A 144,179-nucleotide genomic window follows, 5' to 3' on the forward strand; every position below is an offset into this window, starting at 1 on the left:
CCTGATGATGTTGCCCAGTGGTTTCATATATTTATTTTTATTTTATTGTTAAATTTATATACCACCTTTCATTAAAACAATGCCAAGGTGGTTAATATAGATGCTAAAATAACATTGCAGACAATATGGAGGCCTGAGGGATACCATACCAAACTTAAGATTTTGAAGAGCGACATTCCGCGAGGGGCACCATCTGGAACCTGCCCGAGAAGTAGGAACGGAACCACCAAAAAGCAGTGCCTCTCACCCCCAACCCCCTCATATGCTCTAGAAAGATACTATGGTTGATAGTATCAAAAGCTGCCGAGATCCCAAAGGACCAAGAGAGTCACACTTCATATTCTCACGGTCATACCAAATCGGGCTAGGGAGCCTAGCCCGATTTGGTATGCCTGCCTGTGAGAACCACCGGGCTTACAGCTGAGCCCAGTTGTTCTCAAGTGGGTCACCCGCTTGAATACCCCTCCCCTCAGCCGAGGTTAGTGAAGCGAGCGCTCTGCTAACCTGGCTTTTTTTATCATGAGTTGCCATGGCGTGGCTCCATGCTGCAGCAACTCACAAGGAGACCCCTGGCAGGGAGGCTAAATGTTGCCTCCCGGCTCGGGGGGTCTCTCCAGCTTGGGGGTTGCACTCATGCAGGGCATGCTGGAGCTTCCGGGGGCTGTGCGGCCCCCGAATTCCCCAGCTGCTGCTGGCTCCGTAATGGTGCTGGCAGTTGTGTGGGCGGCCAGTTCAGCCACCTGTAGCTGACTGACAGGTTGTCTGCGAGGAGAGCGGGCTAAGCCCGCTCTCCTCACAAACCCCATCTTGGCAGTTCCCACTGATCGTGGGAACCGTTTCTTCATCTGTCAATTCCCAACTGGAGATCATCCATCAGGCTGACCAAGGCAGTCTCCACCCCATAATCTACCCAATAGCCAGCCTGAAATGGGTCTAGATAATCAGTTTCATCCAAGACTGCCTAGAGTTGGGAGGCCACCACCCTCTCAATTACCTTGCCCAGCCACGGAAGGTTGGAGACAGGCCTGTCATTGCTTAACTCTGAGGGATCCAACACAGGCTTCTTCAAAAGAGGCCTAATAATAGCCTCCTTAAGGCAAAGAGGCATCCTGCCCTCCCTCAGAGAAACATTTATAATACTAGGCCTTCTACAACAATCTCCCTGCCAGATAGTATAAGCCATTTCAGGCAAGGGTTAAGAGAACAGGTGGTAGGCCGCACCACTCCAAGCAGCTTGTCCACATCCTCAGGAGACACAAATTGGAACTGATCCAGCCTGACCACATAAGGGGAGTCTCTCAACACCTCCGACTTAGACACTGCAGTAATTGTGGGGTCTAAATCCAAGTCGGCCCAAATATGAGAGATTTTATCCACAAAAAACTCATTAAACACATCACAGCGGTTAATAGATGGTTCCAAGTTCTGATTCAAGGGAGGACAGGCACTTACTAGCCCTCTCAAAACCCTGAATAACTCCATTGGATGTGAACTTGCAGACACAATATGGGCTGAAAAGAATTTGCTTTGCCAGAGCATAGATCTTCAAATGTGCTCTATGTTGTAATCTGTCAGATTCGAGTGAAGTCATCTTCCACTTGCACTCCAGTAGTCTACCTTGCCGCTTCAGTCCCTGTAGTTCTTCGATATACCAAGGGGCCAAGTTTGAAGGGGGTTGGAGAGGATGCTTGGGGTGATCATGTCTACATATCAGCTGTTAGTGAAACCACACCTGCATATTTCTCCCTGACAGGATCTATGAATGGTTTGAGACCACTATCTGAGAAAAGTGGTTGAGGACCCTGACTGACCGACCAACTTGACCTTATTTTACAGCTCACCAACCTGTCTGCCTGCCTCTTAGCCCTGCCATAGGTTCACTGCTATCTCTGCTTAGATGTATCACACACTGAACAAAGTTCTAGGTATATGAATTTCTAGCTGTCCTAGTTTTCCCCTCCCCACCACCTTGTGGAAATGACCTTTGCCACCCATTTTTCATCTTCAGAGGAGGGACCTGGCCCTGCTCCTAAGAAGGAAAGAGAGTGATTCCCCCCCCCCTTTGGCCACTGATCTTATTATAATGAGTTGAGAAAATAAGAATGTTAGTGATGTAATCGCCCCTGCTGCTCCTGGATCAAGTCTGAGGTCCTGGCACATGGATACACAGACTGCCTCCAAACCTCTGAGGAACAGTTGAATTAGTTTCTCAAGGACAAGGCATTTCAGGAGCTTTCAGCTGTTGCTTCTGGGGAGCCTGGAGCCCCTCTACCCAAGTGCCAAGAGATTTTTACAGTGTGCCTCTATGAGGCGGAAGGCTTACCAGGACATAATAGAAGCGATAATGGAAGCTTATGCAATGGAATTATCCTTGTAAGCAGGGATCATATGGAACCAGGGGACTTCTTACCGTTCTGTCAGAAAACTGTACAATGAAGCATTCACCCTAAAAAGGAGTCCAGCTTCACTTTCCTGAGAAGGAAGAAACAAAGAGCACTAGTACCACTCCCTGGAGCAGCATTTTAAGGTGAGGCATTTGGTGGAGTTCTTATTAACTCTAAGAATGAAGGGTGAGGGGTCCTGATCTGCTTATCACTTGACCCTGAGTCTCTAATCTTTAAGACACTGGACTCCAAGAAGTCGCTCTTTATCAGCCTAGGAATATATGACTTTTTGGGAAAAGGTGCCCTTCCTTTTTCATCTGTAATAACCATTTTTTACTTATCTGTCCCCCAATACTGCACTGAAGTCCTTCAGTTCAAGAGAGAGATGCAAAAGTGTGGATTTTCTTCTGCCTTTCTTCTCTCTCTTTCTCTTTCCCTCTGTCTATCCTTTCTTTTCTCACTTCCCTTCAACTAGCATTTGCGGGAAGGAAGAGAGAAGGCAGGCTTGGGGTGGGAAGGAAGGGTATGGGAAAGGGAGGGATGCAGGGGTAATATTTGTAAATTATATAATGCATTTCAATAAAAATTTGTTATTAACAAAAAATAAACCAATTTAGAAAAGAAAGAAAGATTCAGGTAGACAGGAGCCCTACAGTGAAGTCTCCCCCCCCCCGCTCTCTCTTGCATGCGCACACACTTTCCCTGGCTTCTGTGGTTTGGTCCTTCTAATCCTCAAGAGCAGTAGCTGACATTCTGCAAAGTGTTAGAATTGCGTAACAGGAGCTGTGTGTGGCAACAGGAGGACTCTGTTGCCAAGCAGGGAAATGGAGGGGGTGGCAGGTAGGGATGTGCACGAGCCAGTTTGGCACCTCCTTTGGGAAGCACTGAACCACCTCGGGCGGCCTCAGCTAAACCAGTTTGGCAGGGCGAGGAGCGGTTCCCAGTAAGCAGGTCCTTACCTGTTCCCTGCCACCCCGCTGCTTTTCCGGGCGTGGTGCTCTTCCTAGCAATGGCCATGCAGGGCTGCGGCACTGCGCTTGTGCGCAGGCTGCAGGGAACAGTACGCAGCCCAGCGCGGCTATTGCTAGGAAGAGTACCACACCCGGAAAGGCAGCGGGGCGGCAGGGAACAGGTAAAGACCTGCTTACTGGCTCCTTAAGGGAACCATTCCCTGCCCCACCAGCCTGTGCACAATCTGTTTGTGCACATCCCTAGAGGGAGGAGCAATTTTTGCTGCTCTTTCCTCCAAAAGGAAACGCCAAAAAGACTTTCTGACTTCAGGAATATGTCCTTGGCTGTACACTACTACAACTCTTCCCTTGCAGTATACAGAGGCAAAAGAGTGTCATTGTATTCATGTTAGACCTAAATCAGACATGGCAGGGCCATCATTAGTCATCTGTATTCCCTACTCCTATATAAAACTGGGTGGTGGTATTACTTCATGAGTCCTCCTCCTCTTCTGCTACTATTAATATTCATATATTTCTTATCAGCAGAAGTTCTCAAAACAATTTACATAGAAAAATAAAGTAAATACATAAGATGGTTCCCTGTCCCTAAAGGGCTCACAATCTAAAAGGAAACATAAGCGAGAGCCACTGGAGGGATTCTGTGCTCTGGTTAGATGCCAGTTGCTTTCCCCTACTGAATATAAGAGAATCACTACCTGTGTCTTACATCCTCACTGTTTGCTGGCTGCTGAAGGCCTTTTTTCACCATCCCTACTCTGGGACTAAAAAGGATCCAGGAACAGAGGAAAGGGACTGGAGCAATGTACTGTGAGCACCTAAAATGTGGGGTGGTGAGAACAGCCTTATCTCTAAAGATGTGCAGAACTATTTGAGTTTGAATTGATTCGAGTTTGAAACAGGCTGTTTCAAGTGTTTTGGACTTGAAACAAAATGCCCTTAAAATAAATGGTGTGTTTCAAGCTTGAATCAAAACAACTCTGTTTTGAGCTCGAATCATTTTGAGTGCCATTTTGGAGGGCTGTTTTTCCCTTGCTGGTTGGTTTTCTGGCACTGGCTTCTTAGTTGACTTGTCATCATTCAAATTAAGTCTTATCATGGGCAACTGTGCTCCTAGTAGCTGGGGGGAGGCAGGAGGGAGGGGGAAACCCCAAAGGAGGAAGTTTCAAATGTATTGTGTGGGAGGCAGAGAGCTCTTTATTTTATTTATTTATTTTATTTTATTGTGAAATTTCTATAACACTTTTAATTAAAACAATCTCAAGGCAGATCACACAAAAGTTTAACAAGACTATAAAAATTACACAAAATATTACACTAGAATATAAAAATACATATCTGATTAAAAGATTGAAAACAAGCACAATATAACCATTAAAAAAATACAAAGCATATAGTGTGCTTCTCTTGAAGAGGAAGGATACATCAGGACAGGAAGAGCAGAGACTGCAGCACAGCAGCAGAGGAAAGCAGAATGGTGCTGTGGCTTGAGGCCTGCCTGCCCCAGTGGAGAGAGACAGAGCGTGCTTGTGGCTTATCTCTCTCTCTCTCCCCCCACCTCCTTTTAATTTGCAGTGCCAACAATTGCTTTTCTTTTCTTTTCCAAATTTTACCAGCAGCCCCAGTAGCTTTAACTGGGTGCTGCTTTCAATTTTTCTTCTTCTTCTTGTTTGTAGCCATGGAGCCCCCAGTGGCTTTAATAACTGGGTGCTGTGCTGACTGGTTTTTTCTTTTGCTGCCACAAGCTGCACCTCTCTGCTGCTGCTGTGCACCACTGTGTCTAGATTGGACAAATTTTTCATTTTTATTTTGCTGGCTGGTGTGCTGTAGGGATGTGCAAACTGGCTCAAAATTGAGGTGGTTTTTTGCACTCGAACCAGCTCCTGTTTGAAGGCTTGACCTCGGAGTCTTCAGGTCAAGTTTGGTCCGAAGTTGAGCCAAACCTCTCTGGACATTTTGGGCCATTTGATTGCATAGTCACATAACTGGCATGTGTGCATGCACAGAAGCAAAGAAAATGGATGTTGTGCATGCAAACAGACTGGAACGGGCCCAAAACAGTCCTGGGAGACTTGGTGGGGGGAGGGTGGCCGGGGGAGGAGGAACTACCACAGCTCCTCTGTGGCAGCAACCCCCACCGCAGCCACCAGCAAGCGCTTCATTTTTAAAAATGATTCTAATGCTAAGGGAAGCCCCTGCTCCCGTCGAACCAGGCCTGAACCAGCTCGAATTTGAGCTGACCCGGGCCCCCCATTTGAGGAGGCAAAACCAAACAAGCCCAGTTTGAATCTGGTTCACTGAATGGCACAGATATGTGAAAAAGAGCATGTGTTTGCCACTGTCAAGTGGAGTTTGGCCCACTGTTCCTGCATGTCATCTGTGAAACACAGTAGGCCTGGGCCTGTGCTCCATGTGACCTGGCCATGTGCACCCCTAGGCATTCCCTAGGACCTTCTGCAATGCCCAGGAATTCCTCTGCAGACAAGTCAATGTGGGTAGTATTATTTGAAGGTTGCAAGTCTGAACTCCACTGTTCTAGAGGGCAAATATAGACTTCCTTCTACAGAATGTTTTGCCATTCACATTTTAGGAGACTGTAAAATACAGGCCAAACCCCCATCCCACTTTCCCCCAACACTTGACACTTAGGACTTCAATGTTGGATTGAGGAGCACGTTTTGACCCCACATCAACTGTGGTCTCCATTGCAGTCCATTTACTTCTCTAGTACTAGACAATGGACTAGAATAGGTCCATTGCCCAACAGGTAACCAAAATATGCCCAGCAGGAAACCTGGATGAGGAGACAGGTTTTGCTCCACTACATTATCCCCGTGGACAGTTTCCTTCTCCCATGGAAATCGGGTTATTTTTGACGGCAGCGACAAGCTACCCATGGTAACTGCTGGCTATCTGAATGTTGCTTGTATGCATTCCGGAGTGTCAGGTGGTAGAAACTATATTTTTGAAGTTTTTTAGTGAGCAAAAACATTCATTGGAGGCAAAAGTGAGTTTCATCACTGAGGTTTCCTTTCAGGATGATCGTGTGTCTTAAGTTTTAATCCATAAGAATCAGAAAAGGCAGAAGTCCGATGCAACGTCCTGTCCAATCAGGCATGTATGGCTAATGGAGCAGGAGAGGAACAAATGGCTCTGAGCTGCAGGGGGCCACCCCCTCTGCCCACTGCCTCCAAGCACTGTGCCTGTTTCCTTCCATCACCATGTGTGTGGCCTGGCCAGCCAGAGAGTGCTTTCTGCACCAGCCCAGCTGGGTGCTTCTTTCCTCTCCCTTGCTCTAGTTATAATTTCTCAACGGAGGATTTTGTTGGGCCTTATTAAAATATTTGCTATTCACAGTGTGAAAGTGATCTTGTTTGTGCCCTACATTCTGCTTTATACCATGAAAACACGATGACCTGAGATTTACTGTGCCAAACAGCAGTTTTATTGGCCTTTGATTACACTTGGTACACAAGTTCCATATAAGTACTGCCTGGAAGGCCTGAGAGTGCCACACTGATGTGGGTTTTCTTTCTGCTTTGTTCTGTCTAGGTCCTCCCGGTTTCTTCAAGCTTGCAAAATACAATTCATCCATGTCTCCTCCAGTTAACACAGACTTGGTGGGCTATATCCCTCCTGATGGAGGATGGGGATGGGCAGTAGTCTTTGGAGCATCGATATCCGTTGGATTTGCTTATGCCTTCCCTAAAGCTTTCACAATCTACTACAAAGAACTCCAGGCTGTTTATAACATCTCCTATAGCCAAATGGCATGGGTCTCTTCTATTATGTGTGCCACAACATATGGAGGAGGTGAGTGAGGTGAAACTCTATTGCTTTTTTAAAAGGAAGGTTCTGTATCTTAAAACTGGGGGGTTGGGGGAGACCCTAAACTGCTTCTGGAGGATCAAGCAATCCCTTCCCCAACCCCCAGTGACTCCACATACAATTCTGATAAATAGAACACTTTGGAAACTTAAAAAACAACAATGTGTTCTAACAGAATTTTGAATGGAAATGATTTCATCAAGGTTTCAGTTGTTCATGACAATGTATAACATGGCACTGCCACCCTTACCTTTTGAGGATTGACTACATGGTAACATGCAATCAAAAACTATTTTAAAAAATTAACTGTATACAATGTTTAAAAAATCAATTTTTGATAGGCAACATTATGTTTGACTAAACCTGGTCAAAACTGTTTTTGGTGGGCTACTGTGTGAAACAGGATACTGGACTAGATGGGCCTTGGGCCTGATCGAGCAGGGATGTTCTTATGTTCTTATATTTATGATCCGCCTAGAGCCATCTGGGTGAGGTTGTATTAAAAAAAAATCTAATAAATAAAAAAATAAATAAAATCATTTTTGTTTTATTTTAATCAATATGAGCATGTCTTTGCCTTGATAAATGTTTATGCAAGTAGAATAATAAGAAATGCTTATCGTTATGGTGTACAGGAAACTGCTGGTCTGAAGCTGGTCTTCCCAGCTTTAGTATTATCTCTACACCAACTACAGAAGCTCCCCAGAGTTTCAGACAGGGGTCTTTTCCAGTCCTGCCTGGATTGAACCTGGGACTTTCTGCTGTAGCATTGAGCTACCTTTCTCCTTGTAATTTTACCATGTGTCTTTTGATAAATAGTACTATTCTTATCTTTACTAGTCCTTTCATGCCATTTTAATATACTTTATTAAAGGAGTAGGGGAAGTATTTGGTGTTTCAGCTACACTGAACCTTGCACTTTCAACAACATTGAAGTTTATATGTTCAGACTTGTTGAGTTTGTTACAAGTTGTGGTTTTAGTGGGCCATGTCTTTGTGCACCCATTCCCCATTTGGATCTGGCCCTATATGCACATAACGGTGCTGTGGCGGCAGTGAAATCCTTCTTCAGGTGTGTGTGTGTGTGTGTGTGTGTGTGTGTGTGTGTGTGTGTGTGTGTGTGATGCTCCAGCACCCTGCATGACTCACTGGGGAAAGGACTGATTGCCTGGGTTGATGATGGGGGAGACTCAGCCCAGACACTGCTTTCTCTCCTGAAGTGGTCAGTGCTTACAGAACTAAAGGAACAGGAGTGTAGAATCTTGTATACAGGTAAAGGTCTGGATATACTAATTACTGTTCTAATATTAATTTCACATTGCAGCTTTCTCAGATTTTCTTTCCTGCTTTCGTGGTTGATTTACGTGATCATAATTTTTTTAAAAATCTATCATTCATACCATGTTTCTAAAATTCTCTAAAAGCTAGAAAACCTAGGTGGACTGGAGTCCTCCACAGAAACCCTATGGGTGACAATACAAGGCCTGAAAGGGAACGTGTTACTGGGGACCTGCTATCGCCCTCCGGATCAAAACGCTGACAGTGACAGGGAGTTGCAGCAGGAAATCAGGGAGACATCAAGGAAAGGCAGGGCTGTAATAATGGGTGACTTCAATTACCCACACATAGACTGGGTAAATTCACAGTCAAGTAATGACAGAAAGGTCAAATTTCTAGATATGCTGAATGACTGTGCCCTAGAACAGTTGGTCTTGGAACCAACCAGAGAGACGGTGACCTTGGACTTAATTCTGAGTGACACCCAGGACCTGGTGAGTGATGTCAGTGTCATCAACCCTTTAGGGAACAGTGACCATAGTGCCATCAAATTCAGCATACATACGGGGAGAGAATCACCAAGGAAGTCTATCACAGACATTTTGCATTTCAGAAGAAGAAACTTCTCCAAACTGAGGAGTATGGTAAAAAGAAAGCTGAAAGGGAAAATCAGGAGAGTCACTTTGCTCCAGAGTGATGGAGTTTATTCAAAACCACAATACGAGAAGCCCAGTTAGATTGTATACCCAAAAGAAGGAAAGGTACCACTAAGTCCAGGAGGATGCCTGCATGTCTAACAGGTACCATCAAGGAAGCCATAAAAGAGAAGAAGACTTCCTTCTGAAATTGGAAGGCCTGTCCAAATGAAGAGAACAGAAAGGAACACAAACTCTGGCAAAAGAAATGCAAGGTGACAATAAGGGAGGCAAAAAGAGAGTCTGAGGAACATTTAGTTAAAAGTCTCAAGGGGAATAACAGAAACTTCTTTAAATACATCAGAAGCAGGAAACCTGCCAGGGAGATGGTTGGACCATTAGACAATGAGGGAGTGAAAGAGATTATTAAGGAAGTTATGGAGGTTACAGAGAAGCTAAATGAGTTCTTTGCGTCCGTCTTCACGGCAGAGAATACTGAGCATATACCTGTTCCTGAACCAGGCTTTTTGGGGATGGAGGCTAAAGAAGTGACAAGAGATGATGCTCTAAACTGTCTGGAAAAACTGAAAACTAACAAATCACCAGGGCCGTATGGCATCCATCCAAGAGTCCTCAAATAACTCAAATGTGAAATTGTCAACCCCCTTGCTAAATATATAACTTATCCCTGCAATCGGGCTCTGTACTGGAGGACTGGAAAGTAGCCAATGTAACACCAATTTTCAAAAAGAGATCCAGAGGCGATCCGGGAAATTACAGGCCGGTTAGCTTATGTCCATTCCAGGCAAATTGATGGAAAGCATCCTCAAGGATAAAATAGTAAAGCACATAGAAGAACAGGCCCTGCTGAGAGTGAACCAGCATGGCTTCGGCAAAGATAAATCTTGCCTCACCAACCTTTTGGAGTTCTTTGAGAGTGTCAACAAGTGAGGTGTTTGAGAGTGTTTAAGAGTGTCAATCAAGGTGATCCAGTTGACATATTATACCTACACTTCCAAAAAGCTTTTGACAAAGTTCCTCATCAAAGACTCCTGAGGAAACTTAGGAGTCATGGGATAAGGGGACAACAAGTACATGTGTTGACTGCTAACTGGTTGAAAGACAGGAAACAGAGGGTAGGTATAAATGCAGAGTTTTCACAATGGAGGGAAGTAAGAAGTGGGGTCCCCCAGGGATCTGTACTGGGACTGGTGCTTTTTAATGTATTCATAAATGATCAAGAAGTAGGGGTAAGCAGCGAGGTGGCCAAATTTGAAGATGATACAAAATTCTTTTGGGTAGTGAAATCCAAAACGGATTGTGAGGAGCTCCAAAAGGATCTCTCCAACCTCGGTGAGTGGGCGACAAAGTGGCAAATGCGGTTCAGTATTGGCAGGTGTAAAGTGATGCGCATTGGGACGAAAAACCCCAACTTCATGTATATGCTGATGGGATCTGAGCTGTTGGTGACTGACCAGGAGAGAGATCTGGGGGTTGTGGTGGACAGCTTGTTGAAAGTGTCGACTCAATGTGTGGCAGCTGTGAAAAAGGCCAATTCCATGCTAGGTATCCTTAGGAAGGGGATTGAAAATAAAACAGCTAATATTATAATGCCCTTATACAAATCTATGGTGCGGCCACACCTGGAGTACTGCATACAATTCTGGTCACCACATCTAAAAAAGGATGAGAGAAATTCTTCTCACTCTCATAACACTAGAACTAGGGGTCATCCCATGATATTGATTGCCAGGAAATCTAGGTCCAACAAAAGGAAGTACTTTTTCACACAACGCATAATCAACTTGTGGAATTCTCTGCCACAATATGTGGCAACAGCCAATAACCTAGATGGCTTTAAGAGGGGTTTGGATAACTTCATGGAGGAGAGGTCTATCAACTGCTACTAGTCAGAGGGTTATAGGCCACCTTCAGCCTCAAAGGCAGGATGCCTCTGAGTACCAGTTGCAGGGGAGTAACAGCAGCATAGGGTGAAGGCCCTCAACTCCTGCCTGTGGCTTCCAGTGGCATCTGGTGGGCCACTGCGTGGAACAGGATGCTGGACTAGATGGGCCTTGTTCCTGACCCAGCAGGGCTGTTCTTATGTTCTTATGTGATTTGCAGCTCAGTACTATCCATATCTTCTTCAACACAACTCTCTCTCTCTGAATTTAGGGGACATATTCCCTAGTAAGTGGTTTTAGGACTGCAGTTTTAGAGTATCTGTTCTCCAGAGACATATTATTGTTTTTATGAGGCACCGACTGCAGTTCAAAATGAAGTTTGAGCACACTTGGGGAAATTTGACTCAGAATTTGAAGGAAAAAAAAGAACAGGAGCTTTCCCACAAAGAGCTTCCAGCTCTCAGGATAAATGTTGAGCAAAGCCACTTGGAATTACATTTGCGGCATGAGGGAAGCAGCCCCTGACCTCTGCTCTCGGGTTTTCTTTTGGTGCAGGTTCACATTGCATGCCTCCATGTTTTCCTTCTAGCCAATGGGGCGGGGGGGGGAGAGCTCCTTGGGTAGGAACACAGTGTTGCCTTCAAAACCTCATGTCCTAGACTAGGAGGATTTATATACACTAACAGATTTCTTCCCTTTCCCTCCAACACGTGTGGCATTCTAACCAGTGAAAACCTTAAGCAAGCAGACTAATATTTTTTTAAAAAGTCAACTTGAGTAACCACAGAGGTTTTATTTTTGTAACTAGAACTTACAGTTTGCTTCCTAAATAATGGATTTTCCATTCTTTGCAGCTAGGCAAGCCAGCTCGATTTGCATTTCTAAAGAGCTATATCTGCATTCCTAAAGAGTGTTTCCCTCTTATCATGATAATGGTTCTATGTGCCTCTCCCTATTTGCTCTGGCGTTTTTTCAGAAAAACTCGCTTAAAACCAGCATTTTAAAAACCTGGAAATACCTTGGGACAAGCTAGAAAATGGAAGCGAAAGCACAATTTGTGTGTGGGGTGCTTCCAAAGATCTCAAATGGACTTTGGGGTAAGTCTGGCTGTGTGTGAACGCACACACTCTCTTCCAGAGGAGATTCGGGTAACAGTCCTGTCTGTAAAGGCTCCTGGTTGCCATTTGAATGTCATCACTTTAAGAAAAAGGATGACAAGTCACGGGCACAATTTGGGTGTTCAGCAATGCCATACTGAACATGCAAATGGTGTGCACACATGTGTGGAGGCCATGTACATGCTGACACCATGGGGGTGGGGCATTATTGAGATGCACGCCACCCCAGCAGGAAGCTGTTCTCTTCCCTCCCCCTTAAAGTTCCCAGTCGAATTGCCCAAAATGTGCTTGAACTGTGGTTCATGCACATCCCTAATTTCTATCTATTTTCCTGAAAATGATTGATCTGAAAATTACAATCTGTCTAGTCATTGTGTTTGAATAAATGTAAGGAAAATGTTTTTAGGAGCAGTCTCTGTCTCCCAGATTTCAGTGGAATGCTCTAGGATGTATTTCATTAATTTAATTAATTAATTATTCATTATATTAGTACACTGCCCAAAATTTAAGTCTCTGAGCAGTTCATATCTAGCTCATATCTAGCTCAGTATTGACTACACAGACTGGTAGCAGTTTCTCCAAGGTTGCAGACAGGAGTCTCTCTCAGCCCTATCTTGGAGATGCCAGGGAGGGATCTTGTATCCTTCTGAATGCAGATGCTCTTCCCAGAGCAGCCCCATCCCCTAAGGGGAATATCTTACAGTGCTCACACAAAGTCTCCCGTTCAAATGCAAGCTAAGGAAGACCCTGCTTAGCAAAGGGGACAGTTCATGCTTGCTACCACAAGACCAGTTCTCCTGACTTGCCAAATGGCTCTAGAAAGTCTACAAACAGGGGGTGACAGCAACAGCATAACCCATATTCTTTGCTCCCAAGTTATGGTATTCAGAGGTATACTGGCACTGAATATGGAGGCTCAGCTATTATGGATGGAGGTTAGTTGGTGTAGGAGAGAATCTTTGGGTGGGCAGAAAAGGAGTGGTTTAGTGGTGAGGGGGGCTCATAGCAGCACCCCCCACCTTTTGGAAGTGGCACTGGCTCTCAGTAAGTAGTTCCCATAATGAGTCGACCCTAGGAACTGCATTACATCAGCATCCTATGGGATCAGTTACACACTCCTACTGGCCCTTTGCTACTGCAGAACCAGTGCAAGTGGTAGACCACTTAAGTTTATCCACTAGCTATTAATTATAGCTATATGGAACCTCCAGATTCATAGACAGCATGCTTTTGCGTAGACATTTCCAGGGAGCAACAGTAAGTGTGGTTATTCTCTCCATGTTGTGTTTGAGGACATTCTAGAGGCATTTGTTGGAAACAATATGCTGGACTAAATGGACCTTTGCTCTGATCCAGCAGGGCTCTTCATATGCTCTTAAGAGACCCTCAGAGTTGAGCAATCAGAATACTGAAACTGAACAATTTTTTTTTACCTGTGTATAGTTTTTATGCTTGTATTTTATAGATTTTAAATTAGATTTGTTTTATATTTTAGCTTAATATTTTTATTGTCATTTTATTGTATGTTTTTTAATTTTTGTAAACCACCGTGGGATTGTTTTTAATGAAAGGTGGTATATGAATTCAACAATAAATGCAATAAAAATAAAATAAAAAACAAGAGCCATTGTTAGATGTTAAACGTATGCACAAAAATAAAGTGACACCAAATAGAATTAGTTGGCCACTGTAGAGCAAGCATCCATACCAGGCAACTAGAATCCATACAAAGCAACTTGAATTTCCCCAGAATAGTGTATTATTATGAAATAATAAACACATTCTGAGAATCTAATGGTGATATATGAGTATGATATATATTGCTTTTGTTTATACAATTTGTAACATTTGTATGTGAAATGAATGACTTCTGTTATGTTTTTATTGTGTGTGAACTGTCCCATTGCATATGCTGTACTGAAAACACCATAGTGGATGAGTAAACTTTATCTGTAATAGCAAAATTAATTGCATTCTCAAAGAGAATAAATTTTATTCAATATACTCTAGGCATTGTAGGTAGCATCTAGAATAAACCTTGTTTGAGTGGAATGCTTGTGCAGCAGGAGTGATGAAGAAATGTGGGCTCAAGCTGTTAGGATGCACTCGGATCCAAATTTTTCTCAACAGGCCTGCATTCTCTTGTTGCCTTTTTTCAGTGTAACCTTACCAATGTTATCATTATAAGCTTGTACGTGCAGGGTCCAACTGTTTGTACGGAATGGATAAATATACATGAAAACACTCTTGTTATATTGGAATATAACAGCACAAGGCACTCATTTGAAACCTTTTGTTTTGTTTTGTTAATCTCACTTATTCTTAATTCCTCCTAGGAAAATATCTCACATGCTTATTTCTTGATTTATGGTGTGCTATAGACAGTCTATAGCACACAGTAAATCAAGAAATAAACACAAACAGTTTATAAGCAAAGAACAACCTACACTTCTTTATATTCTAGAGAAATGACTCACTGCAAGTTACACTAACAGGAAAGGTTAAGAGGGGGAATTAGCGCTGAAGTTTGACATTTCGTAACATTCTACTCTGATATCTCATTGACCCAGTGTAAAACATTACCAAATGCATAATAGCCATGTGGTGGACATTCATGTATATCAGCTTGCTTGTTTTTCTCAAACTGAGGGGGAGCGCTCTCCAAGTCTTAAATTCCTTAGCCTGTATATCATGGAAGCCATGGTTTTTATAATGCACATTCTTCATAACTTATGTGATGTGTATCTATTTTGCACTCTGTATCTGTACTTTAGTACACAGCATCTTATAAGACACAGTTCTGAAGCCACAACTTAGGAGACAAAGGACTGTCTTGTTGGGATATATGTTGCCATGTTATTATAAATCCATTCAGTCAGACTGTCATGTGATAACTACCCCATCATGACATGTAAGTCTACAAACATTACTACAAACATGTAGGGTTTGCAGTATATGATTAGGCTAACATATAAATCTTTTGTTGGGTTGTCTTTCCACACTCCCGACACATGCAGATGGTCAACAGACGTGCAGTTGGTCCAGTGCATGTTTGGTCCTATGCAAAAGTTTGTTCATCATATCATTTTGCTTTTTAGCCTACTTTCCTTAAGGAAAGTCTGCTTATGAGATCACCCAGGTGTGTGTGTGTGTATCCCCCACCAACTTTGCAATGCCTAGCCTGGACATTGGTATGAACCAAATTGGGTGCAGTTGTAGGGACACATAAAGACAACTCAATGGTGTAGTTTGCAATGTCATCCACTAATGCAAGCTGGCGAACACTTAAATGTTTGAGACATAACTGCGCTAACTTATGAACCACCTAATAGATTTGAACCAAATTTGCTACAGCTGTAGAGACACATAGGGATACCTCAGTGGTGTAGTTTGTGATGTCGTCATCCACCCCAATTCAATATCATGGACTGGTGAATGTTTGAAGTTGGTAAATTATCAATTAAGATTATAGTGAAAGGAAAGTAGGCAGATTAGTTCTTACCAGAACTTTTTTCTGAAATGTGTTTAGGAAATTTTTTAATTCTATTATATGGATGCACTGTATAAATTAAGCATGTAGAAAAATTAGAGTTAACTTGCTGACTGTAGAGAATGTCACAGTACTTCAAGTTTTGGAGCTAACGAGTCTTCTAGGTGCAACTCTATCCATGGATTCCCAAAGGGTTAGGTTCAAGTGTGTGTGTGTGTGTGCAATTGAATCCAATCTACACATTCAAAAAGGACAATGTGGTAGAGTCCTACTAGGACTGGGTTACTAGAATCAGGTTGGAAATCCTGTATTTGAAGCCTACCCATTAAAAATATACTCCATACATTTAGAAAAGTAGTACAAAAAGAAACCTCAACTAGAACCATCTTCTCTGGCTTGCGTACTTTTCACAGGCAGGGAGTTTTTGATATGGGACAAGCATTCAAACATATATGTCTGTATTCTGAAGTGGTACAGTTGCAGAAGAACTATACTATGTATTGCAAAAGTGAACAATAAATTTGGGAGAAAGCCTCAAATTCTATGCTCAGACCATGGAGGGAAGTATACAGTAAGTGGCATATGGGGAGCAGTGTGAGTGGGAGAAGGGGTGGCTGAGAGTGGCTTCCTGACACTGAACAATAAAGCAGGGGCTGTGGCAGTAGGGTTGGGAGAGAGCAACCAAGTCCTAGTGCATAGATGCTCTGTTTAGCTAGTACTAAGTATTTTCAGATTAAATAGGCCAGAGTTAGTAGTTGAGCAATAGAGGCAATTGGGCAAGATAAGCATGAACTTATTACAGCTTAATACATAAAACTCTGTATGCAAGAAAGTAATGAGTTCCTATATACAGAGTATACAATGTAGATGTTATTTGAATCAAAACTGTAGCAAGATACCTGCATATTCAGCCATGATAGCCTCAAGCAGTTCCTAGATTCTATCCTAATTCATCTCACAACAAGCTTGAAAACTTGATTTTAATGTTCATCTGCCAGGTCTTAGGAAATAAATGGTAACTGACACTGTGGTGAATAAATAGGCTGCCAATCTTGTTCTGTTCAACTTTCATGGCTACATGAAGAAGACAGAGAAGTTGAGAACATAGTTTTCTTAGTTCTAAGCAAAAAGAGCAGATAGCCTAAAGGAGTGCAATTTTTTTTGTTTTTTTAAAATCATGCATATTCTATTGTAGTAAAAGCTAAAAACAAATACCTTTTTCACTATTGTGGTATCATACCCAAACAGGGTGCAGCTATTTTGTAAAAATATTTCAGTATTTTTAAAAAATAACACACATCTTTTCAGAGCAGCTTTTTAATGTTTTACCTGCTGCTTATATGTGGTAGGTTTCTTAGTTAGCTTTTTATTTATAACTTTTAATCTGAAACTTCTAAAAGTGGTTTTAACTTGGTCTTTTAACATTAACTCACTTTAAAAAACTGTTTTATATTATCTATATTATTAATTCTCCAAGATGAACCATGCGTGGGGACGTGGCAGAAAACAGGTGATCGAATGGGGGTGGAGAGAAAAGGAGGTGATTGGCTGACAGCGTGAAAGTTCGGAAAGCGAGAAGGCAGCAGCCGGAGAGGAGTGCGAAAGCCAGGGAGTTTGCTGGCTGGGGTTTTGAAGCAGGGCATTTGGGGACTGGGGACAGAGTTTGTGGAAGGCTGCAACATAAAGCACCAGGGAATTCAGCAGAAGGGGGCGGGTGGCGGTTCACCACCTCAAAACGCACCAAGGAGCTTGAGGCCGGAATGAGGGTGCTGCAGAAAGCGGTTGGGTGGCAGGGAGGCCATTGTTAGAGTCCGCCTGCCACACCCGCCATCGGGAGGAAGTTTGTCGGCTGGGGTTGGCTGTCGGTTGGAGGAAGGGAGTTTTTGTGTTGGGTCACATCACCAAGAGCCAGCGAGTTCGGCAGAAGGTGGTGGCTGGCAGTTGGCCACCTCAGAATACATTGCTATTGCCCGCCTGCACCTGCCAGTGGAGAAATGGAGACTGAAGGACATTTGGACAATGACAGGTCAACACAGGCGAGCGAGAGAGTTGTGGGAGGGGGGAAGAGAGCGAGCGAGAGGGTTGCAGGGGGGAGAGCGAGCAGGTTGCAGGAGGAATAGAGCGAGCGCGTTGCTGGGGGCTGAGAGCGAGCTGGGGGCTGAGAGCGTTGCTGGGGGCTGAGAGCGCGCTGGGGGCTGAGAGCGAGCGAGCGCGTTGCGGGGGGCGCAGAGCGAGCGAGCGCGTTGCGGGGGGCGCAGAGCGAGCGAGCGCGTTGCGGGGGGCGCAGAGCGAGCGAGCGCGTTGCGGGGGGCGCAGAGCGAGCGAGCGCGTTGCGGGGGGCGCAGAGCGAGCGAGCGCATTGCGGGGGGTGCAGAGCGAGCGAGCGCATTGCGGGGGGCGCAGAGCGAGCGCGTTTCTGGGGAGCGAGCGAGAGAGTTGTGTGGTGGGGGAGGGGATGCCACAGGCTCAGGCCACGACTGCACAGATGCTCTGTGCGGGGTCAGCTAGTTTATTTTATTAATGTCGTGTCATGAGCCACTCCTAACGATAGTGTACTGGTCCACTACTACTGGAGAAGTATAAATAGTTTAAATGAACAAATAGATCGATTCTACATTCAAATAACAGCTCACTTCCAGCTTGGGAGCTAACCAACTCTCCACCAAGTCCTTTCTTGGAGTGAGATTACGAGACAAGTCACGCGGCTGAAAGCCAAACACGAGAAACCGTGGCTGGTAAAGCCAGCCGTTATTTAGAGTTTCGGGCAATCTGTGAAGCACACAACAAGCCTTTGCTAGAGCCCAACGCAAAGCACCAGGGCAGCCCTTGAAGTTGGGGAGCCGCTTGGGGCTGGCTTAAAGGCAAGGCGCAGCTTCCTCCTCTTCTATATCTTCTCTTTCTAGTCCATGTTTTTCCAGCCCTCACAGAAAGCCAGATACAACCGTTTAAGTCAGCTACTCTGCGCGATCCTAGTTTTCCACAGACACGTTTAGGGAGCGCGGGGGTCCCAATAGGAGCGCCAACGGAGCACACGCAGAATTTACCCCGGAGGGAGCAAGAAAGCCACATCCTGTCAGCTGACAGAAACTGACAGCTGGGAGCTAACCAACTCTCCACCAAGTCCTTTCTTGGAGTGAGATTACGAGACAAGTCACGCGGCTGAAAGCCAAACACCAGAAACCGTGGCTGGTAAAGCCAGCCGTTATTTAGAGTTTCGGGCAATCTGTGAAGCACACAACAAGCCATTGCTAGAGCCCAACGCAAAGCACCAGGACAGCCCTTGAAGTTGGGGAGCCGCTTGGGGCTGGCCTAAAGGCAAGGCGCAGCTTCCTCCTCTTCTATATCTTCTCTTTCTAGTCCATGTTTTTCCAGCCCTCACAGAAAGCCAGATACAACCGTTTAAGTCAGCTACTCGGCACGATCCTAGTTTTCCACAGACACGTTTAGGGAGCGCGGGTGTCTCAGTAGAAGCGCCACGCAGAATTTACCCTCTCCTGACTGTCCAGCGCCTTCTCGCGTCACGTGCCACACAACCCCACCTCCCCCTGCACCCCACACAATCACGCCTCCCACCTCTGCCCGGCCCGGCCCGGCCCGGCCCCTCCTCCTCCTCCTCCTCCCCCCCCCAGCCGGTGCTCAGTGGGCAAAAGGGCAGTGACACGAGGCACCCCGGCCCGGAGCGTATGTGAGCGCTCCACTTCAGGCTCGCGCTCCCTCAGGTAAGCGCCCAGCTGGAGCTATCGCGGCGGTGGATGTGAGCGCGCCAAGCGCAGGGGCTACTAGGAGGAACTCTGGAGACAGCAGTGTGTGTCTCAGACACATGTGCAGCTGGCCTGGGGTGTGTGTGCCATATGCCAGCGTGTCCCCCGTGCGCGCGCGCTGCATATTTTTATCCTGCTCGAGTATTTTAGAAACCACAGAGAATATATTACTACTTACTATCTCGCTATGTATACCGGCTGCTGGTTTAGTGCATATGGAAGCTGCAGTCTTCCACTGAAATCTCCCTGGAGGCAAGGCTTTCCTTCCTGCAGTATGACTTTCCAGTCTTGGAACTTCTCTAGTTCCCGTTCTGTTATACAATTTTTTTTTTGGCTGGGCCTCTCAAATTTTTTGTGTGTAGCAACATTTCCCCCCTCTTTATTTAAAAAGGGCTAGCACTTCTGTGGCACTGTGCTCTTTGACAGTAAATGGAGGATCTTATATAAATACTACAAAGAATACCTACATCTATAGTCACCTTTCCCCTTAACATTACTGCTTTTGCATTTCCCCTTTCTCCTCCAAATATTTGAGGAAACCATATGTTAGAACAGTTCAGCATAAATTTTCAAATGTGTGGAAAGCGTGATTTGTTGTGTGCAGCATGTCTGTGAGCTGGAAGTTCTGTGAGCCAACATAGTAGTATGTGTGTTTTATCTGTGCAGTGTGTCTTATCTTATCTGTGTGTGTCTCATCATATCATACACTGCTTAAAATTACCTTCCAGTCTAGACAGCAGACCATACATGTACACTTCATATGTGCTTGTTTTGTTTAATATGTCTTAATAGACATATGCATAATGTTTTCTACAGAGGTTTAATGTGCAATATATTTCTATATGATATCGGATACCTAGAGAGGGGAAGTTTTATTATGTATCTCCATGTAATTGTTTCTATTGGTCTTCTCTCTAAATAATATCAACTCCACAAACATATACAACTCTCATTACTGCAGAGATGCTTCCAATATTATCTTTCAATTGTATGCATCTGAAACCATAAGATGCATGTAACTTTCTTGTTATAAGGATATATCATTTATTGCCAAACATGACTGAATGTGGATATGTGCAGAAAAATATAAAATTCATGTGTTGGTGACTTTATCGGGAAGTTTTTCACAGCCAGCTTTTAGTTCACATCTCCTCTGGAATGGAGGTGTGCATTCACATATTGGTCAAATTTACCCTGAAGTCCCTGTGAGCTATCAGGGAGCTCTTCACACACCATTTGGTTTTTTCATCGCATGTTAGAGTGTAGCCTGATTTATATCCGGAGAAAAAAATTAAGTTTTTGTGTCGGTTTTTGGGGGCAACTTCGAACTCACAGTAAAGCCTTGCAGAAAACCCACGGTAAAGCCTGCTGTCTGGGAAAGTTCCAGGAACTCTTTGAAATAGAGAATTTATTATATCAGGTTTCTGCCTCGGTTTAAATCTTTTAGTCACCTTTGTTCATGAGAAGTTGCCTAGAGACTCAGAATTTGTTTTAACATGGCCTTGGGTCTTGAGTAATAACTACATTTGAAGTTAATTAAAGGGTTGGGGGGGCATATCTGGTTGCTCAATTTTTATTTTTATTTTTTAAAAAAAATCTAGCTACTAGACTGCCAGAAGACATTTAAAATTAGTTTTAAAAAGTTATATTAACATGCAGTAATGCATATAGGGTGCAAGAAGTTTATTTTTATTTATTATATAAATATGTATCCTGCTCTTCATTAAAACTTAAAGCAGTTTACAATAAAACACCAAATAAAGTGTTACAATAAATCTTACATAAAACATCATTAAAACAGGTAAAATGCATTATAGTTTTCCCCATTAAAGTGTAATGTGGGCTTGTTCATTATTTGTATTTATTTAAAATATTGATGGTATACTTACTGGCTGCAGCTTTTGATGTGGCTTGCAATTTCTTTGTTTTTTTTAAAAGAACAGTATAATATAGAAGCAAGCATCAGTATTATAAACCAAAATACAGTAGGGATGTGCATGAACCAGTCCGGAGGCCATTGTGGCACAGTTCGAAGGTTCGAATGTGGCGCTTTTTGAAGGTTCGGCGCCAGGGGAGTGGTTCTTTAAGGACAGGGGGTGCACTTACCCCTCTTGCCACTTTCCCCCCACTGGCACTCCTTTAAAAAAAAAACTTCTTGGGGCAGCAGCGTACCTCCCTGCTGCCCCTGCCCCCATTTTTGACCGGAAGTAGGTGGAAGTACCACGTACAACACGTGTGTGGTACTTACTGCCGAAAACGGGGGCAGGGGCAGCAGTGAGGTACACTGCCACCCCAAGAAGTTAAAAAAAAAAAGCACCAGTGGGGCAAAAGCGGCAGGAGGGGTAAGTGTATCCCCCTGCTCTTAAAGAACCACCTCCCTGGCACCGGATCGCGGAGGCGCAGTTCTGTACACACCACTAAAATACAGCTTTCAGCAGACTAAAAACATCATGAAAGTTGATCAATCAATCAATAACCATAATTTTATTGGCAAATAAAAAAGGGCAGCATCCAGACTAGTTAGTCCTGACTAAGCCTCAGTGCATTTATTTATTTATTTAAGAAATTTGTATACCACCCACTACCGAAGTCTCTAGGCAGTTTACAGCATAAAACAAACCAAGCATTTAACAGTCAAAACATAAAACCAGATTACAACATCCATAAAAACACCAACTAACTAAAAAGCTTCGATGAAGAGATGTGTCTTTAGTTGTTTCCTAAAAGCCAACAGGGATGGAGCAGTTCCAATCTCAGCAGGAAGTTCATTCCACAGTCCTGGGGCAACTACAGAGAAAGCACTCCTTTGAGTTGCCACCAGATGAATTGGCAACACCCTCAGACGAACCTCCCCAAAGATCTTAATAGGTGGCGGGGTTCATAACAAAAAAGGTGTCCTCTTAAATACCTTGGGCTCAAGCTGTTAAGGACCTTATAGGTAATATAAAGGTATATAGATATTTAAGAGAATGTCTTCGCTATGAACCACACCGCCCATTGAGATCATCTGGAGAGGTTTGTCTGCAGTTGCCAGTTGCTCGTCTGGTGGCTACTCAGGGACGGGCCTTCTCCATTGCTGCCCCAAGGCTTTGGAACATACTTCCTGCTAAAATAAGAGTCTCCCCATCTCTTACAACTTTTAAAAAGGCAGTCAAGATTCATTTGTTCACCCAGGCTTTTAATTAGATACTGTTTTATTGTGTTTTAATAGTTTTAACTTTTTAATTTTAATTGTTGAAATGTTTTCATCTTTTATTGGCTGTTTTTATTGTTTTGTAAACCGCCCAGATAACTTGCGTTTTGAGCGGCATAGAAATGTAATAAATAAATAAATAACCAGCACTTTGTATTTTGCCTGGAAACCTTCTAATATGGTCTCTAAGGAGACCAATCTGGCAGCAGCATTCTGTACCAATTGCAGCTTCCAGACTACATACAATACACATAGAGTGCATTGCAGTAGTTAAGCCTGGAGGTTACCAGCATGTGCACCACTGTCTTAAGGCCACTCACCTCCAGGAAAGGGTGCAGCTGGTGAACCAGACGAAGCTGATAGAAAGCACTCCTGGCCACTGCCTCCACCTGAGGTATCAGAGAGAGGGTTGGGTCCAGAAGTACTCCCAAACTGCAGACCTGTTCCTTCTGGGGGAGTGTAACCCCATCCAAAACAGGCAGATCTATTCCATTTCCCAAACTGTGGCTTCCTACAGTGAGCACTTCCATCTTGTTTGGATTCAGTCTCAGTTTATCACTCATCCAGCACATTACTGCCTCAGGCAGGCATTTAGGGAAGTTATGAAGCTGACATGGAGAAGTAAATTTGGGTGTCATCAGCGTACTGATAACACCCTGCACCAAATCCCCTGATGATCTTTACCAGTGGTTTCATGTAGATGTTAAAAAGCATCAATGAGACAAGTTAGCCATGACTAATTCAAGTCCCATTAATTTTAATGGGGCAGTCTAAATGTTGTCTAAGGTTTTCAACTTGACACCTGAAAATCATCAAAGTAGGTGGCAGATGAATGGGTAAGGAGGGGGGGGAGAGTTCTACAGATGAGATGCCAAGTCAAAGAAGACCCTTTCCCCAGTAGCCACTTACTTAACCTTGGAATGTGGATTTGGACCACCAATGATTTTTTTTTATGGTCAGGCAGGTTCATATGGAGAAAGCAGTCCTATAGGTACACTGGTCCCAGACTGTTTAGGGCTTTAAGAGGTTAGAACCAGCACTCTGAATTGTGCCTGGAAACAGGCTAGAAGATAGAATAGCTCTTTAACTATTGGCAAGATATGTTACCTCCTGTTTGTACCAATCAACAGTCTAAAAGCTCTAAGTTGAAGCAGCTGATTTTTAAATGGTCTTCAAAGGCAGCTCAACTTTGAGGTCATTCACACAATCAAAAACTGTTCTACCTGGGTTTGGGAGCTGAATGTGTCCCGATTTTCTGTTATGTGGAAGCAAGCTTAGAGGAAAACCTGGGTAGAAGTTTGTGTGGAAGCAAGGTAGACGGAAAAGCTACCCAGGTTTTCCTCCTACCGTGCTTCAACACAATAACTTCTGTCTTGCTTCAACACATCCGAAAATTGGGAGCACACATGGCTCCCAAACCAGGGTAGAATGCAGTTTTTGATTATGTGAATGAACTCATAGAGAATTTTGAGCAGTCTATGCAATAGAGCCCTTTTTAGACATTGAGGCTGTTCTCATGAGCAGCAAGGTCTGTGAGAACTGCTGGGATCTTCGCAGTGCTTGTGGTGCTAAACCCAGCACCACAGCTCGGCTACAGGATTGTGTATCAGCATGAGTTATCTGCAGTTCATTCTGACATAGAGATGGCTGTCTAGAGCATCCGTCCCCTGGGGGAATCCCCCGTGCACTGTGACCAGCATGTGGTGCACTATGGGATTCTTGGAGGCCAGGACAATTATGCTTGTACATGCATTTGATTACATAATGTGTTAATAACTATACATGTGTACCAATCAGTACATGCATACACTGTACCCAGATTGTATGTGTATTGAACATAACATATGAATATGTTTTAAATACATGATGTATGACAAGCTTCATAGTGTGGATAGAACTCACATATTACAGAGGTCATTAGTTTGTCACCTTTAAAAGGTTATAGCTCTAAACAAGTCTGCAAGATATTTGAATAATAACATTTACAACAAAAGCAATACTTGAATTCTTGAATACTTGGAACTACTAGATTTCTTGGTGATGATAATATTGGACTATGTATATCCTGAATGTAACATGTGAAGATATTCTAATGGTACAGTTCCATCCCACATATATTTGGAACCAATTGCCTAGACACATTGACAACAGTAAATGTGTTTTAATGAAACATTGAAGCACAGGTGTACCAAGGTTGCAGTTGGCTCGGAAATGAGATTTTAAAATGAGCCCTTCACTCTTCCTCTCCTTCTCCTGGCCCCATATCTCTGCTGCAGAAGAACATGAGGACATGTGTAATATAGTGTAGCAGATTAACAGAGTACAGGAGACTACAGTTACAAAGTGTAAACAACAGCAGAACCAAATAATACAACAGTATCAGCTTTGTGAAATACAAGAAGGCAATTCAGGTTAGCTACAACAAAACCAGCTCTCCTCCCCTTCTGTGGGTTCCAAACCAGTTTAAAATTAGCAAACAATCTAGGATGCTAGGCTAGCTCCACTCTTCCCCAACCCTCAAGTATTGTGAGCCATTCTGGGAGCAAGGAACCTTTCTTTTGAGAACTTGTTTGGTTGAAAAACAGTTGAATATATTTCCAGCAACTACCACCAAATACCCAATCAATAAACCCCCTGCCACCACCCCCTCTTCCTTTCCACTGGGAGGAAAACAACTCATTACAAGTTCCGAGGGGGAGATTGCATGGGTCGTCAGGACTTAGAGGGAGGAACCCAATTATTTAAAATCATTTTTAAACTGTCCTTAGTTCAGCAACAGCAGTGGAGGAGCTCAAGATGAGGAGGACCAATCAGAGATGGCTGCTGCTGGGGAAAGACAGGGCTGCTTTAAGCCTTTCCCTTCTTTGCTGCTGCAGCCACTCTCCTCCCAACTGACCAAAGAGAATCGGGAGTCACAGAGAACCTGCTTGGGGGGACTGCAGCTCAGCTGGGGGGAAAGAGAAACTTTTGAGGCAGCAAGGCCCACTATTGCCTATACTCCTGGCTACAGGACTGGAAAGCAGGCAGAGACTGGCCTTGGGGGGCCCTCGGAGTCTGTGGGCCAGGAAACATTTGTCTCCCTTTTTCTTATTAACGGTACGCCCCTGCATTGAAGATCTATCTGTTGCAGGAGCAGAAAGATTTTTACAATCTTAATGGTGACATAGAAATATGAGTGAGAAAGGGAGTGGGGATAAATGATGTGTGTGAGGGAGAGTGAACTACTTGTGGGGCATGGTACAAGCTGATTACAAGTGTGCACTTTGTTTTTCAGGGCTTCCAGAGAAGTGCTCTCAGGGGCTTAATTTAGCCTTGACATGCCACCTCCAGCAGACACAAGCCTAGCCTATACCCCTCCAGACGGAGGATGGGGATGGGCAGTGGTGTTTGGAGCATTCATATCCATTGGATTTTCATATGCTTTCCCTAAAAGCATAGCAATCTTCTTCAAAGAAATCCAGGATTTCTTTGACATAACATACAGTGAAATTGCATGGGTGTCTTCAATTATGCTGGCTGCTACTTATGGTGGAGGTGAGTAAAATGAACTCTCTCATTTGGCTTGACTTTGTCTTGGGAATGGAAGACACACATCCCCAGATCCAGGCTGCATTCCTAAACACACTTACCTGGAAATAAGTGTCATTGAAATACTGATACATTGCATATGAAGAGTTAGAAAAACAATCACATAACCATACAGTATATTATCCAAACCCCTCTTTCAAGTTCTTGAAAGCTAGCCTTGGATAACCAGATGAGATTTTAAATGCTATAGTAGCAAGCTTTCAAATTACATAGGTTGCCGGGCAGCAGTAAGAAAGGAAAAGCTGACCTGTGTAGCAATACAAGATAACAGGATTAGAAAATATTTCATGTAAATGCAACGGGTGGTGGTGGTTGTTTCCAAGATACTGTTGGTGCCAGCTATACAATTTTATGTATTAGTAAAAGGCTTGATGTCTGTGAATTTCTTATCTCTCTGTGACTTGAGGCTTTTCCTAGCTCTATGAGGTCTCATTCCCCATGCTTTTCAATGGGAGAGTTTTCCTGGATTTTCTGAGAAAGTAATGATTTTTTCTGGGGTTTTGGATTTTTTGTGGTAGTCTGGGTGAGGTCTGGAATCTACCTGAAAAAATTGCGTATTTCTCTCTTTTGTGGTTTGGTCTGGGAATTTGATGTGAGGAAGTGAGTGAAGCTGCTTTTATATTTATATTTTATATTAATTTATCATATTCATATAGCGCCTGATATATGTATCCCTAGCAAATCTACATAATGCAAATACAATATAATAAAGAATAAAAAGAACTAAAACAATTTCACAGAATAAAAATAATTAAACAGTTTAAAATTAATCTTAATTAAAAGTCTGAGAAAACAGGTGTGTCTTGAGGGCCTTTTTAAAAGCAATTGGAGACTGAGAAGCTCTTATTTTGACAGGCAGCGTATTCCAAAACCCTGGGGCAACCACAGAAAAGGCTCAGTCCTGAGTTACCACAAACAAGCTGGTGGCAACTGTAACTGATGTGGTGTTCCAGGCCTCCTAGGGCAGTCTGTACACGCTCTGCAGCATGCCCAACACACACACCAGGAGTCTGGCACATAGTCCTGCTTGGATTCCTTATTTTTGTTGGCTATTATGGAGGAAGACACAAGAAACACACACAAAGTTCATTTGATTCTTTTACTTAAGAAATAATAAAACATGAAAACATGATAAGCAAGCAGACCTATGCATTTCTTAGAAATAGGGCAAGAAACAGGGCAAATTTTGCTGGATAGGAATGGGGTGGAGGGAGGAGGAATAGGGGAGGAATTGGCAGAGTTCATTGGGAAGTTAATAGGGAAGAGAGCTGGTCTTGTGGTAGCAAGAATGACTTGCCCCCTTAGCTAAGCAGGGTCTGCCCTGGTTGCATATGTAAGGGAGACTAGAAGTGTGAGCACTGTAAACATATTTCCCTTAGGGGATGGAGCTGCTGGTTCCAGATTTCTTCCCTGACATTTCCAAGATAGGGCTGAGAGAGAGTCCTGCCTGTTGTCTTGGAGAAGCCACTGCCAGTCTGCGTAGACAATACTGAGCTAGATGGACTTATGGTTTGACTCAGTAGATGGCAGCTTCCTATGTTCCTATTGAAGGTCCTTTACCAGAGGTGGGTGTTGGTTGTCAGCCAGACAGCTTCAATAAGTGGCCCAAATAGGCTCACAGGTTGGCAGAGCAGAGTGGAAGGACTTCCCATGGATCCATGGGATCCATGGTGGTCCAACCCCAAAATGTTTAGCAGCCTCCCCCTTTTATACAGTTTCCCCTTCTCTGACTAAGATATGGTTTCAGTCAATTTTCATCATGTTTGTCTTTGTTCTCCACAGCTATTGTGGGATAGATCTATTTCCCACATCCTCAGTCTCAATCCATGTAAATTCTGCCCTCCCTTCAGACAGGACCCGCCTCATGCCTCGTATCCTTATCAAAGCAGGGAATGTGCTCTGCTATGGTTCACACTGTCCTGTCATTCTTCAAAATGTAAATCCACAGTGTTAGTTTAACTGATTTTTGTATCATGTCTCTGGCATGTTTCTTTTTGTGTCACTAGGCATTTTGGGTGCGTGTGTGTGTATGTGTGTGTGTGTGTGGAGAGGAGTTGGGAGTTATCTCGCTACAATCAATTCAGCTAGAGTGCTAGCAGTTCAGCCAGGATTACAACATATAAGCATCTCAAAAGGCAATACACATTCCATAGAGAAAGGCCAAATGGCCCATAGGCAGTAAAACAATTCCGAGAGGCATTGGCAGCAGTGTCTCTAAACAAATAGCTTTCTTGACTCATCCATTTCCCACGATTCCATAGTTCATATTGGGGCCTCTTAGCCATAGAAAAAGTGGTTCTGTTCACTTGTGGGGTAGAAATGGATGAGGCAGTTGGATGGGCTGGTCTGTGGTCCATAACACCTGACCTTCCTAGATGACCTTAATAGGTGTTAGGGTTCAAGACAAAGAAGGCACTTCTCTTTAGTACCCTGGATCCAAGCTAATACGGGCTTTATAAGTAATATAGAGGTGATTATAGATATACTCACCACCTTAAGTGGTGCAGTGGGGAAATGCTTGACTAAGAAGCAGAAGGTTGCCAGTTCGAATCCCTGCTGGTACTATATTGGGGAGCAGCGATATAGGAAGATGCTGAAAAGCATCATCTCATACTGCACGGGAGGAGGCAATGGTAAACCCTTCCTACCAAAGAAAACCACAGGACTAGATGGGCCTTGGGCCTGATCCAGCAGGGCTGTTCTTATGTTCTTATGACTCTGTGGGCGCCAGAAGACAAAATCAACTTGATGGCACACTTTACCTTTATAGATACACTATGTCTGTCTGTCTATCTATCTATCTATCTATCTATCTATCTATCTATCTATCTATCTATCTATCGTGTGTGTGTGTGTGTGTACACATGCCAGAGACATGATACAAAAATCAGTTAAACTAACACTGTGGATTTACATTTCGAAGAACGACAGGACAGTGTGTACACACACACACAACACACACACACACACTCTCTCTCAAAATATATGTTGCTGGGGTCAAGTCTTGCTTAGATGATGAGAGTGTGGAGAGTGCTGTAGTTTTCTTGATAACTGAATTCCTTTTCAGTTGTGTTTTCAAAAGGATCACTTTTGCTTTGATATTGAATTTTTAAATAGCCAGTGACTGGATTTGGACTATCATGGCTTAGATAATTGTGAACAAACCAGTTTGAGCCTTGAGTCTCTGCATTCCCCCTCCCCCCCATGCATGAGAATTGTAAGCTCCTGTTGTTTGACCTAACCACAATTTCCAATTTTGTCTGAACTCAAGGAGCTATGGTTTGTTAACAAACCAGGATATCCACAGATACATTCTTACCGACAGGGTTATATTTTAGCACATTAAGTGTAAAGTAGATTCCTTAAACACTACTGCAGCTTGATCTAAGTATTTTTATTGATTTAAGAGACCTTGGTAAAACAGCTGGGCAGCAGTTCTTATGACTGTAGAATTAAAGTTTGATTAAAGAGGGTGTTCCAATCATCTGCAACAATTTATGTTTGAAGCAGAAACTAGGAATAATGTAGTTATATATAATGAGGACTTTTGTGTCTGTGAAGCAGAAAAAGTAGTAAGGGATAATTTGTATTTCCTGTTACCTGGGACATATTGATCCCAAACCAGTGACATGAATCTGCTTGGAAAAAGCTTTCCCTGTTCAGCTGGGACAGAGAAAACTAAACTACATTCAGTTTTGCTGCTCTGCTCTTTTGGACTAGTTCTGACATTGTTTTAGGCAAGGTAAAGGTATCTATGAGATTTGGAGACTTTCACTCTGCTCACTATTCTCTGGATTTCTGTGACTGTGTCAAGTATTTAGCTGCAATTCATTCCAGAACATTTACTATGGTACTATGCAGAGATATTTTGTATTTCACGCATTAACATATATCCAGACTAGTACTGCCTGTGTTCAGAAGTGCAAGTTCCAGAATAGTGCTGTGCTATTGCTTGAACTGGGGAAGGGCTGATTCTGACCAATCTCCACTTCACTCTGAAGCCCACTATGCATCACCAAAATATGTCCTTGAGGCTTATGTGCCCCTCAAGGACATATTTTAATGCCAACACAATGGGCCTGCTCAGGCATCAACCAGTGGTAATTTGGAAGTTGTACTGTTACACAGTTGCAGAGCTAGTCCAGATGTTGGCTACTGTTTCATAAAATTCATGAGTAACATTTGGCAAGCCTGGCAATGTTGAAGTTGCAATTAATGTTTTTCAGGTGATTATTCCTAGGAAGTATGTGACAGAGCATGTAGTGATCAGCCCCTCCCCTCCCCTAAAGAGTGAATTGGAAGTGAACCCTGTCCTGACTGACAGGCAGTGACCTCTAGGGATCAACCACAGCACATGAGTGGGACCTAGAGGGCCATGAGGCAGGAAGAGCAATGTTTCTTGGTGGAGAAGCAGCTAGGCTGGAGGTGGGAGAGGATGGGCGGAAGGCTTAGTGAGGAGCAATGAAGTTTTGCTGCCTCATGGTCAAAAGCTAGCCTGGAGAATTCTCTCATGGAAGGACATCTGCAGATCCTGGAGAGACAGGATTGCAGAAAGCTTGACTCTCATCAGGTTTCTGGCTTCTGGAAGTTCAGCCTAGGGAACAGTTTTAGTCAGTTTGCATTAGACTTCTATTTTCCTTTCATGTGCTTTGCATATCCGAGCAGTTGGTTTATTGTTGTTTTACCTAGAACGTAACTAAACTAAGAAAGCAATAGCCTGTGCCCATCCATCCAGGTAGGGTGTTGAAAGAGTCTATATAAACTAGGTGCTTTTCTTACATCTATATTCTTTGCAACTGGGTAACCATGATTTTTAAAGTGTGCCACTCCAATATCAGCTGGAGTGTTTTTTGGAACGGAACCTTGTAATCAACTGAGTATTTTTACCTGTAACTAAAAGCTGAGACATCCTCAGATGGAAATAGTCTGTAATATTTGGAATAAAGTTTATTTCTGCTTTTTTGTTCTTTGCAATTTTAACCAGAGTGGATTTTTAAACTCAGGAAAGGGTGGCTGGAAAGGGGTTTACTCTGGTGGGGGGAAAAATCTCAATTTTGATCGTTCGGCAACTCTACCAGGTTTCTCACTACGTGTAAGCTTGCACATGGAAGGTTTTTGTACTTTTCCAATAGTAAAAGAAGGAGAGTTTCCATGAAAATTCATTCAAGCCGGGGTGGGGGATAAACTCTGTTAATAGGGTGTCGTGGCAGCGAATAAGCTACTGGAGAAACAGGAAAGTTCAAAGGAACAGCTTTTGTGGGTAAAAGCATAGAGAGGGGATGATTCAGCATTTTTCTTCCCCTCCCCCTTTTCTTAGAGTGGGCTGGCTCTAAGACAAAGGCTGGGTTAAATCCACTACAGATTACATACTTGTGTTTATTGATTTATTGAGTATCCCAATGAAAAAAAAGTTCTTTCCGCATAAAGCTCTGAATTTGTTTCATTATAACATTTAAACCACGTTAAGGAAAACGACATGTATTGTTCCCCTTCCATCATATATTTCAATTCAACAACTTGCCTACTTGAAAAACTTTGAGATAGAGTGTGTGAAATTAATAAAGTGAGTGTTGTGGGTTTTTTAAAATAACTAAATATGTGTGTTGAATAATATTCCAAATCAGATCACAATCTAACTAGGGCATCAGGAAAATGTGCATAGTAAAAATTTCCATGATATAATTTTATACAGACCTTTGCATAGAATTCTTCCAGGATTTTTTATAAGTAAAAAATTTCCAGAAAACCTGCATTTCTGCTGCTATGGTATGGAATTCAAGCTCTGTAATGGTATGGAGTTCAAACCTTATGCCAGTCGTCTTCACTGTTTTTCAAGTGCCACTTCAGCAAAAAACAAAAAACAAAATACGCAGCCCCTCAGCATGAGAGCCATTTCCCAGTACATTGACCTCCATGTAATGCTGCAGTTTCCCCAGCACTGAAAGGGAGGGCTATATAAGAGAAGCTCCAGCACCATCTTGGAAGGCATGCATGAATGCTGAGAAGTGTTATCCTTCCCAGTGTTTTCCCCAAAGAACCCTTTGGGGAAAGCACTTGCAAGGACTCCACTTCCCAGCACTCCCTATATCACACCTGCTCAGTTTTGCCCCCCCCAGCTGTTTTTGGATTACAACTTCAGGAAGGCCAAAGTTGAGCAGCCCTGCCCTGGCTCCATCCTCCTCAGATGACCCTGGGGCTGGCAGAGCTCCATATCTCCACTGACATTCATCTTCTAACAATATATTACATAACTGTAATGTAAATTCACATTCGTTTTGGTGGAAAAGTTGAACACATTCGTAACATAATTTGTTTTAATCACTGGGAATTTACAGTACTTGCATTTGGCTGGATTGTGCCCTTGGTTTGTAATTAGGCATCAACTGAGAGAACCTGGCACATTTTACATGCTTAAACATTTTTGCAGAATTACAGAAACACATGCTGTCTCTCTCATTCTCTCTCTTTTGCTCTCACACTCTCTCTGTGCAAACTTATATGTGCCTGTGGAATTTCATCCCAAGGGTGGCTTGCCTGATTTGATGTCCAGGCAGAACCTTTTATTTCTCCCATGCTTTCAGTCTACGATGGACAGTGTTTTAATTGCTGATCTTTTTACCCTGTTCAATTCTTTACATATTATGCATTTTTAAATTATTGTTTAAATTTTATTTGTAAAGTACCATGGAAATTACGCTTCTTAAGAATATTTATATAGTGCTTTACAACAAAAATGTGGTTTGCATAGAAAAAGGAATAAAGGGCTCACAATCTAAAAGAGACACAAGGTAGACACCTCAAAAGTAGCTGAAGATAGGTTGTGGTGAGATCAGATAGGGATAAGTGTTCTCTCCCTCTTAAATATGAGAGAAATAAATACATGTGAAAACTTGGACTGGTGGGTGCCTGTTTTGGCCTCCCTGTTTACTTTCATAGACAACACTACCATAGTCTCCCCGGACTGGGGCACAGCGATAATAGTCCCTATTTATAAAAAAGGGTGTCAAACTGATCCATCAAATTACCGCACCATTAGTTTACTGAGTATTATTGCCAAGCTATATGCTAGACATCTTTTAGCTAAGCTTATTGACTGGGCTGATACTCATAAGGTTCTTGCGCCTGAACAGGCGGTCTTTCATCAAGCGCAGTCCACCACGGAGCAAGCATTTATATTACAGCACCTGGTAGAGAAATGCTCCAGTAAGTCAGGCTCTGCCCTGTACATGTCATTTATAGACCTGAAAGCCGCTTTCGATTCAATCTGTAGAGATAGATTATGGGTAAAGCTACAGGAGTTATATCTGGATAAGCGACTGTTATTACTGATTTATAAATTACATGACATAACATGACATATACACCCATCTAAGGGTCTATCTGGGTGCTCGGGGCAAAGTCTAGGCTGAAATCCCCACTTCTAGAGATGTGAGGCAGGGCTGTATTTTGCCCCCCCCCCTATATATATTTGTTTCTTTTATTAATGTCCCCTTGACCCATCCTCCAAAACTGGTGCACAAACATGTTGCCATCTTGCTGTACGCCAATGACATGGTCCTTATGTCCTTGACACTGGTTGGTTTGAGACAGGCCCTTTCACTGCTTAGCTCCTAATGCACTGAAGAGCTTCTCTAAATAAATTATCAAAAAACAAAAGTGTTAGTTTTTGCTAAGCACCCCAAACTGCATACTTGGTGAATAAATGGCCACTTCCTGTAACAAGTCAAAAATTTTAAGTATCTGGGCGTAGTTTTCCACTATTTGGGCTGCCGACAGGCACATCTAAATTATATTGTGCAGAATGCCCAATCCTCAGCTCATGCAATTAGATCCTTTTATTTTACAAAGGGGGCACTTTACATTCCAGCTGCCATCAAATTATTTGTTGCCAGGGTTTACCCTGAATTACTATATGGTGTTCAGCTGGGTCCTTTTGCTAATTTTGCAACCTTGGAAGCTATTCAAATGAAATTTATCAGATCTATATTACAGCTATCCAGATGTGCCCATCATTAGGCATGAGGTTGGCCTTGGCTCTCTGGAAGCGGAATATTAGAAATGCATTTTTGCATTTTGGTTAAAATTAGCCTTCTACCAATTAGGACTGGCCCCTTTGGTATTATCTGATCATTTGGACTCTACTTGGAAGTGCCTTGTTAAAACAAAATCCCAACTTTATGGGTTTTCTCTTGATATGCTTATTAGTTAGCGTTATGATAGCACCAGGAAGCTTATCAAGCAATGAATTTCTGATACTGATCTACAGCTGGAAGTTGCTAAAATTCCAAAAGGTATATGCCTAGGAGATCAGCTTTTCAGCATGAAACCTGCTGCATATTTAAGTAATATCACTTAAAGTTCAGGTGGGCTCTATCTCTAGCACGTTTAAACGCGCTCCCTAAAGCGGTACTTCATGGGAGGTTCAGGGGGGTTCCTTATGCATCTCGCCTTTGCCCCTGTGGGTCAGGTGCAATTGAAACTATTGAACACGTCATTTTATATTGTGACTGCTACAAGGATGATCGTTCAAATCTTATTTTGCCTTATCTTGTGACATTTTCTGGTTATTCAGATGAATTCCACCTAAATCTTTTATTGTCCAATTATAACCATAAGTACACTAATTCAGTGGCTAAATTTTGTTATCTTTTATGTAAATTACATTCTGCTGTATGTGATAATGCTTCTGGTCAATGACTGAAATAAACTGAACTTGAACTTTTTCTCTCCCTTCTAAATATGAGAGCCATCATTTTCAAAGGGACCTCTATAGCCCCATTTAGACATTAAGGTTGTTCTCATGAACAGCCACAGCAGGGTAGGAATGGGAAGAGAGGCTCGTGTGGAGAGGTTTGTGTGGAGCCAGAGGACCCGCTCCTACCATGCTGTCCCAGAGCAGAGCTACCCTGTTATTTTACCTTGTTTTAAACCGAGGTAAGAGGGGCCATGCCCCATTTGACCTCACAGCTCTGATTGTGTGTGTGATCAGAGCTGTTTCCAGCAGCTCCTTACATGGAATGCTGCCTCTAGAGCAGCCAGGAAGTTGGGAGCTGCTGCATTGATGTGGGCAGCCTCTCTGCTGCCCACACAATACATTGTAGGATACTGGAGGACTTCGTGTGGGTGTGCGGTGTATTGGCATCCTGGTAAGCACTCAGTCGTGTGGGGGGGGGGATGCAGGTTGTGTCCTGCCTTCCCTCTCAGCTTTCCTAGTCTCATGGATGATCTGAATCACCCTACTATGTTGTATGAGTATACAGATGCCTGTACGCTCATACATGGTTTATGTGTGAATGACTGTACTTGCATTCATTTAAAAAAGTGAACTTGTCTTTTTTGTTTGTTTGCTTTTACAGATTCCCTCATATGCTTGGTAAAAACAAGAAGTGTATCATTGTACCTGTACTAGTGCATGCGTGTATGTGTGTGTGAGAGAAAGGGGGGAGGGAGGGGGGAGAGAGAGAGGGAGGGAGAAAGATAGAGAGGATTTTGACAACTTCTCCCAGAAGCCTCTGTGTTCCCTGAAAATATGTCCCTGGGGGCTGCATGACCCTCCGTGACATATTCAGGTGGCACAGAGTGCTTCCTGGGGAAGGGGGGGGGGGTCAGTGAAATTTGCCCTCACCACTGAGCCAGCTGTGGGCTGAGTGAACTTTTCAGAAGCACTGGTTGTTCTCTTGTTGTTCTCTTGGTACTTTGTTAGGATATCAGACACTGTGCCCAGTTCTGGGGCTTGCATTTTAAGCAGGACGTTGATAAACTGGAATGGTTCAGAGGAGGGCAACAAAGTTGGTGAGGGGTCTGGAAACCAAGTCCTATGAAGGAACAAGTGAAGGAGTTGAGTATGTTTAGCCAGGAGAGGAGAAGATTAAAGGGAGACATGATAGCTGTTTTCAAATATCTGAAGGTTCCTAACTATCAAGCTGATCAACAGTGGAATAGTCTGCCTGGTGGGCTCTTCGCTGAAGGTTTTCAGACAGAGGATGGACAGTAATCTGATAGGGATACTGTAGCTATTTCTTGCACTTAGCAGGGGGCTGGACTATAAGACTTCCAAGGTATCTTAAAACTCTAAAATTCTGTGATTCGGTCACAACGCCTGGACCTTTCTTGTAACTTAGAAATATAAGCACAGTCTTGGTTTACTTGATTGATTTTAGCACTTATAGCTATAGCAATAGCACTTACATTTATATACCGCTCTATAGCCGGAGCTCTCTAAGCGATTTACAATGATTTAGCATATTGCCCCCAATATTCTGGGTACTCATTTTACCGACCTCGGAAGAATGGAAGGCTGAGTCAACCTTGAGCCCCTGGTCAGGATCAAACTTGTAACCTTCTGGTTACAGGGCAGCAGTTTTACCACTGCGCCACCAGGGGCTTTTTACATTTTACATTTATATCTTGCACTTCCTCCAAGGAGCCCAGAGCAGTGTACATGTTTTTGTCCTCACAACAACCCTGTGAGGTAGGTTAGGCTGAGAGAGAAGTGAGTGGCCCAAAGTCAGCCAGTGAGTTTCATGTCTGCATGGGGATTTTAACTTCAGTATCCCCAGTCCCAGTCCAGCAGTCTAAGCACTATACCTCACTGGCTCATTGCAGTTGTGGAGTCATTGTGCCACCTCTGATGCAGGGTTATGCTTCAAGGCCTAATGTAGTACTTTAGGTATGGTAAACAAATATTGGCTGTAAAACAACAAAAGAACAAATAACAATTATTTGCAATTAAACTTTGGATCAAAACTTTGTTCTGAGCAAACAGTGATTTGCTGTTTGCTCTCCTTAGTTCACTGAAACATTGATGAAATGTTGAACAGTTTCCATCTTTCTTCTGGCACTGGTTCATGTGCCTGGCTTGAAAGCAGTATCATGTGACATATCTTACTTCCACATAGCAAGAGAGCAGAAAGGAATACTTGATAATTGGTAAATAAATGCCCTACCTTGCTACAAATGAATATGCAAAGTTATGGCATTGTTCCTCATTAAAGTGTCTTTAAAAATGATATTTTAGTTTTGCAATCTAATAATTGGGGAGAATGACCCAATGGATTAAAAAGCAACTTGATGGTCAGATGTTATATATCAGTTGCCATAAATACTGATGTAATTTTGCACTGATTTATACTTGTTGATTATCTGCCTTGGAATGCTGTCTGAAGAAACTGATATTCTGTTCAATAATAATAGCTTTCATTTGCAGATATTGCAGAGTTTCTTTCATTTCCTCCATGTGACCCTAGTTAGGGAGACAATCTGCCCTCAGAGCACATTGTATGTATTGCAGGGTCAGCCACTCTGACTTTTGTTTTGTGAATGAGAGAACAAATGTATTTGCTTGAAATATCTTTCATTTGCAGGTCCCCACCTTCACCAAGATATGCAGTGTGTTTGAAACTCCTAGTTCAAAGGGGCACTGGTTAGCATTAAGTGTTGCTAGCACTGATGTGGATATTGTGTTTATTAATGGTTATGACCAACAAAAAGAAGGAGGGGTGATTTGATCCAAAGATCCAGATGGCATTTGGTACTCCATGTGCACACTAGTCTCCTGCTCTCCCTTCCCACCGCGGCCCCTAGTAACCCTCAAAAAGCTATTCCTTAGGGTTGGGGGATGCTGTAGAGTGGTGTGATGTAGTATAGGAAAATGTAGGCACACATAATCAAGGAAATGTGCTTTCCATGGCCACTGGATCCAAGCCATTCACTACAGTACTTAAGATTATTAAATCATGGATATAAATGATTGCCTGTATTACGTGATTGAAATTGAGTATATTAAAACATGGCCTAATTCTCAGTCATTTAACTATCATCACATGAGTAATTTAACTGAAATCATGGGATTAATCACAAGCTATACATTAAATATACTTTTGCAAGTACAGCTCCTACTCTAGCGATTTTTTCTGGATCTTTTTCTCCTCTTAAAGTCTGTGGCTGACATGTAAACTAATGCTGTGCTAACACAACAAACACAATTGTGCACACACTCAAGGAGGTTATGGAGTTGTGCAAAGCAATGGAGAATGCTTGAAGTTGTGCAGTCTCTTGTGCTCTTGTTATACCTGCACAATACGGGTAGCAGAACAGGAGCTGATATCCAGACTAGTTTTCTGCTAATGCAGCGAGATAAGTTGGCACACTTAAGAAATATGCGGAGCTGTGCAGATTTGTGGTGCTCCACAGTACTGCACAACCACTAGTGGAAGACCTTCTCCAGGACATATACAAGGCTATGCTAAAAGGTTGTGTAATGCAGTGCATAACTAGATGTGCAACAGGTTGTGTAACACATTGTGCAACTTGTCAACATCTTCCACCCATGCAAGAACTAGCCTGGAACAGATGGTCCTTTCTTTGTGCAATGTGCTCATGCTAGAGCATCCACACTAATCTGAAACACAAGGTCCCAGTTTAGCAGAGCTAGTTTTCAAAACATCCTTGTGAAATAGTGTAACATGTTTGTACTAGCACAGCCTTAGTCTGGGTGTCAGCCCATGTTTCGAATTTTCATCATTGCAAAGGAGAATTTGAAAATGTGTATCATTGCCAGATACATGTATGGAAACTAGAGGAGATCTGTATAGTCTTCTAATAGTTGAAGAGTAGAAACACCTATGCCAGTATAGCATTCAGTTCCTCATAATACATACCCTACTTGGTTCTTAGGTAACATTTGACATGTGGTACTTCAGTTAATTTCATTAGTAGTGCATTTGTATTGGAAGGCTCATGATCTTCAATTCAGCCAACGTTTGTAGATATGAGAAATGAGTTCCTCTAATTTTCTGTGTGCTTGTTGTCTTCAGCATTTTGTTTACTACTACTACTATGAATATTTATATACCGCTCTTCAACAAAATTCTCAATTTTGCAATCCCAAATGCTTGGGGGGAAGGGACCCCCAAACATCTTCCAACTAAAATATACACTAAGTAAAATGTTCAGATAGCCTAATTTTGCATTAATTATCCCTGTCATAGAATTTGAGTTTTCTGATTCTGAGATTTTTAGTGTAGAGTCTCAGGTGCTTGGTTATATCTTTCTGCAGTTCCTCTGACCATCTAAGAATACCACCTTCCATATGTTCCGGATGTCCTAGTAGCGCCTGATACTCAGAAAATCATTTGCCCATAAAGATGGATGAGTCAAAAAAATTCTTGTCATAACTTTTTTTGTACAAGAAGAAACACAGTTAATGGGTGACCAAGACTATTCCTATTCTGATTCAGTTTTTACAGTAACTCTTCAAAAGGTATAATGATGAAACCCGAATGAAATTGCAGAGATTCCCTGTATGACTTTGATCTTTTGAATCTGTACATGTTTATCACTGTTATTTATTATTTATCTTTCTGAAATTGTTTGAAGTTGCTGGAAGATACAAATCTGAGGATCCCGTTGCCATTGTTTTTGAACTAAACAAAGTTTGTTCAAAAGCTTGCAATCTCTCAGTTGAATAACATCTGCTCACACAGTGAGCTGTAGGTCATTGTACTGCACCCAGGAAACTGAAAGTTGACAATTGACCTTGAACATTTTCATCCAGAACTTTATGGCTATGTTTTATTATTCAGCTGCTACTATAAATTACAGTGGCAGGTACAGAAAACCCATTCTATCTGGGGCATAAATAAAGCATTAAAATAATGCATCTCATTCTTCAGCCCATTGAAAGAAGGGCCTAAGGATCCAGCTTAGCATTTAAAGATCTGTTCCAAGTTCCATTGTAATTCAAGGCAAAACAATTAATTGAGTGGTGTTGTTTTTAAAAAATGAATACTTGTCTTTAAATTTCCCCAAGCTGTTGACAATTCAGGTATACATTCCTGCTGCTATACTAACATTTGACATGTACTCCAGCTAATTTCATTAGAACTCATAACATGTGTTTGTATTGGAAGGTTCAGTATCTTAAGTCAAGCACTTTTATGTCTCACTGACTTCAGTGAGAAAGTTAATTCTCCCACTGAAATCAATGGGATTTAAAAGTGCTTATCTTTGGTTGGATTCAGCCACCCCACCCCACCCCATTTTTTTTTACAATTATTTGAGCTGATAATGTTCTTTCTTCATTATAACACTATATTGCCTTTGTAGTTTGTGTGCAAATCATGGCTGGGGTTCAGCAACTGGACTCTCTGGAAACAGACACCTTAAAATTCTCGCAGTTACAATTTATAATAATAATAGTGCTACCAATTCAGGTGAAATATCTCTATATTCTTACACTACATCACAGTGGTTTGTCATTTTGTCTTTCACTGTGACCATCAAGGTCAGTGTATTTGAGTCACACAACTGTGATAGGTTTGGCAAAAAAAACCCCAAAACTGTAATATGAACTAGCAGTACAAACAATGGCAAAAAACCCCAAAGTTTATTGTAGGATTAACTCTTCACAACTGAGCTACAAAGTAGTATGGTATATAGTGCTTCATCTTGGCTTCATAGGCCTTTTATGTGATTACTGAAGTTATTGTAAGAAACTTCCATCACCAGCCAGACAGAAATTTGTCATCCCATGTAAGCAGTACACACCCTTATTTGAGAAGGGAGTGTGTATGTAATATGCAAATTTGTAGTTAAGACAGATCATAAAACAGATTAAAATAGACAATTACTCCCTTTCTGTAACCTTTGTTCTGTACCCATTTAGAAAGGTGTCCTAGAATTGTGCTCTCAGTGGCTGACTTATGAAACATGGTTGCTACGGGAGAAGCACCGGTGTAGCACCTGCTCCAAAGTAGAGTTCCAAGCTAACACTTCACTGGTGCTTGCGTGGGGCGGGGGGAGGTGATTTTTTATTATCTCCCCTACTTCTGGAAGCACTCTGTTGTGCCCAAAAATATATCCGTGGGAGCTGCTCAAACTGTAGGGAATGGAAGGGTTTTTGTTGTTGTTGTTGTTTTACATTTTATATCCCGCTCTTTCTCCAAGGAACCCAGAGTGGTGTACTACATACTTAAGTTTCTCCTCACAACAACCCTGTGAAGCAGGTTAGGCTGAGAGAGAAGTGACTGGCCCAGAGCCACCCAGCAGGTATCATGGCTGAATGGGGATTTGAACCTGGGTCTCCCTGGCCCTAGTCCAGCGCTCTAGCCTCTACACCACAAAAGTAGCTCCCTTCCACCCACATGAGCAGTGGAGCAGAGTTTGTTGAACTTTTCACAAGTACCGGTGCTTCTCTCATTGCTTTGTGTTAATCGGGATGTCAACCAGTTTTTTAAAATCAGACTGTATCTAGGGATGAGCAGAAACACTACTTTTTGAATATTTAATGTTTTGGTAAATGATTGTTCAGTATTGCAGTCTCTTCCCTTACTTAAGAAAAATTAAAGGGCTTCTTTCTATCAACTGTTTTGCTAACTAAGGAAGTCTTTATGATGGGACACAGTGCCAAAGCTGGTGGCATTGAACCGGTGTTCTAAACTAGCAAGATGCAAATGCAGCAGTGGCAGCTTGGGTCACAGCTGCCTGAGCAGCCACTGTTCTCAGATGCAGAATACTTGTATGGAACAAAGCTTTTGTGGAGCTCAGAACTGACTGATAAAGGGGTTAGACTGTGGAATGAGTCACTGGAGATAGGTTCACTTCTGTGGCTTCTCTTGAGTTATTGTCCAAAGAGATGTTTTGGTCACAGACAAGACAGCTATACTGGTTCAGTTCTTTGCATCTAATATTCGGCTGCAATATGTTTTCATGATTCCATTGCAATGTAAGACTCTGTTGAGATGGTATTCTTTTAACAAAGTGCATAGATTTCTTGAAGGCAAGTAAGTATAATTGTCCCTTCTCCCCGCATTATTCAGTTTGACTTTCCTGTGATGATATTCTTCTGCAGGCCTAGTGCTAAGCTAATTATGTGCAGTGTTAATCCACATTTACATTACTTTCACAATGTTTTCACACAACAGATATAGCATATCTGCAAGCAGGGGCACAGAAGGTTGGAGTGGGCCCAGAGACAAGATTTTAAAATGGACCCCCCCACCCTCACTGAAGCTGAGCTCATGTAGTAAAGAAATTTTAAATGAGGGTGAATAGTGGTAACAAAAAGCATAGTAAAATCTATCTATCTATCTACCCACCTATCTATGTGCCACAATAAAGCATCATCCTAAATTATTTTGTAAAAGGTTTTGTAAATTGTGGACGATGCAAGTCATTTAATGGTACTAGAGAAAGACATGCTGTTCTGGGAGCTCCAAGTCTTAACACTCACATCAGTTTCGGAGGATGAATACAACTGAAGGAAGCACGGGCGGGTGCGTGGCTGGGGGAGTCAGTCATGTGACTTGCCTCTGCCCCCCCCCCCCAGACAACTGTCTCTCCTTGTAGTTATGCCCCTGTCTGCAAGCATTAATTTATTAGGGTCTCTCACATGGCTCCACACTTGGAAATCTTCTATAGAAGTGTCTCTTGGTACTGACATTAGGTGCTTATGTTGCTGTTATTGTTTGGGGGTTTTGTTGGGGGAGAGTTGTGCATCTACTTGCACAATTGTGAGAGAACATATCATCAACAAATGCAATGCTCATTCAGCCTCAGGGCCCACCTAGCTGTTCTGATTTCTATTAGAAGTCTCTGTGTATTACTAGAACATCTTGGACTTCCTCTTCCTATTGCCTTTCAGGGGTTAACTAACTTACTGTTATATTGTTTAATACTATGGAAAAATGGAAAACTTAGTAAGGCAATCATAAAACTGCTATGGGGAGAGAGATTCTAAACAGCATTTTATTTTTTTATTTTATTTATATACCGCCTGACTACAAAGGGTCTAGGCAGTTCACAAAAATAAACACAAGAAAAACAAAATAAAACAAACTGTTAAAAACAGCAATTTAAAACTTTCAGAGATTACTAAAAGCCTGGCTGGAAAAAAATGTTTCTTAAGGCCCCTTTTGAAGGCTGGCAAAGATGTTAAACCACAAATGTCTATAGGGAGCACATTCCACAGCCTGCAAGTGACTACAGAGAAGGCCCACTTCTGAGTCACTGCCAGACAAGCCGGCAGCATATGGAGACAGACTTCTTCCAATGTGCGGTGGGGATCATGCAGAAGAAGGTGCTCTCCGAGGTAACCTGGTCCTAAGCCATTTAGGGCTTTAAAGATAATCACCAGCACTTTGAATTTTGCCCGGAAACCTATTGGCAGCCAATGCAGTTTCTTTAAAACAGGCGTAACATGGTCTCTTTGAGACACCTCAGAGACCAATCTAGCTGCTGCATTTTGAACCAACTGAAGTTTCTGAACTACATACATAGGCAGCCCTACATAGAGTGCATTGCAGTAGTCAAGCCTAGAGGTTACTAGAGAGTACACCACAGTTTTGATCACTGTCTTCAAGGAACAGACACAGCTATCGTATCAACTTAATTTGATAGTGCTCCTCAATATGAGAAACCAGAATGAGGTCTGGGTCCAGAAGCACTCCCAAGCTACATACCTGTTCCTTCGGGGGGAGTACAACCCCATCCAGGGTCTATCGCATCCCTCAAAGTATTATTGTCATGCCCTTGAGCTCCGACAGCAAGGAGGAAGGGGAGGCTGGCAGCTTTCCGGCCGAGTCAGGAGTGTCTGAGGGGCAGAGCCCGGCTGTCAGCGTTCCTGAAACAGCTGTGGCAGATTCAGCTGGTGATTTGGAGCAAGCACGGCAGCCTGACTCAGCAGAAAGTGTGGGGGACCAATGTGAAGGAGGGCAATCTAGTGAACCACCAATGACTCCCCAACAGCGCAGAATCACGAGACGCAGACAGCAATTAGAAGCTGTTAGAAGAAGCAAATGTCTTTTGCTGAAGGCTGACCAGCAGTGAATTCCTATCAGCTGGGAGCTCTCGGCTTGCTCTATAAATAACCTTTCTAGCCTTCTACTCATTGCTGAGAATCAATGCTCATAAATCAACCTTGCCGTTCAGCCAAGCTGTCTCGGATTTCAGCAGCTCCGCTTGCTTCGTGAACTTCCTTGGTAGCAAGCCAGACCTTGACAATTATCCCTTAGCATGAATACCTCCATCTTGCTTAGATTCAGCTTCAATTTATTATCCCTCATCCAGTCCATTACTGCCCGTAAGCAGGCATTTAGTGGGGTTATGCCATTTCTTGATGATGATGAGAAATAGATTTGGGTGTCATCAGCATATTGATAATACCCTGTTCCAAATCTCCTGATGAAACCCAGCAGTTTCAAGTAAATGTTAAAAAGCATTGAGATAGGATGGATCGCTGACGGACACCATACAATAGCTCAGAGAGCAGCAGAGAGTGACACCATCTGGAATCTACTGGAGAGATAGGAACTAGACCACTGCAAAGTAATGTCGCCTATTCCCAAATCCCCCAGATGATCTAGAAGGATACCACAGTCGATAGTACTGAATGCCTCAGAAAGGTCCAAAAGAACAAACAGAGTCACACTCCTTCTGTCTATTCCCTGGTAGAGATCATCCATCAGGCCAACCAAGGCTGTCTCCACCCCATAGCCTAAAGCCAGTTTGGATCTAGATAATCAGTATCTTCCAAAACTGCCTGGGGTTGATCAGCCACCACCCTCTCAATTTAGTTAGAAGACTAGAGCATTTTCTGAAAAATTGACTGGAATAGTCAAAGGGAAAGGACTTCTCATTTAATATATTTACAGTTACTTGCATGCTGTGCGATGTTATAGGTATAGAACAGAAGCTGCATGTGTGCGGGAACTCAGCTCATAGCATTACCGAGCAGCCAGCTGCATTGAACAGTCAAGTGCAGAGGGAAGGGGGAGTGTTTTCTCTCCAGAAGTACTTCTGACTGCAGAAATATGTCCCTGAAGGCTGCACAAGTCTAAAAGTACTTTTGGAGAGATGAGAGAACAGCCAAAATCCCTCCCACTTCTGCACCTCTTTCACTGCTTGGCAGTGCTCTAGGTTGAACTCTGATGAAGCTCCTGTTTCACCCTCCTAATAGTGTGGAATGTGTGGACCAGTAGAAAGTGTATTGACACTTTCTTCTCCATGTAAGATTTTGCTGTGGGAGCAAGAGTTTACCAAAAGAGCCTTTTCCATGGCAATTTTCATGGAAATGTATTTTCTTACTTTGGTGAAATTCTTCTATCCAAACAAAAGCTAGAAACAAAGTAATAAGAAGCAAGAATCTCTGATATGCCCCCTTCTAAAAACATACTAAGCGCATTCCCATGACCAGCCTTACCCAGATTTGGACAGCCCTACCAGGTTTTGTACCCAGGTTAATAGTGAAGCCTGCAGCTTGAGCAGCCACAGAGCTGGGCAGCAGGAGTGCCTGTCAGCAGGGAAATCCCCCAGTGCACCGTGCTCCTGATGAGGTAAATTGTGGGATGCTGGAGGACTTCCTCCTCTGGCTCCTGACTCTGCTGCTTGCTGCAGTGCTGCTCATGTGGGCACATGAGTAGCAGAGGGATGGGGAGCAGCAGGATCATGTGCAAGGAGACAGTAGGAGCCAGCCTCCCGACCAGCCCTTCCCAGGCCAGGGTAAGTGGGTCATGTGAATGACCTTATTAAGTCCATCTGGAAGTCCAAAGCCAGTAGGGAGCCTCAGTGGAGGCTGGTTCTCTGTCCAACCCCTCCCATAGCATCACAGCTTCTTTCTCTATGTCCTCAGGATTTGGTGCCCCTTTATTTTTCCTCCCTTGCCAGAGCTGCTCACAGACCAGATCAAAGCACTATATCTCCCAACCAGGCCAGCACTGCCCTCTTCTTTGCCTGCTGCTACTGGACTTGGTGGAGGCTCTGCTATTTTAGAGCCAACTTCTGAAACAAATATTTCATCAGTTCAGTGGAAGGGGCACCCTGACAGAGAAGCCAGTAAAAAAAGCTGTCTATTCATCACTTCAAAAATATGGGTACTAATTAAAATAAGTAGATACAGTGCAGAGACCTAAATGATCTTCGTGTATTGGATTGCATCTGCAAGACACACATCATGTAAATGAAAAGGCAAGTTCACATTTTCAGTTGATCAGAGCCCAGATAGTCCACCTTCTTAATTACTCCTGCTTTATATTAAAGGGTAAAAATGGCAAACTGACATTTCCATTATAGGTCAAAGACTATTGATCACATAAATCACAGATTTAGAGAAATTAGCATCTCAAAACTGGGTATTGTTAGTGCCTGTACAAGTTCCACATATAACATTTCCAGTCACATTTTGAGAGAGAGAGAAAAGGCTTTTATTCCTCCCTCATTTATTGGCTATTCCTTGTCAGTGGTGAAGAGATGGCAATATCTCATTACCTTGTCAGTTCCAGTATCAAATGTGTTACTTTTATTCAGGTCTAATTCATTTTAAAATACTTATACTCGCTAATTGGTAACAATTATTACAGTGAATAATTTTATTTAAAACCACAATAATAGAAGCCCATTTAGAATGTATACCAAAATGGAGGAAAGGTACTACCAAGTCAGGGAGGATACCAGCATGGCTAACAAAGTCAATGAAGCTATAAAGGGGAAGAAGACTTCCTTTAGAAACTGGAAGGCTTGCCCAAATGAAGAGAACTGAAAGGAACACAAACTCTGGCAGAACAAATGCAAGGAGACAATAAGGGAGGTGAAAAGAGAGTATGAGGAACTAAATGAGCTATGAGCTAAAAGCAACAAGGGGAATAACAAATATTTAAATAAATTAGGAGCAGGAAACCTGCCAGGGAGGCAGTTGGAATGTTAGATGATGAGGTAGTGAAAAGAAGGATATGGAGACTGCAGAGAAGCTAACTGAGTTCTTTGCATCTTTCTTCATGGCACAGGATACAGCATAAACCTGTGCCTGAACTGAGCTTCTCAGGGACAAAGGCTAAATAACTGAGTCAGACAGAAGTGATGAGAGATGTTTTAAACTGTCTGGAGAAATTAAAAATTAAATTTCCAGTACCAGATGGTATCCACTTGAGAGTCCTTAAAAAACTCAAATATGAAATTTACGACCTCTTGCAAAATATGTATAACTTATTCCTACAATAAGGCTTTGTACCAGAGAGCTGGAAAGTAGCTAATGCAATACCAATTTCCAAAAAGGGGTCCAGGGGGGGATCTGGGAAATTACAGGCTGGTTAGCTTAACGTCTATTATGGGCAAATTGATGGAAAGCATTCTCAAGGATAAAATTGTTAAGCATATAAAAGAACAAGCCCTGCTGAAGGAGAACCAGCATGGCTTCTGCAAAGGTAAATTTTGCCTCACCAACCTTTTGGAGTTCTTTGAGAATGTCAACAGGCATGTGGATAAAGGTCATCTGCTTTACATAGCATACCTGTACTTCCAAAAAGCTTTTGACAAAGTTCCTCCTCAGGCTCTTGAGCAAAATTAACAGTCATGGACTAAGGGGACAGGTTCATGTGTGGATTGGTAACTGGTTGAAAGGGAGGAAACAGAGGGTAGGAATAAATGGACAGTTTTCACAGTGGAGGGAAGTAAGATGTGGGGTCCCTCAGGAATCTGTACTGGGACCAGTGCTCTTTAACTTGTTCATAAATGATCTAGAAGTTGGGGTAAGCAATGAGGTGGCCAAATTTGTAGAGGACACCAAACTATTTAGGGTAGTGAAATCCAAAACAGTTCTAAGAGTATCTCTCCAAACTGGGTGGGCGACAAAATGGCAAATGCGGTTCTGTGTAAGCAAGTGTAAAGAGATCCATAAAGGCAAAAAACCCCAGCTTCACATATACAGCAATGGGATCTGAGCTGTCAGTGACTGACCAGGAAAGGGAACTTGGGGATGTGGTGGACAGCACATTGAAAGCATTTACATGATGTGCAGCCACTGTGAAAAAGGCAAATTTTTAACTAGGAATCACACAACACATAATTAGCCTATGGAATTCTTTGCCACAAGATATGGTGACAGCCAGTAGCCTGAATGGCTTTAAGAAGGGTTTATACCGGTTGCTTGGGAGCAACAGCAAGAGAGAGGGCATGCCTGGCTTTAGCTCTTGCCTGTGGGCTTTTCAGAGGCATCTGGTGGACCACTGTGTGAAACAGGATGCTGGACTAGGTAGACCTTGGGCCTGGTCCAGCAGGGCTGCTCTTATATTTTTATGAATTGAATAGAGCTCCTTGATCTTTCACCAAACCACCCACTGGGTCTTCTATTGAATGGGAATCTGGATAACCCAAGAGCCATGACAATACAACTGTACATGTGTGCGTGTGTGTACACATACCAGCAGCATCCATATGGTGTAAGAAGCAACAAGCAACCTTTAGATGTGCAGAGAAAACCAGGTTTTAATCCGCAAATCATTGAACTATGTAGGTTATCTGGTGACTTTGGGCAAGTCACTGTGTGCAAAGATAGCCCAACCCAAGACATTTTGGTGCCCAAGACTACAACTAGACAAATTGCTGGGAGATCCATCATTGGATCTTTTTTGACCATGTAAGATCTGATTACAGATCTCCTGTCATTGCACCTAGTTTAATCCTAATTAGATAACACAAATAAGGTGTTTTTCTCTATCTATTTATCTATTAACACCCCCTCCATCCCCACCACATTTAGTTTCCTTTTAGTGGCTTCCCCAAAACCTGCCATCTGGGGTTGTCTGCTTGATGGTAGAACCAGCCCAGCCTCTCATCCTAGCCTACCTGGAGGCTTGCTGCATAGATACATTATTTTGCTTGCAAAAGTCTGGATAGAGCCCCATATCTTTTATTTGTCTCCAATTTCTCCTTACAGTAGCCAATGGAGTGCTATCCCAGTCTTTTAGAAAACCTGGTTATCTCTTGGCATATGTTTCTTGAGAGTGTTGGATTGAACAAAGCTTATTGTTTAAGTAAAAACATTTTTCTTCCAACTCTGTAAGTTGTTTCATTGTCAGAGAAGATGAAGAATCCTAAAACATGGAAAGAAATACTAGGTTTTCTCCTCCCATCAACACAGTAGTGGCAGTGCACATCCATTTGCAGTTATTGCACCTTAATTGCACTTTCTTATCTGAAATGTAGCTTCTTTTTATGTGCCTCAGCATTATGCAAGTTATTGCCAAAAACAAAACTGTTGTGTGGTTCATTTGAACTAGGCAAAGTGAACAATGATAATAGTACCTGATTAATGAGATGTATCTCCATCCACATTTCTAAGCAGCCGGAAACATGCACATTAAAGTGGCATAATTTCCAACACAGTCAAACTAAGCTATACTGTGACTACATCAACTCCTGTGTGTTGCTGTCAGATGGTGAAGGTCAGATTGAGGGTACATGATGCAGATCACTGTTTCAAAGTTATTTACATAAAAGTACCCCTTTCTTCCTTGTTATGAAGGATGACCACAGATTCATAGCATTTTAGAGATGGAAGGATGTGAAGTGTAGTGTGTTTCAGTCCCTTCACAGATTAATTTATACAATGTGTGCACAAGCCATAGCAAGGAAAGGGTCTGTAGCTCAGTAATAAAACATATGCTTTGCATAGCGAAAGTCCCTGCTTCAGTCTCCAGTATCTGCAATGAAAAGAGTCCCAGGATTCAGGGCTGGAAGGACCTCTTCCTGAGGTCTTGGAGAACTGCTGCTAATCAGAGTAGATTAGTGCTCTAGAAGGGACCATTGATGTGACTCTATGAGGCAGCTTCATATTTCATACAAAGCAGAGCAGTGCACTGTAGAAAAGGACATACACAGATGAGCAATCCTACATGCTACAAAGAAAGGGCGTCCAGCCTGGGCAAAGCTTTCTTTCCAAGTTCTAATACAGGATCAGTCAAAATGTCCTCACCAAGATCCTGACTCTACATTGCTTTGATAAATTACTTGCAGCAGCCTGTGCTGCTCCTTCTGGTAAAGCCTACAATCCCTGCCTGTATGGCTATGTAGCATGCCAGTGATGACAATTTCCCTTATGGGGCAGGTGTGGTCAGTGTGGTACATAATCTTCTTTAACATCATGCAGATGTGACCAATGTTGCCAGCAGTGGAATGGGAGCATCTGCAGGTTGCCGACAAACCAGGCCACTTGCAGGTGAGGTATGATCAGGGAGTCACCCCATAAAAACTGGGTACATCTTTGCTTTCTTTAACTGCTCAACAGACCTTTGTTAACTTTGCAAAGTCCTGCTATTCATATTCTCAGCACTGGAAGAAAGCTAGGTAAATCCTTCAAAATGACGTGCATGATGTTTGGGGTAGTTTGTGTCACTCTGTGGTTCCCAGGAAGCATGCTTGTGTACAGTGTACACTCAGACTTCCTACTGGGCTGATGCCACTGCCTCCCCCCCCACTTTTGGAGATTAAAAATAGTTGTTAAAAATAAGTTATGCCAAATTTGTACAAAGCCATATGTACCTTTTGTATAGTGCTAAGTAAATATGCAAGGGTATAAAAAGTTCAAAAAATGAAACATTGAAAAACATCTTTGTAAAAGGCAGCACAGAAGATATAGTAGAATAGAGCCTAGTCAGGTTCAAGTCAGAACTTTGGTAACCACATTCTGAACCTGTTGAAGTTTCTGAACTATCTTCAAAGGCATATTAGGGGTGTGCACGAAACTGGCTGGCCCGGTCCGGTCGTGGGGTGGGGGTAGGATTCATGACTTTTAAAATAAATAAATAAATAAATAAATATTTACCTCTAGCCCCTTCAGGGGGCTTCCAAAAGGCCACGGGTGTGTGTGTGTGTCCACAAAGGTTTCCCCTGCCAGCCTCGGTAATCACCGCCGTGGCTGTTTTACCACAGTTTTTGGCCCATTTAGGCCTCTGTAACTTGGTACAGTGGCCATTTTGCCTGCCACCACACATGTGCAAATCGCCTCTGCAAGACCTGGCATGGCCCAGGGCCTCACGGGGGCCATTTGCACATGCGCGGCAGCCTTTTTAAAAAAAAATTAAAATTCCTGGTCCAGACAGATCCGGGGGTGGGGGTTCGATTTGACCTCGAACCATCGAACCCAATCCTCGAACCAGTTCGCACACCCCTACCCCATATAGCATGCCTTATAGCAGTGGTTCCCAACCTGGGGTCCTCCAGATATTGCTAAACTACTGCTCCCAGCATCCCCAGCTATAACTTATTGTGACTGGGAATGCTGGAAGTTGTAGTTCAGCAACATCTGGAGGATCCCAGGTTGGGAACCACTGCCTTATAGTAATTCAATATGGAATTGACTAGGGTATGAATAAGTCAAAGTCTAGTTTCTTTAGGGGAGAGTCATTACTTAGTCTCAGTTTTCATTATTAGTTAATTGGAAATAATAGTAACCTGCTGTAGAGTTTATTGATAAGGAGATTCTGAAGCAGCTGACCCAGGGATGCTGTTCTGAAGCAACAACCTCTGCAATGAGCTTTCTTACTATCCCTGGTCATTCCATGTTAGTTTTCTTTTCAGGCATCTCTGCCCTCTTCTCACTTCTGCATATCAGGTGTGACATGCCTGCTATTGTTTACATAATCACATAATCACTCTCTTGATATACAAGAGAGGTGAGTCAAGAGCACCTGATCTTATCCAAGGGCTCTTCATTCTCTTGCAGCTCATTTTAGACTCCGATTCACCCATCAATGTGTAAACAGATGAGATGTTAAATTGAATTAAGAGGTTCCTATCCCCAGACGAGTTATCATGTAAAGTGGTCTTAATCGGACTGTGGAAATGAATGAAAGAAGCATTGCATAGCGAAGCACTTCACTACACTAACAGTGCTAAATGAATGGTCATTAAATAATTTATTTCTCAAATTTGTAGACTGTTCCAAACTTCCATCTCCTGGCAGTTTACAACAACATAAAACAAATTAAAAATGAAAACCTTAAAATCATAAAAACTACAGTGACGTTTAAAAGCTTGGGTGAAAAAACAAATTTTAGGGACTTTTTAAAAAGTTGTCAGAGATGCGGAGGCTCTTATTTCAGAAGGAAGTGCATTCCAGAGTCTCGGGGCAGGAACAGAGAAGGCCCATCCCTGCAGACGAATTATGATCTCAATGGGCAGTTGACTCATGGTGAAGAAGACGCTATCTTAAATAACCAGGGCCTAAGCTGTTTAACTTTATAGATTATAAACTGCACCTTGTATTTTGCCCATAAACCTATCTGTAGGCAGTGTAGCTCTTTTAGTATAGGAGTAATATGGTCTCTCCAAGATGACCCAGAGACCAACCTGGCTGCAGCATTTCAGTTTCTGGACTATGTACAAAGGCAGCCCCACGTAGAGCGCATTGCAATAGTCAAGTCTGGAGATTGCCAGCATATATATCACTGTTCTGAAGTCGTTTATATCAAGAAACAGATGCAGCTGGCATATCAGCCAAAGGTGTATCCACATTAATGATGCGGATGTTGCAGCAGGAGAGCATATTGGCAATTCCCGAATCATAGACGAGAGTTTTGTTGGTTTAAATCCAAGTTTTCATCTTTACTTGTTTGTAAAGATGTAAGCCTTCATTCTAACAGTCATATCAAGAGTAATTTTGCAGAGTCCCATTGCTGCTTTATTAGAGCCATTTTATGTTGCTAAGTGTTGCTTTTACTCAAACAGAAGTGCGAGTCTGTTGGTCCTTTTCGATGTCTTGGCGGTGTTCGATACTATCGACCATAGTATCCTTCTGGAATGTCTGAGGGTGTTGGGGGTGGGAGGCACTGTTTTACAATGTTTCCGCTCCTACCTCTCAGATAGATTCCAGATGGTGTCGACTGAAGATTGTTGCTCTTCGAAATTTGAGCTTAAGTATGGTGTCCCTCAAGGCTCCATACTTTCTCCAGTGCTTTTTAATATCTACATGAAACTGCTGGGAGAGATCATCAGGGGATTTGGAGCTGGGTGTTACCAGTACGCTGATTACATTCAGATCTACTTCTCCATGTCAACTTCTTCAGGAGCTGGCATATGCTCCCTAAATGCCTGCCTGGAAGCAGTAATGGGCTGAATGAGGGAGAATAAACTGAAGCTGAATCCAGATAAGGTGGAGGTACTTATTGTGTGGGGTCAGAACTCTAGAGACAGTTTTGATCTACCTGTTCTAGATGGGGTCACACTTCCCAAAAAGGCACAGTTTCACATTCTGGGAGTACTTCTGGATCCACACCTCTCCCTGGTTTCTCAGGTTGAGGTGGTGGCCAGAGGTGCTTTCTGTCAGCTCCGGCTGATACGCCAGCTGCACCCATTTCTCGAGATCAATGACCTCAAAACAGTGGTATATCTGTTGGTAACTTCCAGATTTGACTTCTGTAATGCGCTCTACGTGGGGCTGCCTTTGTACGTAGTCCAGAAACTTCAGTCGGTTCTGAATACAGCAGCCAGGTTGGTCTCTGGGTCATCTCGGAGAGACCACGTTACTCCTTTACTGATGGAGCTACACTGGCTGCCAATAGGCTTCTGGACAAAATACAAAGTGCTAGTTATAAAGCCCTAAACGGCTTAGGCCCTGGGTATCTAAGAGAGCGTCTTCTTCACTACAAGCCATATCGCCCATTGAGGTCATCTGAGGAGGTCCGTCTCCAGTTACCGCCAACTCGTTTGGTGACTTCACAGAGACAGGCCTTCTCAGTCGCTGCTCCGAGATTGTGAAATGCGCTCCCTGCTGAGATATGATCATCTCTGGCAATTTTCAAAAAACACCTGAAAACCCATCTTTTCACCCAGGCTTTCTCAGCTTCCTAATTTTGTGTAGGTTTTAATCTCTGGTATATGTTTTTAACTTGTTTTATGCTATTGTTAACGACCCAGAGATGAAAGTTTGGGGCGGTGTACAAATTTGATAAATAAATTATAAATAAATAAATAATAAATAAATAATATACTTGTCCCATGACCAAGATCTTTCTATAATGCTTACTCAGAAGTAAGTCCTGTTCAGCAATGCCCCCCTGAAATTTTAATTAGAAGCTTACTCCTTATGGTGCCGGCTTCAGTTCCTTTCTTTTCAATGTAGCAGCAGCAGTAGTACTGATGAGTTGACTCCTTAGTTTTCCCTACTTAGTCCTGTTCCACATGGGACAGAAGCTGCAAGGAGGAGTCTTCTGATTAAAGGCTCAGTAGTTCTGAAAAGCCTCTGTAGCATTTTGGCCGTATACACAGAAATTAAATATTGCATTTAAAATAATAATAATTAATAAACTCACAGATCAGTGAAAGAAAAATGACAATTCCAGACTAAACAGCTGACGTCATTTGAGCAGTACTTAATTTTGACATGAGCATTTGAGCAATAGTTAATTTTTAGAGGTGCATACCTGCCGGTAAGCCAGGTCTTGGTTTTCCTCAGATGTTGGTTGGTGAGCTGTGCTTGCTTAGTGGTGAAGGAAAGGCTCCATGCTGATCTGAGAGTGACCCTGCTAACAGAGCAAAAGAGGCAGCTTTTTAACGTAGCGATTCTCTTTATTTAGCAGCGGAAGAGCAACTGGCCCTATCAGCCCCCAGAACAGTACCCCTCCAGTGACTTGCTATTGTCTGTCTTATGTTTCTTTTTAGATTGTGAGCTCTTTGAGGACAGGGAGCCATCTTATGTATGTATTTATTATTTCTCTATGTATACCGCTTTGGAAACTTCTGTTGAAAAGCGATATATAAATATTTGTTGTTGTTAATTAATAAGGACATTACTTTATTAATTGTTCCAGGGCTCTAGTAATCCTCAGTTCAACCAAGTCCTGCATTTAATTCTAGGATAAGAAAAACAGCTTCACACAACTGCCGGCAAGTCTGTAAATGGGGGAAATAGGGATATGCTGGGGAATGAGGGTGTGTGCCCCCAGCAGGCGTGACATCAGAATTCACCTAAGTCTGGTTCCCAAGCTCTCCCCTGGCTATTCTCCCAACATTCACCTGACTTCCAAGATCTGGAAGTTGGATGGAGAATGTTGGGAGAAGAGCATGGGAACCAGTCTTGAGAGGTTTGGAGGTCACACCCACCAGGAACACATGTGCTTGGTTCCAACATATCCCTGACATATTCTCCACTTACAGATTTGCCAGCAGTTATGTGAAACTGCCCTTTATTTTTCCTCTTCGCCCCCAGCCTTTTTCCTCTGGTGACAGATGATTAATAAAATACACATAGTCTGAAAGGTCATTAAGAGGAAAAAGTAGTGTGATTGGTTGTTTCACTGACTTGGCTAGAGGAAGAAAGTGCACTGATCATATTTTTATTTGCAAAATAGCTATTGTTAAAATCTTGCACTCTGCTCTTGAAGTCAGGTGTACATCTGTTCTTAGTTGATTTGGGTGCAGTAAGGGGCCAGAGTTCCCCTCCATTAGAAGGAGCTGGGCGACTGGCAGTTTTACTCCGTAATGATTATTCTCAAGTGGCTTTTTCCCCCATTTTTGAAAGCCGCAGGCCATATTGATAAAACCTTCAGCAGCTGTTGACTAGACCTCAGAGGCTACTTCCTCGGATCTGAAGCTTTTTCAGGGGAATCTGTCAACGCTTCTGCTACTAGCTCTGCAAGGTCAAGGCAAGCAAGTGGCAGCTTTATGAGATTGTGCCAGATCTTTGCCAGCTGTTTCTTCTGCCTTGGTTCTCACCTAGTTCTCTTAATTAAGAAACAGACATTTAGAGGCTTCCTTTGTTTCCTTAGCCTCACAGAAAAGAAAAAGAAGACTTAGCACAGGTTACAGTGAAGGACAACACAAAAGTTTGATCGAGGATTCAGACTGAAGATTCAGGCAGGATTTTCTGGGACCAGTCTCTGTGTTGGGCAAAACTGGCAAGTACTGTGTGATGGACTGCTGCCCACTCCAAGCAGCTTTCTATGCTGTCATCTGCCAAACCTCTTTCATAAGCTGCAAGGTGCACAAAGCACACCAAGTAGGTATGTCTCAGATCACTGCCTGCAGTGCAGTCAGATCACTGCCTGACTGCCTGCCCGCCCTCCCTTCTCAGTGGTGGTCTCTTCCTCCACTCCAGCCTCTTCAGAAAGGAGCAATGGAGTGGAAATGTATTGAGGCCAGCACTCTGCTGGCCTCATGGAAATGTTCTGAGGCCAGTAGAATGCTGGTCTAGAAGTCTCTGTGTGGAACCTCAGACCCAACACTCTACTGGTCCCTTTGCAGCAGTGAAGGCAAGGAGCAGCTTTGGGCAGGCAGGCACAGACAGGTGGATTTAAAAAAAATACATCACACCATTAAAATCAATGAATTGACTGACTTACTTGAAATTAAATACACAGAGTCCTGCCATCTTCCACTACTATGTGCCAATTTTCAGAGCTTTCTGCCCAGCTATTACTGCATTCTGGTTTTTTAAAATCTTTTTCCTATAGGCAATTGTGGGTTTTTTGGTTTGAGAAGCTGCTCTTGCACAACTGTGCTACTTCAAAAGGCTACCTCACTTGTTTTCTTCCTTTTGCAAAAGCATGGGTGTGCAAGAGCACCATGTCAAATTAAAAAAGAGAGGGAAAGCTCAGTTATTGTAGCTGCTATAAGAAGGAATTGTTCTGGGTTTTTATTGGATTTCTGATTGGAAATCCAATAAAAATATTGATAGTGATATTTTTAAGGGTCTCCATGTCCAATTACAATATTCATAATATTGGATCACAGTCAATCTAATTTGGTGTTTTACAGTATGCACAGGCCTACTAGATGGCCTACAAGACTCCCTCCAGCTCTTTGATTCTAACTCTGATGCTTAAATCTGTTAAATATTTCAGGTGCCTACCAGTCTCTTTGTTTTTGGCCCCCTGATGTTAAATACCATGGTTCTTTTTAATGTTAAAGCACATTATTGCTTAGATTGACTGACTGACTGACTGACTAACTGACTCTATCTCTTGTTCTGTGGTTGTAACATGGAGATGGTAAAGCACAAAACTGATTGACTGATTTGAGCTATTGTGCCATGGTTGTAACACTGAAACCATTTGCCACCTGCAATATTTTTACTCTTGCATGAATTTCTGGCTTATTAAATGGAGGTCCTCAGCCGCCTGGAAATGGCTATACATTTTTTCAGGTCTTGCCATTCTTAAATGATTATTTATTTGATACAAAGATAAGAAGAGAAAGGGAGATAAAAGAACTTGAAGTTCCCTGAATATGTGAACACAGTGTAGCACAGAAGAGCTCTACAATGAAATAATTTCTTCAGACATTAATTTGCTCCTCTTTAGTAGTGTGCATGGTTCGGTTCGGCACACTGTTACAGACCTCCAGACCGGTTCGGCAGTCCGGAGGTCTGGATGGGCGGGGGCCTGTTACTTTAAGCAGGGGTAGTGGTAGTACTTACACCCCCCCCGCCGCTCTTCCCCCTCCGGCACTGTTCCGTTTAAACATCTTCTTGGGGCGGCAGAGTTCCTCCCTGTCGCCCCTGCCCCCGTCGTTATTCCTGAAGGCTTAAAAGAGACGAGCGCTAGCAGCGCGCATGCACCCTGCGCGGCGTGCACTTGTTTCTGATACTGGCACGCGGCGCATACGTCACATGATGTATGTGGCGCGCGCGCCAGCGTCACAGACAAGCGCGCGCACCACACAGGGCGCATGCGCGCCGCTAGCGCTCGTCTCTTTTAAGCCTTCAGGAATAACGACGGGCAGGGGCGGCAGGGAGGAACTCTGCCGCCCCAAGAAGATGTTTAAACGGAACAGCGCCGGAGGGGGAAGAGCGGTGCGGGGGGGGGTAAGTAATACCACCACCCCTGCTTAAAGTAACAGGCCCCCCCATGCCGGACCAGGGGGCCTCCGGACCTTGCACACCCCTACTCCTCTTCTGGCATGCAGATGGGAGGAGACCAGTTTATGGTTCAGTGGTTTGAAGCACAGTTGGAGAACTTTTAGGGAAATTGTACTGGGAACTTTAAGAAAAAGGAGAGCAGGTGCTTACATGCTGTCCACTGCCCCATGCAGCTTCCTACACTTGCATCCCAATATCCCACCCCCAGGCATGGTGCCAGCATGCACATGTCTTCTGTGCACGCATGGATACCATTTTTGTGGACAGCATGGTGTTGCTGATTACACAAAAGACATCTGTGCGTGCGCAGATGTGCCTGCTGGCACCATGTGGGGGGTTATTGGGAGATGTGCCACCCTAGCAGGAAGCTGCATGGGGCAGTGGAGAGCAGGTAAGGACCTGCTCTCCTTTTTCTTAAAGTTCCTGGTACAATTTCCCTAAAAGTACTTGAACCATGCTACAAACTGTGGTTTGGGTGGTTCCCTAACGGTGAGCAGGTCTGGGTCTGGCCGGTGCCTGGATAGAAGCTTGCCTGGGAACTTCATGTACACTGCCTTGAACTTTAATTTATTATATTTATATCCTGCCTTGCTTCCATGCTGGCTTATGGAAGCAAGGCAGGATATAAATATAATAAATTAAATTAATTAAATAAAATTGACTTTCAGGGATCAAATGTGGCCCTACAAAAACCCTGCCAGGACATGCTCTTACTATGCATGCATGCAAATATGTATGGTCATATGTCGGTGGTGTCCCCAAGAATCCTTTCTCCTGGGCATTTTAAGTCTGTGGAAGTATCTAACAATTAAAACATTACTAGATCCTTAAAATTGTTTTAATTGAGTGCTCTTGAAAGTGTATTTCATTGAAAACCTTTATCAGAGGGATTAATTTCTTTCCCCTTTTCATAGGTCCCATAAGCAGTATTTTAGTGAGCCGTTATGGTAGCCGACCGGTGGTCATATTTGGAGGCCTGTTGTGTGGCATAGGGATGATTTCTGCAGCATTCTGCACAAGCATTTTTCAGCTGTACATTTGCGCTGGACTCATCACAGGTAATGGTAACATTCTTTTACATTTCTTGAAAGATAGGTGTCAGAATTAGGCCTGCAAAGGCCTAATGATGTTATTTCACTTGCATTAAAATACTGTCACCTGTTTAGGATGGTGTTCTGTGCATGTGCTGCACCTTGGTGATATAACTGGGTGCTGCATCAGCCTCAGCTACTTTAGATATCTGAAGAGCTGTCACAGTGAAGAAGGAGCAGACTTGTCCTTCATTGCTCCAGAGGGCAGGACTAGAACCACTGGGTTAAATACAAGGAAACCGATTTAAGCTAGACATTAGGAAGAATTTCATAACTGAAATTTTGAAGAGCTGTTCAAAAGTAGAACGGACTGCTGTGATGATGCTCCTTTGAGGTTTTTAAGCAGAGTTGGACAGCCACCTGCCAGGGGTGCCATTGCGGATTCCTTCGTTGAGCGAGGGGGTTGAGGTTAGACTAGAAGGCCTCTAAGATGCCTTCCAACTATGGATGTGCACGAACTAGTTTGTGCACTCCTGGGTGGGAAGGTTGCTTTAAGGGACAGGGAAGGCGCTGTCTATCTGTTAGCCCCCACCCCGCCACTTTACCCCACCAGCTGGGCTGCCATGTTCCTGCTTGCAGCCCCGAACAGTGTCGCCACGCTCATGCCGATGCGCGTGGCACACACACGCATGCGCGTCAGCCATGAACATGGCAACGCTGATCGGGGCTGCAAGCAGGAACTCTGCAGCTCAGTCCGCCTGCTTTTTTGTAGAGCACCGGTGGGGGAAAGAGGTGGGGTGAGGGCTGACAGGTAGGCAGAGCAACCCAGCAAACAGCAACTGGTAGGCAGAGCAACCCAGCAAACTCCGCCCTTTCAACTGGCTCAGATGCCAGCGGACCAATGTGGTTTGGCCTTCCAGGAAGGGAGCACAAACTGGTTCCATGCACATCCCTACTTCCAACTGCACAGTAATCCCTTGGAGGTAGGTTATAGAGATGTGCATGGAACCGGCAGGGGGATGGCTGGGGGGATAACTTTAAGGGCAGGGGAGGGTGCACTTACCCCCCTCACCATGTTTCCCCTGCCGGCACTCGGTTACCTCAAAGTCTGTCAGGGCAGCAACGTACTTCCCTGACTCCCTGTTGTCCCCTTTACTGGATGTAACCAGAAATACTCGACACACCTGCATGCCTCAGGCATGCGCACACATCACGCACATCACGTGTACGCACTTGACGGACGTTCTTGCGACTGTGACGTGTGCACATGCCCAGCACATGAAGGCACGTCGAGTACTTCCGGTTACATCCAGTAAAGAGGACAACAGGGCGGCAGGGAGGTACGCTGCTGCCCCAACAGACTTTGAGGAAACTGACTGCCGGCGGGGGAAATGCGGTGTGGCGGGGGGGGGGCAAGTGCAGTAAGTGCACCCTACCCACCCTTAAAGACAGACACACGCACCCCCACCATCGAACCTTCGAACCAGCCTGTGCCTACGAACCGGCCTGTAAAAGGGCCTCCGTACAGGTTTGTACACATCCCTGGTAGGTTAGGGAAAATGTCACTGGCACAAGTTAGCCCGTTTAGCTTCATGGCTGAGAAGGGAATTTGGACTTGGGTTCTTTTTGCACCACCATTCTTGTTCATCCAACACTAGCACTTGCCATATGCTCAGAGTAACTGAGATAAACTTAGAATAACTGGGAACAGGAGTGCAGAAAAGTGAGTGTCAAAGAGACATGACTGAATGCTGGAGTAGATTCTAATAGGTGCTAATCGGTTTTGGTATGCAAGATTAGCTGCCCCAAATTAAGGAGTAGGCTTTAGCTTTACCAATGAAGTTACCATGAGAAGAGAAGAGAAAAACAACTTTGCTTGCCTCTCCTCTGCAAAAATGTGAGTTTGTATAGACTGCTTTATAAAATAACACAGATTTTATTATTTGCTTGTAAAAACCTTTTCTTTAAAAGAAAGAAGGAAAAGTCCAAATGTATTACAGGTTATCTTGAGTATGTTTGTTAATGTATTCTGGAGGGTCTGCTTCCTTTGGTAACCAGGACCCAAAGGAGCCATGTATGCATAAGCAGGGTTTTTTTCTGTATATGAAATTGAAGAGGTGAGAAAAGATGAATAGAAGATTAGGCAATCACACCCTCTTCCTCAAGCAAAGAAAATGTGAAAAAACACTGGCTCGGGAATATTTTCATCCATGGATTTATCTCATGGAACAGAGTTGCCTTGTGGAATGGAAACTTCACTCAGCAGATGAGACCTCAGGAAGTTAGTGAGGAGCAGCAGCTTTTGCAGGGTTTTGCTGTAGCTCTGGAACCAGCCTGGGGTTTGCAAAGTAGCATTTCTCCATAGTTTTCAGTAACAAGCTAAATATTTGTTCAATTCCACCAGGCCTTTTAACTTTTGAGCCTTCTGTCTTTTAGCTCTGTAGTTTTTAATCATTTCTTATTGATAAGTATCATGAGTTCATTTTGCTGTTCTTAACTTATGCAGCTATTTTTATGATTTGCAGTTCATGTCTTATTGCTTTCATTATGTTGTAATGGATTTTTTTATACAGCAAACAGTCTTGGACACTATTTTAGAGGGAAATGATGTTTTAATAAATAAACAATCATAATGAAAAGTAATGCATAGTACACAGTGTTTCTTGCAGATGCATATTGAGATAGGCAAGTCTGATGAGTTCATAACATTCACTGTATAACTTATCTATTGCATCCCATTGGTTCTCCTTTATTATTTGTTATATCTTTATGCTGCACTTCGTCCAAGGAGCTCAGGTTGGCATATTTGTCCGCACAAATTTTATCGCCACAACCCTAGACAATAGGCTAGGCTGAGTGCACGGTTGGAACTACAGTTGAGCATAGATGTGCAATGAACACAGGTCACCACGAAGGGGAGTGGCATCCAAATTTGACAATTTCCCCTTTGAAATCAATGGGATATAAACATATTAATAATTCCAGAATGGCTTAGCAGAAAATTCTCAACATTCATATGTCAGTAGCACATGATGGTAGCATTAGATGTGCACACTTGCAAGGAGATCAGTCCACCCATTGATTTTTAACAATTTTTTAAAAAATTAAAAGCATTTTTAAAAATTCATTAAAAACCAATGAGTAAACTGATCTCCTTGCAGTTGTGTAATTAATGCTACAATCATGTGCTACCACCATATGAATTTTGAGAACTTTCTTCCCAGCTATTCTGGATTTATAACATGGGGTGCAAAAATAGGGGTACTCCTTTTTATATGAAGGCAAGGGGCAGTTGCTTCCAAATTGAGGCTTGAATGATGGCCATTATGGGGGCCTTGCCGCAATTTTTGTAACTTTCTGCCATGAAACAAAGCAGTTTATGAGATTTTTAAACAGTTTAAACAACTATTTAATACAATCATTAAAAATAAACAAGTAAGCGGATCTCCTTGAAAGCCACCTGGCTTGACTGGTTGTTCCAATGGACTGTTCTGCACATTATGCATTCTGTTCCAAGTTTGGAGTGGCACAAAACATACAAGCTCTCAGCAGCCCAGACCACGCCCCTTTGCGTGTGATGTCACACGCAAAAAGGGCATAGCCTGGGCTGCCAAGAGCCTGAGCAAGCTCTCCCCTTATTATTTCAGGCAGCTTCTGCTGCTTGATAGGACATTTCCCCCTTTCTCTCCCTCCGGAGAAGGACAGAAAGGGAAAAACGTTCTATCGGGTATTCTGTGCTGCCTGAAATAACTAGGAGACAGTTCGCCTGGGCTCTCAGCAGGCCGGGCATGGGAGTGGGGAGTTTGCTCTGGGCTCCTATGGAACCCGAGCCACATGGTTCGGTGGCTTTTTTCCCTTGGCGGCCCAGGTTCTTTGAACCCGTTTGCACAATGGTGGCTACACCCCATAACATAAAAAATGGACAATAACATAAAAAATGGACAAAAGAGGGATAATAAAAGAAGGAAACTCAGGTATATATGCTGAGAAAACGTATAAACCATGAAGTGTTTATTCTGCTGGTGCTAGATCCCCAAACACTCAAAAGCACTTCCCCGACTGAATTAATGTTTTTAATCTTATCATGTCTATGGGCCATGATTATCTCCAGAGATGCCAAGTTCTATCATAGCAAGCATCGACAATATTGTTTTATTTGTATTGTATTGTATTGCATTTGTATCCTTATGTATTTCCTTACGATGGAAATGAAATGAAAATTATGTTAATTACATGCAGGCAATACATGCAAATTAACTGCAGCCCCGTGGTTCACAGTAAATCTTCATTGTGTTTCTCATTGCTGAACAGGTTGCCTTCCTCAAGCTTACTCTCTCTGATCTGATTAGTGTGGCTGGTTTTCTCCTGCTCCTTGGCTGTCTTCATAAATTAATGTCCCTGGGCTAAAGTGCACTCAGGCCTTCACAAAGTCTGTTTTTATCCATTTGGATGCTTAGCAATCTGGCACAGAGACTGAGAATAATTATGAATATTTGGATTTGTTGATGGTGAATTCCATGGATATAGATTCCCGCCCCCCCACAAATTATTGTACAAGCATGTTTTAAGTTTTCACAAGCATGAACTGCATTTTGCAGTGAGTTGGGTAGAATAGAGAACCACGCTTCTACCCAGCATTTTGTAGCAGACAACAAGGAGCACATGCCACTCTTAATTTCATCCAGAACAATGCTACAAATAGGGATGTGCACCAAACCGGTCTGCCTGGCTCGGTTCGAGTCTGCACTGGCTCGGTTTCATTTTGGCATCCCAAATGAGGTGCCCGGCTCAGTTCAAATCTGAACTTGTTTGGACACATTTGGGATGTGTGTGCCAGAGATGTTCTCTCTCTCTCTCTCTCTCTCTCTCTCTCTCTCTCTCTCTCTCTCTCTCTCTCTCTCTCTCTTTTAAGGCAGACTTACTGCCACCAAGGGCTTCTATGGCCTCGGGGGGGTGGGGTTGAGGAAGCCCTCAGCAGTTGTAAGTCCACCTTTAAAAATTAACAGCCCCAAACCAGTCCCAGACTGGCCCAGGGGATTTGGATTGACCTCGAGCTGAACCAGGCCTGGTCTGGCTTGAGGACAAGCCCTTGAAATGGGCCAGTTCAAGTGTGAGCCAGCTCGACCTCAAGCCAGCTCTCACATCCCTAGCTACAAACCAAACAATGCTACAAACCTGACTCTTCGTAAGGCAGCTTCCTATGTTTTGAAGTTCAACCACCCACTATAAGTTGTACTGTTGACTGTTTACCTTATTCATCAGGCACACTGCCTTTCACAGATGCTGGACTAGATGGGCTCTGGGCCTGATCTAGCAGAGTTGTTCTTATGTTCTTATGTTTAGAAGAAGCTGCCTTACACAGAGTCAGGCCATTGGTCCATCTAGCTCAGTATTGTCTGCACTGACTGGCAGCAGCTCTCTAAGATTTAAGGCAGGAGTCTCCCAGCCCTACCTCAAGATGCTGCCAGGGATTGCACCTGGAACCTTCTGCATGCAAAACAGATGTCCTACCACTGAGCTATGGACCCATCTCCTAAGGGGAATACCCTACAGCAATGTTCAAATGTAGTCAACCATCCAAATGCAAACCAAGGCAAACCCTGCTTAGCAAACAATTCATGTTTGCTACCGCAAAACCAGTCTCCACCATATACCTATCATACTTTGTTTCCCTGACAAGTCTGACAATGAAGGCTTTTTCTTCATTTATTCAATAGTGAATGCACCTATGAGAATTTCTGTATTCTTGAAGGCAACCATTACTATAGAAACAAAGGAATCCTCATGACTATTGCCTGCTTATGTTTTTTTTTTAAATGGGAAACATAGCTGGGTAAATTGGTAGCTTTGATTATAGAGATGGGTTAAAAAAAAAATGCCAGAGCAGATGTTTCTCCCTTTTGAAATAATACTCTGGATTATTCTGCATTTCATTTTGAAGGTGGCTTGTCAGTAATTTTGTTAAGCAAAGTATAGGCCTATATCAATAATACAGGCCTATATCTTCAAGTCTCTCTTAATCAAGAGAGCTGTAGCTCTAGAGAAATTCTAAAGTGTATAAATCTTGCATAAGGTGAATAAATGTCTGAAGAGTTGTGAAAGCAAAAAAAAACACACAAAAAACCCCTGCACTGAATTATGAGAGCTAGCATGGTCATTAGAATCCTAGAATTTTAGAGCTTGCAGGGACCTTGGAGTTCTTCTAGCAGTAGTAGGCAGACAGTTCATCTTGGGCCAGAGAAACTAATCAGAACAGCCCTGCTGGGGCCTCTGGGAAGCCTACAAGCAAGAGCTGAGGGCATGTCATCTCTCTTGCTGTTGCTCCCCTGCAACTGGTATTCAGAGGCATTTTGCCTCTGGAGATGAAGGTGGCCTATGGCCACCATACTAATAGCCCTCTCCTCCATAAATTTAAAATACAGATAAAAATGCTAAAACCTGAAGCTTTAAAACTATAAACTACAAGCCTGGCTAAACAGGTATGTTTTCAGGTCCTTCTTAAAAAATTCAGAGAAGGGGAAACTCGAATTTCATTAGGAAGCGCATTCCAGAGTCCCAGGGAAACTCTAGAAAAGACCCAGTTTTGAGTTGCTACCAACCAAGCCGGTGGCAACTGCAACTGGACCTCCACAGATGATCTTAATAGGTGGCAGGATTGATGAGGAAGAAAGTGTTCTCTTAAATACCTCAGACCCAAGCCATTCAGGGCTTTATAGGTAATGACCAGCACTTTGTATTTTGCCCAGAAACCTATTGGCAGTTCTTTAAATGGTGTAATATGATCTTTTCAGGCAACCTCGGAGACCAACTTGGCTGCTACATTCTGTACTAAATGCAGTTTCCAAACTGTGTACAAAGGCAGCCCAACATAGAGCGCATTGCAGTAATCAGTCTGGATGTTACCAGCATATTGTTGTGAGCAGCCTGGCTATCACTAACACAACTGTAATCAACCAGACTACTTCTGATTCATTATCCTGAGATCACGTATGTTTGGGAAGGAGGGAGATAAGAAGTGTCCCACACAGACTAGAATTTTTTAAAAGTTCTATTGAAACTATGATTTCATTCAAGCAATTAAGCACAGGGGCATGTAAGCAAAATACTTATTCATTGTAATATAGAGTTCTCAACAACATTTTAGAATCACTCATACTCACTGGAAATAGTTAACACCTAAAAGGTAGTTTCTGCTCTGAGTACATTGGAAACACATTCCTGTCTAGTCTGGGCTAGCGGCCAAACTCAGTCTTATCTCTACTGCTGTGTAGCAACAACCCAAAACAATCTCACAACTCAGCTCTAGCAGCAAAAGGCATTCCCTCCTACTTTTGCAAGCAGTTTAAGCAGTTTTTAAAATCACCTTTTCTCCTCTTTAATGCAGCTAAAATGAAGCTTAGCAATGTCAAAATTATCTCCAGTTTGTTCCCAAATAGCCCAAGGTTGCTCAAATAGAAACCTGAAAGCTGAAAGTCTCTGAACCTAGAAACCAAGACAGAGAAAGGAGGGGGAGAAGAAAGTTCATTGCTGATGCAGAGAAATATGAGCCAAAAGCAAAGGGAATAAGAGGCGGAGGGATGGGGTGGTGCAGACCGCAGGCCGAGGCAGAATGCTGTTAGTCCAGCTAACGGGCTGAGAGCAGCCCTCCTGGGAAGCAGAGAAGACAGAGATTGAAAGAAGAGAAGACAGGATCAGAAAGATATGTTAGTACTGGAAAAATCTAGACTGAAGGCAATTCCTAGTAGATAAACAAATTTACCAGTCCGCGCCGTCTGTAGCTTGGTCAGGCGGCCTTGAGGAAAAACACTAAGAGGGCTGGAAACTGTCTAGGCAGCTTGGGTGAAAGGCCCAGGAATGGCTAGGGGACACAGGCTGCGCTCACCCATTAATCCAAGGGGCAGGGGATGTCTCTCCCTTGTCAGGGCTGACATCCAGCTCCCTGGGTCTCAGTAGCTTCCCTTGGCAGCTTCTCCTTTTCTCTGCATGTTCCCATTTGTACTCTGGGAGGAGTATGCATGTTCCCTTTTATAACCTCTCCTCAAGCCTCCTGTCATATCTCAAATCAAGAACAGCCAAATCAAATCTGCTAAAGTCTCCATCCTAATGTAAACAATTCCCTGGTCTCCCATCATTGGCATAGTGGGTCCCAGGCCTGACTTGTTTACAAGTCCAGATGGCAACCGTCCTGTTTATGCATGGCTTGACCGGTCTGTGGTCACTTGTACAAGCTTGGTTGGTGCCTTTTAGTTCCAAGAAATGTTATTAAAAGATAGCATGCAAAGAATTGTTATTAGGAAATAGCATGTAAGAAATGTTATCAAGAGATATCATGTAAAAGCAATTCAGCAGTTACTGTGTGAAAATATGTACTCCAAATGCATACATGTACTGATATCTAAAATGTGGTTTTCTAAGATCTAAATATGATTAACATAGCAAGTTTCAAGATGGTCCTCATGACTGACATCAGCATAGCACAATGCATAAACAACTCCAAGAAAGGACGGGGTAAATTTCCCTTCTCCTCAGGTATTGACTACAGAATAAACAATTCCATTTGGTTACTATAGTTTAGCAAAATCAAAAGGTCACATCCCAGCAATTTTAGACACAGGCCTGAGTTTTGCCTTTTGAGCCTACAGAGCTGCTGTTGGTCCCAATCCCAGGATGCTCACTACAATATGCACCACTTTTTTAAGGTCGTTTATTCCCAGAAATGAATGTAGCTGGTGAATCAGCCAAAGCGAGAGGATTGGGTCCAGAAGTACTCCCAGACTACATACCTGCTCTTTCCGGGGGAGTACAACCCCATCCAGAACAGGCAGATCTAACCCACTTCCTAAGTCTTGACCTCCCACAGTGAGTACTTCTGTCTTGCTTGGATTCAATATCAGTTTGTTTTTCCTCATCCAGCCCATTACTGCCTCCAGGCAGGTATTTAGGGAAGTTAGGCCATTACCTGATGAAGTGGACATGGAGCAATAGATTTGGGTGTCATCAGCATATTGATAACACCAAATCTCCTGATGGTCTCTCCCAGCGGTTTCATGTGGATGTTAAAAAGCATCGGAGACAGTATAGAGCCTGTGGGACTCCATACTGGAGCTCTGGTTTTGAAGAGCAACAGTCTCCAAGTGGCACCATCTGGAACCTACCCGATAGGTAGGAACAGAACCACTGCAAAGCCATGCCTCCCACTCCCAGCTCCCTCAGGTGTCACAGAAGGATATCATGGTCAATGGTATCGAAAGCTGCCAAGAGACCCAAAAGGATCAGCAGAGTCACACTCCCCCTGTTGATCATCCAACAGGCAGACCAAAGCTGTCTCAACCCCATAGCCTGCCCGAAAGCCAGTTTGAAAAGGATCCAGATAACCCACTTCCTCCAAGACAGCCTGGAGCTGAGTTGCCACCACCCTCTAAATCATCTTGCCCAACCATGGAAGGTTGGAGACTTGATGTGTGAGCACTGCAAGATATTCCCCTCAGGGGATGAAGCCACTCTGGGAAGAGCAGAAGGTTTCAGGTTTCCTCCCTGGCTTCTCCAAGATAGGGCTGAGAGAGATTCTTGCCTGTAACCTTGGAGAAGCCGCTGCCAGTCTGTGAAGACAATACTGAGCTAGATAGACCAATGGTCTGACTCAGTATATGGCAGTTTCCTATGTTCCTGAATTGGAGACAGGCCTATAATTGCCTAATTCTGAGGGTCCAATGCAGGTTTCCTCAAAAGTGGTCCAATAATTGTGGTCTAATAATCCTGCCCTCCCAGTCAACACTGACTTGACAGCACACTTGACCTTTACCTTCAGAGAAGCATTAATGATCTTAACAAGACCCTCTCCAATAACATCCCTGCTAGACTGTATAAGCCATGTTGTGCAAAGGTCAAGAGGACAGGTGGTAAGGTGAAGTGTCCCAAGTATCTTGTCCACATCCTCGGGAGTCACAAACTGAAATTGAACCAATTTAACCACACAAGAGGAGCTGCTGGACACCTCCACAGTGAGGATGTGCACAGAACCAGTTTGGCTGTCCTTTTCTGGAGCACCGAACCAGTTCCATGGACCAGCATCTGAGCCCATTTGAATGTGGTGTGTGTGTGTGTTCCCTACACAAATGCATTGGCCATTTTCATGGCAATGCAGAATGGGATGCAAAGAGGGATGCTGCTGTCCTGTGCATCTCCTTTTGGAGAGAGTGACAGCAGGGGGAGAGTGGCAGGGCGAGGGCTGTCAGGTAGGCAGCACCGTCTCTGCCTCATAAGGGAAACCCCTCTCCACCCTCTCAGGAGTGCAGGGAACCGGTTCCGTGCAAATCCCCACTCCACAGTAGATTCTGCAGTAACTGTAGAGTTCAACTCGAATATGAAATATTTTACCTGCAAAAAACCTATTAAAATATCACAATGGGTAACTGATGGATCTAAGTACTCATTCAGGGGAGGAGTGGCATGTGCTAGCCTTCTCACAACCCTAGACAACTCCGCTGGACATGAACTTGCAAAAACAATGTGGACAGAAAAGAACTGCTTCTTTGCTGCCTGCATTGCCGGAGCATAGATCTTTAAATGTGCTCTGTGTTGTAGACTGTTGGATTTGAGCTGACCCTTTCTCCACTTGCACACAAGCAGTCTACCTTGCCACTTACCCCTGTAGTTCTTCCATATAACAAGGGGCTAATTTTGAAGAGGGTCAGAGAGGGCATTTAGGAGCAATCGTGTCTACTGCCCTAGGAAGTTTATTATTCCAAGTCTGAACAAGGGCATCAACAGAATCACTGGCAGAACCAACCTTAAAGCCTTTCAAGGTTTCTTGGGATCCTATTAGCAGACCATCCTAATAGGTCCTTCACCCCTGCAGAAGAGGGTTGAGGCTGCGAGTCCAACCTTAACCAGATGGTGGTCCATCCATTACAATGGGGAAATTGCAGGAGTCCCCACCCATGGAACACCTTCCTGATCAGAGTAAAAAACCAAATCACGAGTGTGACCAGCAATGTGTGTTGGTCCTGAGACCACTTGGGATAGGCCCATAGTTGTCATGGCTGCTATGAACTCCTGAGCTCATCCTGACAAATTGGTTCCAACATGAACATTAAAGTCCCCCAAAACTACCAGTCTGGGAGACTCCAGCACCAGTGTGGCAACCAAATCAGTCAGCTCAGTTAAGGATTCTGTTGGACAGTGGGGTGAACGGTATACCAACAGAAGTCTGAGTCTATCCTTGGTCTCCAGACATAGGTACACATATTCAATATAGGCCAATTCCCTGGCAGGAACCCTGGTAAGGGAGATATTATTCTTATAGACCACAGCCGCTCCTCCCCACACACATCCTCTCACCTGCTCTACAACAGAGTATCCTGCTGGGAGAAGCTGGGCCCAAACTGGACCGCTAGCCTCCCTCATCCAGGTTTCTGTAATACATACAAATACATACAAGGTTCATCATCCATACAGCTCCATCATCTACAATCAGGTGAATGATTTCTGTTTTATTTTGAACTGTCTTGGCATTACAAAGAAGCAAGGTGAGGTTCTGTGGGAGATTGGCACTGTTCCCCAATGTCAAAGAGCTGGCAGGGAAGCTGGAAGGGGTAACAACTATTACATTCCTGATCTCCCTTTCCCTTTAATGGCCTGTTGCTCTGGAGTTCTACAATACCCTTCTTAAGGTATGGTGACCAGAACTGTATGCAATACTCCAAATGTGGCTGCACCATAGATTTGTATAAGGGCATTACAATACTAGCATTCTTATTTTCAGTCCCCTTCCTAATGATTCCTAGCATGGAATTTGCCTTTCTCACTGCTGCCACAGACTGAGTCAACGCTTTCAATGAGATGTCCACCACAACCCCAAGATCTCTCTCCTGGTCAGTCACTGACAGTTCATATCCCATCAGCATATATGTGAAGTTGGGGTTTTTTGCCCCAATCAGGTGCGTAACAACGATCGGGCAAGGGGAGACAGTTGTCTGGGGGCCCCACTGCCTGGAGGGGCCCCCCAGAGGCACCTCACGTGACTCCCCATTGCCCCCTGCCCAGCCCCAAGGCTCCTCAGCCACTTGCCCTGTTCGCCGTCTCTCCTGCTTGTTCTCCTGGCCGGCAATCCAGGCAGCAGACAAGCTGCAAAGAGCTCCTTTTCTCCCGCCTCTCAGCTGATCGGCGGGTAGGCGGGGCTTCCACGGAGGTCTGGTGTAGGCCTCTGTGAAGCCTGAACTCCAGTAGGGCCCAAGCCAGCCAGGAAGGAGGAGGCAGCCAGAGTGTTCTCTGCAGCAGAAGACCCCCTGCTGCCAGGTAGAGTGTGAACTCCTTTTTGTGGTTACCTTCCCCACCCCCCACCCCCACCCGGATATATAGGGATCTGCTTGCCATAGGGCTTTGATATGGGGGTGGGGGAGGAGGGACCGAGAAGTCTCTGAATATTTATTTTGAAACAGCTTGGAAAATTTGCTGACTTAAAAAAAACTATCTAAAAAGTCCTATAAGTGGCTTGTTTCATGGCAGAAAATTGCAAAAACTTCTGGAAGAAACAGTATTATATTTATTTTATTCATTCATTTATAAATGCACTTATGTTCAAGTTGTTTTGCAACCCAGAAGGTCTGAGTGAGAACTGTGAAGCATGTCTTCTGCTTTTATTTTATTTTATTTTTCTTGTGTGTGAACTGCTCCCCAATAACCTGCAGGGACTTCAGGATAAATCTGGCCAACATGTGAATGCAGAATCTCCATTCCAGAGGAGAGGTGTCTTAAAGGGCTTTAAAAGCCTCCTGTGAAAAACCTCCTGGAATCAAACTTGACTGAATTTGTTCAGAATTCTGAGAAAACAAACATAGGCTCACCCTGCATGGTTGAAAGTCTCCTTGGCTAATCTGCAGCGAGGGGCCCATTTTAATCATTCATCTTTCTAGTGTGTTCTAGGCATTAAAAGTAAAACAAATGTATAGTACTCAATGTATATCACTATATATTGTGACGTGTGCGTGTGTGTATTCAGTGAAATGTATTTCCAGGCAGCATACTTATTTTGGAATATCAGACTTAAATCCTTGGGGGCCTGGGGTGTGCGGAGGCCCTGGACTTTGAGTGGGGGGGCCCCATTTTAAAATCTTGTCTCTGGGCCCACTCCAACCTTGCTACGCCCCTGGCCCCAATATGCATCACTTTACACTTGCTTACATTGAACTGCATTTGCCATTTCGCCCACTCCCCCAGTTTTGAGAGATCCTTTTGGAATTCCTCACAATCTGATTTGCATTTCACTACCCTAAATAGTGAACTCCTCACAATCTGTTTTGGATTTCACTACTCTAAATAGTTTAGTTTCATCTGCAAATTTGGCCACATCACTGGTTACCCCATCTTTTCTGAGTTCTGACTGAGGATGGAGTTTCCTAAGATTTAGTGGAGCCAGATTTGTCCCTGGTGTCAGCTGACTGTGTGCTAAATCAGCTTGTATTTCTGCCTAGGTGGTGACTATGAGGAAGACAGTTAATTCTATCAAGTTTGTGCAAAAATGCAGCCCTGGTGGCAGAGGACACAAGGTGCCAGTACCTCACAGTGGGTGGCCTTGGGCATATTACTGGCTGACATACTGTGCAAAAGTACATTAGCTAATAATATTGCGCTTGCACAATTTCTGCAAATTGTGTCATTCCCAATGGGTTTACTTTTGTGTAACACAGGTTGTGTGAATTTATGCAAGCTTCAAAGTACAACATTACTAGGCTGATGTATTCTTGCACAGTATGTCAGTCACCATCTCTTAGTTGCCCATGTGGGAAAAAAATCATGTGTTTTTATCACAATAGTCATTTTCAGATGTTATTAGCAGAGATGCTGTACTTGAGTACAGCATCTCAAAGCAGGTCCAAAAGCCCCTCCTTCTTGTCAGCCAATCCCATCCACCTGTCAGTCAATCAGTCCAAGCAGAATGCTGCTCACAACAGGGTTAAATGAATGAATGAATGAATGAATGTGTGAGGCAGCCCCAGACTGTTGACATTTGTCAACCTCACCATAGCCTAGTGACAAAATAATAGCCTCTCAACGTTTAGTTCTCATCTCATTGAACTTTAAGCAGGTCTTTTGGTTAATCTAGAGTGTGCAGTCGGAGGGTCTTGCAACCTCACAGATCGATCCACAACCTAGCTAAGCCCCAGTGCTGAAGTAAGAGCTGTCCAGTAGGTCTAAAATCACTCAATACATAATTGGATCCATTACAGGATTGAGCTGTACAAAAGCTGAGATGCCACATAATTGGTCCAAGTTATGTATCCCTTGGCTCAAGAGCAGCTCATGAAGTGGTTTAGGAACATAGGAACATAGGAAACTGCCATATACTGAGTCAGACCATTGGTCCATCTAGCTCAGTATTGTCTTCACAGACTGGCAGTGGCTTCTCCAAGGTTGCAGGCAGGAATCTCTCTCAGCCCTATCTTGGAGAAGCCGGGGAGGAAACCTGAAACCTTCTGCTCTTCCCAGAGCAGCTTCATCCCCTGAGGGGAATATCTTGCAGTGCTCACACATCAAGTCTCCCATTCAGATGCAACCAGGGCAGACCCTGCTTAGTTATGGGGACAAGTCATGCTTGCTGCCACAAGACCAGCTCTCCTCTCCTTTGTGGTTTGTGGGGTTGCTGTTGGAAAAAGAGCACTGGAAGAGCAATTTTGCATCAGACCAAGGGTCAATCAAGTTAAGCCTTCTGTTTCCCGCAGTAGACAACCAGATGTCCACAGTAGGACATGAAGGTAATAGGCCTTCCCTTCAGTTGCCCCCCATCAGCAACTGGTATTTGAGGTATACTCCCTCTGAACATGGAGGTTCTACATAATCATAGTGACTAGTGGCCAGTGATTTTTCCTCCATGAATTTGTGTAATCCCCCTTTAAAGCCATCTAAACTAGCAGTCATCACCACATCCCATGACACCAAATTCCATATATTAAGAGAAGAAGAGTTTGCTGCATAACCATTGCCTTGTGGCCCATAGGTCTTTTGTTGTTGATTTCAGTGGAATATAGGGACCTCTTACAATTTTTTAGAGTCTCTAAAGTTATGTCATTTATTGCAATTGGTGCCCAAATAGACATTTAAGTATATACATTACATAACATACATTAAATATACATTTAAATTCTCATTTTTCAATATTTAACCTTGTTCATTTAGGTTTCAGTGCTTTTTCATGCTTTTCCCAATAGGATGTCTGAATGAAAATATGTCATATCCATTCTGCTGAAATACTGGTTATTAGCATTGGCAGGTGTGGATATGTAATTAATTTACCCCCAACTCATTGTGACTTCAAGCTAGGTCTTCTGATAATAAACTTGGTTAGCTAAGTTTGGAAGATTAATAAATACATTTACTATTTTGTATGGGGAAAATATTAAAAAATTAAGCTCTGCAGCAAACCAACTTGCAATATGAAAGTACTTCATGCTTTTGTATTGCGTTAAGTCTAATTAGTAGTTGTGAGATTATGATTCTTGCCTTCCCCCTCTCCCAGTCAGTTGTGAAATTTTCTTTTCCTGCTATGTTTCTGTAACACATGAGACCCATTACTATTGGATGGGCAAATATTTTGTAAGATTACTGTACTGTTAAAAGTAAATTCAGAAGCTGATTGATGGAAAGAAAAATAGCCAAACCCCTTCCACTCACATGCTAGTCATGCTTTATAGTATGCAATAATATATTTGAAATGCATGTACTCAATGTAAAGGAGAAGCTTCCTGCTCCAAACTGTCTGCCTGCCTAGGTGATAATTCGCCTATGCTGTACTATGCTACCCTTTTTGACTAGATTATCTTCAGTACTATTCTGTAGGCCTGTACACAATCAAAACTATCTGATATGATACAATAAGTAATGGAATTGGATTTTAGGACCCATGCAAATATCAGATATTGTATTGTTATCGGATTTCCAATCAGAAATCCAAAAAGAATGGGGAGGGGGGAATCCCCATAGACATCTATGGGATTGGAGGGGGGAGAATCAAAAATTGGGAATGGCTGGGAAGGAAGTTCTGAAACCTGGCACATATGTAGTTCACGATGACAGGGCTCTGTGTATTTAATTTTAAGTAAATTAAAAATTTTTTAAATTAAACCAAAATTGTACTCTCATCTGAGAATTGCAGCAGAAAAGTGATGTCACATCTGAGAATCTCAGAAAAGTTATGTCACCTGCACTGTCTACACTTTGCAGATAACAGCTGTAATTATTGTTCCACAAAGCTTTTTTTTAGGTTTGATATGGTGTTATTGTGCAAGAACACCTTGTTGAACAAAAAACCAAAACCCAGCAACTGCCATTATCATTCACCAAACCTTTTTGTTTGTTTGACAAGTCGTCTCTGTAGTAGAACCTAAAAAAGCAACTATGAGGAATGCATTTACCCATGCTCCAGAGCAAGCAACTGTCTTTCCTGTCAAATAGCAGCCGCTGCAATTATCACTCCCCATCGCTGCTTTTTTTAGGTTTGATAAGGTATTCATGTGCAAGAAAACCTTTTTGGTTTGACATAAAGGTGTTCTTGAGCAATAAAACTTTGCCATATGCATCTATCTATCTATCTATCTATCTATCTATCTATCTATCTATCTATCTATCTATCTATCAATCAAATGAATTTTCATCTCTGAGTGGTTAACAATAACATAAAACAAGTTAAAACACACACAAAAATCTTAAAACAATTTAAACAATCTAAAAGTCAAAAACAGATTAAAAGCTGAAAAAGCTTGCGTGAAGAGGTGGGTTTTCAAACACTTTTTAAAAATTGTCAGAGATGGGGAGGATTGTATTTCTGTAGGGAATGCATTCTACAGTCTTGGGGCAGCAATTGAGAAGGCCCGTCCCCGTGTGGCCACCAGCCGAGCTGGCAGCAACTGGAGACGGACCTCTCCAGATGACGTCAACGGCTGGTGGGACTCATAATAAAGAAGACGTTCTCTTAAATACCCAGGGCCTAAGCCGTTTAGGGCTTTGTAGGTTATAACCAGCACTTTGTATTTTGCCTGGAAATGTATTGGCAGTAAGTGTAGTTCTATCAGCAAAAGAGTGATGCGGTCTCTCCGAGATGACCCAGAGACCAACCTGGCTGCTGCATTCAGTACTAACTGGAGTTTCTGGACTATGCACAAAGGCAGCCCCACATAGAGCGCATTGCAGAAGTCCAGTCTGGAGGTTACCAGAATATGTATCAGTGTTTTGAGGTCATTCATCTCAAGAAACGGGCACAGCTGGCATATCAGTTGAACCTGATAGAAAGCCCCTCTGGCCACCACCTCAACATGAGATACCAGGGGATCCAGAAGTACTCCCAGACTGTATACCTGTTCCTTTTGGCGAAGTGTGACTCCATCTAGAACAGGCAGATCAAAATCATCTCTGGAGTTCTGACCCTGCACAATAAGTACCTCCGTCTTATCTGGATTCAGTCTCAGTTTATTCTCCCTCATCCAGCCCATTGCTGCTTCCAGGCAGGTATTTAGGGATGATATGCCATCTCCTGATGATGTTGACATGGAGAAGTAGATCTGGGTGTCACCAGCATACTGATAACACCCAGCTCCAAATCCCCTGATCTCCCAGCGGTTTCATGTAGACGTTAAAGAGCATTGGAGACAGTATGGAGCCCTGAGGAACGCCATACATGAGCTCAGATTTCGAAGATCAACAGTCTCCATAAGAATGCCTTGCTGGATCAGGCCCAAGGCCTATCTAGTCCAGCATCCTGTTTCACACAGTGGCCCACCAGATGGTGCTGGAAGCCACAGACAGGAGTTGAGGGCGTGCCCTCTCTCCTGCCATTACTCCCCTGCAACTGGTACTCAGAAGCATCCTGCCTTTGAGGCTGGAGGTGGCCCACAGCCCTCCGACTAGTAGCCATTGATAGACCTCTCCTCCATGAAGTCATCCAAACCCCTCTTAAAGCCATCCAGGTTGTTGGCTGTAACCACATCCTGTGGCAGAGAATTCCACAAGTGGATCACGCGTTGTGTGAAAAAGTACTTCCGTTTGTTGGTCCTAGACCTCCTGGCAATCAATTTCATGGAGTGACCCCTGGTTCTAGTGTTGTGTGAGAGGGAAAAGAATTTCTCTCTCTCCACTTTCTCCACACCATGCATGATTTTCTAGACCTCTATCATGTCTCCCTGCAGTCGTCTTTTTTCTAAACTAAAAAGCCCCAGGTGTTGTAGTCTTGCCTCATAAGAAAGGTGCTCTAGGCCCCTGATCATCTCGGTTGCCCTCTTCTGTACCTTCTCCATTTCAACAGTGACCTTTTTAAGATGTGGTGACCAGAATTGTACGCAGTACTCCAAGTGTGGTCGCACCATAGTTTTGTATAAGGGCATTATAATATTAGCCGTTTTATTTTCAATTCCCTTCCTATTTATCCCTAGCATTGAATTTGCCTTTTTCACAGCTGCCGCACATTGAGTCGACACTTTCAATGAGCTGTCCACCACGACCCCAAGATCTCTCTCCTGGTCCGTCACCAACAGCTCGGATCCTATCAGCATATACTTGAAGTTGGGGTTTTTTGTCCCAATGTGCATCACTTTACACTTGCTAACACTGAACTGCATTTGCCATTTTGTCGCCCACTCCCCCAGTTTGGAAAGATCCTTTTGGAGCTGCTCACAATCCGTTTTGGATTTCACTACCCGGAAGAGTTTAGTATGATCTGCAAATTTGGCCACATCGCTGCTTACCCCTGCTTCTAGATCATTTATGAATAAATTAAAAAGCACCGGTCCCAGTACAGATCCCTGGGGATCTTCCTTCTTACTTCCCTCAATTGTGAAAACTCTCCATTTATACCTAACCTCTGTTTCCTGTCTTTCAACCAGTTAGCAATCCACACATGTACTTGTCCCCTTATCCCATGACTGCTAAGTTTCCTCAGGAGTCTTTGATGAGGAACTTTGTCAAAAGCTTTTTGGAAGTCCAAGTATACTATGTCAACTGGATCACCTTGATCCACACACTCGTTGACACTCTCAAAGAAGTCGAAAAGGTTGGTCAGGCAAGATTTACCTTTGCGGAAGCCATGCTGGCTCACTCCCAGCAGGGCCTGTTCTTCTAGGTGCTTTACAATTTTATCCTTGAGGATGCTTTCCATCGAATTGCCTAGAACCAACGTTAGGCTAACTGGCCTGTAATTTCCTGGATCGCCCCTGGATCCCTTTTTGAAAATCGGTGTTACATTTGCTACTCTCCAGTCCTCTGGTACAGAGCCTGATTTCAGGGATAAGTTAAATATTTTAGCAAGGAGGTCGGCAATTTCACATTTGAGTTCTTTGAGGGCTCTTGGATGGATTCCATCCAGCCCTGGTGATTTGTTAGCTTTCAGTTTGTTCAGACAGTTTAGAACATCGTCCCTTGTCACTTCTATCTGAGTCAGCTCTCTAGTCTCCATCCCTAAAAAGCCTGGTTCAGGGACAGGGATATGCTCAGTATCCTCTGCCGTGAAGACAAACACAAAGAACTCATTCAGCTTCTCTGCAGCCTCCATATCCTCCTTAATAATCCCTTTCACTCCGTCATTGTCTAATGGTCCAACTGCCTCCGTGGCAGGTTTCCTGCTTCTGATGTACTTAAATAAGTTTTTGTTATTCCCATTGATACTTTTGGCTAAATGTTCCTCAAACTCTCTTTTTGCCTCCCTTATTGTCACCTTGCATTTCTTTTGCCAGAGTTTGTGTTCCTTTCTGTTCTCTTCATTTGGACAGGCCTTCCAATTTTGGAAGGAAGTCTTCTTCCCTTTTATGTCTTCCTTGACAGTACCCGTTAGCCATGCTGGCATCCTCCTGGACTTAGTGGTACCTTTCTTCCTTTTGGGTATACAATCTAACTGGGCTTCTAGTATTGTGGTTTTGAGTAAACTCCATGCACTCTGGAGTGAAATGACTCTCCTGATTTTCCCTTTCAGCTTTCTTTTCACCATACTCATCATTTTGGAGAAGTTTCCTCTTCTGAAATTCAACATGTCCGTGTTAGACATCCTTGGTGATTCTCTCCCCGCATGTATACCGAATTTGATGGCACTGTGGTCACTGTTCCCTAAAGGGTCGATGACACTGACATCATGCACCAGGTCCTGGCTGTCACTCAGAATTAGGTCCAAGGTTGCCTTCTCTCTGGTTGGTTCCATGACCAACTGTTTTAGGGCACAGTCATTTAGCGTATCTAGAAATTTGACCTCTTTGTCCTGACCTGACTGTGAATTTACCCAGTCTATGTGTGGGTAATTGAAGTCACCCATAATTACAGCCCTGCCTCTCCTTGACACCTCCCTGATTTCCTCCTGCAACTCCCAATCACTGTCGGCATTTTATCCGGAGGGTGATAGCACGTCCCCAGTAGCACGTTCCCTTTCCGGCTTTGTATAGTCACCCACAGGGTTCTGTGGAGGACTCCAGTCCACCTAGGTTTTCTAGCTTGTTAGATTCTATCCCTTCTTTAACATACAGTGCTCCAATCGACACCATCTGGAAACAGTCTCAGAGGTAGGAGCGAAACCACTGTAAAACAGTGCCTCTCACACTCTCAGACATTCCAGAAGGATACCATGGTCGATAGTATCGAAAGCTGCCGAGAGATCCCAAAGGACCAACAGAATCACACTTCCTCTGTCAATTCCCATTTGGATATCATCCACCAGGCCAACTAAGGCAGACTCTATCCCATAGCCCACCCGAAAGCCAGTTTGAAAGCAAGCATTCAGCAGCAGCAGCAGCAGCAGCAGCAGCAGACAGCCAACACCAGTCTCTCACCCTAGGAGCTGCCTGGGAAGTAGGTGATCTCTCCCTCTGCTGCAAGGCTTCTTGCAGGGCTTCTTCTAATCCTCCAGACTGGATTACTGCAATACGCTCTATGTGGGGTTGCCCTTGTATGTAGTCTGGAAACTAAAATTGGTCCAGAATGCGGTAGCCAGGTTGGTCTCTGGGTCATCTAGGAGAGACCATATTACTCCTGTATTGAAGGAGTTACACAGGCTGCCGACATGTTTCCAGGCAAGATACAAGGTGTTGGTTATAACCTATAAGGCCCTAAACAGCTCAGTCCCTGGGTATTTAAGAGAACGTCTTCTTCGTCATGAATCCCACCACCCACTGAGATCATCAGGAGAGGTCCGTCTGCAGTTGCCACCAGCTCATCTGGTGGCTACTCAGGTATGGGTCTTCTCTGCTGCTGCCCTGAGGCTTTGAAATGTGCTCCCTAGTGAAATAAGAGCCTCCCCATCTCTGACAGCTTTTAAAAAGTCTTTAAAGACACATTGTTTACCCAGGCTTTTAATTAATATTGTTTTAATGGTTTTAATGCTGTTTTAAAATATCATTTAAAATTTTTTGAATTGTAATGTTTTAAACTTTTTGTTTTTGTTTTAACTAATGTTTTAGTTTATCTGTTTTTATTTTGTTGTAAACCACCCAGAGACGTAAGTTTTGGGTGGTATAAAAATATGTTAAATAAAATAAAATAAAAATAGTTTCCTCCAAGGCCATCTTGAGCTGAGAGGCCACCACCCTCTCAAATATCTTGCCCAGCCATGGGTGTTTGGAGACAGGCCTAGAGTTGCTCAGCTTTGAGAGATCTAATGCAGGCGTCTTTAGAATAGGTCTAATCATTGCCCTCCCTCAGGGAAGCATTTTTAATTTCTACCAGGCCTCCTACAATGGCCTCCCTGCTAGACAGAACAAGCCATGTTGGACAAGGTTCAAGAGAACAAGTGGTAGGCCTCATCGCTCCAAGCAGCATGTCCTCAGGAGTCACAAACTGAAACTGATCCAGTCGAACTACATAAGAGAAGTTGCTAGACACCTCAAATTCCGACACCACAGTAATTATGGAGTCTCCATCTAAGTTGGATGGAGAAAAAAGCCACAGCAGTTGCCATTATCATTTCCCGAAGCTTTTTTAAATTTGACAAGATGGTTTTGTGCACCTATTCTACTTGTCCGGACAGGGAGTGAGAAGCTCTGGAAGGAATTGTGGGAGGAACTTCAGTTCCCAGGCATTCCTGCGCTTTCTCCCAGCCTCCCTGTGCTCATTCCCAGCCTCTCCTTAGTGACTCTCTGCCCTCCCCATGGACCTTCCCAGCCTCCCTCACACCAGTTCTGGGTCAGGAGTTAAAGAACCCTCACCCACCTTCAACCATCATACTACCTGGAGCAATTGCCCCGGGATCGGCTGCCTCCACATGGTGAGGAGAGGGAATGGGCTTATTGAGCCTTCCAATATTTCCAGTAGCCTAGACCTAATATTTGTACTCTATTTAACAATTATTCCTTTCACTACAGGATCCTAGGTCTGAGGGAGAGGGGAGGGATCTTTAGCAGACAATTCCCAGCATCTTCCCCCAGGATTCTTCAAGGGAAGCCATGATAGTTAACTGCTATTAAACATATATTTGTATCATAGCCATGTCATTAGATCTGTACTTTTAAAGGCCCTTGGGGTCTACTTTTTTAAAAATTTCACCTCACCTGTTTGATGAAGAAGACTATTGCCTCTGAAAACTCATGTCACATCACCCTCCTAAAAGGCTGGGTTTGAGCAGTTCTAGTTGGGGCCCTGCTGCTTATTTGAATGCCTTGAGTATGACGTGTTACCATAGGGCCTTTTTCAGAGCAAGACGTGATATGTTACCTTCAGCGGTGCTCTCGGGGAGGTTTCTGGGGATTCCTAGTGAGGACAGATTATGTCCATGTGGTATGGGGGAAGTTGAATCCATCCAACATGTTTTGTTGCGCTGTCCATTATATAGAGATTTAAGATATTCCTTATTAACTCCTCTTCTGACACCCTTCCCACGTTGTTCAGGAGATTTTTATGTTTCCTGTCTTCTTGAGGATAGAACTTTAGATGTCACCTTTAAGGTGGCCAAATTCTGTTCTATTGCAGTATTGTTACGGCAGCGAGCTTGTTTTGATTAGTTTTAAAATTTTACTGATTATTTATTCATGGATATTTATCCATATTTACATATCTCTTTTTTCCAATTGTCTCTTTCTGTGTTATGAGGTGTTTTGTTTACGTTATGTTATGCTGACCTTGGGTCACAAATAAAGAACCTTGTACCTTACCCCTGGTGGCGCAGTGGTAAAACTGCCGCCCTGTAACCAGAAGGTTACAAGTTCGATCCTTACCAGGGGCTCAAGGTTGACTCAGCCTTCCATCCTTCCGAGGTCGGTAAAATGAGTACCCAGAATGTTGGGGGCAATATGCTAAAATCATTGTAAACCGCTTAGAGAGCTCTGGCTATAGAGCGGTATATAAATGTAAGTGCTATTGCTATTGCTATTATTACCCTCCTAAATTCTCTGTGGTTCCAGAGCACTTTTTGCCTTTGGACTTAATGTCACGCACTCTCACTCTCTTACAGGACTCGGCCTTGCTCTCAATCTCCAGCCTTCAGTGATCATCATTGGAAAGTACTTTCTGAAAAGGCGTCCAATAGCCAATGGCCTTGCCATGGCGGGAAGCCCTGTCATGCTTTGTACACTTGCCCCCCTGAATCAGCTCCTTTTTGACAACTTTGGATGGAGGGGGAGCTTTTTTATTCTTGGGGCAATTCTGCTGAACTGCTGTGTGGCTGGAGCACTTTTCAGGCCCATTGGCCCAACAGCTGGCCCTTCTGAGAAGCAAAAGGTTAAGCAAGCTAAAGAGACGCTTTCAGAAAATCCTGATATTGGCACAGTTGAAAAGGCTGACCCTGGAGATGAAGAGGAAGAGGATGACAAAGACTGTTGTGAAAACTTTAACAAGTTCCTTGATTTATCTCTTTTCAAGCACAGGGGCTTCCTGATCTACTTGATAGGGAATGTACTCATGTTTCTAGGATTTTTTGCTCCTATTGTCTTTTTGGCTCCTTATGCGAAGCACCTTGGGATTGATGAATATTCAGCAGCATTTCTCCTTTCTATCCTTGCCATAGTTGATATGATAGCCAGACCAGCTACTGGCATCATTGCAAACAGCAAATGGGTCAGGCCAAAGATCCAGTATTTTTTCAGCTTCTCCATTGCTTTCAACGGTGTCTGCCATCTCCTGTGTCCTTTAGCAACAAGCTACACAGGCCTAGTAGTCTATTCTGTCTTTTTTGGATTGGCCTTTGGTATGGTTTGTGCAATGCTGTTTGAAACTCTCATGGACCTTGTTGGTGCCACCCGATTCACAAGTGCTGTAGGACTGGTCACCATCATGGAATGCTGTACCATATTACTGGGGCCACCTATTGGGGGTAAGTATGTATTTAATTCTACTTGTGTGTTTCCTTGAAGATGGGAGATAGACCTGCCAACTCTTTTAATCAATTTTCATTGAATTTTCAGGCCACTTGCCCTCTCACTTTGAAATCTAATCTCCTGATTTTGCTTTTTTCTGATCAGTAACTCCCTTTCACTGAGGTTCCTAAGCTATCCACGAATGCGCCTTCTAGAACAAAATAAAGGAAGTTCAGTCTCTCCACAAACTGATTAAAATGAATCTTGCAGAACCAGAGGTGCCAGATAAAATCAGTTCACCTTTTTCAAATTAATTCAGATTTCAAGTTAATTTTGGATTAATTTGCAAAATTTAGCTGTAAATTCCTCATATGAAAGATATGGGAGGTATTGCAGGCACTTCTTGCACAACCTTTGCTTCCTTCACCAGCAATCTAAGTAAAAGAAATCTAGATTAGATTTTGAGTAAAGCATGAGGCATATTTGTGTGCTTGCTTTTAGAATGCTCTTAGGAATGTGATCTCATTTAATGCGAAGACTGATATATTCTCTCTGATGTTCTTGGCTTTACTTTCGCTGTAGCTCAGCTACAATGGACTTTAAAATCAACAAGTACTTTAAAATCAATGTTTAACCTAGAATAGAAAAATCATTATTCATAATGTAATTAATAACAACAGCAAAAGCAACAGCAACAGCAGCAGCAGCAGCAACAATAAATTAATAAAATATCTGCTTGTTACATGGATTTGGCAGATATGTGGAGGTGGTTTTTCACCATCATCCATTAGGGATGTGCAAGGAAGCAGGCAGGGATGGTTCGATGGCAGCGGAGGTGTTGCTTTAAGAGCGAGGGAGGGTGCACTTACCCCTCCCTCTGCTCTTCCCCCATCGGCACTCCTTTTTTCCAAAGTCCATAGGGGCAGCAGTGTACCTCCCTGCCGCCCCATTGACCGGATACAACTGGAAGTATACAACGTGCCTGTGCACGCCAGCACGGCCCATCGTGCAGAGGCATGTCGGATACTTCCTGTTGTATCCGGGCAATGGGGTGGCAGGAAGGTACGCTGCCGCCCCAATGAACTTTGGAAAAAAGGAGTGCCAGTGGGGAAGAGCAGAGGGACGAGTAAGTGCACTCTCCCCCGCTCTTAAAGCAGCACCCCACCTCCATCGAACTGGTGGAACCAGCCACCTTTCGAACTGGTTCCGTGCACATCCCTGTCTATTTCTGTGTACAGCAGTGCTTCAGTACTCACAAATGAATAGCTTGCTCAATGGGAATTTATGAACAAAAAATTACATAATGACTTTCTATCTCTTGGCACCTTTACCCTCATGTGGCTACACAACTTTGGCCATCCTGCAGATGTTGGACTACAGCTCCCATCATACTTGACTATTAACACGGGGTTAATAGTCAAGGGCAGGGGGTGATGGGAGGTGTAATCCAAAAATAGCTGGTGGGCAGGTTGTGGCCTTCTTTTTGGTAATTATAATTTTAACCTTCAGCCCAACCCTGTACATGTTTACTAAGATGTAAGTCCCTTTATGATCGATGAATTTACTCCTGGATAAGTGTGTATAGCATTGGAACCATAGTTGCATGTATTAACCTTCTTTTCCCAAGAATGCAGGATAGGCAACAGTGGTTTATATGGTAAGTTATGTGGGAAGCTACATAAGCCTTTAGTAAGTTGTTCTAAAGCAATCTGAAACCTTCTTGGTTGGAGGCTTTGGGAAGCACTGGAATATACACATGTTTTTGTTGTATAATCCCTGTTTTTTGTTCTTTAGCGATATAACTGCTCGATCAAAAGCTCATTATCTTCAAACAACAAAAAACCCCTCTGATAGCAAAATCTGCTCTCTACAAGACTGCACTACAGGAGCTGTGTCAATATGACAGAACTTTTAAAAATCAGGAATTAGATGCAATAGTAATCTAGTTTTCAGAATAAGAGCCCTTTAACCGTTTACAGGTTCAAGTGCCACAATGATAGCAGGTTTAATTTTGATTAAAATGCAAGCAACAGTCCTTTCAGTATCCTTCCTGTAGCATTTGCTCTGTTCTGTAACTACCCACTGTGGCTCATATTTTTAAAGAGCATGTGATTCCAAAATGGTGGTCTGGCCTCATCCAAACCACACACAAGAACCCACAAGACTGATGTGGCACCTGAAAGATGAAAGTAGCAACCTCCAGTTGAGCAACTTGAGCTGATAGAGTCCCTATGATAGAGTTCAGCAGAGCTTTGACTATCCCTCCCAGGCTCCATTTCTTCTGCTCCAGAGTAACGATTCTTAAAGGGGCAGTCCCCAGGCCTGGAGCCAAACTCACCATCACCTCTCTTACCTGATATATCCCCTGTGTTGGCAAATAGGTACTGTGGAGCGAGAAGATGCTGGGATCTGACTCCCTGGGAGAGTCCATCTTGGGAGGAACAGGAACTGTTCAGAGTTCAGGAGCTGCTGGCTCAGGTCATGCTCAATGTGTGGTCCTGGGTCCTGCACCCTGGTAGCTGGTGCATTATCCAACAGTAACAGATTTGACTGGTTCCTTCCCCTCCCAGTCTGAGTCCTGGCCATCACAGGATGATGGGACTGTGATGCTGTGGGATGTATGCAGATCCCTTCTAGATAGGTTGCTCAGCTTCAAATTGGTTCTGTCAACTTGACCTGTAAGCTGGGTTGCAGTTGCAGGCATTTTAACCACAACATATTGATTAACTTAAGGATGTATTTTTGTCCCTAATGGAAGTACACACTTAATCACATTCCAGGTTCTGTTCAATTCCCTACTCTTTTAACGCCCCCGACCCTAACACCCCCTGACAAAAGGAAACTATTCTTTATTTGTTTTTAAAAGATTTCTATGCTGCCTTTCTCCAAAGGTTCAAGGCAGGTTACAAACATGATAATTCAAATAAATAGTAATAAAACAATGAATAAACAAGTCAAATAAATATGCAGGCAGCATAAAGTTAACATTTGTAAGAGGTTTTTAGTTTTTATACTAAAAACCATTACCATAGAGGCGTAAAAGTACAATGGATGTGACTAGTAGACAGATCTTGAGAAGACAAATTACAGATGGTTGGTCTACTTAGTAAATGTTCGAGAACTACCTGTACTATAGTGTGTGCTGAGGCACTTCCTTTTGTGACACTTGCTTCAGTTCAGGATGATTTTGCTGGACTTCAATTCTACACCTTTGGACCTAGTCCTGGCATAAAAGGATTATTGCAGTCAAGGAAGTTAATGGCCCAATATGGCAAGTTCAGTACTGTAATATACTGAATCAGTATTATCACCTCGCTGTGCAGGGTTGCTGTTGGGGTCTGCGGCTGGGATTCACAGATCAGCAAAATGGTTGCGCTTGTAGTTAATTTGATTTAGCACTGTTGATTACAGTGAGGTTAAAGTAATCTAAGTTGTGCATGGGATGATGATATAACCATTAAAATGCAGCTGTTCATTGGATAATATTGTAGTCTATACCAAACCAAAGAGAGTCATCAGATAAAGTAAATGAATCTCACATATTGAATTTTATAGTATTTACAGAAATGCAGCCCAACATTTTATTATTCAGTCCCTTTTATTTCCTTCCTTTTTGCCTTTGGTGAGAGAAGAACACCTGCACATTATCTTCCTTTTGTGAGGATACTTGATATCATTCAGAATAAATTATATGTTTTATAAAGCAGCCATTTTCTAAGTTATAGACAGTTTTATGAAGCAGATTATGCTAATTGCTAAAGATTGGTAATGAGGCCAGAAAGTGCTGTGTAATAGTTTGTAATATGAGTTTGGTAGTATTCGTTCATCCATTTTAATAAGCAGTAAATTGATTGGTTCCCTGGCATTTAATAACCCACTACTGGGTTTTGCTTTAATGTACTAAGTAAATTGTTCCTCGTGTGTTTTATGACTTTGTCTTATTCTCAAAAGGGGAAACAGTGAGACTCTTCTTCTGTTGAATTTTCCAATACCCTCCTCATTAAAACTCTCAGTGAAATGTATTTAGCAGACCTCCAGGTCATCCTGATGAGCAGAACGTGAGAATTACTGCAATTAGCCTCTGGTTGATGTTTCATTAATATTGCTGCATAAAACCATGAATATGGATTAGGATGCTCCGAGGAGTGAGATATTTCAGCCAGAGTCCATGAAATGATATCTTTTCCCCCAAGTGGGAAACTTCTCCTCCCTCTTATAAAATTCCTAGTTTACATGAGTAGATGTTGGGATCATTAATCACCACCATTAATCAATAGATTGTCACCGAGGAGGTCATTAAAGGCCCAGTGTTTCAAGGAGAACAAAATAATTCTAGGAAGCCAAAGAACACATTGTTGATCAGTTTATTTGGAGGAGGAAATGTATGCACAACAAATAACCTGCCAAAAATGCTGACTTGAAATCAGCCTAGAATTTCCAGATGCCCCCTACTTTACCCACCTTGTGGTATTTAGCACACAGATTTAGTACTAAGACTTTAGTGACTTGGGTTCAGAATCCTGTGGGGTCACTGAAAGCTCAATCTGTGTTGTAAACTAAGTCACTCAGCCTTAGTACTTCCATCTGTGAAATGGGAATAATATTGGCCTACATCACAGGGTATTTTGTTCAAATATGAGATACAAGGATTATAAAGTGCTTTGCTCTTTTAAAGCTGCTGTATCATATATATTGCCTGCCCCAACGTTTGCCTTTGAGAATCTGCTGCCCTAAACATGAACAATCATAAAATAAACACGTGTGTGTGTGTGTGTGTGTGTCTATATAAAGAGACTATATTATGTTGTTTAATTTGCTAAGCTTTGCTATCCTTACATTTTTGATTGTCTAAGACCTATGATTAATTAACCTACTAAGATTTATTACATTGTTGACATCCCTAATTGTTCTATATTAAGTTTTCTCTTTCTCTATTTACAGGAACTCTTATTGACAAGTTTGGGGACTATAAATATATGTTCATTAAATGTGGTGGAGTGATGGTCTTGGCTGGAACGTTCTTGTTTATCATGAATTACTACAATTACCGAATGATCTCAAAAAAGGAAAAGGCAAGGAAAAAACATGAAGTGGGAAATAAGGATGCTGGACATATTAGGACAGAAACTGAGAAAGGAAATATCACTAATATGGAAAACATGCAGGATGGCCATGAAGCAGCCCCTCTTCGAAGTGAAGAGGGAGAACTAAAGAATGAGGCAAACAGCACAGCTGAAGCCTAAATTTATATTACAGACCTCTGAATGGGAAATTACTGTCATGTTTCTTTGACTAAAATATATATATAGTATGACATTCCTAGTCTGCCTTTCTGTACTGTATTATCTCTATTCTCTGTTTTGGACCTTTGCTTGGTCCAAAAGCGAATCTAGTCCAGAACCTAGTTCTTGGTGAGTACATAGCAAATACTATGTAGTTCCTGTTCCTACATTGCTGCAAATCCATATCAATTTGGAGCCTTTCTTGCCTACTGAGAACTTTCAACAATGGATGTTCTTTTCCTTTTTTAGGTAATTGTGCTTGACCTGATGTGCTCATTCATTCACAGGGGGCGGGGGAGCAGAAGGAATAAACACAGAGGTCATTCTAACAACCAGACCTACCCAAGACAGCACTGCCCTGCCCAGGTAGGGCTGGTCATGAGAACTGCCTGGATCAGTCCCAATCCTGCACTCCTCCTCCTGGTTTTGTACCCAGGCTAAAAGTGAGGTAGGAGGGTACATGCACCCTCTCCTACCTCACTGCCCAGGTATGTGGAAGCTCGGACTGCCGCAACTCCCCCAGTGTACCACATAATTCCCCCAATGCACATCTCCCCCCCTCCCATCTCACATGGTGCCTTGTGGGATATCAGAGGATGAAGTCAGATTTCCCTCATCCCCTCACTGCTCCAGGAGCACGCAGGCACCGGTCATGTGGGCTTGCCATGCAGCGGGGCCAGGAGCAGCAAAGAGCGTGGCGGGGGAGACAGGTCAGCTCCTGCCTCCCTCCCCAGCCCTTGCAGTTGTGTTTGTGTGAATGTCTGTCTGGTGTGGTTTTAGGGTACACTCATGTTAGTTCTTTTTCTATCCCGAGTTCAACAATTTAGCACAAATATGGACAGATGGAGATACTTTCCTGGCAAAACAGATGTGCTACGGGGGTTTTGAACCACCACCAGCCCATTTCTCTTGGAGAATCTCAGAGAGCGGACTTGGGAAAGGCTTCTGCTTGGAAGCTGCTGCCAGTCACAGAACAGTGACTTGGCGCAAGGCAAGCACATGGCAGTAGTGGCCCATAATGGCAGGCCGGGGGTGGGATAAGGTATGGGGCAGGGAGAGGGCTCATTCCCACTCTCCTATCCCTGTCCCAGATGCCTTGTTCTCCCTCACATCCCTGTCTGCACATGGGCTGGTCATTTGCCCAGTTTCCCAACCTAGGCAAATAAGCCAACTATGAGCCTAGGATTAATGCAGTGGTGGGAGAGGTGAGGTGGGACGAGGCTGGCAGGGAGAAGAGAGCGGGAACAAGCCACATCTACAGGTCATTTACTGCTCCCTGCAGCCTGCCCATACAGGCCTCTACTGGTACATGGTCTGAGAGCACATAATACAGCCACCTTAATAAATAAATAAATTAAATAAACTTTACTTGTTAGCTGCCCCATAATAAATTGTTCTCAGTAGAGGATTAAAACATACAATAAAAACACATATCACATTAAATCATAGCAGACGAAAATGGTGAAAAGAAAATACAAAATACAATACAAAGCAGCTTAAAAACTCATTTTAAAATGAGTTAAAAATTGAATCAAATCTGAAAACCCAAATTTAAAAGTCCAGGGTGAACAAAAAGGTTTTGACCTGGGATCCAAAAGAACAAAGTGATGAAAAAGGTACAAATAGAACCTGGGGTGATTCGGGGAAGCCAGATTTGTACCCAAAATAAATCGGGGGTGTTTCAATTCAGGTACAAATCAAAACTAAAAAATAAATTTGTGCACATCCCTAGTTTTCTTACCATTACAACTGAACGCATGCAACTCTGGTCCAATCCATTGCGCGACCGAGGTTGCACTCAGGATTTGAATCCTCAGTTTGTAGTGAGCTTTGCTGCTCCAAACCAAGGATTCGTGGATCCTCTGGTCCATCTGAATGCAGCACTGGAGGCTGCATTCAGCCAGCCTGGAGTTGAGGGAGGAAACTCCTCCCTCCCTCCTGGATTGGCTCTGCAGGCTGTCCTTCAAGCAAGAAGGAAGCCCACACATCCAGTTCTCCCTCCTCTCTGCAGTCTTGCTAACTTCAGAGAGGATATTCTCCCTGTAATCCAAATTTATTTATTTATTATTGCAAATGCAGATGGGAGAGTGCGGGGTGGGGTGGGGAGCGGAACCACGGACTCATGGTTCTGCATGACATGCTAATGCGCCCAAAGAATGTTAGTGAGTAATCCTATTCAAAATACAGGCATTTTAAAGCCAATACATGACCCCTTGCAGAGGATTACAATTCACCAGCTCTTAACTGCAGTGTGACCTCAACATTTACTTTGCCTCCAGTGTATATATACCAGATGTTGCTGCAGTGATAGGCAGCTTGTCTTATTTCATCTACAGAACCACCTGAGTAATCAGTTACTCACAATTTAAAGGAGGAAGATCCATTCAGATGCAGAGTTCTTCTGTGGGGAACACACATGGATGAATCCTTTGAAACATCTTCCATCAAAATGCAAGATCCATAGGATCAACGAGGGTTTCCTGCAAGATGCATTTTGTTGCCATATTTACAAATCAGCCTCTTATTTATTGTTAGTTTCCTTTATTACTCAAAGGGTAAAATTCAATTTTCAGTGAATGTTTCATGTTGTAACCTAAGCTCATTTACACTGTATTCAGACATAATGGTGCCACCAGTTGATGGCACCAGCCCTGCAGCCCCAAGGCCATGTGGTCCCCATAATCCTTCTGTGAGCCTTTACTTCCATCCGAGCTCCCAATATGCCGCAACTGGTCATGACATCCAAAATCCTAGCATATTCTGCCCAACTTCCATCAGGAAACCAAACATCTGTAACTTATATATCTATGCATTGCATTTATGTTCCACTAAGGAGCCCAGAGCCATGTATTTGGCTATGTTTATCCTCACAAACACACCGGCAGCTGTGTACTCTTGAATGGTCATTGAAAAACTGGTGTCTGATCTTCTGGTATGCAAGTCTTTCTCTTCTTATTTATTCATCTGTTTTGATGCTATGACAGCTTTGAATGAAATGCCAGCTACAGTTATGATGATGGCTAATATTTAAGCAACAGAATGTTTGACCAAAACCCTCCTGTTGAGATAATGCAAGCAGCCACTGTTTCTAGTTTTTAAAATAACAGGGTTGCCTCTTTACAACAGTATACATTCTTGCAGCTGGATCAGAGGGGGCCAGGGAAGAAATGTGATGACAAAGTAACTGCCTGGCAAAAACAGACACACATCAATACACGTCTATTGCTCTGTCACCAGAAGCAGCTTTTAAGTCAACTGGTCATATATCTGGAACATTCCAAAGTGGGCATTAGAACCAAATTTGAATGCACAATGAAGCTTGTGACCTGGATCCAAAAGATTCCAGAGGAAACACCATATATGCAGCAAAATTGTTTATCCCCTTCTTCTAATTGCAACCCTCTGCTCTGCCCCATAAATCATCTCCAAAGCTTGAGGCACCCACAGGAGTGGGCATGAGTACAAAGACTTTGGATGTAGAAAAATGGAGAATCCCAAGTGCATGTAAGGAAGCTCTTATGCAAGTGCAATGCTCTCTTTGGATCTTGGCACCTATCCACCAGGTGAGGATTTAATTAATTCATAAAAAGCAGTTATTATTTTTATAATTATATGGCTGAGGGAAGGGCATGTTCTGACATTTCAATCTAAGTGGATAGTCCAGAGCAGTGGTCTAAAACCTTGGGTTCCCAGATGCTGTTGGATTACAATTCCTATCATCATTTAGACATTGTGGCTGAGGATGATGGGAGTTGTAGTCCAGCAACATTTCGGTATCCAAGGTGAACTAGAGGCTCTAGAGATCCAAGGCTCTAGAGATCTAGAATGAGGAAAGGGGTGGAAGGAGAGGCAAATCCTGTCCTGGTGTTTTGGGGAAATAGAGTGTTTTCCCCTGTGTTGACATGAGACACCATAACAATACACCCAGGGGGCCCTTGTTATCTGTGGCAGTTCCATTCCTGCCTACATAAATTAATTAAATAAATAAATAAACCACAAATAACAAGACACGTCATTCAAACATGTTGTCTGCCAAGGCAATCCCCAGCTGCAGGATCTTGAAGAACCCCTTTGAGGAGAAGGGCTTGGGGAGCATCTCTTCCTCTTTCTCCTCTTCTTCCTCACTCTCGGGAGCTGCCTTGAAGATCTTCTCCAATTTTTCCTCTGTGAGCTCCTCCTGATGGGATTGGAGGAGTTTCTCCACCTCATGTGGCTTGATGTCTTCCAGGCCTTCTCCACCAATGGGGCATGCAAGGTTGGCGATCCACTCCACCTCGTCAGCTACAGAAGAATGGCTGCAGTAGTTGAGAGGTGAATGCCCCACCACATCACAACTTCTTCTGCATTCCATATTTGACTGGTAAATAAATATTTGGGATTTGATCTTTGCAAGAGCTGCTGTGATGTTCTCAATGCAGTCTGTGATGCTGTAGCTCTTCCAGCAATTGCTGAGCGACAGAGTAGGATCAGCTTCCATGAAATCTACCAGCCTCCTGAAGATGCGCTGAGTGTAGTAGAACTTGAAGGTTGTGATCAGACCTTGGTCCATCAGTTGGATCTAACTGCAGGGACTCTGGATGGCCAGGGTTGTCGAGCAGCAGGAGGACTCTGAAGGCCAGGTTCTTAGAGGTCAGATATCTCTGCAGCTCATGCATAAAGCAGTTGTGGACCTAGCCAGAGAAAAATGCTGTGGTCACCCATGCTCTCCTCTTGGCTCTCCAGAAGAAGGGAAGCTGGCTCTTATACTTCCCTTTCAGGGCACAAGGGTTCCGTGCTTGGTACAGGAGCATGGGATTGACCACACAGTCACCTGCAGCATTACCACACACCAGCAGACTGAGGCGATCCTTGGCTGCCTTTAAACCCAGAGCAGTTCTTTCTTCTTTGCTGATGAAGGAGCAGGAAGGCATCTGCTTCCAGAATAGATGGATGGAATTGATGGAATGCCACCCGGATGGTCTGGATGGAATGCCACCTTGAGACTCTGAGATGTGCTGAACATCACACTCACACAAATACTGGCTATGTTTTTCTTGATGGAGCAGACAATGGACTCATTGATGCCATAATGGCATGCAACAGATGCCACACTGTCCCCATGAGCCAACATGTCCAGCAACTTCACCTTCTTGCCCAAGGGCAACACTTTGCAAGACCTTTTGCCATTCCCCTTAGCAGAGCTCTCTGACTGTGGAGGAAGGGGGAAATTGTACAATGTAATTTACACAATTACAGTACAGTAATTATGCCAGACAACACCCCGCCACACGTGCGCACGCACACACACACAAAAAATTGATCAAGTGCAGGACAGCACAGTACTATAACTGATAATGAAACCTCTGGGAGAGGTCATCCATGGGTGTGGGCTGTGGTGCCATAAATATGAAGATGACACCCAGCTCTACCTATCTTTTAAGTCAGCAGACACCAAGGAGACAGTGGATGCTCTGAAACGGGGCTAGGAGGCTGTTCTGAACTGGATGGGGGCAAACAAGTTGAAACTTAATCCAAATAAGAAGGGAGTGCTCTGAGTTGATAGAATTGAAAAATATAATTTCATAAAAATTTAAGTTAAATCCATTGAAGTGATACAGTACACTTACAGTACAGTACATACAATGCACTAATACAGTGCATTAGCATCTTACCAGGGCTGCACAATGCTGCAAGAGGCTCCTCCAAGAATCTGCACAGGGACGGCTGAAGAAAGGCTTCCACATGCTCCCAAGGGCTTGCTAAGGCTCCACAGGAAGACACAAAAAGGCTTCAAAAGCTCTAGAGCAATGGTTTCTAAAGGCTCTCAATGGCTCCCTGAGGACACCAAAGGCTACCCAAGGGCTGCCAAATGCTCTCAAATCTATCTCTTTAAAGCAATAAATAAATAAATAAATAAATAAATAAATAAATAAATAAATAAATAAATAAATAAATAAAAATAAACCCCACTCCCAAACCACACACCAAATCATTCATTCTTCTCACTACCCACAAGCACATGCATGAAAAGCACAGCCATATATGGATAGATCCAAGAACCACAGATAAGCAAGACCAGTCTACTGCAGATACTGAGGTATATATTTCCAGACCACATATATGCGGAACCATGAATACTGGAAGTATGAATAATGGGGGCCACCAGTATTTAAAAATGAAAGCAGCAGAGAGCAGGCCAAAGGAAGATGGTAGAGAATTTAAAAAATGGGTAGCTTGGAAAAGAAAACAAGTTGTTCTAGTAAGAACTAATGAGCCTACTTTCCTTTCACTGTCTCTACATATGGACTAAATTTAGTGCAAATCAAGGTCCACAAATTAGATCTCTTGTACCTCAAATGTTCATGTCTCTGCCATCTTGGATCAGGCTGGGTGTTGTCATTACAAACTGCACCATTGAGGTGTCCCTGTGTGTCACTCTACAGCTGTTCCAAATTTGGTTCAAATCATTAGACAGTTCTCAAATTAGTGCACTTGTGCCTCAAAGGCTTATGCATCCGCCATCTTGAATTGGGGTGGATGAAATTGTCACAATCTTCACCACTGAGGTGTCCGTATGTGACCCTACAGCTGTAGCAAATTTGTTTCAAATCAGTTAGACTGTCCAAAAGTTAGCTCACTTGTGCCTCAAAAGTTTATGGTTTGTTCCCCCATCTTGAATCAGAGGGGATGATGCCATCACATGCTACGCCACTGAAGTGTCCCTGTGTGTCACTCACTACAATTGCACCTAATTTAGATCAAATCAGTTAGACACTCCACAAGTTAGCCTGCTTGCACTTCAAATGTTCCCTCATCTGCCACCTTGGATTGGGGTAGATGACATCATCATACACCACACCGTTGAGGTGTCCCTATGTGTCCCTACAGCTGTAGCAAATTTGGTTCAAATTGGTTAAGCAGTTCACAAGTTAGCTCACTTGCGCCTCAAAAGTTTAGACGTCCTCCATCTTGAATTGGTATGGATGACATCATCACAAACTATGCTGTTAAGGTGTCCCTGTGTGTCACTCACTGCAACTGTACCTAATTAGGTTTAAATTGGTTAGGCAGCCCACAAACTAGCCCACTTGTGCCTCAGATGTTCATGTGTCGCCATCTTGAATTGGAGTGGATGACATCATCACACACCATGCCGTTTGGGCATCCCTATGTGTCCCTATAGCTGTAGCAAATTTGGCTCAAATCAGTTAGGCGGTTCACAAGTTAGCCCACTGATGCCTCAAATGTTTACACGTCTGCCATCTTGGATTGGGATAGATGACATCATCACAAACTATTCCATTGAGGTGTCCTTATATATACCTTACTATAGCCAGTGTCCTTAATATACCCAGTTTGGTTAATATTGGTCCAGGTGTTGCAAAGTTGATAGCAGGGGACACGGACACACTGACACACAGAGACACACATAGAATGCCGGGTGATCTCATAAGCCTACTGGAAAGTAGGCTAAAAAACATGTGGTGTACAAAGCATAAAGGAGTGTAATAAAACAGCTAGGACATAACTTACACCCCAGCCTTCTTGCTTTGCACTGGGTCATGTTATAATCATGTTCACTTATAATAAGGTTGTTGGCTTGGTGGAAGATACTGGGTTCAGTATGAATTCAGCTTCATTATTTCATCCTATGTTAGGACCAAAAGCATTACTTGCATCTTGCTAATCTGAAAATCTAGATATATAAATCCAGTTCATTCCTATGTAGATAGTCCTAAGGTTTCCCCAGGTATTCATGTGGACCATATGAAATACTGATGCTACAGCTTGAGGTTTAGAGGGCTGAGAGGATGACATGACCTAGTAACTCATATATGTAGATTCCCCACAAAAGGTGTGTAACAAAAGATGAGCTATTGTTAGCTCATCAGTTGAATTTTTTTTAAAAAATAATTTAAGTTTTTTTGCAAAGGAGTCATGCCTCACTGCCAAGTGTTATACATGGACCATGGACATTTTATTTTTTATTTTTCTGTCAATCTGTCTGAGAGAGAGAGAGAGAGAGAGAGAGAGAGAGAGAGAGAGAGTTTGTGGCACTGCCTCTATCCAAGTAAAAGTAAGGATGTGTATATTTATGCAGTCTGACTTATGAGCAAATATATTCCTTTTTGACAGGTTGTGTTCTCTATAATGTCTGTCATTATTCTATCTGACAATGAAGCTAGCAAGCTGATACACTTAAGATGAATGAGCCTTTGCAACTCACCCAAGAACTAATAAAGATGATAAATTTTCACATAATGACTTGGGCTGATGAATTAATTCCAGTGTGAGCTCCTCATCCTCCTGCCAGTTGTATTAGGCTGAAGGGATCCTCCTCCTCCATGGCTGGCACACATTTTTGTTCCTCTTACTGCTCAGAGGTCTAGGAAAGTCAATCATGCTCTGGAACACTCCTAATACTGAAAGTGCTTTTCCTCCCATTCACCTAGGCAGGATCTTACAAGTACTTCTCTCTTGCTAACTTATTGCATGGCTCTGATTTTATATTTATTGATTTAGAATATTAATACCCTGCCTTCTAGCCAGGATGATCAAGCTGCTTTACAACATATTTTCAGTAAAACATGCAATCAATACTAAAGCAGAACAAAACACAAAAGATAAAATAAGCATAAACTCAATCCATTTACAAATTAAACAACACTAAATGCCAGGATGAACACAATAGCCCCAGTCACGTTATGTTCAACATTTGTACAAGTGTACACTGGTACAGATCTGTGCAAAAGTTACAGTTATTCACATGTTAAGCTGCATGCAGGTACAGCAGTACACTTTCTATCTGTACCATGCATTTGAGGGGCCAGTATCCAAGTTCACTTTTCAAATGAGTGCAGGTACACTCATTCACACAATATCATGTATGAGTGCACAGGTATCTGTACACTTGTACAACCTAATGTCTGAATAGTGCTACAGTGTTACCAGGCATCTAAAAACCATCATTTGGGCAACAGATGAATAGACATGGGGAGGTACTTTAATAAACAAGGTACATGATGAGTATTGAGAAGGTCCTACCTGTGATAGTCACTTTTCTCAGAGCTGGACCTCCAATGAAGATCTTAGCAACCAGGCCACCATATCAGGTAACCTGATTTGACCCTGATTTTCTCTGACATCAACATTCTAATATGCATATTACTGTATATGACCTGCAAAGCCTCTCCCCATGCATTTTCCTTCTCCCTTCTACATGGTTTAGAGACCGTAGTGTACTGCCACCATGCAGGTGGCCTGCTTAAAGAGGGATCGCTGGCATTTAGGTTGCACTTGGGGGAAGTGAGTGGTGGCACCGAAAGCCACACCATGCCAGGCAGGGCCAGGCCAGTAAGCACCTTAGACTACTTTTCTCACTGGGTGTATGTTGCCTAACACTCACTCATGGGGTAAAGAGTTTAGTTCCTGCACTGTCAGGGGCGTATCTAGGGTAGGGCAGGCAGGGCACGTGCCCTGAAGGGGGGCGCCATTTTAAAAAATAATAATAATTTTTTAAATGGCCACTGAAAACAAAATGGCCACTGTGCATGCTCAAATGGCCTCTGTGAGGCCCTAGGCCATGCCAGGCCTCACAGAGGCCATTTGAGCATGCATGGTGGCCATTTTGTTTTCAGCAGCCATTTAAAAAATAATAATTTTTTTTAAATGGCCACCGCACATGCTTAAATGGTGCCTACGAGGCCCTAGAGGCCAGAGGGGGGAGGGGGAACCTCTGCAGACCACCCACGGCCTTTAGGAAGCTCCCCGAAGGGGCTACAGTTAAAAATATTTTTTTAATTTAATATAATATAAGTCACTGTACACATATTCAGTTTGGCACTATATACAGAGAATCAGCATTCCCTGTCCAGCATTTTTTGGACTGGCTACGTCCACTGCTAAATAGCTTTTGAAATATTAAAAGATTAATGAGCTTGACTTGCATTTTTAAAGCTGATATTATGGTAAAGTTATCTGAAAGATGGGCGTCAGATGTTTGGAAAGGGGGTACAATTTCAGTGCTTGACCTAGGCGCTATTTTCCCTCGATACGCCTCTGTGCACTGTTGAGGCATGGTGAACCAATCTTCTTCTTGTTTTAATTCACAATTAATTGCATAAAGTTGTTGAACAAACTTTCCACATATTTAATGCCTCATGTCTTTATTTGCTATGAGTGCAACCATGAGCATTTGAGTGGCATAATTTATTTTAGGCAATAAATCTGGAGATCCTTGCTATATAATCTGATGTATTTGCTGTAGAATAAATATATATACTTACTAATGGAAAGAAGGAGATAACACTACTCTAGCTAGAGCACTGAAAGGTGTTTTTTTCTTTTTCAGTGGGAAGTATTTTCTTTCTTGTACTTAAAGACAAAACACAGTCAGCTCTACGAAGGACCCTGCTGTGGGCTATATAAAAGTGCTGTTTTGTGTCATACTGACAATTCCATCCTAGAGCTGAGGGTGCTAATGAAAGCAATTTAACGTATATGTTGTGTGTGTGTGTGTGTGAAAGCTTAGAAAAGTGTAGAAATTGAAATGCTTGCATAAAAATAAAGATGGGAAATTCTTTTCAAGCTAGCTACATTAGTTTCCTTTCAAACCTTGGAAAGGATTCTTTGAAGAAAGGTTTAACAAGAGAGGAACTATGGTTTGCATTTGCAAATGGAAATTGCTGCTATAAACAAGAATGAGGTCTCTTTCTTTGAAAGAGTAATGTGGTCAGCTAGAGGGAGAAGGTTGTTGTGAATATGTTCCCCATTTGGTTTTGGACAATGTGGGATCTAAATTGTAACATAAGAGACACAAATTATTGAACAATGCAAGCCCTAGTTGTGCTCAAAAGACACTGGGTCTGGTAACAGGTATACTCAGTCTTTTTTCCTGCGATACTAGCTTTAAAGTTCCTTGACTGATGTTCAGACTAACACTGCACTCATGCCAGAAACAATGATAAGCATAGCAAGAAGGCTGCATAGCTGAGCAGATGCTCATAGTTGCACAATCTCTTGTGGTCTCAGCTCACTTGGAGAGTGGATAGCTTTGCATTATTTTCTGCAAGATATATGGACTGAGGAAGAGGTTTTGCATCAGAAGGTATGCCACAGGTTTTGCAAGTGTACCATGTTGCACCAATGTCCCACTAGTCTAGATGTCAGACCTTGATCCTCTGAAGATAGTCGAAAAGAGGAAACCATGTGAATATCAATGGCCCAAGAGAGCCAGCCAAACTGTATCACTGGAATTCCCTGGAATTCCTAGTCTATTTTTCAGTGTATTCCATTTCTTACAGTGATAAGCTGCTATATTGCTCCTAATGCTCCAGAGGCATGAGGACCATTAAGGAAAGGAGGGACGCTGCAGTCTGCACCAGATCACCAAAATGACAGGCAGCAGCAAGTGTGAGAACCTGATATTGTCCTCTGAGGCGGACACTAAAGGAAGCCAATGTATAGACATAGAAATTTGTTTTAAACGCTTTCTTAAATCAAGTGTTGGTCAAAGGTGAGTGGTCCTGGACCTGTTTAAAATGGGACAGTTAATCCTGCCATTAGTCTGGTAAAGAAACAATGGAGAAATGTGATTGGAGGTGTGACTAGTAGGGATGTACACAGCGGCTCGAGTTTGAGCCGGTCTGACATTGAACTTGGCCAGCTTGAGGGCTTGCCCCCGGCTCACCTTTGAGTTGAACCAGAATTGAACCAGACCTGGTTTGGCCAAACCCTGCCCCCTCTAGCTGGCCAGGGGTTCTTACATAAAATTGTTGTTGTTCTTATAATTATTATTAACAACTCACTGCCTCCAGGGGGTGCTGCTGTGGCTTCAATGGGATCTCTGGCAATTTCCCCTCCCTCCTCCAGGCAGCCAGCCAGGCAGATGGCCAGTGTGCATGCATGGCAGCCTCCAAAATGGTTGCTGCCAGCATGAAGAGGCCCAGAACAGGTCACACAAGGACTAAAATGGCTGATTGGAGACTGGGGGGGAGCCCGATGGGGCGAGGGGGAGTCGCCAGAGACCCCCCTGCGGCCACGGCAGCACCCCCCAGAGAAAGTGAGTTGTTTGGGAGGGGGGGTTGGTTAGAATCCCTGGACTGGCTCAAATTCGAGCTGAACCAGGGGGTATATTCAAGGAGGCAAAACTAAACATGCTCGATTCTGTTCAAGTCCAATTTGGACTCGATCCAAACTGTGCATACTGGTGTCATGCATGCCCTAGTGACTGGCTGTGATCAGGGAAGAAGACCAAGAGGCGGTTCCCACATTCAGTGGGAAGCACCAAGATGGGGTTTGTGAGGAGAATGGGCTTAGCCCACTCTCCATGCAGATGACCTGTCAGTTGGCTGCGGGCAGCTGCCCACGCGACTGCCAGCTCCATTACGGAGCCAGCATGGGCTGGGGAGTTCGGGGCCCATGCGGCCCCCGAAAGCTCCAGCATGCCCTGCGCGAGTGCGCAGGGCATGCTGGAGAGCCCCACGAGCCAGGAGGCTGCATTTAGCCTCCCCGCCGGGGGTGTCCTTGTGAGTTGCTACGGTGCAGAGCCATGCTGCAGCAACTCACGATTTTTTTTTTAAAAAAAACCAGGTTAGCGGAGCACTTGCTCTGCTAACCTCAGCTAAGGGGGGGGGAATAGTGGGGTTTGCTGCTGGGAGCCGCATGGATCCCATGGCAGCAGACAGTCAACAAAAAGCGGGCTAGCCTCCCTTAGCCCACTTTTTGTTGATCGTATGAATCACCTCCCTGACACATAAGCAGTGCAACCATGTTGTTCCCCTTCAGTGTAAAGTTGTGCAGGTGTAGTTGCGCAACTTCACGCCTATTATTCTCAATGTGCAACTGTGTTTGTGCAACTTTATGCCAGAGTGGAGCAGAACTCTTGCACAACAGCCTTGGCGGTGGTTATATGGAGGCTGCAGCACAGGTGATGCTCCAGCTGCCTGCATTGCCATGCATCGGAGGTGAGCCAAAGTCTCTCACTTCTTCCAGTCCTCAGTTCCTGGAGATCAGATCAGTCCCCTACTAGTCCTCCCTTTCCTCCTTTTTAATGCCAGGCCAGTAATTAAAATGCAAATCTTTCCTTTGCGGCTGCTAACCACCTGAGTGTATTTTTCTGTAGGCTGATGGGTTGATTTTGTTTGGAACAGCTGGACTAGATTTTAAAACATCTTTTGTTTTTTGTGAATGTGCCCAAGGTTGTCTGCAATGCTTACATGTAACCACTAGAGTTCAATCTTGCACTGCATTAGATGCTTCTCTTGCAACAGGAAATCCATCTCTAATTCGCAGCTTGACCTTTGGCCTTTAGTGTCTAATTTATTTAATTTAGCCGTTCTTTCCAATGTAGTTAAGGCTTCAAGAATTATAATCATATCAATTATTGCATCTGAATGGTACGACTGCCCTAAACCTCATTACAGGTGATTTATACATGTAGCAGGTACTGAATAACTTTTAAGAGATAAGTGTGCTATGCTGCAGCCCTATTGTTTGATGCTGCCACTTATGCTGAAATAAAGTGGCAACCATTTGATAGGGATGCATTTACTAAGGTCTCATTCTTATTATGCACAGGATAGGTGGATGATGTGTTTCCTTCCTATGTCAGTGTTTCTAGTGGCCGTAAAAACAATCAGATCTCTACCATATGGGTTCCCATTTTAAACATTACCAGTGAAGCATGGTACACAATCAAGCTGAAGTGGCATCCAAAATTGCTGCAAAGGTAACACAGTGATGGTCCTTAGGTTACTCCTTCATCTGTAACTTGGTCAAGTTAAAATTAACAGCAAAGTCTAAAATCAGGGTCCCAGGATCCCAGGATCACTTCATGGAGGAGAGATCTATCAACAGCTACTAGCCGGAGGGCTATAGGCCACCTCCAGCCTCAGAGGCAGGATGCCTGTGAGTACCAGTTGCAGGGGAGTAACAGCAGGAGAGAGGGCATGCCCTCAACTCCTGCCTGTAGGCTTCCAGTGGCATCTGGTGGGCCACTGTGTGAAACAGGATGCTGGACTAGATGGGCCTTGGGCCTGATCCAGCAGGGCTGTTCTTATGTTTTTATGTCTAAGGTCATATGATACAGCCAACTTGCTGACAGAGGTGCTCTTACCCCTGGACTTTGGGGCTGAAGTCCAGGGCCTCCACATCCCCTGCCCCCAACCCCCAAATCCTCTTTCATCTGTCCTTTGTGCCCTCAAGAACCTACGTGTTATTAAGTGATGCTTAACTTTCAGCGGGGGCGGGGGGGCAGGCTCCAAAATACCTAGATGCACTTCTGCTTGCTGAAGCTCAGGAGATCCAGGGGAAGAAGAAGAATGCACCATATCACAGCCTCGTGCTGGCCAGCTTGGCTCTTTGCCTCACCCATGCCTCTCCAGCCATGGGACACTGCCCTGACTGGGCAGACGTTCAGAGTGGGGCGGGCACTGGTAGACCGTTGGTCTTTCACACAGCCCCCTCTCAGTTTGCCTCCATCCAGGCTTTCCCTCTCTCCCACCCTAGTGTGCAGAATGGGCATTGCTGGTCATCCTTTTGGGGGGCTGAGTAGGAAATTTTGCCCCCTTAGCTTTTGGGCTGTGTTGGGGGGTCTTTTTGCCTACTCCATTCTGTTTTCCTCTATTTAGTTAGGTCATAACTGGGCTGGTGCAGTACGGGGCGGATGGATGTTTAGAAGGGTTTGGTATCCATGAGCACCCTTGGGCATTTTGAAAGGGTGGAGTGATCCATCAGTCCTTAGAGGCGTTGTGGCTCAGGGGCTACAATTGGCCATTACACCTACTTCAGGGCTTCAAAAACCTTAAAGGTTATGCAGCTTGTGTGTGTGAAGCCCTAGGAGTTGCCCTGACCTTCTGGGTTGGCAAGGATGAAGAGGAAGCAGGCTTGCACTGCTTCTTCCTTTGAGCCAGGGTGTGTTGCCCATAGGAGGCTCAGGGAAGGACAGGCAAGTCTGAGTTCCAGCCTTTGCAGGCCCGCACTGCTAGTGGCGGAATCTTCCACATCCAGTTTGCTAATTGGTTATTAAATAAAGTTGTGGCCTTTTCTCTCAAAAAAATGCTGATGAGCAAATGAAAGTTAGTGATGTGCACGGACCGGTCCGGAGGCCATTCTGAAGGCCTCCAGACTGGTCCGGACATGAAGGCGGTCCGGCGGTCCGGCACTGGGGTGGGGGGCTCTTTAAGGGCGGGGGGGTGTACTTACCCTTCCCGCCGCATTTCCCCCACCGGCGCGTTTGTTTTGGAAAGCTTTTAGGGTGGAAGGATACCTCCCTGCTGCCCCTTCCCCCAGTCATTGGCAAAAGGCTTCAAAAAGCCTTTTGTGCATGTGTGTTGCAGAAAGATGACGTATGCGCGTGACGTGCACATGCGCAAAAGGCTTTTTGAAGCCTTTTGCCGACGACTGGGGGAAGGGACGGCAGGGAGGTATCCTGCTGCCTAAAAAGCTTTCCAAAATGAACGTGCCGGCGGGGGAAACGCGGTGGGAGGGGTAAGTACACCCTCACCCCGCCCTTAAAGAGCCCCCACCCCACTGCCGGACTACAGCTCCACGGTTCCATGCACATCACTAATGAGAGTGGCTTCATTGTTTGTCACTGAAAATGAATCAACTCTCCTTTGCTACCAGAGAATCTACACTCAGAGCACCACAGAAACAACAAAATCCAGTACCACATGGGCTTGTGGGTATGGGGATGGTTGGTAGCCTATGTGCACTACACCAGCACTCGCTCTGGGCCACCCTGGTGCCTGCCAAGTGGAGTTATGGGGCTGTTGAAATACTCATTATTCCCTAGGGGGGAACCTTAAAGACGTGCAAACTTCACAAATTCTTTAAAAATCACCCCAGTGCCCAATTCCTTTGAAATCTGGATGGTAGCAGGCACCTATTGGGGCACTACCACCTGACCCACTCTTTTGCCACCGAAACCCCCTTTCTGCCCTGAATCTGTCCCCAAAGATTTGCCAACTTCAAAAATCATTTAAAAATCAGCCCTTTGCCCAATTTCTTTGAAATCTGGGTGGTATCTTCCTTGCACCCACTGGGCACTACCGCCCACCACAACCCACCCTGGTCCACTCAGGTCCACCCCACATAGAGCTATAAGGTTGCTGGAATCCCTATTATTCCCTATGGGAAAAATCTTAAGGACACATAAATTTAAAAAACTCTTTAAAAATCACACCTTTGCCAAATTTCTTTGAAATTTGGGTGGTAGCTTCCACCCATTGGGTACTACTACCACCACCCCTCTTTTGGCCCCAGGGCCCTTTTTTTGATCTGAATAAACTTGGATTCAGATTCAGAAAATTCAGGTACAAATCAATTCGGGAGTGATTCGGGGTGTGTGTGTCAGATTCAGACCCAAAACAAATTGGGAGTGTTTCAATTTGGGTACAAATCAAAATGAAAATATCAATTCGTGCACATCCCTAATGTTTTCTTGTGATTCGCTTATTGGCACAAAACTGTACCTCAACAGGTTGCCTGCACCTACTCCTCAGTTGACTGGACAGCTGACATCTGTTCCTCGGATGATGATCTCAGTTAATATCGTGAAATATTCTATAGAAGCAGGGAAAGATCTGCAAGCCAAAATAGGGCAATACATTTCCTGGGATCAACCGAAAAGTCATAAAGGACTATATAGCAGCCTTCAAATTCTCCAGAACTCTTAATGAGGTTGGGTTTTAAGCAACATAAAGGGTGGTATGGGGGAAGAGAAGAAGGGCATATTGGAAATGTCCCAACATTCTGCAGTTTGTAGAATCTCAAGTCAATGTGTTTTATGCAAACTTGGATCATGTATGAGACAGTTTCATTACACACATAAGTTGCTGAGACAACGTAACAACAAATGGTTATGATGCTGTATTTGAGAAATATAAAATCCAGAAGTTACTGCAAAGCCTGTGCCCAGAGCTTAATCACAATACACAGTAGGGATGTGCGAACCGGTTCGAAGGTTCGAATTCAAACTGAACCAGCCATCAGGTTCGAGCTGCAGGTTCGAATTTGAACCGAACTAGGGGGTGGTTCGATTTGAACCAGTTCAAACCAGTTTGAACTGGTTCGGACATCCAAAAATTGGTAGCATGGTAGCTGGCACCCAGGGGTACCTGCCACCCAAACCCCAAAGCAATCAGACACTCGTACGATTTTTTAAATGAATTTTTGAATTTTATTTTTATTTTTTTCCTCATAGGGTATAATGGGACTCGAACCAGGCCATTATACCTTATTGTGGAGCACCCATGGGTGCCAACAACCACCCAAATCCTGAAGCAATCGGACAGTCCTATGATTTTTTATGAATATTTGAAATATTTTAAATTATTTTTCTCATAGAGTATAATGAGACAAGAACCAGTCCATATCCCCTATTGTGGAGCACCTAGGGGCACAAAAGCGGGGTGGGTAGTAGACAGACGGGGTGCCTACCACCCACAAAACCCCAAGGCAATTGAACACTCCTCTGATTATTGGTGAATTGTTAAAGTATTTTTGAATTCCTCATAGGGAATAATTAGGATTGCAGCAAATGTATAACTTCATGTCGGGGGGAAAGGGGTGTCCTAGAGTGGAGTGTGGTGGGTGGTAGTTCCCAAGGTGGGCAAGGAAGCTATCAGAATTATTTGAAAGGAATTGGGCAAAGGGGTGATTTTAAAGTGATTTTTGAAGTTTACGCATCTTTAAGGTTTTTCTCCATAAAGAAGCATGGAGGTGTCAGCAAATGTATAGCTTCACGTCGGGGGCAAAGGGGTGGCCTAGAGCAGAGTGTGGTGGGTGGTAGTGCCCAAGGGGGGCCAGGAAGCTATCAGAATTATTTGAAAGGAATTGTGCAAAGGGCTGATTTTTAAGTGATTTTTGAAGTTTATGTGTCTTTAAAGTTAGCAATGAGAGTGGATTCATGGTTGGTCATTGAAAATCTTATATGCTACCAAAGAATCTACACTCAGAACACTTCAGAAACAACAAGACCACCACTAACTCTGGGCCACCCCAGCACCCCACAAGCAGCTTTAAGGTTTTTCTCCATAGGGAAGAATGGAGGTTTCAGCAGCCCCATAACTGCACTTGGGGGGTGCTGGGGTGGCCCAGAGCGAGGGTGCCAACTACCTCCATGGGTTGCTAACCCATGGGGTACTGGGTTTTGTTGTTTCTGAAGTGTTCTGAGTGTAGATTCTTTAGTAGCATATAAGATTTTCAATGACAAACTATGAATCCACTCTCATTGCTAACCTTAAAGACACATAAACTTCAAAAAGCACTTAAAAAGCAGCCCTTTGCCCAATTCCTTTCAAATAATTCTGATAGCTACCTCGCCCCCCCTTGGGCACTACCACCCACCACATTCTGCTCTTGGACACCCCTTCCCCCCCGATGTGAAGCTATACATTTGCTGACACCTCCATGCTTCTTTATGGAGAAAAACATTAAAGACACGTAAACTTCAAAAATCACTTAAAAATCAGCCTTTTGCCCAATTCCTTTCCAATAATTCTGATAGCTTCCTTGCCCACCTTGGGAACTACCACCCACCACACTCCACTCTAGGACACCCCTTTCTCCCTGACGTGAAGCTATACATTTGCTGCAATCCTCATTCTCTATGAGAAATTCCAAAATAATTTTAAAATTCACCAATAATCAGAGGAGTGTCTGATTGCCTTGGAACTTTGTGGATAGTAGGCACCCCTGGTTGTCTACCACCTACCCCACTTTTGTGCCCCTAGGTGCTCCACAATAGGGGATATGGACTGGTTCGGGTCCTATTATACATAGGGGTATCTGAGTGCTTTGGGGTTTGCATGGTTGTTGGCACCCACAATAAGGAATAATGGGCTGGTTGGAGTCCCATTATAGCCTATCAGAAAAAGATAGAAATAATTTTCAAAAATTCATTAAAAATCGTACGAGTGTCCGATTGCTTTGGGGTTTGGGTGGCAGGTACCCCTGGTTGCCAGCTACCATCCTCCCAATTTTTGGGTGTCTGAAATAGTTCAAACTGGTTTGAATCAGTTTGAACCAGTTCAAATTCGAACCGAACCAGGGGGAGGTTCGAGCAAAACCAAAACCGAACCACCCCCTCCTGGTTCGAACCTGGTTCGAATTCAAACTGAACTGGGTAAACCGGTTTTGTGCACATCCCTAATACACAGGTTACTTCCAAAGCACAGAGCAGGGGTGTTTGTGTATGCAGGGGGGCGGGGAGAAACATGGTAGCCTTTATACTCACAAAATAGAAGATAAATTTAAGGTGATGCACTAGGCTGAAAGTCAGTAAAAGCCAAACTGGTGGGTATTAACTAGTGGTTGGAGAACACTTCATACTGACTTTCATCCCTAGTATTGCCCTACCATGGCTTGTGAGTTTTCTTCTTCTTTTCATTACTGACCAACACAAATACTCAGTGTTGTGTATTTTAAAATGGGATATCTTGAGGGGGGAAATGCCCTCCAACCACCAGGAAATATCATCCAATTTGGCTTCTATTGACTTTTAGCCTAGTGCACCACCTAAAATTTATCTATTGCTATTTCTAAAGCTATTTCTAATGCTATTTCTTCTGCATGGAGCTCTGCCATGTGAAAGAACTTTGCAGCGGTGCTCATATGAGGACATTTGACCTGAGCAAAGCAGGGTAAAGGGACAGACATTTTCCACAAGAGCATTTGAAAGGTGAAATAATTATAGTTTCCGTAACATACATGCACACATGATTTGTTAGGAGCATGCACATTTCAACCCCACTCATCTGCACCCAACACAGCATCCAAAAAATATGTATGGAAGAGAGATCTGAGGAACACCCCATTTCTTCCCACACACTGGGATTTCCAGAACTGCTTATCTGCACACACAAACACCTCCCTCAGGCCCAAGTCACCTGCTGGATAAGGACAGGCTATAGTGCAACTAAGCAGATTTACCTGCACCTAAGTCCCATTGGAATTAGGTGCAGAAACTTATGTAGAAAATATGTCTAAGAAAACTGCTTTCTCAGCAAAAAAATAAAAAAAGTACTTCAGAGAAGTTGTTGAGATCGCTGGGGATTTCAGGTTTGGTGCCATCAGTCTGAAAGTATAGATACTTGATTGTGACAGGGAGACTTGACCATGATCTGTGGAGGAAGGTATCTTACTTGCAAGTTGCTCCATCACCCTCTGTTCACTATTATCTTTTACTGCCAGGATACAATTTCAGACGTAAAGATTGGAATTAACCCTCAGATAGACTGACTGACTGACTGACTGATTGACTGACTGACTGATTGATTGATTAAGTGGCGTCAAATAGGTGTTGACTTTTAGCAACCACATAGATAGATTCTCTCCAGGCTGAGCTGTCTTCAACTTGGCCTTTAAGGTGTATTCATTGCTGTCATAATCGAGTCCATCCACCTAGCTGCTGGTCATCCTCTTTTTCACTTTCCTTCAACATTCTCCAGAATTATGGACTTCTCAAGGGAGATGTGTTTTTGCAAAATGTGTCTGAAATATGATAGTTTGAGCCTGGTCATTTGTGCCTCTAGTGAAAATTCTGGATTGATTTGTTCTATGATCCATTTGTTTGTTTTCCTGGCTTTTCATGTTATCTTCAAAAGTCTTCTCCAGCACCAAAGTTCAAAAGTGTCAAAGATTTTTCTATCTTGCTTCTTCAAAGTCCAACTTTCGTATCCATAAAGTGTCACGGGAAAAACCTTTGTCTGAACAATTCTAATCTTTGTAGGTAGAAACACATCACATCATCTAAATATCCTTTCCAAGGCCTTCATTGCAACCCTACCTAGTCTGCAGTGTATTTTTGACTGCTGGATCCTTTACTGTTGATGGTCAATCCTAAAAGGCAGAAGCTATCCACCACCTCAGTGTCATCATTGTCAGTTCTGAGGCTGGTTGCTGTACCTGTTGTCATTAGTTTAGTCTTCTTTACATTTAGTCGTTTACATTTAGTCGTTAAAGTTAGCCCTCAAGTAACCATATCTAATTAGTGAAGAAGATGGAATAAATCCCCATCTGGATTTATCCTCTATGAGAATGGGGATTTCACGGCTGTGTGACTTTTCAGTTCTGACCGAAAAATATCCACTATTTTACCGTGTGTGTGTGTGTGTGTGTGTGAAGAGAATCCAATACATCCTCATAAATAATATGCTCATACTCACTGGAGATATTCAAGCAAAGGTTGCAAAGCCTCTTGCTGGAGATGTTCACAATCTTGATTTGCTATATTCAGCATTGGGTTGGGCTGGATGGCCTACAAGTGCACTTGGCTCGAACACTGTGAAGGTTTCACCTGGACCCCTGTTAAATTATTATGGGACTCATCAAATTCGATCATGCCCAAAAATATTTGTTATATTGAATGCTTCAATGTAATCTTGGTCCTTTGTGGGAGGCAATGAAAAGTTCTTAGGGCCTTTAGAGATTAAAAACTCAGTACAGTAAAAATCTCACGCAGCTCACTCTCCTCCCTCACTTCAGGTGGAACATAGGAAACTGTCTTATACTGCGTCTGACCATTGGTACGTTTAGCTCAGTACTGTAGAGTGACTAGCACCAGCTTATCCAAGATTTTAGGCAGCTGTTTGGTTTAATTCACCTGTTTGGTTTTCTCAGTGAAGGTACTGTTGTTTATAACCTTGGCCACTGAGGTATCAGAATAAAATATGGTATGCCTATTCATGACATGATCCTGCCTTTCAAATTCTGGTGTCAACTCAGTTCCCGTGTCTATTTTCACAGGGAGAAGAAAGCACAAAATATTTGACATCTATTTTAGACTTGAAGATTGAGATATCAGAATGACAGTTGGTGTACACATTCAGGACACAATTCTTTGTTTCAAGTTCAACAATAACATCAATTTTCCTGGAGCCTTGGAAAGATGTAAAACATTTAAAAATCCAGTATTTTTAGACTGTGATACAATAAAACTTGATATGTACATCCATGACATAATGTTATTTGAGAAGTCCAAACACTGGATTTAGTCCAGCATCAAGGGGAGGGGGAAGGAAAGATGGAAAATATATGATAACTTGATATCTAAAGCTAGGCTTTTCAGATATAGTGATTCGCTATTTAATATGTGGCATGTTATTCTAAATGCAGTTATCATACAACATGTTCCCCATATAAATATTTGTATATCACTTCTCTAACAACACATCCCGTGCCTTAAAAATGAAAGTACCCTTACCCTTCCCGCCCCATGCCAAAACAACAAAGAACACAGACAGGAAACCACAGCTCTTTGTCATTATTTGAGCCAAGAGAACAAAGCTCATCCTGCTTTGAAAGTATCTTATTAAGCCCAAGGGAAGGTTAGCAACATTGTATTCTGCTCTTTGTTCCTTAAAATAAATGGATTTAAAAAAAAACACAACAGCACTCCACTCTTTCCTGGAATATATTTTGACATACATTTCAATGACAAATGGCAATAACTTTGCTGTGCCTAGCCTTAGAAAGGTCAGTGCTCAAATTCAGAGCCAATAGTATCACATACAAAGAACTGCAGATAATGAAAGGCATATTCATTCATTTCCCCCCTTCTAATTTGTTTTGTAATATAATGTGTTTTTTTAAAAAAAACAATGGTTATGTGACAATTTAGATACCTTTGCTCAAACAAGGTGTGATGCTCATTGTGTGCCCACTGCAGAAAATTGTGTGTGCATGCATAGCTTCCTCAATTTTTCCATAATGCCTGGTAGTCCTTACTGTGTTGTGACATCTTGAGAAAATGGATTTCCCTCACCAGAGTCAGCCAATCATGTGGGGCAGGGACAGCTATTGAAGTATATTAGTTGAATGTCATATTTTGTTTGGGCTTAACTGATTTATTGTGGTGCAAGCTATAGCAGTAGATTTCAGCCTACTTGCATAACAGGCCATGAAGTGGACTGAAAAGGCAAGCAGGTTTTTACAGTGAAATGTTGACAGTGAACATTCAAAAACTGGTAACTGTTGCCAACCTTAGATGAATTTTGTAAATATCCAGAAACAGATATCTGTTTCCCTGCTTGTCAGACTTTATATACCCCAGTAAATGTTAACAATCACATTTAAAAGATTAATGGTCAACATTCACTGGTGTATCTTTGACTTACTGGGAATTGAGAAAGCCAACATTCACAGCTCAACCAATGCTGGGCACGGGCAGTCATTGTAATAAAAATGCACACGGGCTGAAAAGCAAATTAATAAGGCGAAAACCTAGGATAACAGAGAGAGTACATTCTGATTACTGGACACTATGAATACAAAATCTAAAATAAATAGGAAATGATGTACTTACTGTGTAGCAAATGTAAGGCCCACAGCCTTATTCAAGTAATAAAATGAAATCATATTGTGACTTAGCCAATTTGGATGATATTCTGACTGGCTCACCCAAATTATATTGCGGAAGAGTGTGTGTAGGCATGTATGTCTCCCCCATGTCTGGTATTCTGTCCCACTGCTACCTCATCACAGGGAGACCAGTTCTTCCAAAGTGCTCCATAATGTGCTACTTAAAAAAAAATTAATCCATGTATTTAAGGGTGGTTTGGATGAACTCCTATGCAATTAGGCAATGGGAAGGTGTGTTGAGCAGGGAGCTATGCACATACAAAATCGCCCTCCCATTTGGATGAGCCAGTAGATATATCATCCAAATTAACCCAATCTCCTATTCCTATCTATCTATCTATCTATCTATCTATCTATCTATCTATCTATCTATCTATTTTCTGCTCAGTTATTATATCAGTGATTATTACAACAAAGCATTGTTTTATCCAGAATCCGATCCATTGTTCTTCTAGCTCAGTCCACATGTTTTGTATGTCTGAAGTCCCAAGTTCAGTTCTTGGCATCTCCAGTTAAGAGGCGTTTTGGTAGCAAGGCTAGGAAAGACCTCTCCTTCAGACCATGGGGCCATTTTTGCCAGCCAGAGCAGAGCATGGGCTAGTTCAGACATCACATGGAAGCATGGTTTATTTCATCTCACTGTGGCTAGTTTATATGCCTGCACCTGTGCCAGGCACGAAATCATGGCTTATCTCAGGTGTCAAACCATGATCTGAACCCAAGGCTTGAAGGTTTTACTGCTGCTTGCTCCTGTTTGTATGAATACATCCTACGTCAGCTAAAATGCAAAGAAATCTTTTTTTCAGAAACCCGGATTCTTTTATTTTCCATTCCAAATGCATGCAGAGCTGTAATGTTCCTGGATTACATATGCTGTGCAATGATTGAGGCATCTAGGCTATAAGTAAGGGATATCATCTCTCATAAATAAGATTTGAATATTCAGCTCACATTACAAATCAGCACCATTTACCCATTCTGACAGCACCAGATGTCATCTCACAAAATAAGAACTGCATCTGTTCTGCTCAACACAATAAACAACACATATATACAGGGTGTGTGCATATGTGTTTTCACTGTGAGGCTATTCTCATGTGCACCCTAACCCCAGGAGCCTAGCCTGGGTTAGTTTGTGTGTGAGAACTGCTGGGATCAGTCCCACTTTCAAACCCGGCTCGTAGCCAGGATTAAGGGCTCAAGTAAGTCTTTAACCCAGGCTCCGGGATCATGTGTTCACTGGGGCTATGTTTAGCCCCAGCGGATACAGAGAAAGGTGCCCAGAGTGCTCCTGGGGGAATTGCATGTGATTGCATTGCATGTGTCGTGTGATGCATTGACACAGTGTCTCGACCCCTGGAGTTCCATGTTGAAGGCACACAGCATGAATTGTCTGGGAGCATGGTCTGCACTTACAGCAGGAGTCCAGAGATCATCTGGGGAGAAGGAGAATACAACCAGCCTTCCCCCACCAACCAACCCACCCGCCCAGTAGTGTGAACAGCCTCTGGGTATCATAGAAACATAGAATGTTAGAGTTGGGAGGTACTTTGGAGGTTTTCTAGTCCAACCCAATCCCAGCCCACATCAGGTGGACACAACCTGATCCAATGAATGTCTGCTTCCAGGGAAGTGTACACAAGAAACAACCTCAGACCCAATAATAGACAGCCAGCAGAACTACACACTGAAGTTTCATCTGGGCTACAGCACTTCAGTCAACAGATAGGGTATCACAGTTTTGAATGCTTCCCTATATTTAAAACTAGCCCTGTGCAAATACTTATCTCCGAATAGCCAAAGCTAAATAATTTACGCAGCCCCATGGCTGTCAGACAGAGGTGACCATTCCCACTGCTCACTTGTGCAAAGTGCTGTGTTGTTCCCTGTGCCAGTGGAACCCTTGAAAGAGAACTGGAGACCTAATCACCTTCCAGCAACATCTAGGAAGGTCCATGGGGAGTACTGAGATGTCAAGTGATTTCGAGTCCTTTCCCCATAGCACAGTCTATGGAGAAAGTGTTGGAAAGGATTCCACTTTTCCAGCACTCCCTGTGTTCCTTCCCAGATGTCACTGGGCTGGCAGGGCTCCATTTCTCTTTTCTCGGGCATGGGGAACAGCACAACAGAACTGTTATCACTATGTGGGACCAGTGGAGCAGATTTCTCAGCTTTGGCTATTTGGAGACAAATATTTGCACAAGGCTATTCAAGATATCCTGCACATAGAAAACTAGTAGGCCAGGAAAATGGCTAGGCTAACATGGTGTATAGATCAGTCAAATTAGCCCTTCTTTAGTATGTGTTAAATTAATGCCACTAGAAGACAAGAAACAGTAATTTGATGTGTATTGAACAATCACATAGGTAAAAATAAAAACTAGTGCCATAATGTCCAATACTTACTCCTTGTAGAGTTAAAACATTGTTAATCAGTGCATTGTTAAAACCCACCAGTCAAAGATGTTTTCACTAAGGGCTTATTTAGCAAGAATTCAATGTGAAATATTGCCACTGTTCAGAATATACAGAGCAGGACAGGTCTGTATGTTTTCTGCTTCGGCGTATGACTTCTCAATCTGTCAGCAGATACATACGACATATATCCCATCTATTCACCTGAATTAGATTTTTAAAAATCTTTTATTGGGGATGAGGGCTTGCATTGTCCTTCACATAATAAAAAAAATCTACATCAAGCAATAGCTGATCTGAAATCCAGGAAATGTGCATAATGCATGTTGGATTTCTCCCTCTCTCTTTCTTTATGTGTCTCTGTGTGTGTATAAAAATTTCCTCACGGCTCCTACACACATAAGCTTTAGTGATTATCTTGGAGTTGTAATGAGTGGGAGTGAAGGATATATTTTTCTCTAGCCTAATGAATGGTCTTTTTCATGAGAGTGGATTGATTTTTATGCCACATTCTGTTCTCTTTATAATTTTAATGAGAAGAGTGACACAGTGGAATTTTATGTCCCATAAATTCTCTAAATTCTGCTTTAGCCTATGCAACTTACTGCATTTATTTTGGCTGGCTATTTTGCTGCTCCCCTGTTTATAGCCTCCGGGGTTGGTGGGGAGGAGAGACAAATAAAAGGTCCATCAGTCAAAACACAGAATGCTGAAGAGGTCACTTTAACCCCAAGCAGAACTCCCACCCCTAAAAGTTTTAGACCTTTTTATTTAGATGCATCACTAGAGATGCTCTCCTAGATTGGGGATTCACTGAATAATCCCCAAACTGGAATAATCCAGCACATCTCTAAAATAGTCATTGACAAATCTGGCTCTCATTTTTTTATTTGGAATATCACCGGTCTCAGAGTTTGCCATTTCTTTATAACTTTCACTGAATAAAGTGCTTGACGATGTTTATATCATTGACCCACATTTAACCCCATGACCGTGGATGCTCTAAAGAGAGATTGTGCAAAACCATTAAGTAATGTTCATGCCCACGAATGACCTTCTTATTTGATTGCAGTGGATTTTCCAATAGGTCGTGTACCCAGGAATAAGAACATATGAAGCTGTCTTACACTGAGTCAGATCACTGGTCCACCATTGATAAGGTCTATTCGGACTAGCAGTGGCTCTCCAATGGCCTTTTGCAGCCCTGCTTCCAAAGACCCTTTTCAGTGGCGATGCCAGCAACTTAATCTGTAACCCTCTGCTGCTGAGCGATGCTCCCTGCCATATGAAGGAGAACAGGGCAATGTGTTTAGTTAGTTAGTTAATTAGTTAGTTTGTTAGTTTGTTTAATTTGTATACCGCCCCAAACTTTCATCTCTGGGCGGTTCCCTTGTATCCACAATGAGACCCTAAGGAATTTAGAAACCTGTGATCCCAGGGGGGTTATTCTACTTGTTCCTAGCACTATTGTGCCTCTGTCTCCTTTAGATCACACAAAAGAGACACATATGGATGAATGCTCAGTGGGAATTCTTGCCTCCCCTGCCTGTGCCTCCCTTTATGCTTAAAGAAGCATGGCCTTACTTTGCACACTTCCTCTGTGATTTCCTTTGTTAAGGGGAGTCTTAAATTAGTGACTGAGCATAATTTCCCTTTAAGCAGCAGGTGGCTTTATTGGTTGCTGCCCAGATTCCTTGTAAACCACTTTTTATTAGCCTCCTTTACCTCTAACTCAAATGCACGGCAATCTTCTACCATCCATAGGCAGGCTAATGGAAGTGCAGGATTTCAGCTGCCTAAGGGTCCACCCACTGTGTTTCATAAAGCACATGCATGCTAAATCAATTGTCATATGCCCCCTTGCTCCTGTCATCTTCCCACTTGCTCAGATTAATTGCTGAAAAAATATCAGTGTATGCTAGGCAAGACATGGGATAAAAGGGATTTAAATCTTCTGCCGGCTCATATTTTCATGATGCTATAGAATAGTATCCAAGGACTTGGACACGTACATCCATCCCTCCATCCTCAAGCCCTACCACTTCTCTCCACCCTTCCTCCTTCCCTCTCAGAATTCCATTCTTACTTCTTACATTTCTCTCTTTTGTTTGTATTTTGAATCTATGAATTCACTTTGTAGATAGCTATTGCAGCAAGATCACAGATACACTGTGAGCCATGCAGAATGATTCCATATTTTATTTTAAATATTAAATGTTGCATTTCAAAAATATGGTATTATTTATTGTAATTATTTAACAATAATAAATACAATAATTTATACCATATTTTGATATAAAATATTTTATATAAGTATTTTATATAAAATATTTATATCCCACCACTCCAGTACAATACTGCTCAGCTCGGCTCACAATAGTAAAAGTAATATAAAGTTTAAAACAACAAAACAATAAAACACAGCATAAAATAAAATCAATTAAAACAAATTCAGTTAAAAGCAAATGAATAAAAAATTAGAAATTAAAAAGTCCATCAATTTACCATTAAAAGATTTTCAAGGCCTCTTTAAACAGATGAGGGTTGAGATCTTTTTTAAAAAAAACCTAAGGGAGGGAGCATGACAAAGTTCTTCTGGGAGGTCATTCTGTAGCCAAGGGGCCACAACTGAGAAAGCCCTGTTCCTTGTCCCCACAACCAAATATCAGTCAATGGTGGGGCTGCGAGGAGGGCTTGAGATGATAAATTAAGAGCCCTGGCAGATTCATATGGCTGAATGCGGTCCAACAGATACCCCAGTCTGGAATGCAGTCTGATAGATATTTATCATTTAAAATAAATATTTATGAAAAATATTTAACCCATGCAGAGCATCTGCGCGCTAGTACTTGATTGTTCCCCTCACCCCCTGCCACAGCCCCCCTCACCTCAGAGATCTCTCCACCCTCACCTGAGCTGCACTCCTGCTCCTTCTCCTCTATCCCATTGGTTCCACCCCCCTCACCCCTCTTGGTCATGGCTGCAGCATTGCTGGCACCTATTGACCAAGCTGCAGCCCCCTATCCCCACAGACCTCCTCACCCGAGCCCCACTCCTGCTTCTCCCCCACAGGAGCAGCAGCAGTAGCAATTGACCAGGATCTTTCTTCGCTACTGACACCGTCATGGCTGCTCATTCCCCTCAGGCCTCTGACAGGGTATAAAATACGGTATTTACTATTCATGATGGTGACAAGAATGAAGGCAGTTTCCAGAGAGAGAGGGCAAAGTGGGGGGAGGGGGAGGGAATGCAGCGGCTTGGATAGCCTAATGCTTGGCGGAGATGGAAATGGGTGGAAAATGGGGGGCAAGAGCACAAGGGAGAAAGAAAGACTAAAGAGCAGCTGGTCCGCTCTCTATCAACTAAATTATGAGGAGATTTTCACAATCAGCAAAAAGCTGGCTAAGGGAGCCTAGCCTGCTTTTTGCTGATCTTCTGCAGCTACAGGAGTTGCACGGCTCCTGACAGCAAACTCTCCAAATTCCCCCTCCCCTCAGCCAAGGTTAGCGGAGTGAGGGCTCCGCTAACCAGGGTTTTGTGGTCGTGTATCGCCATGGTGGGGCTCTGTGCCATGGCAACAAATGAGGAGACCCCCAGCCAGGAGGTGTTTGCATGGGCCATGCTGGAACTTCCGGGTGCCACACAGCCCCCAATTCCCGCAGCTCCCGCCGGCTCCGTGATGGAGCCAGCAGTCATGTGGGTGGCCGATCCAGCCACCCAGAGCTGCAGCAGTGCTCAGCTGCAGGGAGCGCGGGCTGAGCCTGTTCTCCCTGCAAACCTCCTTTTGGCGAGTATCACCGATCATGAAGCTCACCTCTATATCTATTTCTTTTGAAAAGCATTTCCCTCTTATCTTCTTTGCTCCTCTGCAGAACTCTAACATGTCTCAGCGATGTCTGTACTGCAGTTGATAAGCAGTTTGGTCCTGAGTAGTTTCCCCATGTTGGTTTCAAAGTGTAGATGCCTACATGTGTAGGATACACAGGCTTGAGCAAGGCAGGAAGCTTGGTCAACATCTGTCCTGGATGCAGTGCAAATGTGCATGGGTACTGAGCTGGGATTTGAAATGTAAAACATTTCATTTCCTTGAAACATAGAAAATTGTCCTGAACATTGTCACTGCCCCCAACAATTGTTGGAGGAGATTTACCCTATCCTGTCTGGCTGAAGGCACAAGGTTGGGGAATTGTTTAGGGCAGATGCAGAGAGTCTGAGTAGCCAGCTCTCCCCTCTTGGCAGCCTGCTCTCATAAGAAGTGTCAGTCCACCCACCCATCTGGACAAGCAATAAGAGATTATCTGGCCGCTTGCCAGGGGACTGAATAGGAATTTTATACTTCCCTGCTTGACTGGCTTCAGCCAGGGGATATTTTTGCTTAATCCATATTGCAATAGAAGAGGTCTGGTAGGTTCCATTAGGCAGGGCCACTGGCAGGAACAACGTGAAGAAATTCTGGCAAAGGATATGGTCGGCACCCTGAGGACTCTTTTTGACTGAAGAGATAATTCCCAAAACCATTCCTCAAGGCTGGACGGTGTGAGGAAAGTGGAGATGGGATATCTTTTAGGCCCTGACTTCATCACCAGCCTTAAAGCTTGACCACATAAAAGGCTGGCTGTAAAGAGGAGGGAAGAGACTGAGAATTACCCACTGCTTGGAACCAGTGAAGGGATGCCTGATGTTGCCAGACTGATTTTCTTCCTGACTAGTTGCCTGCAGTGCTGAAGGCAGGATGTGGAGGAGCTGTCTGAGAAAATGCTCTGATGCTTCTTCCTGAGTGAATCCCTTAAATTCTCTTCAAAGTTCAGTTTCTCTTTCGAGAAATTTGTAGGAGTCCTCTTAACTTTATTCTCTACAGTACCTTCTGGACTGAAAAAGTCTGGAGGATCCACATACATTGCCCAATATCTATTCCCCAGCATTTCCCGATAATGTTTCCCTAGACAGACTGTCCTATATCTGTCATGCCTGCTATTCGACACTGTAATTCCACATACTCCAAAACAATGAAACTAAATATGTTCTTCCACATTCTGACAAGAAATTAGTTTTCATTTGAGAAGAAACATTGATGTTTTTTAATTACTTTCTATTCTAAATCAGAATGAATTGTGCAATGTCTAAAACATCAATGGAGCTTTGAACTAAGCGTGGCAAAATGAGAACATCTACATTTTTGTTGTCTGAACCAAAGTAATTAAATATTACAAAATGACACACTTTGTTACCATTTTCATTTCAAAAAAGAGAGTTTTCTTTTGGTTTTTGGCTTGGGGAAGATGAATGGAACAATTTTTAAAACCAATACAATTCCCTACAAAGAATAATAAAGAGGCAATTGTGTAGTCACAGTTCATTCAATATTATTCAATATTCTCTGTCCTGTCAATTACAGTTATTGCTATATTGGTCCTAGAAAATAAGAGAGAGAAATTGAAGGTAAGCAAATATATTTTAATGGAATACACTTTGTTGCAGGGGGATCTTGCCAGGGGCAGATTAACTTTTTTGCCGCCCATAGGCAAAAAGGTTTTTGCAGCCCCCCAAATAAAATAAAAAACTGCTGTTACATGGCAGCACTAGCTGCGGGGACAGGGGGTGAGAGGAGCGTTCCCCCCCCCTTTACTTAAATTGTTTAGAAATCCGTGGCGGCGGCAGTAGCTGCAGAGAGGGGGCAATTGGGTGAGGGGGAAGTTCCCCCTTTTGCCCTCTAAAGTAAGACCGCGGCCAGCTGTGGTGGTGGGATGGGGGTGCGGTGCGGTTTGCTTCAGGGAGGGTGTGGGTGAGGAGAGGAGAGTGAGCCTTTTTTAACCTGTGAAAGCCCACAGTGCGGGCAAGCGACAGTGAGCTCCTTCCTCCTCCCCTCCTCGCAAATGACTGTGCATGGACTCTACTATTTGTAGCCCATTTCCAGAGGAAATGGGCCAGAATGATGTATTTCCCCATAATGTATTTCCCTTCCCTCTCTGCTGGTAACCAATTTGGTTGAGGAAGTAAATTATAGCCATGGGCCACCTCTGAGTCAATATGGGCTGGTGGAGATGGGAATGGAATAGATGGATGAGAAGGACTAGGAATGCTTGCTCCCTACTCCTGGGAGAAATCTACCAACATGGCATTTCCTTCCTCCTTTTTTCTCCTTAAGCTTGGTAAAGATCCTGATTTACGCACTAGCTATAGACTTATCTCTCTGTTAAATGTTGATGTTAAGATATTGACAGCTACGCTGGCACATAGGGTGCAGACTGAGCTCCCTACCATTATCCATCCACTGCAGACCGGGTTTATATCTGGCTGCCAAGGATCAGATAATATAATATTAGATTGTTGATTGATGTAGTAGCTTTATCTTTGGAGAAGCAATACCCAGCCGCATTTGATATGGTCCATCTGGGATTCTTGAAACATGTTTTGATTAAATTTGGATTTCACCCAAGTTTTTTTGACTTGGGTTTCTATGCTATACATGGCTCCTTATTCATGAGTTATCAGCAATGGACTATTGTCCCCTTCAATTCAGCTAGTACGCACGGGGCACACATCAGGGATGTCCTCTATCTCCTCTTTTTAAAAAATGGTGTTAGAACCCCTGGAGGTTTTACAGATAGGACTTTTCCCCCAAATCCGATCCTGATTGGAGTGTTCCAGTCCACATATTTGCTGGATATTTGCTATCAGGGACCAGGGCAGACAAAATTTTGTTTTTCTCTGAAGGGAGGCTGCAAATTCTGGCTTAGCCCGAGTTATGTCCGGGGTGGGGGGGATCCTCTATTTTCAGCAGCTTTTGAAAAAAAACTCTGGGGCTTCTGCTTTCTCTGAAGGTGTTGATGGAGGTGCTGATGCGAAGGAGGTACTGATGGCTATATGAATGGTCCATCTAATCCCTCGAATTAAAATGCCTCGAATCCGCTATTAAGCAGATCCATTCTTCAGATACCCCGAGGCATAGAGCCATGTGTGAAAAACCTACTGGCGTGTGCTATTAGAGACTCGGATAATATAAAGGGTATTACACTGGGTGGGATTGAGCACAAGTTGCAGAAGACATTTTATGTTTTATCGATAAACCAGAGGCCTCAATTCCTAATCTTATTTCCTTGGTTCAAAAGTTTGGTAATTTATGGTGACTCCATAAATTGGGTCAAATTGGATTTGATGCCTTTAGGTTCTACAGATTTTCCTGATGAGTGTAGGGTTTGGGATTTAGGTGGTGTTCAAAGTCTTTTGTCTATTTAGGCATAGTGATTTCTAGGAAATGCTCTCAATTAGTAAATTTAAATGTTTTCCAATGTTTGGATCAAATGAAAAATGACTTAGATTGGTGGGCTACGATTCCTTTGAGTATCTGGGGCAAAATAACTGTGGTTAAGATGAATCTAACACCAAGGCTCATAATGCCAAGGTCTTCCCATTCTTATACCTTGACCATATTTTAAGCAAGTTTATAAATTAGTCAATCACTACTTTTGCCAAGGACAACTAGCCAGATTTTCACTTTGTAAACTTCAACTATCTATTGAAAAAGGCAGATTTAATTTTCTGCATTTTCAGGCTTATGATTGGGCATTTATTCTATCTTCAGTCATGCCTTGGGCACAGCTTGAGAGTTATTATTTGACCCTATTGAAATCTTGGCAGGTGCTTGGTTCATAATTGTTTATGGATCTGGGTTATTACTGGTGTTTAAAGCCATAATACATATATAGACAACTTTGGGTTCTAAACATGGTTTTGATTCTTTCCAGCATGAAGAGCTTACATTGTGGGAGAATCCCTGTTTGAAGATTGCTCATAAATCTTTTTATTGGGCTAACTGGTCCTCCCACAACGTCATTACACTAGATCAGTTGATCTCTTCCAAAGCTGTTTTTAAATCTTTTGACACCTTGAGAGCTGAGTTTGATCTTCCTTTTGATGCTAGCTGGCAGGTTATTCAGCTAAAGCATATACTATCATGGTTCTTTGGTCCTGATGCAATTGCAGCTTCTGAAACTCAATTTCTATTATTAGACTTGGAACATCTATTGGATGCACCTAAGCCTGTAACCTTGCTTTATCAGAAGCTTAAAGATATTGATAAGATTGATATCAATTATATCCAAGATCTTTGCAACAATGATCTCGAATACCCCATCTTATTAAATCAATGGTGGGTTGCTTTGTAGGCCTTGAAACATGCCTCTTTAGATCTCAAAATGCAGTCATACAGAAGAAACTTATATTCTGTGTTTCACACCTCAGATAATGTTTAATAAGGCATTACTGCAGACTTCTACATGTTGGAGGTGTAATCTTTATGTGAGTACACTTATGCATATGGTTTGGTCCTATTTGGTTATTGGACCATTTTGCCTTGAAATTCATAAGGTTTTTAACATCATCATCATCGTTGTTGTTGTTGTTGTTGTTGTTATTTACATTTTATATCCCGCTTTTCCTCCAAGGAGCCCAGAGCAGTGTACTACATATGTAAGTTTCTCCTCACAACAACCCTGTTAAGTAGGTTAGACTGAGAGAGAAGTGCCTGACCCAGAGTCACCCAGAAAGTATCATGGCTGAATGGGGATTTGAACTCAGGTCTTCCCAGTCCTAGTCCAGCACTCTAACCACTATACCACGTTGGCTCTCATATCATTGCAGCTATTATTATCTGCCATTATCTCCTCATGTTTTGTTGGGGTACATCCCAAGCAAATGGAATCTAACATTATATCAAGAATTGTGGATTGTTTGTGCTTGGGGGAAGGGTCACCAAAAGGATTGGACAAATTTATTCCTGAGTACAACTTTGGATAACTGATATATGTTCCTTATCAGCATTTGAACTTGTTTTTTTTCCCTGATAGCAAAGTGGGCTGACAGTGAAGTGGTTCCTGACAGCAAAGAGGAATTTTCAGCTATTTTGGTGAATTTTAATGAATTGTTTATGCTTTGAAACATAAGATATATCCTTAGAAGAAGGTGTCCCCCCCACGTTCCTGCATTGGTTGTGTCTTAGTATGTTTAAGTTATGTTTAAGAGATTTTGATTTCTCTTTTCTTTTCCAGTTATACTCACATATATTATTTGTATCCTCGATCATGTTTATGCACTGTTGTAATCTCATTGCAATAAAGAAGAAGAAAAAACATGGCCTAAAGGACAACCTTCATTTGGGCGGGAGAGACGGGAGAGAAATACTATTAAAGACAATTGTATCATTTTATTTCTTTTTGTTACTCAGTCTAATGTCACCCATGGAGTAAGTCATGTGATGACTCAAGCTGCTTGGTCTACCGCTGGAATGTGTATAGGTAATTCCCTTCTGTACAGTGTGTCATTTTTCTGTCAGCCCAAGCTTTGCAGATGGAATCATTGCAACTATTGGCTAGATTTTACTACACACTCCTCCTGTGTTCTTTGGCAAGGCAAATACAACAGGTCTTTCTTGGGGCTAAAAGAAAACAGACCCAGTGAGAGAAAAATATGCATAATGCATTGTAAAATGTAAAAATATATAAAAATATGTAAAATTCATTCCATAGGTCACAAATGTGCTTATTTGGCTCTTTGATATGACACTAAATTCCTTAATCAACTAAAAGCCATTTGACTTGTTACCTCACTTCACATTCCTTAACCAGGAGGGGGAAGTGGGACATCCAGCAGGGAGGAAGTATTATAGCTCCTGTAGGTTTTCCTGATAAGCAACTCTCTGGAATATATTGTATTTTCTTGGCAGTTGATAGAGGCAATGGATTGCGTATGATATGGAGGCTGTGCCAGCCAGTTGGAGAAGCCCTTCCATTTTGTCTCTGTCAACAGTTCTGAGATTTAACTTTTGTTGGCTCATGTTTCCTCTTCCTACCATTGCAAAAGGACAAATACATATGTCAAAAGACCAGAATGCACTCAATTGTTTTTTCACAGTTTTGATACATCTCCCTAAGGGTTTGGAAAGGGGGAATATGAGAAATGGAGAAGAGGGAGGAAAGATTTCATGGCCTTGGAAGATAAACACCCAAGTTCTTCCAGAAGTGAGGTTGTTCATCCTCCATTGTAACAGGGGTTAGGTAACCAGGTCGGGGACAAAAATGCATATTATGTAGTATTTCTTCCATGTATATCTCCCCCGTCCTCCAAGGAGTGCAGGACTGTTTACATGATTCTGTTTCTTCACACTTTTATATGAGTTAGGATGAGAAAGAGGCTATTCACACAAGCAGCCCAACCCAGGCTAGGGCAGCCCAGCCTGGATTGGGCTACTGATGTGGAGCACTGGGATCACTCCCGATCCCTGTGCTTCTGCCTCACTAGCCTGACTTTTAATCCCAGCCCTTAACTAGGGTTACAGTGTGCAAATGTGCCCTCAACCCCAGGTTCAGGACCATGTTTGTGCTCGGGCTGCATGCAGCCCGAGCACACGCAGAGTCGGGTGCATACCGTAGTGGTTAGAGAGTGTTGGACTAGGACCGGGAAGACCCAAGTTCAAATTCCCCATTCAACCATGAAACTCACTGGGTGACTCTAGGCCAGTCATATATCTCTCAGCCTAAGCTACATCACAGGGTAGTTGTGAGGATAAAAATAAGCATGTACACAGCTCTGAGCTCCTCGGAGGGAGAGCAGGATACAAATCTGAAAAATGAAAATGAAATGAAATGAATCTGCCAATGCACCACGCTTGTTGTGCAGTACATTGTAGAATTCCTAGAGGCCAAGACTTGTTTTCCCAGCCTCCAGTGATCTGTGCTGCCAGAAGTGGTGCAGATTGTGTGGGTGCATGATAGTGCACTGAAGACTAGCTCCTTGCTCGTCTGAGGGGAAGGTAGCTTCAACCATGCCTTCCCCCCTGACCACCCTCCCTGCCCATGTCATAGTCTTGAGAATGAGCTTAAAGAGTGGCTGGCCCAAGATCATGCAGTGAACTTCATGGCTGAGGGGGATTTAAACCCAGGCCTCTCCCATTTGTCTGGTTTTCTAATGACTACAACACACTGGCAGGTGTAGGCGTGAACACCAAATGTTTAAGAGGCCAGGACAGTTTTAGGCACAAGTCCTCCATACAGCCACATATATATTTCTAATTCTAAGGTAATAGCAAAACATTTCTGGCTGCAGCTTCATGCTGCAGTACTGACTCCTGCAATAGTTCTTCTTGCTAATCAAAAGTCAAGTGGTGCCAAGGCACAAGCAGATTAAATCCAGCTCTGTGACTAAAAACCCCAGTGACTGGATAATGACAAAATGGCTGTAGAGATTCAATAGCTGCTTACCTACAACCTTTATACATTTTGAAACCAGTTCTCAGAGTTTGATTTTAGACTGATGGCTATTTGCACACCTGCATGACTTCAGGAAGCTTCAGAACTGGGATACCAGTGGGCACAGAGAGAGAGCAAAAACAGAACCCAGAGCTTGAAGAATGGTGAGACTGCATGATAAGGGCAATGATAATACTTGTCTTTAGAAATGGGTGGTTTATATCTTAAAATACATCCTAGGCCAGGAAATATTAAACTAGTTATGACAAACCAAGGTGGCTTTAGAAGCCACCCCACCGATAGTAGAGACAGTTAGCCCAGCTGGGCTTAGGCTGGTCATGAGAAGCAGCATGATCCTCACGGTTCCTTCTGCTCTCTTCCCACCTAAATCTCTTAAGAAACCCAGCTGTTAGCCAAGGCTAAGGGTGTGGTTGCACCGTTACCCCGTTTATCAGGAATTGTGTGTTTCCTTGGGCTGAGTTCAGCCCGAGGAGACACAGAGATGGGTGCCCATCTGATGGAATCCCCAATGCAATGCACATGTCATGCATTGCACTGTGGGATATCTGGAGGCCAGAACAACAGGTTCTGGCCCAGGATCCCTCTACCAGGCTCCATGCTTCATGGAGCTGCATGGAGCAGGGCTGCCGTGTGGGCACACAGGAGGTATGCTGAAGGCAGATGGTTGGGTCATTTGAGGGGAATTTAGGTTAAGAGCAGTCTTCCCTCCATGCCCTCCCAGCCCACCCCGGTGTTTGTGAGAATTGCCTCACAGTCTAACAACTATACCTAAACTAATTGTAATAGAATTAAAAATATTAATCACTGTAGAAGGGTGGCCATGTAGGCCTACCTTGGCACCAGTATTAAGCAGGAGACTTCAGCAGGGCAGAGGGCAACCCCTTTAATGCCAGATCCTCCACAGTGTTAGATTCAATATCTGGAGATAAAGCTGTGAACAGATGAAATTACTGGATCCAATTTGTTTCTGATCCAATTCAAATAATTATTGAATCATGTGTCCAATAACTGTGCACACCTGGATTGAATAGTTTGATGCATCAGAGTGATGCATTATCTCATAGAATATGATGCCCTATAGGAAATAATGGGAAATCATCAAAATATATTATTGTAAGTCAGAACAAATAATATAAGTAAGTCAGAACTCATTAAAACATTCAGGCATGGTAGAGGTCTCTTAGAATTAACTCCCCTTCTTTACACACTTTTGCTTTGAATATATACATGCAGATGATGTCAAAAATATTCAATGGCAAACCCCCTTGCCAAGCAGTACCTTTTCAATGCTCCTCTAAAGAGCTAATCACAGAAGAGTGCAGTTTTCACTCAGACACCTTGTATAATATACAGTTCTATGTCCCTTCCCTAGCAATGTGATTGGAAGGGAGATAAACCTATTGGCACATGTTTGGAGCAGCTGCAAGCCTGAGGCATTGAAGCAGATATGTCAATCACACGTTCACCCACAGCCTTTTCTATATCCAGGTGGACTTCGTTAATTACAGTACTGTTATTTGCAGTTCCACATATCCACACTTGCTTAATTGCCACCCAAACTCAATGATCACAGATACAAAAGGGTTAAACCCCACATATCAGTGGTTTTGGGGTAGCCACAGGTTATTTCCGGTCACCATTTTGAGAAAAGGAGCCATTTTGTGGTTTGTTTGGGTTTTTTTACATTTTTCCCAAAGAAAAATTTCGAATTTGGCACTGGGAGGGGCATTCCTGGGCAGCTGGATACCGGCAGAACATATTAGGGCACTTTATTTCATTTTTAAAATTTTTGCCTCTTTTTTTTTTTTTTTTGCCCATTTTTCAGCCTCCAGGAAATTAACTGCCCCATTCCCATTGCTTTAATGCCTTGTTATCCGCTGTTCCACTATGTGTGGTTGTAGTAGAGAATGGAACCCACATGGATAATGAGGACCACCAGTATGGCACATCACCAGGCTGTGTTGTGAGTCACCAGATAACAATTTGTTATGGGACAGCTAACAAATAAAGTTTATTATTATTGTTGCTGTTGTTGTTGTATATATAGTCAGACAGGTGTTATTGACTGGTTTGTTTTATCCAGACATCGAGTCCTTCCCAAGGACCTGGGATGGCTGAATTTTATTATCAGTGCTGTTGCTGTTATTATTATAGATATCATCGCAGAATATAGGCTGTTCCCAGTAATGTTGGTTTTTGTAAATGGCTGATGGTAATTTCTGTGGCCCCTATGGTGTTGAGGTGCTCTTAAGAACATAAGAACATAAGAACAGCCCTGCTGGATCAGGCTCAAGCCCATCTAGTCCAGCATCCTGTTTCGCACAGTGGCCCACCAGATGCCGCTGGAAGCCACAGACAGGAGTTGAGGGCATGCCCTCTCTCCTGCCATTACTCCCCTGCAACTGGTACTCAGAAGCACCCTGCCCTTGGGGCTGGAGGTGGCCCACAGCCCTCTGACTAGTAGCCATTGATAGACCTCTCCTCCATGAAGTTATCCAAACCCCTCTTAAAGCCATCCAGGTTGTTGGCTGTCACCACATCCTGTGGCAGAGAGTTCCACAAGTGGATCATGCGTTGTGTGAAAAAGTACTTCCGTTTGTTGGTCCTAGACCTCCTGGCAATCAATTTCATGGAGTTACCCCTTGTTCTAGTTTTGTGTGAGAGGGAAAAGAATCTCTCTCTCTCCACTTTCTCCACGCCATGCATGATTTTATAGACCTCTATCATGACTCCCCACAGTCGTCTTTTTTCTAAACTAAAAAGCCCCAGGTGTTGTAGTCTTGCCTCATAAGAAATGTGCTCTAGGCCCCTGATCATCTTGGTTGCCCTCGTCTGTACCTTCTCCAGTTCAACAATGTCCTTTTTAAGATGTGCTGACCAGAATTGTACGCAGTACTCCAAGTGTGGTCGCACCATAGTTTTGTATAAGGGCATTATAATATTAGCAGTTTTATTTTCAATCCCCTTCCTAATGACCCCTAGCATGGAATTGGCCTTTTTCACAGCTGCCGCACATTGAATCGACACTTTCAACGAGCTATCAACCACAACCCCAAGATCCCTTTCCTGGTCCGTCACCGACAGCTCAGATCCCATCAGCATATACTTCAAGGACTTTTGGAACTGCACCCAGGGCGCCAATTACCACTGGGATTATTTTGGTCTTCTTCTGCCACTATTTCTTTTTCTTCTATTCTATCACTAAGGTTCTGCAGTGCAGCTATAGTCCTAATATGAAGCCTTTATTCATTGAAGAAACCAACTATATTCTAAGGTTATTGAAGATTCTGGTATGTAGACTATCGAGGGAATGCTCACTATGTATGTGCACTTTGTCCAGGGACAGTTGAGCAATGAGACACAGGTCAGCAATGAGACAAAAATGAGGCCACAAGTGGTGCCTGTACCCTGAGGCAGCAAATGCAGGCCTCTCCCCCACCCCCCTGGTCATCACCTCACCTGCCTTGCCAATGCTCCACCAAGGCATCAGAGCACACACTGCCTCCCTGCCCCCATTTCCAGACTAGCAAACATTTTGCTAGCTGCTTGGATGGCTTTCTTTCTCTAGGAAGCCATCAAAGCGGCTAGCAAAACACTTGCTAGCCGGGAAAGGAAGGGGCAGCACATACCCCAATGCTGACCACACACCCTGACGCCAGCATGTTGCATGAGGGGTGTGGCTGGTATTGTCATGGCAGTGAGTCAGGTGTTGCTGGGGCTTGTGGGCCAGCACTGATTTTATCAGCACTGGGGCCAGCACTGATTTTATCAAAGAGCATCAGTGTGCTGCTTTTTTCTCTCTCTTTGGAAGATTTTGGCTTTCTTTTTGCAGTATTATTTCTCACAGACACACATTCCCTCTACTGTGAGGGTCAGTGATATGTTTTATTTGTGGGGAGTTTCCAAGTGATTTAGCAGGGTTGTGTTTTTTTATGGTGGTGTGTGGTCCTTTTCATATGAGAGTATCTTTCATTGTTTTTTGGTCTGTAGGAACTTTTAAAATGTTGTTACTGTCAGCTGTGGAATGAGTATTCTAAAGCACTGGAAGACCAAGCTGCCCACCATGATGGGCTTTATAACTGAGGACTTATCTGTCCTCATCCAAGCATCGTGGTATGGGAATACTGGACAATGGCTGATGTATCCTGGCCAGGCCCAGGGGTTGCAGAGATCCCCTGTGCAAGTATGCAACAATCCTGAGCTGGCTGACCTGACACCTTTTACAGCTAGACTTAGAAAAGGAGGTTTGAGGTGAAAAGGAGTCAGGTCTTAAGGAAGGCTGGGGTAAGAGGACAGAGAGACACATCCAGAAAGCTACTTCCAAAATGCTCAGTAGGAGGGCAGGTTAAACCACTTTTGTGGATGAACATATCATGAACATGCAAGCAACTGTGTAACCAAAACTAAAAGGGGGAAAAAGCTCCTACTGTTGGGGGCACCCATACCCCAACATTAGACCCAGAGGTACCAACCCAGAATTATATGGAACCCAGGCGTGTGTCTGATTCCATTCTATTAAGAGTTCAATTAATGCCTGGACTCAAGGTGAACTGACACCCAGATCTCAGGACTGCCTTGGCAGACTGCTCTGTGAAGGAAGAGGCAATCCAGCATTGTATTGTGAAATGGGCACTCACAGAAACACAAGGGCTAGGCCTGAGCTATCATGCTAAAATATAACTCACTATCAGATAATGTCTGTGGAAGAGGCCAGAGGCTGATCCCCCTTTCCTGTTGCAAGAAGTCTATGTTAATCTTTGTCAATGATATGCCCAAAGGGGATACTCAGTTGCTGTCTATAGAAATTCCACTCTTGGAAAACACCTGTAGACTTAGTCTTTTACTAACACCTTTTAACATCTGGGACCAGGCCGGGACTGGGGACAAGGGAAGATGCCCATTTGCAGCTCAGACATGCAGATTTGCTTTGGGCAAAATAGAATGTCCCCTCCCCAAGATAACAGATAACAGAAGATGGGATTAAAATCTCCCTGGACTGCCTGAATAATTAAAAGACAATATCCAGAAGGAAACAGCAGATTGTCACCTTTCTGGGGACCCAGGAAGGATGAGGATACTTTGAATAGACTCTATGGGGATCAAAGGAACATACAACTATAAAGAACGAGGCCTACTGGACAGAGAGCTAGCAATCTTTTGCCTACAAGCAAGACCTGCTCATGAGCAATCCAAGGGTTTGCTGCCAAAGCCGTGGGGCAACAAGCAGGAACTCTGACCATGGACAGGAACTATCTGTGACTTCTGCTGCGCAGTGAGAAGTCAAGACTTCCCCAGCCATGGTACTTTCACTCTCTGCCTCGCTCTAAGCAAACTGTCTGCTTGACCAGCCTGCTTGACTGCTAGAAGATTGCGTTGCTTTCAAGCTCCTGTTTCCAGCTACAGCCTCTATCCTTCAGCTGAAAGCCGCACTGCTCTCAAGCCTCTGACCCTGGTAATATGCTGTTCCACAAGCCTTGTATCCCTCTTCCTTCCTACTAATCACTGCCATCCTTCTCCTAAGCCCTCTCTTCTTCCTTCTTTCTCTGCTTCTCTCTAAATGTTGTATTAGGATTTGTTAGATTGTTAGATAGCTATAATTACTGATTGCACACACATATGTTAGTTTGGCACATTACACTACACTTTGAATCGGAAACATGTTTTTAATGTGGATTATTTTGTCCTGATGAGCAACTTTCTAAAATAAAGCCCATTGAACTTTCTGAGTGAGTCTCTCTCTATCTCTGTTTGTGGGCCCAGATCCTACATGGTCACCATCTCCAAGAACCAATTCAGTTTGTGTATGATGTGACTTTCCCTCTTTCCCTCTGGGCATATACAGAGTGTGAAACCAGGTGTAGTTCACAACACTACATGAGCGAGAGAAAAATGACAACTCAAAACTGTTAAAAGAAAAATAAATTAAAACATGGGTTCCAATACAAACCATCAAACAGGGGCGTAACTATAATAGGGCAAGGGGAGACAGTTGTATGGGGGCCCACTGCCTTGGGGGCCCCCCAGAGGCAAGTCACATGACTGACTCCCCCAGCCATGCACCCGCCCAGGCTTCCTTCAGTTGTATTCATCCTCCGAAATTGATGTGAGTGTTAAGACGTGGAGCTACCAGAACAGCATGTCTTTCTCTAATACCATTAAATGACTTGCATCGTCCACAATTTACAAAACCTTTTTAAAAATAATTTAGGATGATGTTCTGTTGTGGCACATAGGATAGATGGATAGATAGACAGACAGACAGACAGACAGATAGATAGATAGATACCTGTAGATAGATAGATTTTACTATGCTTTTTATTACCACTATTCAGCCTCATTTAAGATTTCTTTATTTCATGAGCTGATCTTCAGTGGGGGCGGGGGCATTTTAAAATCTTGTCTCTGGGCCCACTCCAACCTTGCTAGGACCCTGCCATCAAATACAGATATGAGAAACAACTCTTGGGGGTCTGATAGTGTAAATGCATCCAAAGTTTCAGAGTTATAGCAGCAGTGTAAGTTCTTAGCAGGCACTCCCTAGCTGGTTATTTCATGTTTTATTACTCCTTCATAACTAAATGAACAATTTTCAAGTCTGATATTAATGGCTGTCAGACTGTGAAACAATTTTTTAATACAAACAGGAGCAAATCCTGTACATTTTGGGGGGGCACAGTTTCTCAGTTCACTGGTGCTCCTGGTAATAATTATGATTTATTTTAAACTTAACATGGTCTTTTTGCTACCAATTCACCTTAGCAAAGAAAGAAATAGAGCATCGTCAAGTGCTTTGGGAAATAATTGAAACGAGGTGTGTTAAAGCATACACCTCCTTGTCCTTGCAATGAATATGGAGAAACCTTCAGGGTTGCTTTGACAACACTGGTTGACAGTTAGCCAGTCTCTTGAGCGTCTACTCTGGTATGTGAGTTTTGACAACCAAAGCCCCAAATAGCCTAGCATCCCCACAGGAGTGCCTTTTGCCATATGACACCCCACCACCATTTCTCATTAAGATCTTCAAGAGAGTCAATGCTTTAGGTTCCATCCACCCTTGTGAATATTTTGTTTATGACCATTTGCAGCTATCCATTTTTGGCTGTCATGCCACAGCTTTTGAAGTTCTGAAAAGTGGCTTGGTTGTGGTGCCGCAGCTCTTCTCTCATACCCTTCCAGAGGTTAGTAAGAACACATTGCTCCTACCCAGGTTTTGGGAGAAGCTGAACTGTTGTTTTTCATATTGTTGCTTTAATATACTGCTGGTTTGTGGCCATGGCTTTATGATAGATTTTAATGATATTTCCCAGGGCACAATCCATTTCATGCCCCATTTTGATTTTAGGCCCATTGATCTTAGAGTGTGAGGGGTTCTGGGTTTCAATCCCCAGACGAGCCTGTGCAGCAGGGGAAGAAGGGGTCACATCTTTGGAGAAGGGGCAGTAGCTCAGTGGTAGAGCACCTCCTTTGCATACTGAAAGTCAGTCCCTGGCATCTCCAGGTCCAGGAGATGGTCCAGGAAGGGCTGGGAAGGACTCCTGTCTGGAACCCCGAAGAGCTCCTGCTAGTCAGACCAGCTAGATGGACTCATGGTCTGAATCAGTGTAAGGCAGCTTCCTATATACCTATGTGCAGCAGTGCACATGCACTGGCAAGACTATTGGCAAGAGATGCAAGACAGACAGGAAGAAATACTTCTCCCCACAATGTATAGTTAATTTGTGGAACTTGCTGCCACAAGATGCACTGATGGTCACTGCAGGTGGCCATCGTTACCTGCGGGCCTGGTACCTGCGACTTTGTGTATCCACAGTTGGGTTATAGGGACCCAGTTTCTTTATTCGCAGGGTGAAAGTAGGGTTATTTTTGCCTCTTTGTGGTTCTTGAGTGGCTGGAAATGACTCCTGGCGTTATTTCCTGCCACCTCAGCACTACATTTTGTAGTGCTGAGCAATTTTCTGGCTCTTTTCTGCAACCCTCCCCCTCAAAAATGAACAAAGCTAGGAGGATTTGGAAGTTTGGAAGCATTGCTGGATTGCTGGAGAGCTGAAGAGCAAAGTCCTGTGCTTATTTCTGTTCCCCCCTGCTTTTTCTTGTGATTTTCAGCATGTTTTTCAGTGTGCTTAGAACCTAACCCTGCCAATCCCCATAGGGTTAAGGTTTCTTTATCCAAAGAAATTGGTGGGAACAAAACCCCCGTGAATAATGAGGCCCACTTGTAGTTTCAATGGCTTTAAAAGGGAACTAGACAAATGTTGGGAGGAAATGCCTATCAAGTAGTAACAAGGGCTTGATAGGACTTCCATGTTCAGAGGCTGTATAATTCTGAATTCCACTTGCTCCGAGGCAACATCAGGGGAGGACTATTGCTTTCATGCCTTGCTTGTGGATTTCTCAGAGGCATATGGTTAGCTACTGTGGGAAACAGAATGCTGGACTTGAGAATAAATCTCTCAAATTAATTTCAGTTGGACTTCCACTCACTAATTTAGTCAGGATGTTAGCCGATGTTTTAAAACAAACAAACAAATATAAATACTGTATCCCTGACACTCTTTTTTGCACATTATTTTGAATGCAGAAAAGCAGTTTATGGTTTACTTGCACAAGATCAGGGATTTACTTGGTAAAGCAGCAATTTTAACACTATTTTTATTGTTATGCTTTAAAAAGTGTTTGTTTTATTTTTGTTTATCTTATTGATATATTATTATGTTGTTGTTGTTGTTTGCACAGTCAGACAGCTGTTATTGACTGGTTTGTTTTATCCAGACATCGAGTCCTTCCCAAGGACATGGGATGGCAGAATTTTATATTATTATTATTTCTTGTTTACACAGTCAGACAGGTGTTATTGACTGGTTTGTTTTATCCAGACATTGAGTCCTTCCCAAGGACCTGGGATGGCTGAATTTTATTGTCAATGTTGTTGCTGTTATAGATATTGTCGCAGAATATAGGATGTTCCCAGCAAAGTTGCTTTTTGTAATTGGCTGATGGTGATTTCTGTGGCCCCAATGGTGTTGAGGTGCTCTTCAAGGTCTTTTGGAACTGCACCCAGGGTGCCAATTACCACTGGGATTATTTTGGTCTTTTTCTGCCACAGCCTTTCAATTTCAATTTGTAGATCTTTGTATTTGGTGATTTTTTTTCTATTTCTTTTTCTTCTGTTCTGCCACCCCCTGGTATTGCTATGTCGATTATTTTAACATGTTTTTCTTTCTTGTCGAATACAGTTATATCTGGTGTATTGTGTGGCAGATGCTTGTCTGTTTGTAGTCGGAAGTCCCATAATATTTTTACATCTTCATTTTCTTCAACTTTTTCAATTTTATGGTCCCACCAATTTTTGGCTACAGGTACCTTGTATTTTTTGCAGATGTTCCAGTGTATCATCCCTGCTACCTTGCCATGCCTTTGTTTGTAGTCAGTCTGTGTGATCTTTTTACAACAGCTGATTAGGTGGTCCACTGTTACATCTGCTTCTTTACAAAGGCGGCACTTGCTGTTTGTTGTGGATTTTTCAACTTTTGCTCTTATTGCATTTGTTCTTAGTGCCTGTTCTTGTGCAGCCAGTATTAAACCCTCTGTTTCTTTCTTCAAGTTGCCATTCATAAGCCATTGCCAGGTCTTGGTGATGTCTGATTTTCCACTGATATTGTGCAAGTATTGACCATGCAGTGGCTGGCTTATTTTTCCATTTTCCTGCTCGGTTCTTGACTTGTTCTTTCTTGTAGGCCTGCTTTGTTTCATTGGTGTTGAATAGTTTCACATTATTGACGATTTGAAGTGCATCTTCTTCACTGTCCTTGATATATTCTTCAAGGCCTCTTTTCTCCTCCTCTACTGTTTGATGGACTTGCAGCATTCCTCTTCCACCTGAGCTGCGAGGGAGGTATAGCCTATCGACATCACTGTGGGGATGCAGAGCATGATTGATGGTCATTATTCTCCTGGTCTTACAATCTAGCCTCTCTAGCTCTGCATGGGTCCAGTCTATTATTCCTGCAGTGTATATGATAACAGGTATAGCCCAGGTGTTTATGGCTTGTATGGTGTTCCCGCTATTGAGTTTGGACTCGAGGATTTTCCTAACTCTCCTGATGTATTCACTTCCCATTTTTCTTTTAACTTCAGTGTGTGCGATGTTATCAGCCTGGAGAATGCCCAAGTATTTGTAAGGTTCTTTCTCTTCCAGGTTCTTGATCTTGCTTCCATTGGGCAGTTCGATTCCTTCTGTTTTTCTTATTTTTCTTCTGTTCATTATTAATGCTGCACACTTGTCTAGTCCAAACTCCATTACTATATCGCTTCTGAATATACGGACAGTGTTTAGCAGTGATTCAATTTCTTTCCATACAACTTCAGATTGTCCACGTACAGCAGATGATTTATTTTACTTGATGTTTTAGATGTTTGGTATCCGAGGCGTGTTTTGTTTAGTATTTTTGAAAGTGGGGTCATGACGATTACAAACAACAGAGGGGATACTGAGTCCCCTTGGAAAATACCTCTTCTAATGCTAACCTGTCCTAGTGTCTCACCATTAATGTACTCCACATGCTCATTGCTTTTTAAAATAAATATCTGAATGTTTTTGCTGACACCAGTTGTTGCTAAACAGTTTAGTATCCATGTGAGGCAATAAATCGAAGGCTTTCTTGTAGTCAATCCATGCATCACTTAGATTGGTTTTTGTTCTCTTGCAATTTTCTAAAATCATTTTGTCAATCAGCAGCTGGTCTTTTGTGCCTCTGGTGTTTGGGCAATTTCCTTTCTGTTCAACTGGAAGGTGTTTGTTAGTTAATAAGTGTTGCATAATTTCATCTGCTATTATTCCAGTTAATAATTTGAACATGATTGGCAGACAGGTTAACAGTCTATAATTACTTGGAACTGCACCTTTTGCTGGGTCTTTCATGATGAGATGAGTTTTCCCAGTTGTTAGCCATTGTTCAATATCACCTCCTTGCAAAATGTGATTGAACTGTTTTGATAGTTATTTATGAAGGCTTCTTAGGTGTTTAAGCCAAAAGCTATGCAGTTCATTGTCGCCTGGTGCAGTCCAATTTTTAATTTTCTTTGCTCTTTCACTTATTAATTCTGGTATTATTATTAGATCTTGCATTTGTTGGTTACATTTTTTGACCTCTTTCATCCAGCCTGCTTTTTTATTATAATCTATTGGATTGTCCCATCATTTCCCCCAGAATTGCACTGTATCTTCTTTATTTGGTGTTTCTATGTTTCTTGCAGTTTCTCCTTCTATGCTTTGGTAGAAACGTCTCTGATTCGACTGGAATTGGAGATTCTGCCTGTGTTGTGTAATTCTGGCTTCATATCTGCTAATCTTCTTTGACACTGGACTTCTCTAATTTTCCTTGAATCTAGGTGGTATTTTTGGATCAGATACTGTTTGGTGTTTTCATTCTTCAGCTTCTTGTCTTTCATATCTTTCAATTTACTAGCATCTGATCTAAGCCTGGTGATTTTATTTTCTAATCTAATCTTCCATTTAGGTGATGTACTACTTTCTTTTTTTACAGGTCCACTGATCTTATATCCGAGCTCTTGTGTTGTTATTGTTGCTGCACTGTACATTAGTTTGTTTGTTTCTTGCAAATTTTTGGTTGTTATTTCTGCAAGTGCAACATTGACATCTTTTAATGCCTGAGCAAGTTGTTTTTTGGCAAGTGTTTTTAGAGCTGGAAGTCGAACCCTGGTAGTTGTTTGGTTCATGTGCTCAGTTATTTTTTGCTTTAGTTCTTCTTGCTTTTTTGTTAAATGGCATTCGGGTTTTTGAGGTGAAGGCAAAGGGACGGTTGACTGGTTTTGATTTTGAAACAGTTCAGCAACAGTGGCATCCTATATTTCCAACACCTCCTCCACCTGCGCTTAAGCAACTTCTTCAGTTGGTGGTAATTCTTCTTCCATATCTTGAGCCTGTGTTGCTCTTTGCAGTTCTTCCAGCTCAACTCCTGTGAATACTTTATTTCTTATTATGAATCTTCTCTGGTCTGCTAGCCTTTGTTCTGTTATTTCTGTATCTGGATGCTTCTCTTTCCAAATTTGGTACATTCTTTTAAAATAACCTCTTCGAGTTGGACTAGACTTGTAATAGCAGATCATTATTTCCTTGTTGGCATTTTTTGTATTTTTTTTCGGTTAAGCGACGTTTCTTCCAGTAACTTTGCTCTCTTCAGCCCTGGTTGCTCAACTGAATATCCTGAGTCCTGTTGCCCACTTGCCACCAGATGTCCAGGGACTCCAGCACCTGGCGTGGTCCTTGTTGACCCGGGCAACGACTGATCCGGTATAGATTTATTAAAGTTACGTCTCACCATATTGATGATGTGAGAGGCACTCTTTGTTTGGCTCCTCTGGTGAGACCTGTCCAGTATGGTTGGACCTCTGGCATAGCTCTCACCTTCCTCAGAGCACGCAAGCCCCACAACCACGCCAAGGTAGTGCCTCACTGGGGGGCACTATTATATCATCATCATCATCATCATCATCATCATCATCATCATTGTTATTCTTATTACATTTATATACCGCCCAACTCACAAGAACTCTGGGTAGTACACAAACCATAACAAAATAACAAAAATTAACAAAAAATTGACTTACTCACAATAAAGTCATAGTAAAATCACAACAAAATCACAATAAAGTCACAATAAAAGCATAATAAAAATGAAACAATATATTTAACAATCTTGAATGGCTGAGTCAAGGCAAACCTAACACAATCAACAATATGTTGAGGAGAGATCTGGAAGCCCAACATCCCACCCTAGCCCCCTGTCCCACCCAGGCCTGTATCCAGCCTCAAAATAAAAATAAAAATGGGGGGGGGGTTGCAGAAAGGGGAGGCAGGTTATAAAATGTTCAGTGAGAACAGTCAGTGCGGCTGGAACAGAAAGAGAAATTTTTGGTGTGGCAGGTTCACACCATGCCACCAGCTGGCTACGGGCCTGGTCCCACTCCCAAAGACTGTCCCCCTTTGGTGGCTGGCTTTGCAGACACCTGCAGGCAGGCTCAGCTAGTGGCTGGGCCACTGCCTCAGCTCTGGCTTTATAGCTGGGCCAGCCACACACCCACTGCTCTCACCAGCAGAGCCCAGCTGGCCATGTTGACTCATGCAGGGAAAGGAGCAGCCTGCAGGCTTCCGGTTGTAAGGAGGTAGCATATATTATATGGTAAATAAAAATAAAATAAACCCTGAGTGGGGTGTCACGATCAGTGAGACCTGCTTTGTGAAGGTAAGCGGGGAGAGCGGGCTAAGCCCACCCTCCCCGCAGATGAGCAGGGCAGAAGCCGTGGGTGGCTGGAATGGAAGCCCTGGGCAGCTGGATTGGCTTCCCACACAACTGCTGGCTCTGTGACAGAGCCAGCAGGGGCTTGGAGGATCGGACGCCGCGCGGCCCCCAGAAGCTCCATTATGCCCTGTGCAAGCACACAAGGCATACTGGAGAGACCCCCAAGCTGGGAGGCTGCTTTTCAGCCTCCCGCCAGAGGTCTACTCATGAGTAGCCACCGCGCAGAGCCGCACCGTGGCTACTCACAATTGCTTAAACTGGGTTTGCGGAGCACTCGCTCTGCAGACCCGGTTTAAGCACCAGGCTACAGAAGCAGGTGACCCGCTTGCGAACCACCGGGCTTGCAGCTGAGCCCATTGGTTCACACGTTGGGAGAAAATCGGGCTAGCCTCCGCTAGCCTGATTTTCTCCCATCGTGTGAATAGCCTCACTATTTTAAAAAACCACTGCTGTTACTAAGTAAATCCCTGATCTTGTACAGGTAACGTGAGCATCACGGAAGTCAATGATAATAAGAATTAAACACATTCTGAAATAATAATTAATTAGAAAATTTGCCCTGTGGTACCCAGTGAAGTATTTCCATGTGCTGAGAGGATGCCCCAGATAGCTTTCTTGTGGCAGTAACAACTTACCATTTATCTGAAAGAAGTTTCTCCCTCAGACAGCAAAGTTCAACCCTTCAAGAGACCCTCTAATTAATTAACTTCCAGATGGTGGAGACAGGCCAGGGCAAAGGAGCTTGCAATTTATTCTCCTGCTTATTTTTGGGCCCTAAGTGAGTGCTTCGGGAGCAAAAATCAAGGCTACATTATGCTAGTGGAATCTGTTGCCAAAATTTAACAAACAAACAGAAAGAAAAATAGTGTTATAATGGAAGTTGGGCTTGTTGCAGATGGAAGCCACTTTGCATGAGCAAATAATGGCTAGTGCTCAAAAACGCCTGAAATGTCATCTGTGGATGTAAATTCCTCGTATTTTGAAACTGCCATAACATTGCCTAAGAGGCTCTGTTCCTAGATTTGGTGACCCCAAACCAGGCCTTCTCTAGGGTTGTCCCAGGGCTCTGCAACATGCTCCCAAATGAAATCAGAACCTCCCTATCTCTGGCAGTTTTTAAGGGAGTCTTGAAAGTGCACCTATTTTATTGGACTTTTAGTTTATAATGTTTTAAAGTTTTACTGATGTTTGTTTTAATCTGTTTTATATGATTCATGGTTTTAATTGTTGGGTTTTAATTTGTGAACTGCCTAGAGATGGGGCAGTATATAAATACAGTACAATGAACAAAATCAATCAATCAAGTAATCAAATAAGAAAAACAAGACGTTCTAGTAAGAACTGATTTTGCTACTTTCCTTTCACTATAATCTTAATAGATAACTAGCCGACCCCGCACAGAGCATCTGTGCGCTTTGGGAACGGCTGTTTCCCCCTTCCTCTCCCTCCTGCCCCGGTCTTTCCTCTCTCGCCCCTCCCTCCAGCCCTGCGCTCTCTAGCCCTCCCCCTCCCCCCACACAGAGCCTCACCGGGCGGTGGGTGGCCAAGAAGGGCCCCACCGCCGCCGTTACCGCCCATTCTCCACTCACCCCTGACGGCATCGCCAGGGCCACTCTGTCCCACTGCCTCCTGCCTTGCGCCTCCTCCCAGCCCAGGCCGTGGCTGCGACTATCGCGACCGTGGCTGGGCTAGGCCTGCGGCTGCTGCCACCTCCTCACAGCAGCCGGGCCAATAAGCAGCCGGATTAGCGGGGCAGCGGGAGCTCACGCGTAGCTCGGGCCACTGCATCCTCGCTGTGGCCACTGCCATTTTCCCCTGCAGCAGCTCTACTCAACGGCCTCCTGCCACGCGTGAGCTCCTGCTGCCCAGCATGTCTACAAGAATTAATATAATAGATTACCATCTTCACAAGTTAGTCCATTTCTGCCTCAGATGTTCATGCATCCACCATCTTAATTGGGATTCATAACACAAACTCCACCACTGATAACACAAACCTATCTCTTTGGACTGGCCTTCCAGGATTTTTAATTTGTTGTAAATTGTTTTTAACTGCTGTAAGTGTTCAGCCTGGTTCTCTAGGATTTTCAACTGTTTAAATGTTTTAACTGTTAGTTTTATGCTGTTTTTGTAGTTTTGATTTTTTTACTTTGATGTAAACTGCCCTGAGCCATTTTTGGAAAGGTGGTATATAAATCAAACAAACACACAAACAAACAAATATTAAAGGGACATTGCATGACATTTTGAGTGGGAGAAATTCCTCAGAACTAGGAATTTGACAGAAGTATTGCAGAAAAGTGTTATATTCATTGGAGAAAGCTCTGTGGGAAAAAGCATTGGCATCTACAGGAAGCATCCTTGATAGGTGAAAGAGAAATGTGTATGCTTGATCAGGGCCTGCGTTCTAATCTGGAGGAACCGGAACTACACACTTTACTTTTCTTATTGTTATCAGTGGCTACCAAAGTGTTCTACAGAGGGTGTAACTGCAGACATCAGAGCTCCTATAAATGGAAATAAGTGTTACAGCATAATCTTTCATAGCAGCTTCCAGAATCTGAAAGAATTATCTCAGAAATAAGTCCCAAGAGCTAGAAGAATTATAAGTGACTGATTCAGACAAAGATGACAGAGGGTGAGGATGAAAGATGTCCAGGTCAGGCCATCTTAATCAGAATACTTGAATGATTATGTGACTAAATGAGTCCATGGTAAAGATCTTGCTCCACCAAGGTCACATGCTTGCAAAATCTGGGCAGTGGGCAATAGGGAGGCAAAAGGAATTGTGAAAGTATATATGTTTCTCAGTTTTAATTTTTTTCTTTACAAAAAAGAAAAAGAGTAGAGATGTATAATGAGTAATTGAACTAAGTGGAGATACTCAGAATTCAGAGGGGGAAGTGGTTAGAAAAGAGAACAGAAAGCCTTGAGGCAAAACTCTCAAGGCAGAGCCATTTCCTTGCTGCAACTTGCTGAAGGTAGACATGAATAGGGATGTGCATTCATTGCATAATGAATGAAAAAGCGAAATGAATGGCTCCCATCTCCCTTTCATTTGTTACTAGTAAAGAAATAAATGCCAGAGCCCATATAGGAGTAAAGGTAAAGTGTGCCATCGAGCCAGTGTTGACTCCTGGTGACCACAGAGCCCTGTGGTCTTTGGTAGAATACAGGAGAGGTTTACCATGGCCATCTCCTATGCAGTATGAGATGATGCCTTTCAGCATCTTCCTATATCGCTGCTGCCCGATATAGGTGTTACCCATAGTCTGGGAAACATACCAGTGGGGATTCAAACTGGCAACCTCTGGCTTGATAGTCAAGTCATTTCCCTGCTGTGCCATTAGATGGCTTTCCCATATAGGAGTACCAAATATTATATACTCATTTGTTACACATTAATTTTCTTCAGAATGCATTCATTTCCCCCTGGCAACCAGAACTGGTTAAATGGAAGCTAGAGTGAATGGGGAGAGAGAGCTGGGGAAGGGAGATTGATCGAGTAATTTCAACTCAAACACATTTTAATAAAAATTATTATTAAACATTCTGATATGTTTTCCCTTCACGCACTGGCTGATATTCAGAGCAAGGATGCACTGGTACGGCAAGAGAGCAGCCTAACAGACCTTCCCAATTAACTGCATTGGTGCAGCAGGGAAGTGAGGATTTTGATGTCCACCTCTTCCTCAGGAAGCCCACTGCAAAAATATATCCCTGAGGATTGTGCAGCCCTTGGAGGGAGCATCAAAAATTGCCACTTCCCTGCTGCACCAGTGCAATTAGTTGGGAAGTGCTGTTAGGCTACTCTGTTGCTGCATTGATGGATCCTTGCTCAGTGTGTCATCCAGAAGTTTCTAGTCACAATGGCAAGGGGAGGGACTTCTGGAAGTCTATAAAAGAAGGTGCCAAAAGCTTGTGGTTATTTTGCCTTTGTGAGTTTTTGCCTTGGAGGCCGAGAGTTTGCAGTTCCCTCAGTTGGTCTGTTCTTTCTCAGTGTGCAAAAATAGTCAGTCACCCCTTAAAATCCCTTTAAGCATTTTCAATCCATTCTGCACTATTTCCCCTCCTTTTCCCATTTTTGCGTGTCTTTTTTAGTACCTGTCTGTCTGAAATTTGGCAGATCTGATGTAGGGGTGTGCATTTTGTAATTTTCTCATTTCGATTTGTCTCTGAATCGAAACACCCCCATTTTGTTTTGTACCTGAATTTTCTGAATCCGAATCACCCGTTTTGTTTTGTAGCCGAATTTACAGAATCTGAATCCGAATCGATTTAGATTTTTTTTAAAGGGTCCCAGGGCAAAAAGAGTGGGTGGTGGTAGTGTCCAGTGGGTGGAAGCTACCACCCAAATATCAAAGGAATTGGGCAAAGGGCTGAATTTTTGTGTGTGAATTTTTAAAGTTTACGTGTCTTTAAGAATTTTCCCATAGGGAATAATGGGGATTCCAGCAAATGTATCACTTCACATCGAGGGGAAAGGGGTGGCCCAGAGTGGAGTGTGGTGGGTGGTAGTGCCCAATGGGGGCAAGAAAGCTACCAGAATTATTTCAAAGGAATTGGGTGAAGGGCTGATTTTTTGTGATTTGTTGAAGTTTACTTGTCTTTAAGAGAATAGGGAATAATGGAGGTTTCAGCAGCCCCATAATTCCACTTGGGGGGCACTGGGGTTGCCCAGAACGAGTGGTTGTGTAATGCACATAGGGTGCCAACCACCCCCATACCCACAAGCCCATGAGGTACTGGGTTTTGTTGTTTCTGAGATCTTCAGTGTAGATTCTCTGGTTGCATATGAGATATCCAGTGAAAAACAAGAATCCACTCTCATATGCTACAAGAGAATCTACACTCAGAACACCACAGAAACAACAGAACCCAGCACCCCATGGGTTAGCAACCCATGGGGGGTGGTTGGCACCCTCTGTTCACTACACCACCACTTGCTCTGGGCCACCCCGGTGCCCCCCAAGTGGAGTTATGGGGCTGCTGAAACCTCTATTATTCTCTATGAGGAAAAATCTTAAAGGCATGTAAATTTTAACAAATCACAAATAATCAGCCCTTTGCCCAATTCCTTTGGAATCTGGGTGGTGGCAGACTGGCAGGCACCCATTGGGGCACTACCACCCAACCCACTCTTCTGTCCCTGAATCCATTCCCTGGCTGACATGCAATAGCCATAGCAGGCTGGGCTCAGGCTGGCAACAAGGCAGGCATAGGCAATGGCATGGTATCCTGGCAAATTGAGGAATGCAATGCTGCAAACTAGTTCTCGTTCTCTCTCTCTCTCTCTCTCTCTCTCTCTCTCTCTCTCTCTCTCTCTCTCTCTAGGCAGAAAGGCAGAATGGTGACTACTAACTTGCTGAATGAATTGAAAACCCCTCCTTGAACTCCCCCCACACTTGCCCCTTCTTCGACCCTTCCCCTGGCCAATGTGGAGTCAGTAAAGAGTGGCAAGAAGCAAAAGAGCCAATGGAGAACAAGGAGAGAATTGTCAGCA

General features: G+C 43.3%; 1 protein-coding gene across 5 annotated transcripts; it reads left to right on the top strand.

Annotated features, from left to right (window-relative positions):
- The first annotated feature begins 2,383 nt into the window (after positions 1-2,383).
- LOC128341603 (monocarboxylate transporter 2-like) lies at positions 2,384-88,369 on the top strand. 5 transcript variants are annotated; one of them, XM_053287923.1, is made up of 5 exons: positions 2,384-2,527; positions 6,908-7,168; positions 58,689-58,832; positions 82,213-83,070; positions 87,995-88,369. In XM_053287923.1, the coding sequence occupies exons 2-5, from the start codon at positions 6,949-6,951 to the stop codon at positions 88,294-88,296; spliced, it is 1,524 nt and encodes a 507-aa protein (XP_053143898.1). In that variant the 5' UTR covers positions 2,384-2,527; positions 6,908-6,948; the 3' UTR covers positions 88,297-88,369. The 5 variants fall into 5 exon arrangements, with proteins under 5 accessions (XP_053143898.1, XP_053143899.1, XP_053143902.1 ...); XM_053287924.1 differs by lacking the exons at positions 2,384-2,527; positions 6,908-7,168 and adding exons at positions 19,240-19,327; positions 25,837-26,096; XM_053287927.1 differs by lacking the exons at positions 2,384-2,527; positions 6,908-7,168; positions 58,689-58,832 and adding exons at positions 19,240-19,327; positions 25,837-26,096.
- Positions 88,370-144,179: the final 55,810 nt, after the last annotated feature.

Source organism: Hemicordylus capensis, chromosome 2, assembly GCF_027244095.1.
Source record: "Hemicordylus capensis ecotype Gifberg chromosome 2, rHemCap1.1.pri, whole genome shotgun sequence".
Classification (NCBI taxonomy): domain Eukaryota; kingdom Metazoa; phylum Chordata; class Lepidosauria; order Squamata; family Cordylidae; genus Hemicordylus; species Hemicordylus capensis.

Bases quoted from the DNA above. Each gene is read 5' to 3' on its own strand.
- LOC128341603 (XM_053287923.1), top strand. From the start codon at position 6,949: ATGTCTCCTCCAGTTAACACAGACTTGGTGGGCTATATCCCTCCTGAT. The intron at 58,833-82,212 runs GTAATGGTAACA...ACTCTCTTACAG, and splicing joins TTGCGCTGGACTCATCACAG to GACTCGGCCTTGCTCTCAAT. The intron at 83,071-87,994 runs GTAAGTATGTAT...CTCTATTTACAG, and splicing joins ACTGGGGCCACCTATTGGGG to GAACTCTTATTGACAAGTTT.